The sequence below is a fragment of the Lepisosteus platostomus genome, chromosome 10, assembly GCF_059453375.1.
Source record: "Lepisosteus platostomus isolate fLepPlt1 chromosome 10, fLepPlt1.hap1, whole genome shotgun sequence".
Classification (NCBI taxonomy): domain Eukaryota; kingdom Metazoa; phylum Chordata; class Actinopteri; order Semionotiformes; family Lepisosteidae; genus Lepisosteus; species Lepisosteus platostomus.
In genome coordinates, this window is record NC_142620.1 from 13,819,472 (window position 1) to 13,941,457 (window position 121,986).

Here is a 121,986-nt window from a genome sequence, read left to right on the forward strand (position 1 = left end):
TTCCCCTGGCAGGACTTCTTGTTGCCAGCATATGAATGTGATGAATGCAGCAGGAGATTGCGCCAGGACAAAGTACTTTATTTTTAGAGCGCCAACTTTTTTGCTGCCATTGCAGAGCTTAGTGTGCAGAGCATTCTCTCAAGAAAACAGACCTCGTACAGTATATACTTAGAGGCACTAAAACACATTAAATGAATATTGGAACCAATAACAATTGTTGCACTCTATTTGTTGGTCCGTATATAATGAGTATAGGGATTATACTATATATAACAGCATTTACAGAAATGTTAAAACTGTTTTATTACAATGTTATTACAAAGTCAGTAGTTTCCAAAACTAGAATTAAATTATATACCTACAGTAATCAGCTAACACAGTGAATGCTTTAAATGCCCAATTGTACCAGCATTAGAATCTGTTCCTTATTAGTTTTAAACTTGTGGCTTTAGACTTGTAATTTAAGATAATTCATATACAGAGGTTTTCTCTGTAATGAAAGTGCCATTTTATAGGCAATTCTAGAACAAAAGCAGGAGAGAAAAGCATTTTTTTTTTACATTTTACAGAGATTTTACATTTCTTTATTCCAAACTCTGAAAGGTATGTACTGAAGGAGGTGTGGGAGGTTATTCCGTATAGCTGGCTCAAAAATGAAACAAAGTCGCATTAATCTACTAAACTTTTTCCATACTTTTAGTCTATTAAAAGGTATTATTTTTATGAGAAGTCTTCAGTTACCAGGCAACAGGTATACTGTAGCTCGAAATATTCTCAGACAATAGTTAAAATGGCATCAGGAATGAGGATATTATACAGTATTTAAAGTCCTTTTTTACTTGTTTCATTACTTAGTTCTCATTTTTATTACAAATGAGGAACAGTCTTTGGTCTAAACACATTTTATGGCATAGAACTGCTTCGTAGGCATGAACATCAGCTGTCTTTAACATACTGCCCAACTAATGTGATTGTGCACTATCATCTCTTTAGCGCTATTTGCCTGCTTTTACACAATGACAAATAATGTAATAGCACTGCATTTCTCAAAAAACTAGTAAAAAACACAAAACATAATGAAAATGTCAACACCACTATACCTTTGAGTCAGACTGATAGTAAGTAGTGTTCATGCATCTATTTCAATAGACAGACTTGTAAATGATTTGTTTCCATGTTTTTGTGCTTGTATTAAGGGTCATGTCGTGCTCTTATTGTGTAAAACAATCATTTCAGTTAATTGACAGTAATGGTCTAAAAAGGGAAGACAAGAGGATGTGAGCTTAGAAATGGCTAACAGCCTTGATTAGACAATATTGGCAATATGTTTTGTCTGACTGCAGCCATCTTTTCTTTATTCAGCACAAATCTTACACTGCATCTCTTTAGCATGTCTGGACTGTGTCCAGCACGCAAACCATTCCTCTCTCGTTGCCAATGCACTGAGCACCCAGACCTCACTCATTTAATTATTTGCTCCATTAATTTAGAAATGAAAAGAAATGTGATCATTTCTATGTGCTACCTGTGTAGCCACAAGACGCTGATTCTCAAAATATCACCCAAAACATCTGCATTACAAAATGAAAAAAACACCATGATATAACATTTAAAAGAATTATTGGAATAGAACAGTTGCATATAAGATAAGAGATAAATACACAAATTTTAAATTTTATGAGAAGATTTTAATTGGAGGTTAATTAAAAAAGTATGACTCAGTTATTTTTTTGAAGCTTTTTCAATTGGATTGTAATGAAGAAGCTCCTTATAATGAAATTATAGCTTTTCCTAAAATGTGATTGAAACATCATTTTTAGAAAGAGCTAAAGTATAAGAAGTACTAGTAGATACTGTACATCTCAATTTGGTAAATTTTTCTTCTCAGTGATATTACAACAAAATAAATTACTATTGTCCTGTTCTAGAGTAATTACCAATTTATTGCCACATTACACATATTTATACAACAGCTCCAGGACATCCAAAACGATGAGGTCTTTTTTTCTAGTATGCTGCCACTAATTTAGAAATCAGCTGTTACAGACGGCTTTGGCAGAATATACTAAAAGCATGAACAGACTCTAATACTGATGATGCTGAAAATATTCAAAGGGTTTTTCTAATAATATAATTCTAGTTTCATGCGTTTAGTTTCTTACACAACATTTAAGCAAATATCCATGTATAGGCTACTGCCTCACACAGTTTATTTTCTCTTCTACATATAGAATGGAAGAATTCTTAAATGACAGATAAGGTGCTGACAGGCTCTAAGGCTATGCTATGTGAAAGATGCCTTTGCAGATGTGTTCATGAAAGAGATATTGTCAAGTGATTTATTTTGCAATAAAACCAGACCAAAAAATATTGTTATGAAGTCACATACAGTGTATGGAGTGTATGTCTGCATACTCTATATATTCTGAAAATGTGAATATTATTTAGGTCTGGCTATTTCACAAACCTAGAAAGCAGATCCGTCTAACCACATTAGTGTACGTTTTCTAACATTGTAAAACAACTAGAGATAACTAATAATCTATTCCCTCAATTCATACTGACAGCTTGCTCGAAATAGACACGGTAACCCCCTAAAAGATCCTTGTTACAAATGTACAGGCTATTATTTTTATAATTTGCAGTATCCTTGGAAATAATGCTCTTCAGTTTCATAAAGTAGTTACAAAATTAAATTAATAAATTATTCTTTCATTGACATTTCTGTGACTGTGGATACTGAATAAATAGGGTAAATCGACTACAGTATATTAAGTAAATAAAAAGTATCATACAATATGTGTATTTACATGATGTGGAAGTGAGGATAAAGTATTTAGAATTATTATACATATTTTTAGATCTCAATTATTTGTGTTCTTTAAGTTCACTGACAGTGATTTAGTTATTGCACAGGTGCCCAGCTCCGATGAAGATTTCTGAAAATAAATAAAAACTGTGCCGACAAGGCAATATTGTGAACAGACTGGCTTTCTGTTTCCTGTCCAGTAACTAGAGGAGGGGACGGTAAAGAACGTGAGCAGTTTATACAGTATATACAAGGGTTGAAAAAGGAGGATGAAAAAGAGCTGAGCCAACACTGAAAACAAACCCCGATCAGAGGCTGAAAAGAGTGCAAGCATACACACAATACATATCTCTGATTCTATCAGATTTACATGCTTACATCTGCTGGAGGCTCTCTTATAATGGGAGCAAGGAAAATGATAACCTTTGCTTAAGGGTCAGATATGACATATATAGAGTAACTGGCTTTCCAAACAGAGGAAGCAATTACATGCACATTGTAAAGCTCTTCCACTAGTTGGATGGTGCATCTCAATAAATTATTTAAAATGCAGCACTTTCCTTACAATTCAATGTATGTTAATAAGTAAAAATGTAACCTTTGTACTTAGATAACCTTTCTTTAAAGTGCATTAAATGGCCTTTATTTTAGAGTTCAGTGCTTCACTTTTTTACAGCTTTGCAGTTAGAACCAATTTATCTTTTTTAACAAAGTAAAGAGTGCTGACTAGTCCATTTCAGATTCAACTTCCATGATTATAAAATTATACAATTATTACACATGATGCTGTTTGATTTCAGCTGTATTGACTGGTATTTTTCTGGTGATCAATTACTATATTATTTTGACCTCACATGTGCTGCCGTTGACCTTGAAATAAAAGTAGTCTTTGCATATCACACACAGAACTTGCCATCATAGATAGACAGTAATTCACAGGCACAAGAACCAATTTATTCAAGTCATTTATAAATCAATGTATTGCCAGTATGTTTAAAAACTCTCACTAAATATCAATGGCTGCTTAGTGAGCTCCTGACTTTTCATTTTCATAGATTCATGTGCAGATCTGTGTGCCCATTACTTATTATAATCTTATTTTACAGAGGTGCCAGACAAATGCACCATGGAGCTCTGAATTAATGCAGCCAATGAAGCATTTATCCATTTACACCCAGTAAAAGGTCTAGTCCTGATAAAATAAGTGTAAAAAATAATCTACTTTTAAATTCTAGAACATCTTTTCACAACAAACAACACCTTAAAGGGCTATCGGAAAGATTTAGGCTGCAGAAGAACACAGTAAGGGTTCATGTTAAACAGTGTGGTAATAAACAATGCCTGGTGTTAAAAGGACTCCTGCTTGCAAAGTAAGCTAAGGGATTATTTGCTTATACTTTCACTCATTGTCAGCCTTAACTTGAAAGGAAGAGCTCCCATGTAAAGCTGTTAATTAACTAGATTGATACACCCTGGCAATCCAGTAGCCAACTGTGTTTAGTGGCATACAGTACATGTAACTACAGAAGACCTCCTGTAAACTACAAACAGTTTGTGAGTCACTCAACGACCAGATAACAAGGCATTAACTAACCAGTCTATTTCACAATTATACTCTGTGAATGAATCTGAGAAAGGGCAGTTCATCTGTCCACATTATAATAATAATAATAATAATTGCTTACACTTATATAGCGCTTTTTCTGGACACTCCACTCAAAGCGCTTTACAGGTAATGGGGACTCCCCTCCACCACCACCAGTGTGCAGCATCCACCTGGATGATGCGACGGCAGCCATAGTGCGCCAGAACGCTCACCACACATCAGCTATCAGTGGGGAGGAGAGCAGAGTAATGTAGCCAATTCATAGAGGGGGATTATTAGGAGGCCATGATTAGTAAGGGCCAATTGGAAATTTGGCCAGGACACCGGGGTTACACCCCTACTCTTTTCGAGAAGCGCCCTGGGATTTTTAATGACCACAGAGAGTCAGGACCTCGGTTTTACGTCTCATCCGAAGGACGGCGCCTGTTTACAGTATAGTGTCCCCGTCACTATACTGGGGCATTAGGACCCACATGGACCGCAGGGTGAGCGCCCCCCGCTGGCCCCACTAACACCTCTTCCAGCAGCAACCTTAGTTTTTCCCAGGAGGTCTCCCATCCAGGTACTGACCAGGCTCACACCTGCTTAGCTTCAGTGGGTTGCCAGTTGTGAGTTGCAGGGTGATATGGCTGCTGGTAATACATTTTGACATTAGTCAAAATGTATTTAAACAATTGATTATCATATTTAAAAAAAACTGAGAACTGTAACAAAGACATTGGATTAGTTTCCCCAATGATCTCTTCATCTTATGTGAACAAAACTAAAAGTGACGGAAATGTACGTTTTGTTCAGTTGTGACAGTTGTGACAGTTGTGTAGTTTGGTGTTGATGCATCAATATTCATGGAATGTGGTCTTTGCTGCCTGTTTGCAATCATATCCCTCTTCAACCCTTCAACTGATTTCCCTATTCCAGTCACCACACCTCACTTTCGCTGATAAGAGGTCTTCCTTGAGGTCATTTCAACTGATTGATTGATCGTATTTTAAATGTGTGCAGTGTACATTCGTATAGTTTGACTAGTCTGGTAGTGGTATAATGTTACTTGTTATTGTACACTTCAGTATACTTCAAGGGTTAGCCATGATACATTTTAGCTCATCTTCATTTGAGGTGTCTCATGGATAATCTGTTCCAGATCACAGTGGTATGATTGGGTTTTATTTACATTAGTAACTATGTTCTTAAAGGGACAAAGAAAATTTCTTTTAGGGTTCATTGTGTCTTTGAGCTCTTTTTGCAGTTTTGATGTCAGTACTGAGCAAACTGATTTAGGGTGGGCTACTATTTGTCTCAGCTTCGTACTTTACAAGTAAGGGTATTCATGTATTGTACTGTATGCATTGACTTCTAAGAAGGCTATAAGAAAGGTTACAAATGAGCAGACGTTATCTTACTTTAACTAATTGAAATACAGTGTAACGAAATGTTAATGTTGTTTAATTTAAAAATAGACAACATTTTAACATTATAAGACAGAGATAACATAGGAGAGATGAAAAATGAATGTACAAGCCTCATGAGAAAAAAAAAAGTTATTTATAAATTTCTTCTGCAATGAAAGAAAGCCCATACTATAGAAAAATGGATGTGTGGACAGATAATGCTCTTGAAATTAAATGCTTAAAATACTGCAGAACTACTCAGCTGTGGAGCTGTATGAAGATCAATTGGATTGTACATGGACCTGACACATGACAATATTAAAAAGACATCCATAACCCCTGACTCTGTTAACCCTGTCATTGAAAGGATTGGAAGACGGATTTAAAAGTTAATGGCAAGCAAGCAATTTTGCAGCTTTTATCAAAGCCGTCTATATACTTATATAGAAAGTAAGACGTTGGAGCTCTGTAGTGTTCTGATATGCTTGATAATAAAATACAGTATATCAGACCCCTCACATTATACAGTAGTTCAGGATTTCTGTGATCTCTTAAAATGGATGAAGTTGGTGATAGTACAGGGGCTAATCTCTTTCCACTGCTTTCTTTTTAAGCCATTGAGTTTGCCTAATTCCATTTTTTTTATGAGTGAATTAAACGCAGTGTTTCTTTACTGTTCAGAGAGAAATTAAAAATAAGTTTTCTGCATATTTAGTAACCAAGGATACAATGTTCATATGAAATTCAACACATTACATATCTTTATACATAGAAATCCCAAATAGTTTCACAATAATGCCACAGATTCAGCTACCTTCAGAGTGGAACACCATGTGAATATTTCTTGTTTCATTAAAACAGATGAGAGAATTATCAAGGGGACTTAGGGTAGTACTTAAAAGTACTGAAGAAGATAACTTGATCTAGCAGATATTAATTTGAAATTCTGGAATCCTCAAGCACACTTACTGTACATACAAAACACAGATGCAAATTACAAATCAGTCTTTTCTTAGCTCTTTCTAAGCTTTTTTTAGATGGACATTACCTCTTTAAGAAAAAATAAATCTGAACTTTTGCTTTACCCATTAAAATCCTCAGTTGAAAGACTTGTATGGCTATTAATTGTCAGAATTTTGTTAGGAGCAGCAGATGGATGACAAATTGTCAAGCCTATCACCTATAAATACCCTCTGTAGTGGGTGAACACTACTAGAGCATTTTCACCATAAATGTCCCACATGAAAACTGACCCTTTATCTTTTTTTAGCCTCTGCACACTTAAATTCCTAGGCAATGCTGTGCAGCTCTAATTTCTAGTGCATTCTCCTTCTGACAAAGTGCAAACCAGGGTGTTCTAGTAGGGAATTATCACAAAGCATTTTCTCATAGGCCAATTGTTTTATACCTGGATTGTTGCTGTAAATAGTTTTTAAAATGACAAGTCTGGAAGAATTCTGGAAATAAATCACTGCTATTTCCAGATGAATGTGTTTACTGTAAACAACAACAACAACAACAACAACAACAACAACAACAACAACAACAACAACAACAACAACAACTAAATTTAGCAAAGTCATTTTTTCCCCAAAATGCATTTTAGCTGTTTTTAGCTATTAAGGAATATTTAATGTTCAATGCAGAAGACTGGAACGTTTAATCCTTGCAACCAGTTTTTCCATACTTTGGAACTTTGGCCTACAAGCAAAGTGCTAAACGTGCAAAAATCATACCTTGGATTGCTCTGATCATTTTTTTCCCAGCTACTTTTACGCGCAAAATTATTAAAAATATATAGCATAGCTTCACTTCACTCGGAAAAAAAGCATGGATCAGGAATGACATTGTGGGTTGGGATACAGTGGATTTGAAGAGTTAAACGCTGAAGTGTGTCTATGTGTGTCTAACACAGCAATCGTTGCTATGAGGCTGTAATCAGTAATCTACTCAGTCCTGAAGCCAAAGAAGGATTAACCCATCACAGGGAGACTTTCTATTTTAGGCGCCAAGAGAAAAAAGGCTGTAAACTGTATGCCTAAGCTCTGCTTGCTGTCCAGCCCCAATCCCTGCCTGTGTGTGCATTTTTTCATGAAGGATGCAGTTCCTCGTTTTCAGGTTGCTGTATTTTCATCCAATGTCATATTTCACCATGGTGAGAACGAGCAGATAGCAAGGAAATTTGGGGGTTGGGGTGCTGGTGGCACAGTCAGAAGGGCAGTTGCCTTATCCAAAGCACTACAGCAGCACTCCGAAGTGGGGAGGAGGTACTTACTGTATCGCAGTGAACTTCAGGACCTATTGTGTTTCAGTCTCCAGACTGTGTGCTGAGGCGAGGTTGCTAATGTAAGCTCGTGGCAGGGATTGGGGGAGGGGGCTGGGAGAGGATTTTTGTGGAGAGTTGTGCAATGTTACAGACTCTTTTCCTTAACAATCCTGAATGTAAATAAATGTAGGAAGTATTATAACCCCCCTTAATTGCTGTCTGCCATTTCCTTTTGAATGTAACATATTCTTTAAAATACATATTGAAAGGACTAAACACATGACTCATCTTCAAAAAAAATATCTTTGTCCTTAATATTGTGTTATGATAATAAGACATTTTTTTCAATTTAATTTTTACAATTTTTATTCAGGTACTGTAGCTGATCCGTAGTTACTGTATATTTAATTGTCTAGTTAGGGCATTTAAAAAATACTTGTCATATATACTGTTTGTAGTGAATTAAAAAAATAACCAAGTGTCTTAAACTCTTCCTAAATAATGTGGGCACTAAGAATAAAGCTGCATTTAGTGAAATAAATTAATTTAAGCACTCCTGGGCACTCAGTCACTTCAAAACATGGTTTGGTATGTCACTCATTTCCTGCCAGGGAAAGTTATATGAAAAATAAAACTGTTTATTTTATACTGTAGCAGTTGACATTTTCTAGCAGTTTGCTAATAAACAGTGAAAACTGCAGGGCAGGCATCTAAACACAGCTGGGAGTGAATGCAGTGAAGTGAATCATGAAGAGGAGTAACTGTTTCACTTGGAGGGGTCCTAATTAATGAAGTAGGCCGTTTCAAAGGGAAGCTTTTGCCTGTCATTTCTGGGAAGAAGACTGTTGTAATGAGCAGGATGAGGTTTAGAAATCAGTGAGTGAATTACATGAATCGGAACCTTAAATTGAATCCTCTTTTATGTTAAGCAATTCTACAGTGTCCTGTGAAAGCAGCAAAGAGTTTTAGCTTTATACAACTTTGTGGATAAGTGGTATTTCAGTCGTCAGGGTCATCTCAAGGGTAATATCAAGGTTAGATATTAACATTGGGTTTTTTATGATAACAGCACCAAAGAATTTCAAGTCTCTCATACAGGCACTAACTCTATAACTAAACGTATATTTTTACACATCCGTTCCACAATGCAACTCAAATGGCATTTTCAAAAGACTGTAAAATGTAAGCCTTCAATTTATATGTAGGAATATCCTTATTTACGTATCAGATATCTAATGTGGAAAAAATTACAGGCATTAAATGCATTTTCTACTGTACCAGAAATTCCACATGAGACAGCATTCAAAGTGACATGATGAAGAAGGCAGGGATAGAGGGATTTTGTAGCTTTGGAAAACAGGGCCACAGTGCAATCAAACACTGAACTCAGAGCAGGACAATGCAGTGCCACTGGGCATGCCATATTGTGTAGGAAGGCACATAATGCGGTACCCCCGAGATACAGAGGATGACAACAACTAAGTAAATCAACACTCATAATATGGTTCAAAATTGTAGTACTCCTTTTCATTTTCTTTCTCCCAAGAACAAATATTGAGATGCTGAGTGGGTTTTTTAACACAGGAGAATGAGCAGCAACTGCAAGTAACACAATTCTGTTGCAAAGCATTCCAGAACAAAAAAAAGGTTGTTTGGTGTACCAGAAATGTTATACTTTTACACTGGATTTTCAATGTATTTTTTTTTATTGTGTTTCATTGGAAGATAGGGGTGAGTTAAAATGGTCACCATTTTTCCCAACCATTTTCTGTATTTGTGGATACAGGACTACTGTAAGTCAATGTCCTTATGAAAGCCAAATATAGTCAAATTCTTTATAGAATAGTCATTTCTGTACTTTGTATGTATAAAAAATGAATTCACACTATCTCAGTTTGAGTGATTTTAATGTATTGTTAACTGCTCCATTATAAGCAACTCTGTGGTCTTGATACTTCAACTGTTTGCCTTACTGGGTGCATATTCCATAATGTAACCAATTCTGGACCAAGGATATAGTGTGGCACAAATGCTCTAAAACCCACTGGAAAAAGATTGTGCTTTAAAAGCGCTTCAGTAATAAACACCAATTTGTTCCCTTTCATTCATCCCAGTGAAGCCACGGTAAACAGCAATCTAGGCTGAAACAACAACAAAAGAGTTTTCAAAGAACACACACAGCAGGAAATGAAACAAATTAGAAATTGGATGAGGAGGGAAAATGCAAATGATACAGAATCCTGTCATGTGGAAACTATTTAATATTCTATGTGAAGCAGAAGTGCTGTGTGTTAACTGCGGAAGGTAGAGAGGCTGAAAGGTATGACAAATTTATTTGAAATACCTTTCCATAAATCTTCCTTTCTGTTCAGTAGCATTTCCATAAGATTAGACTATGGGCTTTGCTTCTATAAGGTGCTTTTAAAAAATTCATCACTCATGAAATTCGCGCTGATTTGCCTATCTGCGTTCAAGAGCTTAAGAAATATTCAAAGGATTGAACAAAGTGCTCACTCATGCATGTTATACTTCAATTATGTGACACAATGTATTAAAAACTACAGGCCATAACTTTCTATTTTCTCACAGGTTAAAGAATTTCTTGTGTTTTCAGGAATTTGAGTGTCTTTCACATACTACATTTGTGAGTAAGGACAAGACACAACCTGGGTCATTGCTTGACAGATGTTGCTCATGCGCGCTTTTCTTAATGTGACATTAAATATATACTGATGGAGTAAAGGAATGCAACATTTTCTGGAATGAGAATACTATAGTTATTGCTTATGTACTTTCACCAAAAGTTGTCAATTTGTTTTAAGCCCTCTGACCAGCAATACAGTTTGTGCAGTGAGGCATTGCAACTTGCCAATCACACGAAAGCTCGTTAGATGCACTTTTACCCAACAAGATCCAGGTGGAACAATGCCTGATCAAGTCACCTTTAAAAAGGCCTTAATTCAAACCTTAGGTCACTGCAAGAAAAAGGCCACAGTTAGTCAGTTTTCTGTGCATTGCATGATGCCTCAAATGTCACAAGAAGCAAGGGAGAGAGCCATTGGCATACTGCAGGCAGGTATGGCATGTGCCAGCATTGCCAGACACCATGGAGTAAGCCACTCCACTGTGTCCCGACTGCAGAGAAGGTTTCAGCAGACCAGCAGGACAGATGACCGTCCAACGCAGCACTAACAAATGAGGTGGGTTTCATTGTTTGTGTTGTTTGTTGAGGGGGGGGCAACTTCATGGAGTTGGGCAAGCAAACGTGTCCTGGGTCATTACATTGCATACTGCAAAAGACACGACTTCACCTGGGACAAACATGATGATCTAACAAAGGCACTCATATCTGTGTCTTCAGAGGTCAAGATGTGCCTTCACACTGTATTCCACACCAAGGATTGACCAGAAACACAAAGATAAAAGGACTTTGAGCTAGTAGTTTCATGTTTGCATATAAGGACCCTGTAAATACAAACATGGATAATGACAGTTTATTAAAGAACTTAGATTTATGTTCACTTCTGTTATGTAAAAATAAATATATTTTTCCAATATTGCTGCGGTCTCCTTGTGTGAGATGGACTTTTCAATGTTGTTTCTCGGATGTGTTTTGAACTACCCTATGTCCTATGGAAGCCCGTTTCCGCCAAGGAGTAAAACAAAAACGGTATCTCAGAATTGCGACTTAAAATCTCAGAATTGTGACTTCCCACATTTCATTGTCTGTCCTTTTGTTATTGGAATGCATTGGGGTTCTAGGGCTCGAACCTGGGTCTTGCCAGCTGAGCTAAAGAAGACCTTCTTTAGTCCCACCGGCTAAAATCCCTGTTATGCACAGGGGAGGGCGGTGCTGTCACCACACCACAACCTGTATGTCGGCCGTTTCGTTACACTATATTAAGAAATCGTACAGGATCATAGGATCTATAGGCCTGAAGACTTGTCTTGCCAAGTGCCCTGATAAAAATCAAATTAATTAAACTATTTTTTATGGAATCCCATTTCTGCCAGGAAGGCTTCCATAGTATCTGGATGGAATAGTGGATGGTGGGGTTTTTATTTAAACACCAGAAATGCAAAAAAAGGAGACAGAATATGAAAAAGGATACAGAAATAGACACTTCACATCCAGAGGACTTCACAATTATAAAAGCTGAAATGTATACTTTTTACATATTTCCACTGTATGTGGCAGTACAAGGAATTGTATTTTAAAAGCTTTAATAGAGGGAGAGGTATTAGACCATTTACTTCTGTGGATGAAGTATTTTGCCAAAATAATAAACAGATTAATACAGTAATAAGAACATATCCTTTATCCAAAAATGTTTAACAATATGTGCAGCATATTGTCAAAACATCTTTTTTCACCTCAGAAATATCGCTAGACTATGCCCTATGCTATCACAAACTGTGGCTGAAAAGCTGATCAACACATTTGTGTTCTCTTGAATTGACTACTGTAATGCTCTACTCGCTGGGGTATCTAAATCTACTTTGAACAAACTGCAGTATGTCCAAAATTCAGCAGCCAGGATCCTGACCAGGTCTAGTGCAAGTGATCACATTACTCCTATCCTAGAGTCCTTGCACTGGCTTCCTGTCAAATTCCGTGTGGACTTTAAAATCCTCATGCTCACCTACTGTATAAGGGTCTGCATTGCTTGGCACCTCAGTACCTGTCTGAACTATTATAGCCCTACTCCCCACCTCGCAACCTTCTCTCTTCTAATTCTGGTCTCCTTACTGTCCCCCAAGCCCGTCTACAGTACATTGTATGGGTGACAGGGCCTTCTCCTGTTATGCCCCCAAGCTCTGGAACTCTCTGCACAAGAATATCAGAGGGTCACCTTCTCTAAACTCCTTCAAATCCAGACTCAAAACCTTCTTTAGAAGAGCCTTTACTTAACTGGTTCCATTCTTCACCCCTCTGCTTTTCCTAGTACCACCATCCATGGTCTCCTCTCTATATTGTAATTGTGTTTTATCTTGTGTATTCTTTTTGATTGTTGGTCGCATTCTGTAAAGCGCTTTGAGAAGCCACCTTTAAAGGTGCTATATAACATAAAGTTTATTATTATTTTAACAACATTTTGCAAATCTATCCAAAACAATTTTGTTACAATTCCTTTTACTTAAAAAAGAAGGTCTTCTTTAGCTCAGCTGGCAAGACCTGGGTTCGAGTCCATGCAGTGAGGCACGAACTAGAGTGGGAGCGGCGAGGACACAAGCCCTAGAACCCGAATCCGTTCCAATAACAAAAGGACAATGAAATTTAGGCTATTTCGAAGTCGCAAATGTGAGATAAAAAGTCGCAATTGCGAGCTATAAAGTCGCAATTCTGAGATATAAAGTCGCAATTGCGAGATACCATAGCGCTTTTTTTAACTCCCTGGCGGAAACAGGCTTCCATACGTCTCAACTTTGTACGTAGTACCCCTCAAAAAAAAAACATCCTGGTTGTTTTTCACATTGACGAATGTGCTTTGCATAGAAAGTGCAACAGTGGTCTTGTTGTTCATAAAGTTGCGAATTCAAGTCATTTTAAATACGTGGCTCGATGGATCGAATCTTTACACGTCCCTTGGTGCGCATTTAAGAAGAAGACAGCGAGAAACTGATTACTTCTTCAGATTTTAAAAAAGGACACCGCTACAAAGTATTAAGACGTGCTCGTTAAGGCCTCTTGGTAGGAACCTGCAATTGTTTGCTAATGCTTAAAAAACACACAGAAGATAGTGGTATTAGAGACGTCATGACCCTGAAAAAACAAGGCGCTATATCTCGGGACCTAAAGCAACACAAACGCTACTTTGAACGGCACAAACCGGCACAAATGCAGCACCAACGAATGCGGTGGGTTTCATTGTTTGTGCTGTTTGTAGGGTGGTAAACTTCACTGAGCTTCTAACTCCACCTCTATTTTCTGTCTTAAGCCTTACAACTTAAAAAAGTCTACATTATGGTTTCTTAGTCATCCTTTAACATACAGTAATCTCATTATACATAAATGGGAAAAAATACATTTTACAGTTAATTTTTTTATTCTGCCTGTATTTGTGCGTTTTCAAAGGTGTTCCTTGGATTTTAAAGCAAACAAATTTTATGTGCCAAGTACAGGGAATCAAACGGCAAAGGTGCTTTTTTTTACTTTTCCAAAATTTAATGCAACGTGAGCTTTTCGACTGTTTTGAAAGAAGGTGAGTGAATTCCTCAAACTGGAACCTTTAAAGGCGAAACTTGGTCCATAAACTCATAAATAATACCAATATACATTTTTGAACATAGGACAGGGCCACTTTCCAAAACTGAATGTCTTAGGTTTTTCATCAACCCAGGAACAGTGACAGCTATTGTACATAAGTGGGCAAGTAATCATGGTTAAGAATCTTGGTGCAAAGCTGGCCATGGAGTTGGTATAACACAGGTCATAGTCTACTTGTCAACATAAAGTCCCTTCAGTGGTGCTGTGGTGTATTTAAATTAAATTTCTCTACAATGCCATTAGAAAAGAGTGGTACAGCATGGTTCTTATTTTGGTTAGATGGTACACCTGGGAAAAATCTTAATATTTCTCCTGCTGCTTCCACCTGCTGAACTGAATCATGATCAGTACTACACTACAGACAGAGAAGGGCCCTAACACATCATTGTGCAGGTGATGCGTGGGTGCTCCAGTCTGATATATCTGAACGTAAGCTCTTGTGGTTAAGCATTGTCTGCACATCTTCGTGAAGAGTCACACTTTTCCGCTGCATTAATGGTGCCTGCTGAATACAGTACAGTGTCTTCCCTTCTCCAAGGTGACCTGACTGAGGAGCGCTGTGGTAGGACTGTTTGCAAAGGTTTACTACAATACCTGCAATTGCTGTATTTAAATGTGGATAGTTAGGAATAGTAAAAAAAAAAATAGTTCAATGGTCTGCATTCAGACCACTGTGTCTTTATCTCTTTTTTCTCTGTATTGATCACAGCCCAAAATGTACTGTAGTTATACCTCACGGACATTTGAGTATGTTCACAGTTTCTACAAAATACATTGTAATATGTTCACAACTGTATTATTCCTGCCACTCCCTCAAAAATACAGATGGGAAATGGTATTACTTGCCCATGGTTAGTTACTTGTCCATGCTTGGCACAAAACTAAAGTATTTCTTATTTTGTTTAGTATTAAACTATGGATTAGCTAGCTCTGAAAATTTACTTTTTAGTTGGATTTTGTTGCAAAGTCTGAGTAGAACACAGTGATTCAGATTTCTTTGTCAGCTATAGGAAATAAAAGAATTAACGCGATGACAAAGACAAGAAACAGAAATATCAATAGCTGCAAAAGCTAATGAAAATTGTATAAAACATATGCCTCTGTTCTCTTCAGCTCTTAAGATTAGGTCCTGCAGTGTTCAAAGAGTCATATCCTTTTAAAGGGTTCAGCTTTAATCTTCCACAACAGTACAGTCTGGAGATACAGAGAACAAATGTAAATTGAATACAAACATACAGTTTTGTAAAAAAATAAAATAAAGGCACAGAGCAGATTCTTAAATTATACCACTCTGTACAAAAAGTAATTTACAGTAGTGGAGAGCGTAATAAAAGAAGAACAGCCAAGATTTTTATCACAAATGAGTATAGTAAATGAAAAGAAAAGTTTGGCCGAACATTATAACATTCTTTTAGTCTGGAACTTAAAGATGTCATTTTTTGACAAAGACTGTAGATTTTATCAGCAAGCACGTGTGAGTTTCAGACAGGTTCTTTGTACTGTAGAAAACTAGTTGCTGGCATGTAATGATGATATCAGGAGGCAAAATAACACAAGTATGAAAAGATTTCTTGGTCTTTTTGGACTTTAATGCAAGGAGTTACTGTAATGTGAGGTTGTTTATGTTTCATTGTTCACCCTACAGCAATACACCTGGTGACATTAGAGAAACACAAGGACAGAGGTACATTTTAAGCTGATGATGCCCTGAAATCAACCTTTGTTCACAAGCTGCGAAAGTGTGAGAGCAGACCTGGCACACAACATCAGCCTCTTATTTGGCAGTATTCAATTTTTTTAGGGTCTGACAAAATCAATTTTCTCAATTTTTCACCCCATCTTTTTCTGTCCTCAAGGCAATGGTTATTACAGTACATGTCCTGAGGAAATTGAAAGTGTGTATGTGTTAATGTGTTGTACAGTATGTGGAGGCATTTGTGTATAGAATTCATGAGGAACCTTTTGGGCCTTTTGCTGCTCTGGACTAAATATACTTTTCAAGTATATACTGTTGTATTGCGTCCAGGAAGTACAACTTTTGCGAAGCTTTTGAAAATAATCTAACAAAAAGTCCAGCTAAACCCTAATTAGGACAGATGGGAGACATGATGTTACTTAAATTGATTTATTGGCTCAACTTGCCAGACTGAGAGAAGAATAACCTGGCTGTTTTAATAAGGGATAAGATAGGGAGCTGTTTTAGGGGTGATGATGGGGTGGGGGAGAGAAATGATGATGCACATGCAGGAGCACTAGAATTATGATACATATACACAGGTAAGTAGAGGTGGGTGAGGTTAGTGTCTGACCTTCTCCTAAACTTTAATTTAGAACTCCATTACGCATGATGAAGTTCTGATTACTCTTCTCAGAATGGGCTATCTCACCATTTTGCAAGCCTTGGAACATGCAGTATTTAGCACGTGCTGCTTCGTTTCACTGAGGCCATCCGCTATCTGTGTGGAGTTTGTGTATTCTCCCCATGTTGGTGTGGGTTTCCTCCAGCTGCTCCTGTTTCCTCCCACAGTCCAAAAACATACTGATAGGTTAATTGGCTTCTGGGTAAATTGTCCCTAGAAGTGAGTGTGTGTGTGTGTATTTGTGTGTCTACCTTATAATGGACTCATGTCCCATCCAGGGTACACCCTGCCTTACACTCGATACTTGCCAGGTTAAATCTAGCATCTCCTGTGACCCTGTACCTGATTTAATAATAATAATTCCTTACACTTATATAGCGCTTTTCTTGACACTTCACTCAAAGCACTTTACACTTATGGGAACTGCCCTCCACCACCACCAATGTGCAGCATCCACCTGAATGATGTGACGGCTGCCATAGTGCGCCAGTACATTCACCACACACCAGCTTTCAGTGAGGAGGAAAACAGAGTGATGAAGCCAATTCATAGATGGAGATTATTATGAGGTCAAGACTGGTAAGGCCCAATGGGAAATTTGGCCAGGATGCTGGGGTAATACCACTACTCTTTTTGAGAAACACTCTGAGATTGTTAATGAACACAGAGAGTCAGAACCTCGATTTTACATCTCATTAACAGGACGGTGCCATTCTACAGTATGGTGTTCCCGTCACTATACTGGGGCAACAGGACCCATACAGTCCACAGAGTGTGTCCCCTACTGGGCCCTGTAACAGGGCTCTTTAGGGTGTAATGCACAATGATATTTTAGAAGCATCATTTAGATACATTGTATGGGGCTTTTCAAGTTAGAAAGAAAAAAAGAATATGGGCTAAATTTCTTCAGAGCATGTAAGGTTATTCAGATCATTGTTACCTCATGAAACTTTTATAGTAAAATCATTTTTTATTTGATCGGAATAAACTCAATAAACAAAACTAATTAATTCATCTAAGAACATCGTTTCTCTATTTTCAGGCATGTCATTGTACCAAGAACACTTTCTCAAATGAATGGTGTAAACGGTAAAATTGAACTTTCTGAAATTCTCAATTGAATTGAATATAAAATAGAAAGCAGGGTCGTGTTAGATTTCCAGATTGTTTAAATTGAACAATCCACATACCGATTGGTTCTTTTTCTCGTAAATTCTTAACACATTAATAAAATATATTAGATATATTTATAAAGCTTTCAGATTTGCAAGCCTGATGGATTTCAGGTTTATTTATAACGTGGGTCATCTATATATCACAAGGTTGTTTTATGGCAAACCTTTCAGTTTGATAGTCAAGTGTTGTGACAGGTGTCTTTTGGCATTAATGCAACAGTGATTCCATGGGTCTTGCTGTGTTTTCTGTTTGTTTTGTACGTTAATGTGTTCTTACGTTTTCACTAGGACGATATACATTGACGTTTGGGTTTAACCTCCCTTCCTTGGGGTTTATCACCAGCTTCTAGCAGTATGGAAGAGATTGACTAGTGAATGTGTCCCTGGCAAGCACCAACCAAGAATAAGTAAGGAAATTCAAGAGACAGAGCGTATTAAAACCTAAAACATAGGTTGTTCCTAGAAATTGAATGAATATTAGCAATTTAAAGCAGAAACAAGAATTGATAGGTGGTACTGTACCACTTCAATGTGGTGTGTTAAATGTAATGCATTTCTGAATAGAAAGAATGAAAAGTCAAATTATTCACAAATGCCAATTATTTTTGTGAGCCATAACAAACTCACATGACGTTTTTGGATTGTTCCTTCAAAAAAGGAGATTTTTTCCCCCTTCACAATGAATTGAATAGGATTGCATGTGAAATTGTTTGAGATGCATTATATGCAGTTACCAACTGAAGTTAAGTTTTTGTTCAGTAGGAAGCTTGTGTTACACAACAAAAAAATCTGAGAGGTCAATTTTCTTAAATTGTGTAGAAAATAAAGTTTTGTTTCTTGTATTATTTGAGACGGCTCTCTAGGCTTTTAGAGGATTTGAGTACTAGCTCCAGCACTTTGCTTATTGTCTTTTAAATCCTCACTCACTTATGTTCTTTATTCATGGGCCTGATAAAACACTGCTGGTGATGTAATGCAGGTTTACAATTATAAATTATTCACTAGAATTTCTCACTCTATTTAAGCTGTCGCTGTAAGACTGAGTAGTAGATGAGTATAAACAATAAAAATAGTCAACCCTGAGACATAAAATAATGTAATATAAGTGAAAGAAGAAGCCAAGTATGTATTGATTGATTTTTCAACAAACCACTATTTACGGGAAAGAGAATTGTCTAAATAAAGAACTGTATTACTGGAGCCGCCAAAAGTTAAAACTGCAGTATTTTTAGATGTTTAATTCAAACAAAGGGTGAATGTAAAATATGTTACAGTATATTGATAAAAACAGAGCCATTTTATTTATCTTCTTTGCAGTTAGGAAGCCTGTTCTTATATGCATAGCTGTAATAATAAAAATACATTCAATATTTGAATATTTCAATTTCCCTGTCACAGGTGAGTTCTTTTGAGAGATCCATTGCATAATAATTATATTGTATGTTGAGATGAATGCTCTAAGCATATACAGTATAAAGCTCTAATCCAGGATATAGTATGGAAATGAAAAAAAAAGAATTGTGAATGGATTGCACTGGACTGAAATATATTGTGGTTGTGAATGTCCTTTAAGGATGAAATGAGGATACCAAAGTCACTGCAGTTGTAACCTGATCTGGGTTTGAACTCAGTCCTCCAGAGGTGAAAGGAAAGAGAATCATGCCGGGAACCCACTAAAAAGGCCTAGCCAGATGCAGTATGTTTCTTTTCCTAGTGATTTTTTCTTTTTCCGAAAATTAAACTAAAAACAATCAAGATAAAGCAATAGTAAATTAAGCAGATATGCACAATTTTATTCAATCATTTCCTGAGAATTATGTTTTCACACACATATGACAGGGTCAAGTTCCATTATATTCTGAAGTCTTGCTAAAGAGCTGTATGACAGTACACATTGGAATTAGTGCAAAGGAATCGAGTATTTCAAAAGGTACAGGAGATGGGTAAGAGTAATGCAACTTTAAAAATTGAGTTAGATGGCTATTTCATAGCATATGGAATTATGTATGCGCTTTCAATTGGTTTTCAGGATACCAGCACTGAGTGAAAATATCACCTGAGTTCACATTTGCACTGTACTGTATGTGCTCTTTCCAACTTCTCAGCTCAAAGCCTAGATTGACCTTTTAAGTTGCAGGTCAGGCTTACATTAATTATGTTCTTATAGAGGCTGATTTTCAGTGTGACCATACTGCCCATCTTATTTACCAAGGGGCAAGCACTTCGCCCACAGTGGAAAATAAGGGTGAACATGTGCACCTACTGTATATAATAAAAGACAAGGAAGGAGTCTCAGATCTTTTTGAGAGTGAAACAACAGATCACAAAGAACAATCTGATGTGAGCATATCAAAATTAAAGGGATAGCTTCAATGAGTATAGAATCAAGAAGGATAAAGATGGAGAGTGCTCTGTGATTGACAGATCCTAGAAGTTAGTGTTTAGCAACTACACATTAAGCATTTGCGGAATTTTGTTCCTTTTGTAGTTTTATGGTTACTGATTCATGCTGGCTATCATCCTGGGTTTGAAGTTCCGTTTATTACTGTAACACCAGGCAACAGAAATCAATCACTGTGGATATAAAGTGTCCAAAGCTGCCCATAGTACCAGACATCTAAGTATGTGTAGTGCTTTTTTATTTTGAAATGCCTTTATGGCCCAAAAGGCTTTAGTAATATACAGTACCAGCCTGAGATTATTGTTCTAAACATTTGTACGCATTCAGTTACTACTGTTCAGGACCTCCCCCATCCTGTCTTGGCTATGTTTCTAAATGGCATCTGTTCTCTCTTACCACATGATCACAAATCTCTTTGGAGGGAGCCCAGGTTGCCTCCAGTTGGGACACTATGGGCTGTGTGATGTCCCAGCTCACCCTTTAATGTTAATGTGAGAGGATACAGAGTATTGTGTCAGCCATAGCATTATTATGGTTAATACCAATGACAGTATGATGGACATTTTGCTTTTTTGTGTACAAAATTAAGCATGCCAAGTGGGACACATTAATGCTCATGGAAACTCACCAAACAGATGGAAACTGGAAATAGTGCAATTGTCCAATCATGCCCAGAAATAGTAGGTACTCTGGTCATTATGCATGTATTGAATTCTGCAATTTTTCTGCATTCTAAATGCTAAGTGCTGATTTTGCTACAACCAGACAACACATGGCACACTTGCTGAAAAGATAATAAACTTGTCTCTACATGGTAAAAATATGAACTACAAATTCTGTAGAAAACAAGATTGGAATTGACCTTAAGAAATGTTTTTTTTTTTCTCTGTTGGGCCATAACAAATTTAAAATGGTGACCCCAGTAGAAGAGATCATTCGATACGTTCTGCTCTGATGTTCCTTGGCATAGGCTCATACTACGCTGAACCAAACACATGCAACTGTAATGGAGAAATGTGGCTGAACCTGATTATATTACAGCAGGCTGCAACACAGTCAATGCTCATTTCGTATACTGTACATGAGCTCAAAAACTTTGTGGCCATAATCTGGTATTTGAAAATGGCAGACTGTACTTAGAAGGATTAATTTGGATCTTTTGATCAACTAAAACCAATACAAATTTCAAGGAGCTTACAGTTTTAATGCCTTTTTGGCAAGTGTTGCAGGAGGTATATGGTACAGGAGATTTCTCACTTTAATTAACAGCTTAGACCAGGCATTAACAGAGTGTTTTTAAACATGTCTTAGAAGTATCCTTAATACCTGTAAGTCAAAGACATTTTTAAATATGCTTTTACTTTTCTTACAGAATTACACAGAGTGAGACCAAAAATGTCAACAGCAAATGACTTTTAGAACACATCTTGGAATTTCACATAAATTTCACATTAATTTGATGCCAAATTCAATCCAATCAAAATCCATATTCCACATCTTCAGAGCTTGTATGGCTAATAATGAAATTGCAGTGATGTGAATGTGTAAGACAAATACTATTATTTAAATTTATTAAATTAAAAAATAAGAAATAGTGTATCAGAACATATAAAGTTGCTACATTGTAAGAAACAGCTGATAACTATAGGAATACCACATTTACCACAAAAACTGAAAAAGTTTCAAATGCTGTGTGTTAATGCAGATAATAAATACTGTTACTCCCTTATTGTGGGGATTTTTTAATTCAGAAATGGAGTTACATTGCAGTTGCCATGACAGAAAACAAAGTAAAAATGCTTTATTTCCCTCATTTGTGCACACAGATAAGGGTTCATAAACCAATTGAAAATGGGAGGTCTAAATGGATTTTACTGACATGGCAAAGACCAACTACGTAACTACTAGCGATAACAGTACAAGCTTTACAATGTGAAAAGTGTAATATTATTTTATCCTATTATTACTTAACTTATTTTTGTGTCTGACATGATAATTTTATCCATCTTAATTTAACGTATGTCCAGTATTGTTTTGTCAGCAATGTACAGTACTGTAGTGAAAACAGAGGAATTTCCTGATGGTAAATTAGTCATGTTGATACATATACGTCTGACTGACACAGTTGAGGTTATTGTCAGGAGAAATGAGATTAGCATCACGATATCTGTTGTCTCATAAAGTACATTTAAAATACATGCCGTTATCTTTAAACTGTTTTCCTGGCTTTTGATTATTATAATTCTTTAACTTAAGACTAATCAATCCATCCATCAATTTTCTAACTGCTTTATCCAGTACAGGGCCATGGAAGAGCCAGAGTGTATCCCAGTAACCAATGAGCAAAGGCGAGATACACCCTGGACAGGGTGCCAGTCTATCCCAGGGCACACACAGACACAGACATGCACACACTCATACCATGGCCAATTTTCCCAGAAGCCAATTGGCCTACCAGTATGTCTTTGGGTGTGGGAGGAAACCTGAGCGGTCGGGGGAAACCTGCGTGAACGTGGGGACAACATACAAACTCCACACAGATAACACTCCAGGAGCTGAACCCAGCGCGGCAGTGTGGCAAAGCCGTAATGCTAACCACTGTGCCACCAACTTACTATCTCACTCAAGTTGGTTTGTGCCTACCTTGCTATCAGTAATGAAAAGCGTTCCCAGATTTCTTAACTGACACAAGAATAGGCTTACATATGTACATTAAATCAACATTAATAAACAAAAGTTTGATATCAGATGCAGACATGAAATTAATAACATGAAAATGCAATAAAACAAGATTAAGCTTTTGCCATTGGCACTGATATATTGTTACTGAGCGCTTGGTATTTTCCATGTTGATAAAATCCATTTATATTAATGTTTTTTATGAATGCAAATGAGAGACTTCTCATGCAAATGCAGAATTTCCTTCCATCACGGTAATGCGCCTACCATGTTACCAAACTGTTTCTGAAGCAGAAAAGAATCTACAAGATTGTAACAACCTTCATATTGCTATCATGATAAAACAGACAGTTCGTTTTAAAAATAAAAACCTTAATATTTGTAAATCAGTTTAATTCCTATTTACACTGCAAAACAGTTACTTACTGTACTTTTGCTGTAAAGAGATTAATATTTGACAGTATTCTGAAATATTTAACGTATAAAGTGACTGTTCTACATTTTAATAAGTTTGGATGCTAAAGTACTGTATGTGGTATCAAATACAGAGTATGAAATTGTTTTAACATCTTCAAACTTTTCTTTTGTCCAGCTGCTCTTACACCATGTGACAGACCTTAAAATACATAAATATTTCTATCTCTCACTCAGGGATTCAAGATTTATGTCTCTAATCACCTACATATAAAGCCCATGCTGAAGCTTGCTGCGTCTGAATGATAAAAGAAAGACCAATTTTTCATAACTGAGACATTAAACCCTTCCTTTAAGCATAAGGCTTATTCTCAGAATGTCTGTGTGGTTTTCAGTTTTATCTAATCCTGTGCAATGAGCACTACTTCATGGAGTATTAAAGAGAGAATTAACTTAAAAACCAGTATTGCAACAACAAGAAAAATTAACCCATGTACTGTGCAGCAGTCCTGCCTAGGTAAGTCCATTTATAACAGATACACCATCACATAGGACATTCATTTTTGTTTATTGAACTTTGTAAAGGCAGTGTGTTTTTTTAAATCTGTGTGATTTTCTATGTATATTAAACTGAAGGTTAATGAATTAGTTTTTAGTTTACATTTATTCTTGGCATGTAAAAAGTATATTACAAAGAAATAGAAATCATCATATTGATCAATGGCTTTGACACCAAAAAACGTTTGTTACAGGCGGAGTTTAATGCACTCTCACCTTTCCTTAAATAATTTTAAACACTCAATAACTGAAGTTAATGTATGACTGTTTTACTTTAGACTTTGTATGGATTTACAGTATGTTTTTTTTAAGGTTTTATGCAACATTTTTTCAAAGTTTTAAGTATATACTTATGTGGATTAGTTTCCCTCCCACTTGATGATCAGAGACTGTTTGGCCTGATTAGTGTACATCTGCCAGTGATTTAGCTGCTGCTAAATGGTGTGGAACTTATGCCTTTGTTAAGCCTTATCACCATTAGAAACTGTTTGTTGTGCCTTGAGTACTTGCCAGATATAACAGTAGCAAGACAGAATGGGTAATGTTGCTACAGCATGAATGTTACATGAATAAAATTATAATTCCTTTTTTCTGTGACACAATTTGAAGCCCAGGTTTTCATTTTTCTGTTTCTAAACAGTATTTTCACAGGCTGATTGTAACACTTTTAGCTTTGCCTGATTTAAAACCCTACGTGGCTTGTACCCAAGGTATTTTCATTTCTTATTTTATTAGCACCTTCTGCATTTGGGCATGTGCGATTAATAAACACCCAGTATACGTTCGTCACCTGCGAGTTTTACTAATTAATTAGATATTGACACAAATGGATTTTTTTCTCAAAAGAGTATAAAAAATTCATAAGCCTCCTGTTCTTACAGGCACAAATGAAGCTGTATGTATGCTAAAAATACGCAGTTTGTATTTTTTTCATATGAAAAGAGATACAGTGCTCCATTATGATTAACTGTATAACTGGGATTCCCTAACCCATGAGAAGGTAATAAACCTGAGCAAGTGGATTCATGAAGGATTAAATCAAGGCGGAGAATTCAGGCAGGTGTAGCTCAGTGATATTATACAGAAGAGGCCCAAGTGTCTCTAGAATTCATTCACACTGCTGTGTAATAAAAGCATAAAGTGCAAACCCGTACTTCATAAATAAAATTTCTACTACAATTTGTCACAGGAGCAATCAAATGAAAACCTTTTACAAGTGTTAGAACTAACAGCTTTTTTATGAGAGGGTTTTCAAGGGTTCTAACCTCAACCCCTGCTTTGCTACTGTGTGTTACTCTGAGCTATTTTTTAACCTCTTTGTTCTAAATACTTTAGAGTGCTAAAACAAGGCTTTGTGAGGTAAAAGTATAATTGGTATGTAACTGATATTACATTGTGCAATTTTCTGTGCCATAGATGTCTTTTCATTTTTTTGTTCAAATCATGACTCAAATACAGAAGCAGCATCCTTTCATCCTCATATGTAAGTGTTACATTGATGCAGAATTTTACATTTTTTACATGTTTGGGTTGCTTTAGGTGCTTCTACACAGCAAAATGTTTCTCTCCTTCTGCGGCATCGATTTAAAAAAAAGCGCAAAAGCTACAGTACGTGACATTAAAGCTGACTTATCTGTGTGTAAAATGTACAGCTTATGTGAAGGGATACTGGAAAGAGAGCTGACAAAGGCTCTTTGTCAGAGATTAGCTTCTGTTGTCTTGTGAGATGATGAGGGCATATGGATCATGGCCCAAGGGAGGCTTCCTTAGGCTCTGTCTTCACACAGTGGGATCAGAGGGACAAAGATGAGAAATGGTCTTCAAACAGAACTCAGAATTCACAAAGTATGTTGCCACATCAGCTCCCTTTTGCTCTTGATTTTTGGAGACCCAGAAGCATAAAGGTGGGCCTGCTAGGAATGAAAGAATTGCATTTCAGGAACAGCAGTCAAAAGAGTGTAATAACTCATTTTTAAAACCTAGTCTCAAACTGAACAGCCTGTAAATGTGCATCTGCTACAAAAATGCAGATACATGAAAGCAGGGCCTTAATTCAAAGGTTCTTCATTGACTCGAAAGAAATATGCCTGCTTTATTTACTCTGTTCACTGTAACAGGTGACATATCATAACATTTCACTGTGCACACTGGGTTGTGTTGACCATATTTCACCTGAAATGTGCTACCAAATGCAAAGAAGGAGTGTTGAATCCTAAAAGTTCTATCCATCTTTAACCAGAGATTAGAGTGTTCCTTTTGTAATCAAAGGATCTTAAAAATAAGAACTTGTGAATTAGAGGGGGTCATTCAGACTATATAATGAGTATCTTGCTCGTTTAATCAAAGGATTTAAACCCACGCTTTTTTTCTAGTTGCTCTTCTCTGGTCTGATTCCAGAACAGCCATATCCTTTTGGTAAAGTTGTGGCAAAAATTGTATACTTACTGTATACTTAGTGATTTGTGCTTTGTTAACAAGCCTCAATGTAAATCCAACAGTTAGTATTGTATAGTCTAACATTCTATTTGCATTATATAATTGCTTCTCCCATTGTCGAGAGGTTGTAAATTATGTCACCGTAAACACATCAGTGTTTTTCAGGAGTTCATTATTTCTTATTTTAATGATAATGTTTCCCAGAAGACACATTGTATAGAATGAGATTATTTCTTATTTTAATGATAATGTTTCCCAGAAGCAACATTGTATAGAATGAGATAGATCATTTTTTCCCAGTACATCATGTTACTTTATAATGAGATTTACATATATGTAATATGATTCAATGATTCTTGTGTTTGATATTCTTAGGGTATTGACACTCACTGATGCACAAAAGCACTACTTGTGCACTTGCATGAAGACTATAAATTCGGGAAAGCAATACCCAATGGATTTATTGTTTTGTTACCTTTAATGTTAGTTTGTTTTAAAATGTATGACCACATCTTAGGCCTAGGGATGGTGGGGGAAAGCTACTTATGACTTTCCTAATGAGTATCTATAAAATATACAAATATAACACATAAAAAATCTATATAAAAATAAAATGACAAAACTCTTTCTCTGTTGAAAACCTGAAATACTCTGAAATGTATGTTGTTAGTGAAACATGTCATTGTGAAGGGGTGGAAAAGGTCTTTAAGCTGTTTGTACTGATTTTTGAGGAAGGTGGCTGTCCTTCGGATGTATTAAAATGCTTTCTACTATATGGCTCTGACTTTTAGCCATGGATTTTCTACTGACTATTACATTGTATCAATATGGATAATCATGTCTCCTAGATGTGAAAATTATTATACTGTGTTTCAGAGTTGAGAAATCTTGGTATTCTTCAGACAGGTCCACACACTATACAGTAAGCCTTTGGATTGATTAGTCAAACGACAGTGAGTAGAGAAAGCTATAGCATGACAGGTCATAATCAGCCTCTTCGAGTGAGGCAAACCCACTCCAAGAAGCACAGGGATATGGCCAACAATATTCCTGTCTTGAAGATAAGCAATTCACTAGAAAGAAATACAGTACATGAATAATTTTTTGGCAAGTATGACATAATGGTAGAGGCCTAAGACATGTGGCATGAGAACACCAAAACAAAAAGGACACTATTCCTGCCAACTGTTTTTAATGCTGTTTTGCTTGCCTGTTTAGTGTAATGGGTTTGGCATTAACTTAAATTTTCAAGCATCCACACAAAGCTGCTTCTGAGAGGAATGAATTAGTGCTGAAATTTACACTCTATTTAATGACAAAGTGAGAGAGGGATCTCTTGCCTCATGATTAACACTCACACAGCTGTACTGTAGTTCTAAATTAGTTCAACTGCTGCCATTTTATTTCAAGGGTGTCATCATCTTTCTTGTGGTTGGGCAGTAGCAAACACAAAGAACACATTTGTGCAATTGAAAACGTAGAAAAGAAACTGTTCTGTAACAGTTACATACTGTACAAACTAAGGAGGTCGAACCCTAATCTTGCCCACTTCCTCCTACCCATTTATAAATATCACGCTTCTTGCTAATGCATTGTTGTGCATTTCATTTTTCTCATTTGGCATTGTCTCTGGCTAGAGACTAACCTTGCTGTGGTTACACTCACCTTTTTCTTCAGCTTGCTCAAAGAACGCTTGCAAACACAATCACATCTCTCCATTAAGACAGAGAAGAAGCATGAATTCAAATAGCAAAATATATTGGGGTGACTCATTCATAACAACTCATTCGTATTGACAGGGGGTTATCGGAAACCCCAGAAGAAATGAGAGGATTCCCTCCACCCTAGATTTTTCCCTTGCATCATTAGAAGGTTCCACGGCTGGCTTTGGCTTAGGTATCCCCAATAAATCTTACTAGACAAATCATGCCCCTCTGCGGTTTAATTATGATTTATCCAAACAGCAGAGGTGGTGATTATTCCACAACATTTGTTCAGGAGTTAAAGTGTCGATGTGTTCTGAATACTCCACGTGGCTTACCATGGGCAGTTACAATGGAAATGCTAGCTGAGGTGGATTGAGATGAGTGGGCACTAAACATTTCTGTGCTAACAAGAGCTTCTTTAATGTTTTACTCACTTGGACCAGTTCCTCAGGAGAGACAAAATGAATAGCACAAATTAAGTGTCTGGTATCAGATTGTAAATAAAGCACTTATATTCTGATGAAAGATCTTAAGACATATTCTAACCTTGCATTTAGATTTTTTCTTTGATTTTATTTCTATATTGCAGTTTTTCTTCCTCTACGTAACATTTCACCTTATTTTTAACATTATTACAATTGATTTATAGCTTTTAATACATCTTTCATGCCATTTCGCACAACTATCTAAATCTCTGTCAATTCACATTTGATGGCTTCAGGCTCGCTACATAAATTGAGCTGTTCGTTATATTTTTATAATTTAAGCTAAACACTTTTGTCAGGCCGTACATATTTTTTCTTTCCAATTTGAAGGAAAACAGAAACAAATAGTTCTGTGAAAAAGGTTTTAATTTCTGTCTGTAATAGTTTTCTACATTTGAGTTGTGGTAGACAGATGTCAGATATTAAGTAAAAATGCCTGTATTTATCACATATATTCAAATTAAATTTAAGTCATTTTGCAAAATTGTGTTTTTTACACATAAATCATACACATAAATTATGATGGCAACATTTAATTGCTAATTAAAAAAAAACCTCTTTCCCCAAAACAGATAGGAAGAGCATGTGGTCAATAAAATCAATTTATGATAATTTTTTTACTTATTCTACTTTTAATATATCTTAAGAAGTAACTTAAAACCCCAAAGCTGTGGATATTTTTTTACTGATATATTTATCAACTGCATTATAAAATTTTGCTCTTGTTGAGAAATGTTAGTCCTAGGCAATAGTCCAGTGTCTATCTGCCTGCAATAAGTTTAGTGTAATTATTTATGTCTGTTACTTATCTGATGTAACAGCTGGCTTTACTACAACCAGCTGGGCTTTGTATTCTCAGGAAGCAACATACAGTACGGGGTTTGTGAACAGGGGTCTAAAGAAAACCTCTTAAAAGAAATGTTCTGTCCACGATGCAATTTCAGTGTTCATGCATAATTAAAACTGATGTTGCTGGGTTTATTTCTGGACTGAGGTGCTCTCTGTGTGGAACTTGCATGCTTTCATCGTGTTAATGTGAGGTTTTATTTAAACACTTTACCTTCAGAACACTGGCTAGGTTAACAGGTGCCACTAAATTGTTTCTGTGTGCTTGTGTTTGTGTTCTGTAATGGACTGGCCTCATGAGCAGGGTGTAGTCATGCCTTGTGCCCTGTGCTTCCAGGATTGGCACTGTGCTACCGTGAACCTTACCAGCAATGAAAGGCTCGCTGTTAATGAATGGAGGGGTACAGTTAGGTAAAGAAAAGTATTTATACTAAACAATACTATCACACTTATGCTATGTTAGACACAGAGAATGGAAAACTGGATTGACGTATGGATGCAGTGGTTTGCAAGAGGATTTCCATGTGATAAACTACAGTATGTGTCTGGACAGAATGAACCAATTGGGTTTGAAGACTTCAGCCTTATAATACCATGGATTTCTGGAGGGAGCAGATTTGTTTTTGCTTTTGCACTGCAGAATAGAATGTTCTGCTTTTTTGCTTGAGAAATATTGACTGGTGTGGAAGATTACAAAGCATCAAAGACTGAAGTCTGAGTTGCTATTTTAGTATTACAAGAAGAAAGTAATACATTGCAGCCTGTTCTCAAAGAAACTGAGTATAGTTGCTGTATCTGTGGTACATGTACAGTATTTATTAGATTTTTTCTATTAATATTTGGTGTTGGGTGATGCAGACTAATGTGCTAATAAAAGCAGCATGTACTGTATATATGCTGTACAGTATGTGCCTATATACAACATGTGTGTATCTTTATATATTTCCAAAAATAAGTCATTTTTTAAATAGTATTTTTTTAAGATAGTCTGTGTATTTTTTTCTCCTTAATGTGTATCTAAATAAACTGAAATTTCACTGTGCAAAATGTTTTCTTTTGCCCAAAAGAGTGCTCAAGTGAGATTTTCCTTGTTCGCTGAATCTCTTTTTCTACTTAGTTAAATTATTATTTTTTTTAAATATGATAGTTATCATCATGACACACTGAATTCCTACAAAGTAAAAGGTCTTTGATTCATATTTATCTCTTTTCCACACCACCCATTAGTTAACTATGGCAGCTTCATAGTGTTAAATGCAGGTCTTGCATTGGGCTGATGCCAGTATCTTCTTAATAATGTAATAGGCATGTAATATTTGTTATTGTGTTCCCACCTTCCAGCAGACATGCTGATTAACAGCAACAGCTGGTTATTGTGGAAACTAAGGAAAAGACAATTGGGTTCCTCCTGCAAATTGTTTCTAGTGTGCTGTATTATTTTCAAATTAAAATATTAATAATAAGTTAGGCCTGGTTCGATGGTTGTTTAGTAGAGGAAGAAGAATCTCAAGAATATGGTCAGTTGTCATTTTCTTTTTTGCATAAAACATGAATGCTTGTTTTAAGCATAGTTTTACATCAGAGAATGTATGGTGCTATCTATTTGTGATAGCAAAAACCATGTTACAGAAAAAATACTTACTGTTTGTTCTATAGAGAAAATAATTATATTTATTTGCAAAGTAGGGGTATTTTCATAGGGGAACTTGCTTTGCATATACTGTAGCTACAAAGCTGCATGTATTGTGTATTAGGAACAGATAAGTACTTGATAATAATTTCCCAAAGATTCTTAATTGTATATATTCCATGCTCAGTGCTTTTGATTACTATTTTGTCACACTTTTGTTCACAGTTGTAGGCAAACAGTTTGTTGTCATTTTTATGTGCTCGGTGGATACAAATTTACTTTTAAGTTACGAACACTCTATTGTTATTAAAGGCACCGTGTTCTGCTAAACAAATAAAAATCTTGTTTAGATACTGAAGTTTAATGTAAAGATACTGTAGATGTTTTCAAAGACAGTACTGGATGCCTGCTGCCAGTATAATATGAAAATGGAAAATAGTTTTCTTTTTTATTCTTTTTCTGTGATCGACTAAAACCCTTTACAGGGCTGTTATTACAAGTATTATACAGTAAGTATTATACACTAGGTGGACATATGGTTAGTTGTTATTGATAAAAAATAAACGCAGTGGAAATCAGGTTTGTGTATTCGAATTTTATTTGATAGTTTAAATAGTATAGTAGTATCACTGTGATTTGAATCCGTCCTTCGGATGAGATGTAAAACTGAGGTCCTGACTCTGTGGTCATTAAAAATCCCAGGGCGATTCTCGAAAAGAGTAGGGCTGTAACCCCGGCGTCCTGGCCACATTTCCCATTGGCCCTTACCAATCATGGCCTCCTAATAATCCCCCTCTATGAATTGGCTTTATTACTCTGCTCTCCTCCCCACTGATAGCTGATGTGTGGTGAGCGTTCTGGCACACTTTGGCTGCCGTCGCATCATCCAGGTGGATACTGCACATTGGTGGTGGTGGAGGGGAGTCCCCATTACCTGTAAAGCGCTTTGAGTGGAGTGTCCAGAAAAGCGCTAAATAAGTGTAAGCAATTATTATTATTATTGAATTGAAAAAAAAAATTGACAGGAATATGCTGTTTTGATGACCAGCTTTAACATCATACTTATTGTGCAGCTAATCTTCCCTTTTACTTGATATCTCTTAACTTGTCATATAGAAGAATGTACAGTAATTACAGATGCCTAATACTAAAAATTTCATCTCAGCTGTGTTTTTTAAAATGACCACTGGTAGAAATAAAGGCATAGTACTATTGTGTGTACAGTACTTGGATGTTTCTTGGTTGGGCACTGCTGTTGTACTCTTGCTAGCGTACACTAGCACTAGCAATCTTTGGAAATCTGTGGATTGCTAGTGTAAAATATCCTGCTGTACACATGTAAATTGCCTTGGATAATTGCATCAGCCAAATAAATAAGTAAAAGGATTTATAAAAATTATTATAATAAAAACTGTATATATTTTGAAATTTGAAGTCACTTTACATGGAACAATAAAAACATGTTTTAGCATGCTGAATAGGAGGTTGAAGTAAATGTCTAAAGACCAATTTTTCATTTTATACACAGTTGTGATAGAGAGCTCTCAACCCTATCTAAGCTCGTTATCCTGAGAAAAAAAATATTTATAGGTATGTTTGAGAGTATGAACAAGCAGCTACATTATTCTAAATTGCACTCAGGTTGATGGTTTTGAGGCAGCAAATTACTTTTTAATTCAATTTTCATTTCATTTTGATGTTTCTTTATTTGGAATAATCCAAAGTGTATTACAGAGACCATTAAAATGAATGGGCAATGTTGATTCTTGAAGGTGCTTGTGAATCCATTAAAAGCCTTTTTTAGTTAAATACAATATCTTCAAAATTATTTTGGTAGAGATATACTGTACTAAGTTTTAAAATACTTGTATTAGTACATAACGTTTGTGTAGAATATTTGAAACTCATATTTTTAAGTCTAGATAATACATTTAAATTACTTTGTCTTAAAGATAATGTATTTTGTATATCTATTTACTCAGCACTTTCATGGTATGCAAAGAAACCACAAGTGTGAAAATGTTATGAAATACCAATGGGACAATACATTTTAACTGCTCTTCAGGTAGCTGCTTTCCAGGATGTTGAGAAAATGTTTTTCAGAAGGCTAAAGTAAAAAGATGCATTTTCATCTAAGGCTTGCAAAATGGAGAGGAATATAGTATCTTTGATACTGCAGTCAAGTACAGACACCCTCAAATTATTTCAAATGTAATACTGTACAGTAATATCTCTGCAATGAATCGTATATCCGTTGATCCCCCGTGAGTTCAGATTTCTGAATGCAATATCTTGACTTTTTGAAGTTCTAACTAAAAGTCTGAACAGTTCCAAAATAGTTTGCAACTAAACAGTGTATCACAGGGGATATTTATTCAGATCACAAGATAAAAATGAATTTGCTCATAAATGCTTTTAGAAAATTAAAGTAAGGTATTACATTGTTCAATGTATTTACTATATAACAAATTGTGATTTTTTTGTTGTATGCCTTAGATGCACACCTAAAATTAACAAAATGAAGACCATAATATTAGTTAATTATGAAAATAGAAGAAGAAAATTGTTGAAGATGGGGTTTTGAAAACTTATCTTGGAGGTAGTGGTCATTTTAATGTTTTTGTTGAAAAACATATAACCAACTGGAGTACAAGCAGTGTAATACACCTTTAAAATCTGATCAGGAAAACTTTTATGAACTGTATCTAGTTTTTACTCCTTACCAATGCCAATAATGTGGTCAGTAATTAATGCGATATTTTCAAATGAGTCGTTTAGTCATATTTAATATTAAGGATAACCTGCTCTACTATGATGATCAATGTGCAGTTACTGTATATTATCGCAGCAGTGATTTCAAGGATTTTTTACATGTTAATACGCAAGTCCATGTTCAAATATCAGTTTAGAGGTGTTTTCCTGTAAATATTTTGAATGGGATATAGTTTAAACCTTAAATATGACATTTAGTTTATTATTTCTCATTAATTTTATAAATATTTTTGACAATCCTGAAGTAGAAAAAAATGAAGATAATATAGTCTTCGTAGATGTCAGTCAATTGAAAAGTGCTTTCAGAACAAGGTATGAAAAATGAATTTTCTCTTGCTTCAGAAAGTGTGTGTGAATGGGACGACAATAATGGTAGCATGAAATATTTAACCCCAATGATAAAAAATTCACTGTTACTCATACATAACCCAAGATCCTTGAAGTAGATGTTTTAGAAAGGGCATATTTTTATGTTTTAGAGGTTTTTTTGGCAACCCTGTTTCTCGGTTCTGCAGACATGGACCTTGGTATAAGGTTAAATTCAATAGTCATGAGACGTACAGTTCACCTTCATTTGTTGTTATGGAGGAGCTATCTACAGTATGTGTACATGTTTTCAAAAGCCCTAGATGTACTGTATACTGTATGTGCTACAGTATATATGCAGATGCAGGGGATACTTTATTGCAAAGTGGAGATGAAATTATTGTATTGCTGCTCAGACATTTGAATTTTGGATAGTGTTGGAATGCTTCCTGACCCAGTGAATGATGGCCTATAAGAGATGTTCACAATGATATATACACAAAAACAAGGTGATACAGCAATCCAATATCACATTGTCAACCATTTCTAGACTGACTCTACAGACCCCCTAGTGCTGTCATTTTCTCAGCAACATTTTTGCATTGGAAATGCATTCATCAGCACTCTGAAAATGATCTCGCATGTCAGTTTTCCCCTGATCTTAAGGATCTTGCTGCATACTCCAGTACAGTCATCCTGATGCAGTGAAGAGAGACACATCTTCCTTGGACATGCAGCTTACATCCGCATATCTGTCTGACTGTCTGATATTTACTAGTAAAGTAGATTCCATCATTCTTACAATGTGCCAATAGATAGGTACACAGACAGCACATAGATTTTATATCTAAGTAGCATTGATACAAAATGAGATGTAGCAAGGGTAACACAAAAGGGAGCAACTGCAGCACACTTTTCTTTCCAAGATCAGGTGAGTGACCCATTTAGATTCTAGCCTTATATGATTGCCATGTATGGTAGAAAACCAGTGGGCATACTAGTGAGGTCATTGCTATGAGCAAAGGCAAAATATTCTGGATCTCTGGGTGAGAAAACCAGAATTCAGCTCACATTGCATTACACACCATTACACTTGTTAAAGTTCGTATCGCTAAAAGGACTCGGCACATATTCAGTGTTGGTGAATGACATTAATTTCTTTGTGAGAATATCCTTAAGTAAAAACATCAGCATCTGGGGAAGTGCTTTTTAGAATAATGAGAATAACAGTATGTGTTGCCATGAACTGAAACCTAAAAAATTGCAAATGGAGATGTTTCTTGTATAAAAAAGATTAGAGCTTTATTTTCAAATAATTGCAAAAAAGGATTATATGCCATTTCCACTTAGAGTACAACAATTAAAGCAAAACAGGGCAGCATTAAGCATAATGCAAGCAGGAAGTTCGCTTTCATGATGAATATTTTAATGTATTTATATATTTATATGTATATATACATGTATGGCACTTAATTACACGAAAGCAAGAAAACAGTTCTTGACAAATGAAAGCAATGGGCGCTTTGGTGTATAATAAATTAAGGAAGTCACAGACGTTAGCGTTTGCAGCAAATCCACCCGATATTGTTTTGCAGTTCAGCTATATAGCAATGGAATGGTTACATACGTTAAGGTTAGTGGTGTGAACACAGGCAACAAAAAAACACAGAAAGCTATAGAATTTCATCTACTTCGATTCTCCGTAATCAGAATTTAAAATTCATTTGAAGTACACATATTTTTCCAAACATTGCCAACTCGCTGTGACAGAATGATTGTAAGAGGTGGAAAGCAGGTAAGAAATCACTGTCAATAGCACAATTTGGGGCTTGTTTGGCTCCAGGTGTTCACAACTTAGTGCAATTCGTATTTACTCTCCTCGAGTTCAGTAGCTCTGCAGTGTACAAACGAGTAAATTTGTGAACACGTCAATGTGCTGTCAAGCGATGTACAGAGTATAAACGTTACTAAAAAGTTGCATCAGTGCAATTTAATAAGAAAAACAAACACACGTTTGTTATTGCAGTCCATTGAAAATCAAAAATCAATCCACCGCGCAATTAATGAAATACAATTGGCGAATGGAAATGTCCGGAATTTTAGTCTTCATTCTCTTAAACGTAACTGTACATCACAAATTGTCCACCGTATTCTATAAAAGAGTGCTACACGTATGCGGAGTCACTCGACTGAGTGCGGCCGAAATTAGGCACACTCATTCTAGGCAGGTCTTTGTTCCTAATTTCATAAATGGACTTCCTTCTGGCCTGCACCCCTCTTACTGCCGTTTTGATTTTTCTCCATCCCAAGTGATTGAGTTCTGCTAAATTCAGTACTACACAAATCCCACTGACCGCAAACATGAAAACCAAAAAAACAGTCTTTTCCGTTGGCCTGGAAACATAGCACTCTACATCTTTTATGCAGGGGTATCGATCACACTCATACACTGAGGGAACGTTGAATCCGTAAAGAAAATATTGACCCACTAAAAATCCAATCTCCAGCGCGTTTCTGAAAACCACTTGGATAATGTAAAATCTTGAGATCCCTTCTTGTCGCCTCATTTTAGACTTAGTAGTTCTGATGGCTGAATTTGGGATTTCTTTCACTTCCAGACAATCGGGTTCGGCTTCTTTGGTTGAGTTCTCTGTGTTCTGAAGTACTCCGTTTACGATTGTGTTTTTAATTTTCTTGCTGTCTTCGCGTTTCATAGAATCTTGGTCTTTATCCAATGTGAGAAACACAGTGGAGTACCTTCGTTCCTTTTGCTTTGCAGACTGGTGCACCGAGTAAGTGATAAAACAAAGGCTTGGTGTGCACACCATAATGATCTGAAATACCCAGTATCTGATATGAGAAATTGGAAATGCCTTGTCGTAACACGCCTGGTTACAGCCAGGTTGTAAGGTATTACAAACAAACATGGTTTGTTCATCATCATAGACTGTCTCTCCAACTATAGCTACTATTAGAATCCGGAAGATCACCACCACTGTTAACAGGATCCTAAAAATAAAAAAAGCAAAGAATAAATATATGGTTTCATTGTATAACGCAACACGGACATAATTTGTGATTGAAACTGGTGACTAAGCTTTTGAGTGTTTTCGGAGCTGTCCAGTGCTGAAACAGCTCTTCTGAAATTGCTGAGAGTTGTTCTTTTAAACGGCAAAAGATAACATTGATTCCTAGGCGAGAAGTCATTCATTATGGTATCAAAAGGTACAGATTCTGTATTATTTTAAAACTATTAGCAGACCAGTGTTCTTAGAGTTTATGCTTAATGTTTGCCGGAATCATACCATTGAATAATCATTCATTTGCCACTAATTCACTCTGTATCTCCAGATAAATGTAAGTAGAAAATAAACAGGCGTCGCCGCACTATAACTGTCAACACGTTAAGGTATTTGCATACAGAACGCAATAAAACTGTGTTTGCAGTTCGTGTTGCTTAAATAATTGCACGTCGGTACTTTTGCAAATGATGTAGCGCACTTGTACTCTTACCTTCCTATCATAGTAGAGTGCTGCTGGACAGCAGCCTCCAGGAGTCTCTCTAGGATGGTCCATTCCCCCATTTCTGTTCATCCGGAGACAAGAGCACAGCACTCTGCACGAAATGCGATGAAATGTTATTATTTCCTGTTTCACTCTCCAGAGGTTCCGATTTTGTCTGGCAAATGCATTGATCAAAAGCCGCTGCTCCCCTTCCGTGCCAGTGCTGAAACCCAGTTCGACGATCCCACACTTTTGCTTGTCTTCGAGTCTGAAGTGCTGATTAGTGTAAGCCCTCCTATTTTCGATCTTCAGATCAGGATGATGGGTCGCGCGGTGTCTGAATGGAGGGAGGTTGGATTTAATGTCTTGCCAGCTCTAATCTCCCTTTAAGTAGTCTCCTCCTGCGTCACAGACAGACAGGTTGGTGGACGGCAGCCAAAAAATACCAGGATTTCTCATTTTCATTATTCTCCGAATAAACTGGTACCAGATTAATCTGTAATAAAATGATTGGTGATAATCTCAGTGCTCTGGGGTGTCTCATTTGCAATACATAAAATTAGTGAGCTAGACAGAATTATGTCCGGATTCTATGAGGGAGATTAAAGAAAGAAGGGAAAGGTAAGTGTGGTGTGAGTGCGATGTATCCTAAGATACGGGTCATATGGTGTCTTGACCCTAAGATGGACGGTTAAAAAAATAGATATTTTTTTAAAAATCAATATTTTTCATTAGTCCTCTCAGGCTTTTTACTTGCTTCCTTGATTTCAATTATGGTCCTGGGTCATAAACGCAGATTTTACTATCTGTCCAAATCTTGGTCCTGTGCTTTGTAGTAGAAGTGCCTATTAGTGCATTTGCGGAGAGCAGAACGGTAATTCTTCGGGTACACCTGATAGCTGCGTTAAAGAGGTATCCCGAGTTTCACTTAAGTTTCGAGAGTGGAAACAATACAGATGCTAGAAAAATTGTTCAAGTTTCGCTTTACGAATCGGTCACTTTCCGATGATGGAACATCTATCGGAAAGTCAAGCAAACGTCTTAAAACACTTCAAGGCGGATAATTCGTTACTTGGCCGTGGTATTGCAAGTACTTTTTCACCGAAAACAATAACACTGCTGTTGTAAATTAGATCTGTATATGCTTTTTGTTAGCTGTTTTAGTGATGAAGTTTTGAAAATGTATGTAATTTTAGTTTTTAACAGTTAAGCCTTACCGTTTTAGGACTGTTATAAATGTGGGTTCAACTCAGGAGAGCGACTGAAAAAGCTAATAAACTTGGATTAACGGTTCGTTTACTTTTCTTATTGCATATTCGACGAATTCAGTTTGTTGTTTACATAAGGTGTGTATCAGTGTTAGCTGCTTCCTTAACTCACTTTCAGAAAATGATGAAAGATGTTTTTGTCTTTTAAGAAACTCCTTAATTTAGCGAAAATAACCATGATTGGTAGTTTTAGTCACGGTTATTAGCTTTGTTCTCTGTGAATATAGACGACTAAAAAAGCAGTACAGATGCACCCATATACAGTAAACGCATAAACCGAAAGATGAGCACATGTTTAACACAGGAAGGGCTTATCTCACAAGGATAATACTATCAAATCTTTTATAACCTTCTACCACAGCGGTCTCACGTGTCTTGGGACACTGGTTTTCGTGTATTAATGTAGTAAAAGTTAGGTTATGTTCAGCGCTCATAGTTGCTTTGCACTTGTGAGGAAATAATATACTGCCGGATTTTATTACATGGGTGATTTTAAACAATATTGTTTTGCCTTTTGTAACGCGCATGATGTTAGCAATATTTATTTCACAGAACTATTAAGTAAATGTTAGTTTTATCTAGTTAATTTTACCAATATGAACGCTGGGTGAAAGCAATTACCGCTCCTGTAATTTGGTTGTACAGTAAAATTATACCCATACAGAATATACCGCTTAGTAACTCTCCCCCACCTCCAGCCTAAATTCGTCCACCTACACACTAGATAGTCTACTGTAAAAGGACTTTACGAAGTTAACTTCGTGATGTCATCTGCATTATCACCATCGACATAAATGAGCCCGAGTGCTATTTGTAAAATAAAGACAGAACTGACGTGTTCACATCTTGTACTTCTGCTAGTCAGAAATACCATGCATAATTGGCAATCAGACAAACATTCATACACTTTGAAATGAACACACTCCAACAGTCATTACAGGAAAATGTAATGGCTTATCAGACATAACTTTGGGAATAGTTCATGTTCTGATTGACACTACAATAAGTTATTGCTACGAACAAAATTGTAGTTTTCTTTTAGGTTGCACCCTTTTAATATTTTAATGTTTATTTTCTTTTAGCATAAAATGATCCCTGACTCTGTTATACAAATCAAAAGTAAGATGGGAATATTAATTGATAAAATATGATAATATATATATAATGCCATGAGAAATTGTTTTAACATCACTGATCAAACAGTTGAAGAGAACTCAATGCACAGCATAATAAACTAGCATTACATTCAGAACAGCTGGATAGTACTGTGTATTTATAGTTTCATAATAATGTAGAACATCTTTGTTATTTAAATGAACTAATGCCCTAAAGAAATTAGTGGAAAAAGAAAGTGCTTCGACTTGCCTTCAGTGTAATATTGGAAATGCGGGGTTAATAGATTAAGAATTGTAAGTGAGGTCTCCTAGCACAACTGTGTAGATCAGAGCAGATAATTTTCTGTTCCATAAGAGTGCATTTAATGTTAAAATTTTACATACAGTATTAAGGTAAAGTCAGTACTGGATAAGATACCAAAGTAATAATTGAATTTAAAGAATAAGCAGAAATAACATTTAAAATTACACTAAAAGTATCACTATCAAAGATGTCAAAGAGCTTTGTGATTGTGAATGACCACATACAGTAAGAAAATCGGATACAAAGACAAAATGTGTTGCAAGTCCCGGGTCTTGTTTATTTATAAACCAATAAATATCTTATCCACATATAAATTGCACTTGTGTGTAAACAAACTGTACATTGAGGGAAGTTCGGGGAGAGTTGCCTGGATTCTCCAAGAGCCATAATCATGGAATCCATAGGCAGAGGAAAATAAAGGGGCATTTAGAAGCATTTGCGGTGGACGATGGAGGGGCCAGCTTCATCGTACTCCTGCTTGCTGATCCACATCTGCTGGAAGGTGGACAGAGAGGCCAGGATGGAGCCACCGATCCAGACAGAGTACTTACGCTCAGGGGGAGCGATGATCTAAGACAAAGAGAGAGAAAAAAGAGGGGTAAACATTTAGTCTGAAAACAAACATGCTTTTACGGGTTTTCACAGCCAAATTATGAGTACAGCAGGCATTAAAAACCACAAAGGCATCAAAAATCCATTTGTAACATACAGTAAAGAGCAACTATCAAGATAATGCAAGAACTGCCAACATTACAATGAAATATTAAAATGTACCTTGATCTTCATGGTGCTGGGAGCTAGGGCAGTGATTTCCTTCTGCATGCGGTCAGCAATACCAGGGTACATGGTGGTACCACCAGACAGGACATTGTTGGCATAGAGGTCCTTGCGGATGTCAATGTCGCACTTCATGATGCTGTTGTAGGTGGTTTCATGAATGCCAGCAGATTCCATGCCTAGATTAAACAACAGAAAAAATCTTCAGAGCATCCAGTATAACAACCATTCAGTTGTTAGTTAACTGCGGTCCAGGTGCTGAACTCTATGACTCCCTAACAGTTGTATATACACTGTTTGGTGAGTTTCTAATTGTGCGACTTCTGTCAATTGTTCCTGTTAACTATGAAGATCTTTTTTTTTTGAATGAATGTTTAAAATTCCTGCACTCTTAAAACCAACATAAACTTTTCAAACCCTTAATGTGATTCTCAAGAGGTGGCTGTGGGATTATGGCCACTTACCAATGAAGGAAGGCTGGAAGAGGGTCTCAGGGCAGCGGAAACGCTCGTTGCCGATGGTGATGACCTGACCGTCGGGCAGCTCGTAGCTCTTCTCCAGAGAGGAGGAGGAGGCGGCAGTGGCCATCTCGTTCTCAAAGTCCAGGGCCACATAGCACAGCTTCTCCTTGATGTCACGCACAATCTCACGTTCAGCTATTGAAAGGGACAAAAAGGGGGAATACTTAGAGTTTTGCTAACCATTGTATACGCCCCTCATATAAACTATCTGATAACTGCAGAACTGCTTGTACCAGTGGTGACGAAGGAGTAGCCTCTCTCAGTCAGGATCTTCATGAGGTAGTCAGTCAGATCCCTGCCAGCCAGGTCCAGACGCATGATGGCATGGGGGAGGGCATAACCCTCATAGATGGGCACGTTGTGGGTCACACCGTCTCCAGAGTCCAGCACAATACCTACACAGAGATGAGAAGAAAACACAATCTTAAGCTTAAGAAACGCCTCCTGTACAGTCTGTAAGCCTGTGACAATGATGAAGTACTTTTCAGACAAAGGAAACCTTGGGGATAAATCAATCAATAACAATAATAACAAACATTGTTAAAAAGCTTTGATGCCTGTTTAAGTCAATGTTATAATGTTTTAGAGTACATGGAATAAGCTCTGAATACACCTGTCCTCTGCTACAGAGCAGTGCAGCAATTTTGTAGTGTTTATGCTTGAAAAAGTAATTATAAATGGAATGAATTGCTACCTAAGTCATTATATAGAAAATTATTGATCATGAGCATCGTGGCTTCACAAACGTTTCACGTGTTCTAACATGAAGCAACACTGCATTTATCAACACATTATTATTATTATTGTAGGTGGAAGTTCTTGTTCTCTCACCTGTAGTACGACCAGAGGCGTACAGAGACAGGACAGCCTGAATGGCCACATACATGGCTGGGACGTTGAAGGTCTCAAACATGATCTGGGTCATCTTTTCACGGTTGGCTTTGGGGTTCAGGGGAGCTTCAGTGAGAAGAGTAGGGTGTTCCTCAGGGGCTACACGCAGCTCGTTGTAGAAGGTGTGGTGCCAGATCTTCTCCATGTCATCCCAGTTAGTGATGATACCATGCTCAATGGGGTACTTCAGAGTCAGAATACCTCTCTTGCTCTGAGCTTCATCACCAACATAGGAATCTTTCTGACCCATACCGACCATGACGCCCTGAAGGAGACCAATGTGAAAGATAGACTTAAATACACCTGAACGGAACAACACACCACCCGTCTTCCCCTCTAAGGAGAGCTTCAAACCTTCTTTGTAAATTGCTGTAAAGTCATAACTGATACACATCTAAGATAGGACACTTGTTTGTGGAACACTTGTGAGTGATGTGTTTAAACTATCATGACTTCAGGTTGTAATGGTAAAGGTTATAATAAAATCGGAATGAGTAGTTTGCAATAATGCTGTAACTGAGTTTCATTCATATTGCTTTGCTTATTGTCCTAAAGAAAAGAAAAAATGGGATCGCCATGTACCTGGTGACGGGGGCGACCGACGATGGAGGGGAACACGGCACGTGGGGCGTCATCTCCGGCGAAGCCAGCCTTCACCAGACCAGAGCCGTTGTCGCACACCAGGGCAGTAGTCTCCTCGTCGTCGCACATGGTGACAGATGTGGATCTGCAGCAGAGACCGAAACAGAAGAGAAAGTAAGACCACGCCTACTTACTTCCTCAGATCCCGAAGTAAAGGCAGTGAACTACCGCTGTCATAAACCATTTTCTTAATGGTCCGATCTTAGATTTATGAAGACTCCCCCTCAATACCAATACCACGATACAATGATGACACATGGAAGAAGTGTTTAATTTAAATGTTGATGCTGTATAATGGTATAGCCTACTGTAAGTAGTTTATGCATATATGAGGTGTTACACATATCTTCATATATAGACGAAGAATTGGTTTAACTGAAAATAATTTAAATTATTTAAAAAAAAACAGATGTTTAATTTATCTAGAGGCCCTAGCTGTAGTAGCAATAGCTTTGCTCTCATCGACGTGTTCTAGGTTTCGCTGTGTATAGTAAAAGCACCGGTTTAAATACATTTTTGTTAAAAGTAGCTAATTCGTTTACGCTTCAGTGCCTTTGTCTTCTTCCCAGAAGGATGAAGGTTTAAAGTTTATTTCCAGCAATAAGACACTGGCATTAAAATTGTTTCCGTGTCGCTTAGTTCCGATTAGTCAGCGATGTTTAGTTCAGGTATTGGGTATTCCATTGAGAATCTTGAGTATTGTCCCTCTGTTTAAACATACAAGACCTCTCTTCACATAGCGTAATAAGCGGCTTCGGTCTCTTTGCTTTGCCAAGCAGAGAAGACGAGCAGGACGGTTACTCACCAGATCAGCACCTACAGCTGGCTCCTGAGAAGTAGCAGGGTAGTGTGGCAGAGAGTAAACTCCAATTTATACTCTTACAAGTGTCAGTGAAGCTGTGAGCCTCTCAGGGGGCAAAGCAGACCCCCTTCTCCTTATTTGGTAGCCTTCACGCCATTGAGAGCTGTGAGGCCATTAATGGAATGACTGAATCCAGCTAGAGGCATCCAGGGCTGTAGCCCATGTATGGAAAGCAACTCCGCTACAGTACACAGCGAATACAGGAGCAGACTGTTATTTTTCAAAATAGTGGCCAAATACGGGGACCTAGCTCAAGAAATAACGAAGGTGATAAAACAAAAGAAATACAAAATCTGTTTTGCTCACCAAAGACAAGTGCCAGTGCGCTCCTGTATAAGCTCACTCACCGTTCTTTGCTTAAAAATCATTTTAGGTTCGTGCAAGATCAAAGATTTGCCTTTTAAATCTGTACCTGTTTTCCCCTTTTCTTGCTTTTTAAGATTACAAATAGTCGATTATAGGGATGTATACACGTATCAGCATCAACCAATACATTTCAGTTTTATAATTAACTTACGGTGTAATGTCTATTCTTAATAAAGGCTTTGTTTTGTAAGCAATTTTTTTTTGTTTCAAATTAGATAGCAGAGTCATATTTAATAAACTACTTGCATTCTTCTGTCTTTGTCGTACAGATAAGTAACCTACAGTATAATTTACTGGCTGCTTATAACAAAATACTGTATGAGATACCCTACCTACTGTATTATTGCAAGTATCACCACTACCACTACTACTAATATTATATAACAATTGTTTGTGTGCATAACCTAATTCTCAAATTGAATTATTTATTTAATGGACTTAAATTGATCTCACAGTATTTACTTTAGGGGTATTGCTAACATGTTTAAAGCGCTTGTTGACAAGGCAGTAGTTCTGGTACGTGAGACACCACCCACTGTGAAAGCGTTAGGTTACTGTTGCAATTTCAGACCTTGTTTCTTTAAAAACTATGTTTCATTTTCAAGAATGGATGAGTCAAACTAGAACGCATAAAAGTTGTCAGTTTTGGAACTGCAATAATTAACGGCGAATCAAGCAGTGATAGACCTAACATTTCAAAAGTATTTTTGGTCCCTTGTAGGAGTCGTCTTACATATTTTGGGGTTTACAGAAGCTCACCACAAACTTATTTACCTTTGGTCCTCCGGACAAAATCGCTTTATAACGATAAATACAACTGGAGTGTTAATCCCTGCTAAATGAAATTAAAATTTTGCGAGTGGCATCTGGCGTTTAAAGCTGTTTCTAAATTTAAATATTCATGCTCAAACCTTTTCAAAACCATTATTACTCTTCTTTAAAATCAAAGGTCAGCGAAAAGAAATCTGTTCCTCCTAATTGGCTTTTGCTAATACAGCAACTACAGCAATACGGGCGGCTACAAAGTATTGCTATTAAATGTATACCATTACAATAAATCAAATGTTGTATCACTAATAACAATTAAGTGATGTCCAATTTCACTTAATGTATGTAAACTTATTCACGCACATTTTGATATACAGTGTAAAAATAAACAGTACAGTGTTTTATATTGTATACTGTAAAAGAAAGTGGAGTAAACTTATTTTCCCGGGCTGTTTTTATCGCTCAACCAATACATTTCCAAGACATTAAAGTAGGCAGCTACGTTAGCATGCGAGGCTGCAAAGAAACAAGTAAAAGTTTATTCCATTCACACCCGTGTTCACACCCGAAGAAAGCTCCACAGCCGAAACGTTGTGTTTCTTTTCTTCTCTTTTCCGCATGGAATAAACCTTTACTTGCTCCTGTGCATTTCTAATACATGTCGTATACCCCCTTCTGAACGGTGATCAGCCATTCAAAACGTTTTAAGCGAGTCATAATTCAAAAATGATAAACCTGTTAGTCTATTTTAGGTCAGGGATTTGCTACCTTGCAGCAAATATGCAGAGAACACAGCGGGTATGATAATACATTTAGAATTTTTGGGATTAGATTGAAACGATAATGGGAAAATGCTCCCGAAAAACCTAGTGCAGGAATTGCGAGATAAGTCAAATAAATGATGTCCGTGTTGCCGGTTTGTGGAGGTCACAGAAAGTTCAGAAATGTTTTAATATAGGGTGTTCAGTGCCTCTCTTAAACGTCCACGCTTGGACACTTCCATATATACCCCTTTTAATCTTACATTTATAAAAGTTAAGAAGGCAAAGGGTACATTCTAACATTTATGTAAAGATCTATAGCAATAAATTAAATGGCAGATATGCAGGAGATTAGTAGCAGGCCTATAATAAAAAAGAACAAAATTCCTTAGAGCTACATTCTAATTTAGAATCAGCTAATTTTTTTACGTGTATACTGTAACATTATTTCTTATTTTGTATGGAATTTCAGATAATGTAAAAATATAATGTCTTGAGATAGTTGCAAAACGTCAAGTGAAGACACTATTGCACATCAACAGAAATGCTGAGATACAGTATTTAGCACATATTGATTACTCAGAACGTAATGCTACTAGATAAACATCACAAATTATTGTGTTACTTAGACCTATACAAAACATTTTAATAGTTACACTTTTACATTTGTTTGTAAAAAGCTTTTATGTGTAATAGTTTTTTTGTTAATTTAATAGCATGTAAAAATGTAGTTGAACATTGCAGAAAAAGAAGGAACTTATTTCAGGAAATGTTTTCAGTAAATAAAAAAGGATGTGGTAAATTTCTGTCCACGAGATTTGGGAAGCATCATTCAGAAGACATTCACGAGATCTAAAACAGTCAGTGGCTTCTGGATAAAAAAAGCAGCATTGCACAACTTGAATTCATGACATAAAACAGATTTTTTGTCAAAAAATAATATTTATATTAAATATTTATAGAAATAACAGCAGTTCAAGTTTCTGCTGTGTTACAAACATAAGCCATTTGTGACATATCTTTAAAAAGCTGACTTGGTGAAAACTGTTTCAGCTAGAAGTAATAGGCCAGTTATAGGGCAAAGTTTAAAGTCCTTGAAGCAAAACAGTTCAGTGAAGTGAACAGTTCTGCATTCTTTTATTTCATTAGGAGAACTTGAATCCCTTCTTGAACAAACTGAAAACTGTTAACAACTTAATTGCACCTAGAAGTTAAAAACATTAGTACAGTAGGGGGTTAATCAGGATGCCTAGCTTTATTGACTGTTCTTCTTATTTATTAGGTTAATGTTTACACAAATCACTACATTGGGAGTCAACAATATATTTCAATATGTTTACATTTCTTCTTTTTTCTTTCCTCTTGACCAACCATGGATTTCTGTAATATACCTTTCCCTGTCTAGGTGCCTTCTATTGAAAGGCTTGACGGTTGCCAGGTAATTACTAAAGCAGAACTTGTGACATTCTGCCTTTACTTGTACTTTGGGGGCAAAATTTTGGACTTCAAAAAAAGAAATTTAATTAGGCCTTATTCATATATTACAATTGATCACCTGAGATAAGGCCAGATTTCCAACTCATTTTAAAGATTGAGAATCCCACTTTAAAGAATGACAGAATTATGTCATACTGTACATTCAGTTACAAAAACCAGAAAGCTTTTGATTAAAAATAGAATATTCAGGAATTACATAAAAACAAATGTGGATGCACAGCATCCGCAAGATCTATTGATTAAGAGATTTTCTGAAAATCCTTCTTTTTATAAAATGCTGAATACCAGAATAATTTGTTTAGAGTTTATCAGGTCTTGTGACCTGAAGCAAAGAATGAAGCAAAGAACGAGTTTGGATTGATTTTTTTTTCTGAAGCAGTGACACAGCTTCAACTCTCTTTCCATAACACTTCATACGTCTCAAAGGCAGGGTTATGAAGAGTAAAGTGTCTGTGCGCCTCGGTTTTTTTCTTTCATTAAAAATGTATCTTGAATGTCTATTTTCACACTAAATTAACAGATAAATCTGAAAACTTCGCACTCATTCATCCACTTCATCTCTCTTCTGGATTAACTATGGCTCCTGGAATCTCCTTGTTCTTTAAATCATCTCATTCTGTCTTGTAGACCTTAAGAGGAGAAGGCAGTATGTCATCAGGTTGTGTTGTTCAGGTTTCTTAAAGAGATGTGGGAAAGCCCTAAAGACGCTGCACAGATGTTAAAGCCACAGGCATGTCTGATGTGTTTTCAAGAACCAAGAGTCTGATTTTTGTGCCCAGTGGTGACACAGTATGTTTTAACGCTGACAGCCCATCCTCACATATTCCCAGATGTTAAGCACATGCTTAATATGATAATCTAGTCAGAAATGACATCTAGGCAGATCACATGCAATGCTGTGTGCAATAAATTAAATTTGCAACACTTAAAATTAACAGATGGTACTGTATACAGAATAGAGGAACAGACACACCCGCCAACCTTTTCTGGCCCAGTGAAGAACTGAATGAACCCATGACGCACCTCAATGTAGTGCTTGTGAAAACTGCTATTGTGCAACTTTTTAAACCCACCCTGGTTGCATTTTAGTGTCATATAATTTCTTATAAAATACAGAAATTGTGTACAGTGCATCATCAAATCACAGCACAAATGTTACCAGCAGTGGAGAAAATGCTAAAGCTTTTGTAGCTCAAAAATAACCTTAACGGAAACAGTATAACTTTTAATGCAGTCTAAAAATCTATTTTTTGTGATGTTTTTGGGATATCAAGAGTCCATAGCTTTGTACCCAATGGTGGCATAGTATAACACTGATAATGTATAAGGATAGTATTATAAATCATACATAATGCAAAAAAAAACTTTAACCTGTTAATACAGACTAAAAATCTATTTTATACTATACAGTCATAATAGAAATGAAAGTTATCTTGGATTAACCGGTGTTGATAAAATAGCTATTGTATCATCTCTTATGTGGCTGCAAGCACATTTTTGAATACAAAAACATACATATTATCTGTAAATAACTCTTTGCAATTTAGTCAAGCTGATATATCGGCATTGGCTGCTCGATACTACAACTTCCTGTTTACAAAGGATTATACCCACACATTAAAAAATAAGGTGGACAAAATGCCTCAAGCTCTTTTTAGCATTTTATTTAAACCGTAGAAAAAAACTTAATAGACGTTGAAAATGCAAGGTGTGTCACTCTTGGAAAAACTAGCCGGGAATAATATCGTAGCTGTCGTCTTGGGTTCGTTCTGAATTCATCGAGCAGCCCTAGCAGCCAAAAAGTTGAAAACAGCTTGGAAATTTAGAACTTGTCATCGCGGAGTCAACTTGTGCTTAAATGTCTGTTCAGTGAAAAGACTTTCCGGTGGAAGAGCTGCTCCGTGGTGGTGGGCTCCTTCAGCAAAGGGATTTTCCCACTCGCACGTTCTGGGCACAGGTTCTTCCAAGGTTCACACCCTGGAGGAGCAGTTCAGTCACTTGGTCTAGTCCCACACAGGTTGTAAGTGGAGCAACAAACCCGTAAAGGCCGCCTAGGAAAATACTGATGGGCCAGGCAAGGAAAATCAACACAAGCAGCCAGAATATGGACCACATGATGCAGACGCAATCAGCCATCCTGAGTCTGAGGAAAACAGGATTGAAAGAAAGCATTAGTGTAGTAGTGTGCATTACAATACTGTACTGAAGCCTGCACAGTTATTTGAGTAACATTTTTATTTAAATTAAAAAGCCATTTTATGCACATGAGAGGTCTGCGGGGTTAGACCCATGTCACAGATTCTGAACGAACGATGGGATTCCTATTAAATCAGTTATAATTAACTGTTTACAATTTAAATCAGCCAAAACATATTTTTTAACCTTTTTATTTAAATCAGTCACAAGTCTGTCATCTCCATCTACACAAACCTTTCAATTTTGATGTTTCTTCCCCCTATGATTGTGTTTTTAAAAATGGGGAAAACGTATTAGTTATCAGTTCGAGGAAACTTATATAAAGACAGGATTCTTTCTTAATCAGATGTCAGATGCGATTCTTGGAGGTTCACCTTACGGAATCTCACATGATCAAATAATAAGACTAATTACTTCATGAAAATGTTTCACTTCTGTCCAGACCCAAAAAAGGTTTATCGCGAATTGAATAAAGTGCATGTTTTAAATCACCAGCTTCATAACATCTAGAAAAAACATTAAAGTTGATAAATAGACTTAAGTAAGTTGGAATGAAAATATTGTGGTTGTCTAGGACCTATTTGTGATACGCTAGGGTACAAATGTCAAGTTATTTAATTCACACCTGATACTATTAACTAGTGTGATTATGTGATGTGTACAAAGTTCACCATTTTTTGTAAAATTTCAGTCACAGCAATAGCACATACTGAACTACATGCAAAGGATTTTGGTCATGCACTTCTTAAATAACTTGAAAGTGTTACTAAGGTAATGTATCTGACGATTTACATAGACAAATCTACAGTTGATAAAAACGTTCAGAGAGGCAGATGCAACTGCCAGTTACCTTCTGTGTTTTTATAAAAAAGTGAAACAAGTGACAAAGTAAAGAAACTCTTAACTGATTAGTCTCATATTGAGTCAACACTTCAATCTTGACCCGCTGTTCAGTCAAAACCCAGGTTTCCATGGGTACATTTATGTACTTTTCACTATGCACTTACTGTTGCACAAGAATTGAGACCGAGATAAACAGTAAGATAACTTCAGCAAAGGCAACTTATTCTACTCTGATGTTCTACAGTTATATGTAGGATGCAATTCTAAAGTGATGTGCTTGAACAGTCACACCATTGAGAAGGCAGATTCTAAGTGACCAGAATAAAATAAGCAAGAATGTTTTCTAAACTGAAAAAAATAAACTACACTGAATTAAGAAGCAGCAGTTTCAAACAACTTGAAAGACAAAATGTAAAAGAAATGTATGCATACTTCTTGTATACTAATTATCCCGTTTCCTCATATTCCCTATATACTCCTTTTGTTAAAATGTTGAAATAAATGACCAACTTTTCTGAATCTAACTGTCATTGACAAGCTGGGAAGCTACAGGTTTTTGATTTACACAAGACATCTTTCATAAATTTTCAAAGTGTGATTTTCATGTGTTCTAGATGTGGATTTAACAGCTTAGATATGCCTCACTTACAACTGCTTGCTTGTGCCTGGGGCAACACCTACTCCAACAGCAGAAACATTCACTTCCTTATGCTACATTACAGCAACACAGATCACAAAAGGAAAGACTCTACTGCAGTCGAAGCAACCTACAACTATTCAATGGAAATTATCAGAACTTAAAAAAAAACAACTGGAAAATATTCTTTAATAACTTATATGGTTCTGTGCTTGCCTGTATATAACAAGAGAATGAAGATAAGTTTTTGGAATAACAGAACCTTGTGGCATTTCACTGGACAATCTGAAACTAGAAAGTGTAAGTTTAAATGGCACTAAAAGCAAATATATATATATACACACATTCTTATAAAAACAATTCACTCACCTTTTAGATAACTGTTCCTCAGCTCCAAGATTCACTGTATGTCGTCTTCCTGGGTCACTCCTAAGCTGAATAGTTCCTGCTCATGTGGTGCAGAGTGACTTCGCCTTTGAATGCAGCAACTTCCTAGTTGTAATTACTGGTATATTGCCAAAGGTAATGTGGGAAACACGAGAGAAACTGACTTCTGACTTCCAAGTAGCAGAGAAAGGACTACTTTACATTGGATATTTAAATTCATATTATACATATATTTCATCGTACCCTTCCGTGTGTGCGTGTAAGCAAACATTTTCTGTAAAATGATTCTCTGCTCTTTTCAGCATAGAATAAATCTTTACTTGTTACTTTCCTGTAAAATGTCCATATCTTCCAAATTGCAAAAAATAATTTCCCCCTGACATATGTAATCAAAATGTTGTCGGTTTGATGTTTTTGCTAATTACTCAGAACCTTAAAGACTGAGGTCAGAGCAGGTACTGTACATTCTCTGAAGAAATTCTATGAAATAATATTTTAAAATAATTTAAAAGTAAATTTTAACAACATAAATTGCCAAATTCATGTTTTTACTGTACAATGAATTCATTTTGTAGTCTTAACTGTAGTTTTTACATTTTAAAGCTAACCGAGCTCTTTGTAGAGGACTTGTCGGTTCTCTACTGTCCATTATCAGCTGTCTCCATTTAAAATGCACTTTTATTTGTTACCCTATCTTGTTCTACTTTGGTTGTAGTACTGCAAATGTCAGTTTCAAAATAAATAATTTTTACTGGTATGATTGTGAATCAAATTTACTGTAAAAATAAATGCATTTTATTTAGACATTTTAATATGAACTTCACCTCTTACAATAAAACACTGCATTTAAAAGCTGAAAACCCAAGCTAGAACACAAGAACCCAACATCTAAAGTGAAAGACTCAGTAAATGATCTGGATAATTGACAGCTCAGACAAGTATGTGTGACAGTTTCTTTGAAAACAGGCAAATGTTGTAAATGAGAACAAATATTTCAAAACATATGTATGGCTATTAAAGGATTTTTTGTCAGAAAAAAACATTCTATGGTATATTCATTGAAAATTGGTGAGGCAGTTCACTAAATAGGAATGCTGTATTCTCAGATAAGCCTTTGTTTATGATTCAAAGGTGACTGAGAAACGTCACAGTCATTAATGAAAGAACTAGAAAAACTAGTTTACCAGTTTCTTACACCATTAATAATCTTTTCGAAATCGGGACAAAGCAGTCACGAGGTATTTCATGATATTTTCTCCAGCCTTCAGGCAACTTTGCTTAACCCTGCCTATAAGATTTCATTCACTGGAAATGGAAAGATTAATAGTATCTTTGCCCATCAAAAAGAGAAAAGGGAAGCTATTTACTAAAACACAAGCCTGGAGAAACTACATATGGCACTATAAAAGAACTAGATTTTAGAAGACTGAACACCAAGAAATTGTTACCAGAAAATATTTGACTTTTTCAGCTTGAGCAAACACGGCAACACCCTCAACTTAGCTTGAACTTCTAACACTGGGATGCGCTCTCCCCACTGGACAGTGCTTATTACATTATCTTGCTACAGTTATCTGGTCATTTATCAGACACAGCAGGCATCATTGAATATAGAATAGGCTCCATGTAAGGGTCATGGAGGTGGAGAACAGCTTCTCGTTCTTTAACCTTAATTTTTCAAATAAGTAAACATGTCCTGTCGGCTGCGTCTCACTGTGGCAGATTGCTTTTCTTGCCCACAAGACACTTACAGATGTACAGAAGAGTGTCACATAAGAGGGTTCTTCCATTTTGCTTTTTCCAGTAATTGAGTGCTAAAAAGCATTTTTTTCTCTTGACTAATGAAAAGAAAACACTGACACTAGCATTTTCCCCCACTAACTAGGGCACTGATGGAAAAGCTAAATTAATTATTACCTTAGCAAGTTTAGTTTATCTACAGCTCCACTAGTGTGCTTAGTATTGCTATTAGCTCTTAATGCATCTGGTTTGAAAATATGTTACGTCAGACTATTCCTCAGTTAATGTTTTAGCTGAGTTAGAAACCAAACAATTACTTGAAAACTAACACATATTGTTAGAAAGGCAGACACACCTGCATTGCCCAACCATGATCTAACATACCTTGTCATATGAATGTGCCCACAGGTATTGGTTTACTCTGTAGGAAAAGGTCAATCCATACAGAGTTCCTTCTGAAGAAAGCACAGAAGTCAGAAAACCCAAAGAATCAGCAAGAATTGGCCACAGAAACACAATTCAAATGATTATACTAAGAGTCTGGTGAGCTCAGTGGGTCACACACTCAAGCAGAAGGTGACTCAAAGAATATATTCAACTTCTCATCAGCAAAAAAGAACTGAATGTGTCAACTTATATATGGTTACTTTAAATCACTGCTTCAAACAGAAAGTATGTTTTTTTTCTATTATGATATAATGAACAAACAGAAATGACTGTAATTACTTTTACAGTTAGCATTTATATCAATCTCAATCACAAATACAAGTTGCTAGTCTGAAAAACAAAAATAAGTTTTGATTTTTCTATACCAGTACTTTGGGAGAGCACTGTACAGGGAAAAAAACGGAAACAGTCTAAACTGGTAAGATACTAAAAGTCTGAAAAATGTTTCCCCGTTGCTAAAAGGTATGCTGCCTATGTAATATTGTATAAGGACAAATTGGGAAACTAGTACACAGCACTGAGGTACAAACATTCTGTTTAGAGCTTTTTTTATGATCATGTGTAGCAGTATTTTTTGGTTCCCTAACACATGAAAACAATTTTAAAAAGAAAAACATTCTGTTTCAGATTAATAACATTTCTTAGTATCAAAATTCACTATATGTAAATAACAAACATTTTTCAGGAAATATGTCCACTCCTTTCTGCAAAAATGTGATTACATACTGAAGACAACTCAAACCCAAATCAGGAGCTAGAGCATTTACCCCTGAATTATACTGGAGATACATTATAGGCTTGCTTAGTGTGTGATGTAACTGTTGGCAGTAGTGCACTGTGCATAAGCTCTCAACTCCCATCTGACTACTTGACAAGAGGCCATGTTTTTTCTGACATAAACCAAAAAGGTAAGCTTCAATTCAGAATTAAATGGGACAGTAATGCTTTACAGGGATATACTGTACCAGGCTTTACCTACAGCTAAGGCAAAACTGGGTATAACAGCTATATTCTTTTCATAGTGCACTATAATACACTTGGGAAACACCAGTTTAACTGCGTACCCTCTGGTTTCTCAGTCAGCCAGTTAACAAGGTTTAATCTGACAACACAGATGACGTGAAAATGTTTTTGTGTACAGTCCTTCATGGTGTAGTGCAGACTGAAGTTGCTTGACTGGTCTACAGGATTGACAGTTTAAAGCTGAAACTCAGTAACAGCATTTCACGGGAAACATTTATAAATGGATTTAGCCCAGAAACTGGTGAGTTATATGTTGATTGGATGTAACCTTTCACAGCATTCAAAGATGAATATCCTGTGAAGAAAGGATATTGACTAATGATGGTGAGAGTAATCTTTACGCATCTCTGACAGTTGGGAGTATCTTTAAAGTACTTGCATTAATGCACGATAAGCATGTAACAGTCAAAACTGCTATCCTTAATCACCGAGGGAGATTAATGTCACTTGATGAGATGTCACTTGTTTAGGACTTGGTTTATTAGTGGCCTTGTCAAACTCTCACATTAATACTCTGAAGCTACTGTGTATCTAGATTAGAAAACATCAGAATTGTTTTTTCTTAAACCAAATGCGAATGGTTTAATATGAATATAATATTAATATTATTAAGAATACTACTAATTTCATATTAATTTTCATTAATATGAAAATAAAAATGACAAAACGGAAAAATATTTAAACAATCTTTACACCTTTTACTTAAAAAAGCAAACAGAGATGAAAAAATTAAACTGTTCATTAAAATTAATTAAACAACTGAGACAACCAGCTTGTGGCTTTTCTGTCACCAGGGCTGCATGGAAATATGAACAAAATTCACCTGTGACAAGTCTTGTGGTTCTCACAGTGAGACCGACTCTGTCCAGTCACTGGCAGATATAACAGCAGGTTTATTCGTCCTGTTGACCGCTCTTCTGCGGGGTCACAAACTGAGGAACAGAGGAAGGATAGGCTCTATGGGGCCTCTTCCGCTCCGCTGTCCTCACTGTCACTATCTCTGCCGGGATGCTCCGGCATTTTGTTGTGCTCCTCCTCCTCTTTCGTCTCAACCTCCTCCGGCTTCTCCTCAGGTTCTTCTCCTGCCCTGGGCTCCCGGGCCATCTCCGTCTCCTCTTCCTGAGCCTCAGAGGGGGCCTCAGCGGCTGCCTCTTCTTCCATTTGGCGCGGGGGAGGCAATAGCTGCTGCTGGTTCTGCAGATAAGCGCATATATATATATAAAACACCTTCCCTCCCTCCTGCACGACAAGTAGGTCTTTATCCGCCCGCTTCAATACAATTCACAGCAACACCGCATGAATGAAACACCCCAGCCTTTTAATTTTCCTTTTCATACTTGAACATTATAATATTATTCTCTGCGCTCAATAGCTTTTATTAGCAGGAGAAACAAGGACAGCACATTCCTGACAGTGGCACGGAGTGGGTTGTGCCAACAGGAGTAGCTGCTCTGTTGACATTTCAGCTTTTGCACGAGGCAACATGCAATCTCCCCAACCCCCACCTCTATACTGCGGACTTCCAGCTTCAAAGGCAGAAAAGCTGCCTAAATTAGTTGAGTAATTTACTCCTAATCTAAAATGTTAAGTTCACGGCCTATTAAGTTTTCACAAGCATAACAAAAACAATTCTTTTACAACTGACCTATTTTCAGCAAAGCATCAGAGTTTAAAGATAAAAATGCACTTTTATCTACATTTTATAAGAGTAACAATTAATTAAAGATCATGGAAAGGTTCTGAAGAGGTGTATTTCTTTTTACCTGTTGGTACTGATGAGTGTGCTGGATCATGTGCATGTACATATTATACACAAAATTGGCCATCTCAGGCATGTTTTTGATAACCTGCACAGGATGGACAGGGCGGCTCCCATTCTGCAAAAGAAAAGTACAGGTTCGTCTTTAATAACTGAAAAAATAAAGATCTGCTTTTGCAATACAGGCTTCTAAGTAATGCCACTTTTATGTCTGCGATTCCTCTATACTGGGGAGAGGTTTTTCCAGAATGAGATAATGGACAAGAAATTCAGTGAGCTGAGTTAATGCTTCAGAAACAGTGAAGCAAACTGCCTGAAATCATTGCAGTCCGTAGTGTTCACAATGTCATAAGGCGTTTAGGAGTAATGGAATATCCCCCTGCTTCTGGAGGTGTGCTTTTCACAGGGTTGCTAGCATAATCTGTGGCAGACACTATCCTGTAGTAAAAATGGCATCATTTTAATGTCTCATATTCCAGTGAGCTGGAAAAAAATCCCTCTGGAAATAACTTCACATGCACAGAACTGCTCAGAGAACTAAAGGATTCCTAACTAAATTCTGAGCTAACCACAAACATACTGTATAAGTGTGTATGTATCTGTTCACATATTAACTGTACATACATAATACAATATGTATATAAGTACTGTTAATTTACCATTAAATTATAAGCTTTGTATGCTTCTTTTGTACAATTGCTGATAATGTTCTATATCTTGTCACCTTTTTACTTAGATTTTTTGTTTCTGTTGAAAATTCACTAAAAGAAGCCTTAGCCTAACATTGTTTTTTAAAACGAGAAATACTCCTTAAATATTTATTATTAGATTTAAGTGAGTTACAATTTTCAGGAAATATTTACATTTACATGAACTCTAGTGAGCTGGTGTTCACCATGTTCAACATTTTCTAACAAAATATTACCTATTAGAACTTTAGATGTTAGATGTATGTTACAGTATTATTTTACATATATTTTGGAAATAAAAAAATCATTGATGTTAACTTTAGTATGAAACATAGCAATTGGCAAAACAACACAGCAGATACCTTTTCTTTCTCTGCAGCTTTATACTCCATTAAGTCCTCTATGTGATAGAAATACGACAGTAATAGTGCCTTTAAGCTAATTGAGTCAACACCACCCATCTCTTTGGCTTAATCCTAGCTCTATGCACAGCGGGGATGTACATTGGAATATGCTTATATATATAAACACAAATTACTTCTATCTTTCTTTAGAGAAATTTGAACTGTACTGTACAAAATAAAGAAAAAGTTATACTGTAGCCAATAATAAAAAGATCACAAAATAATTTGTTTCAGAGCATTTCAGACGAAAGGCCTTCTTCAGCTGTTCAGAAAGAACTGTAAGTCCAGTGCCAATAGTATTATTTCTTTCTAAACAGCTGAAGAAGGATTTTTGACTGGAATATACAGAAACAAATGATTTTGAGATCTTTTTTAATATTGTGCACAATATGACCTTTTCTTTTTTTACTCTGCACACTAAATCTCAACCTCCTCTGAACAAGTGTATATAAGTAATGAGAAAGAGTATTAATTAGCTCTCTCAAGTTTCACAACAATTACAACACTAAGGGCTTTCAACCTGTAATACATTCTGTGCAAAGTACATATACATGTGAGCTCCAGTCATCAAAGTTAACTATGCTATGCTGACAAGCTATAATATTGGTTAAACAGCAGTGCCTGGCTGCTGCCTTCAACTTTGCATACTTATAGGGTGGAATCAGAATTCTCTTCAGATGGCTCTTCCCTCCTCTGCATGGTGAAATGGCAAGAACCAATTAATATTTCTTCTCAATAATTCCCAGTGGCTGTATTTGAATAGTGTTTAAGACATACTCTTATGCATGTGTATGTGAAAGAAACTGGCATACAACTCTACAAAAAGCAATACAGTCCCTTCCCTCTGTGCATCTTACCAATCTGCTGGTGGGGTAGTACTCATCGGGCACTATGTGCAGCTGGAGAGGCCGTGCTGTAAGCTGGTTAAAGGCAGGAGTCAGTTCAAAGCAGTTCTGGAACAAGGATACACGCGCAAAGATGTACAAGCCCAGTCTGGCTCTGGACATGGCCACAACTAATCGCCGTACGTCTCTAGGAAACGGAGAAGGTAAGACAGAAAAAAAAAATTAAATGGTACCTTCATTTTTTGACGTTCAGAATTTAAGGATTAACTTGGAGATTTTTCCAGTCAGGAATACTCTACATTTTCCAATAATAAATCTCCTCTAATAAAGGCAACCCTGAGGCAACCATGTTATTAAAAGAGGCAATCCATTGCATTTGAAAAGACTGATAAGAGAGTAGAGTCGAAATTGAAATGGATTCTAATTTTACCCTGAACTATAACCTTCCCCCCATTTTTCAAGTGTCTTTCATTTTCTGTGGCTATGCATGGTCTTATGAATTTAATTTAATTTTTCAACATTTAATTAAGCAAATCTCTTTAATATATAAATCAGAGCTATATTTAAAAATGAATTTACAGCATAGCTGTATTGACTAATACAATAAACAGTACCTAGTATTGATTGAAAAAAGTATAGAAATGCTTGGTTATTTTAGACTGATTAAGTACAACATCTCTAAATTCAGTTCTTACTCCTACTAACATACAGAGCAGCATAATTTTCAAGAAAAATGGGGAGACAGCTTTTTGTACAAGGAATATCTGCAGCATCCCTTTGTATGACTTTTGAATGTTCTTAGCTTGCTTTCAAATGAATTCCAACCTAAGAGCAAATACAAAATATAACATTGCATGAAAAGAAACCTATGACAATATTTATGTATGTGTTTTCCATGTTGGGGAAAAATAAAACAAAAATATTTTGAATATTGATTACATGTTTTTGATGTAATTTTGCTTCACTGATTATTTGTGACTGACCGTGATTCACTTGAGTAATTCTGACTGTGTCTTAAGCACTTAATCAGCTCAACGGTAAGACAGTGGATTGAGCAAAAGTGATGAGGTGACTTAACCTGCAGAATGTCAACCCTGGTGAAAATCAAGAAAATGAGAAAGGAACTAACATGGCCCACTTATCAAGTTAAGCAGAGCTTGTTCCAGTTGCATGTTGGGGGGGCAGACCAAGCCTGAAATGTCTAAACTGCAAAACATTCCAGCCAAACATAGGCTATCACTCTAGAAGACCGGGAGTCATGACACCTCGCCAAGTTTTCACTTTATGCCTTTTCTAGGTGAATGTCCCAACTTAGTATTACAGCAGAACCTCACACTGATTGTATAACAAAATTTTTCAAAGGATGAGAATGTGATGGCTATACTGTGGTCATTTTATGCACCAGTCGTGAGACCCACTGAACATGTTTGGGATGAGCTGGGATGACACCTACTGCAAAGAGAACAGTGAACAACTACATGCTTGTCCATGGTCTACCAAAGGAATTGGACAGAATCCTACAAGACAGCATGCACAACCCGTTGCAAAGCATGCACTGCAGATGCACAGCTTGTACTGCTTCCAACGGTGGCTGCACACACTACTAGCCTGTGATTTTCACAGTCGAGTCCCTGTTGATCAACTGTGTTTACGACAAATGTTAATCAGCTTAAGGAAGTAGCCTGTTGTGTCATTTCAATAAAATGTCAGGGCAGACACCTGACAAAAGCACTATCATTTTCCTGATACTGTAACTTCGAATTTGTTGCAGACATAAGTGATTGGATTCTTTTGATGCGCATTATTTATGCATGTTAGCATCATTCATTTTTTAGAATAAACAACGGTTGTTTGCAATGTGCTTTAACCTTCCTTGATTAAGAACGCAAATACCAATAAACAATAATAACAACAACAACACATTTTAATTGAAACAATACACAAACAACAATTACGATTATGGTTATGTGTAATGGTGGTAGATAATCAACATACAAAGACTGGATATGGAATATGGAGCAACCGTCAAGCTGACATGAGCAACAGTAATCGGTGTAACTTGTATAGTCTGCAGGAAAAGATGCAAAAGATGCAAAAACACAGAATGAAAGGAGGAAAATAGCTGTGAAGGCACAGTAGTTTTAAGGATGCATTGTTTTACTTCAATACAAGCTTAACCAGACAGACATCGTTATAATTATAGATACACCTATAATATATTTTATGGCTGTTGTATATTAAATAAAAATATATATATAAAAAAATATTTTTGATACCTGGTGATTTGGTTTCCCTTATGCCTGGGCAACTAACTCTTGTTTCATGAAAAGACTTGCAATTTCTATAGACATCTATTTTATACATGCAGTTAGAATAACTATGTAGGTTTGTTTTGTATGAGGATATGTGTAACATCAACAGGATCTGCTTGTATTAATCTGATCTTCATATATTGTGGCAAACAATACAAACGTCCCTTTTATTTTATTTAGTGTTAGTGCAGATTTTGATAAGGGGAAAACATGTAAATTATTTCAGCGCAAAAATGTGAGGATCAACAGCTATGTATATGTGAGGCATGTCTGTATATACATTTACAAAGTGAGTGGTTCTGTTGCTTGCATTCGTAATGCAGAGAAATTTCCATTCGACGTAAGAAAGAGAAATCACTTCCGCTAACGGAGAACCTATGGATTGCACGTTTGTGCTTTGATTAACCCACATACCCTTGCGATTAGACTCTCATTATAGGATGGATGCTATTTTCGACCCTTTGTTTTGTTTCACACCAGATTACTTGACAGTGTTGGTAAACGACAATCTGGTGGGGAAATTATAACCTTGACCCCTTTTCCCCAGAGCCAGAAACTGGCAGCTGTTTTGTTTTTCTGATGGACACCGGTGGTTTCTGACGACACTGACTTTCATATTAGGTGCAATGAATATTGTTTCAATGTACCTTCAGTTGTAAGCCAAAAGAGGTTTATCTAATACAAAGTTAAAACAAAGCTATAAAGAAAAAGGTGGCAAACTGCACTGGCTTTTATAGCAATCAGACCTAGAGTCACTGTCTGGACATGAAATCAGCAAACATTTGAATAATGCAGGAGATGCTCAGGTGCTAGGGTTTAATTGAGCGTATGAAGAAAATTCTCTCACTGATTTCCTAGATGCTGCTCACTGAAGAGAAAGCAACGTCAATATAAGAGAATATATAGAGCATCTGAATTACACACCACTCACCAATGTCTCGAATGGCTGTTAACAGCAGAGCTGTTTGAAGTAAGATGCTACTAGTGCTTTGTCACTATTTTTCTTTCCTTATTTTATAAATGTTTTTTGCTTTTGGCACAAGAAAAAAATATACATAATAGCATGCTCAGTGAGGCGACTTCCATGTGTTGTTTTAAGTAGTTTTGAGAACTGTCGCAATTTTTCTTATTTGAGATACATCTACATTTGCATTTTGATGGAAGATTTCTAAGGAAACCACTTTTATAACTTAAATGGATTAACATGCTACACATTTTATCTGTCAACATACAGTATACACTTAAATACAGCTGCTTACAGAAGTGATTTAGTGTGTTATCCTTGTTTTCAAAAAAGCTCTCGATTGTAGAAGCATGTACACAGCAGGAAAAACATGTGCCTGCATCTTTATTTCACACAGTGTAGCGGCCCAAAGATATGCCATCTTCTGGAATTTTTTCTTAGAAGAGATTCAGTTTGAGCCTTAAGAAATAACTTTTTTTTCAAACAACGTCACAAAAATATTAGCTCCCCTAAAAGTGAACAGACATCTCATTGTTCGCCTTAGTGATCAAAATGTCAGGGAGAAACTCCAGTCAAATTTAGGTAGCTTAAAGAAAACAACACAATAACCAACAAACAGTAAAGCCAGATTAAACAGGATCAAATTCAAATAAATTAAAAAGTGCAGTTCAACATGTCCATAAATATATTATATACGGCTGCCTCTCTCATTCTACATACAAGTGTAAAGTAAAGTAGCTTGTTAGCTGTACAGTGCTGCAGGGGGGAAGATACACTGGCAAAATCGTAGAAGCAAAGACATGGAACAACTTCCTGAAAACTAACACTTCACTCTTCAGCACCTCGAGACACACGATGTGGGGGTGGGTCACTCCAGTGAGCAGGTGATGCCAAGAACCAGAGAGGCCGGCGGAAGAGTGTGCAATTACAGGGACAGTGAAGGAGAATGCCGCAAGGCTGGCAGACAGGGCCTTCCTCTAAAAATGAGAGCGGAGGAGGATTGTGGTTCCCTTTTCCCATGTGCCCGCCAAAGCTAGCGTCGTCACATTGCCCAGTCATGCATGGCTCCTGTGGCTGCCACAACAGTGGTGACCGAACTGTGACTGAGTGATTAAAAGAAGCATAATGTGATGTAACGTACAGGGGTGCACACGTGTGTGTCTGTGTGTGTGGTGTTTGAAGCAGGACTAGCAGAATTCCCCCCAGATAAGAAAAGCAGCTAAATGCCCTAATGCTGACAGAAAAATGTGAAGTCAGTACGATGCCTCATCACAGAAATGACCTCTGGACTGGAAACAACTGCTATTGCCAATAAAGTAGGAGGTTCCCATCATGAAGCTCTTGTTCACATCTTATTTCTCTGTGTTCAAGTTACAGCTCTAGTGCATTTTCTGATTTTGTTTAGCAGAAAAGAGAGTTGTTAATGTCATTATATTAATTAATGCTATTAGTTATTAATTCACCAGCAGTTCATTTTTTAAAACGATAAATGCAAAGATTATGTTTTAAAAAAATGATTTGCTATAAAACCACAAGACAATTTAGCAATCAAAAGCACAAAGACTGCATTTGAGAATGTAATGTTAAAAGTAAATGCACAGAACAGAATTCTACAGTCATTCAATAACCCACTGTGCAGTTTTCTTTGATCAGGAGCTCATGATTTAATATCGTTCTCGACAAATATCAAATATTTGCTGGCTCCACAAGATTTTTCCCCCAACATCAGCTATACAGATGCTTTAATACACTGATTAGGACAATAAAACCCTGTGTTCTGTTTTTTAAGAAATGCTGCTGTCAGTCACCGATTAATCTTTTTAGTTATGTAAAAGAATTTTCATCCTTTTAAGGATATTATAAAAGGGTTTCTGAATACCCTGTCTGTTAAAAGGATTCTTCAAAAAACACGCTTACCTAAGATGTCCCACAGCTTTGGTTCGGACCAGTGAGAGGATGATGTAATCATTCTGCTGACCCTGGAATCTGTCAACTGTTGTCACCTACAAGCAGAATAAATAATTTAGCATTGCTAAAACCCAAAGTGCATTGCTAGTGTTTTGAAAAGCTTCATTTAAAATGTTTAAGATAGTACTCTCTTCACCTCCTTGGCCAGCAAATTCACTTATAATTACTTATCACTGCAAACCACATTTGCTAGCAGGGATAAATCCAGGATATATCATAGGCTATTTGCCTGGTTTTTCTTTCGCCGATTTCACAATGAAGGCAGATCTCTTGAGCTTTGTCACAAGTTAATAAGTCATTTACAGAACTCGGAATAAAACCACTGCACTTTTCACGAGAAATCACATCATCTCAGACAGGTCTTCTTACTTTGATGTTAGTGTCTTGCCAGCTTATCGCCTAAATCTCACAAATACAGACAATTAATGCATATTTAAGAATAATGCATACCTTAATTTTTGTAATACTACTCTTAGATTTTATCTTAATGCTCAAGGAGATCTTGCACATAAGAAATTTGCTGTGAAATCAGTATTTACTTGAAATACAAGGTAATTTACAAGAGAGTTCTGGATTATTTAAGAAAATGGCCAAGCAATGATGGAGATGCTGATTTATTAGCATACTAAAACAAATTGCTTGATAAGTATCTATGTTACAATGCCCACTTGTTGGGTCCTGATAACCCAAGTTATTTAACTGCAATTTTCATATAATTAAACAATTATATGTTTCAAAGAACTCAATCCTAATTGGAAACGACTGTTCCAAACTCTATGGTCATAAAGTCTGGCTAGAGGAACAGTGAATCATCCTTTTTAATTAAATATATAGCACTCCTTCTATGGATCTTCCACAAATGAGCACTGGAGAAGTATACAGCATATGTAGATCCTGTGGCTAGTATAATATTCACTGCCTTTCAGTTACACACATTTGAAGATCTTTGTATGTCAAATAAATAATTTGCAGACAGATATCTGAAACACTACTATCCAGTTGAAGCACACAACAGGTGCAGTACCAGAAGCAACAATATGCTCTTCTCCACAGGCCCTCTTTCCCCAGTGTGCATGGGTACTCTGAACAGTTATGATTTCGTTTCCATAGGAAGTGCCCTTAAAACATCCGGTTATTACCACAGGGGAACATTCAAATGGCAACAGTCTTGGATTCATTTAATCTCAGCTGTTTGCCGACAGCTCTGGGGGCAAAGCCTGTGGCAAACTTTGAATGGGTGGGAAAAAATATGGTGTGACATTCACGTCCAATATTTTGTAAAAAATGATAAATAACAATACCAATTTTCAATTTAAAATGAAAATGTTCATTCGAATTTTTCATTTGTATTAGTTGTCCTTAGCCGAACACATTCTACTGCAGTGGAATGAGTTGACACATTTTCTAGCTGTGTAATCCTCTACAACATTCACTACTGCAATGGTCATAGCCAGAGAAGCAGAACATTGAGCAGGAATGTGCAGTGCTGAAATTTTATTGGAACGTACCCTTTATCAACATTTAGCTGTCTAATTAAAGTGAAGCTACACATTGCCTGAGTTACACTTCACATTTTTAATGTGTTGCTTAGGATTTTTAAAAAAAGACACTCTATTTTATTTACATGCACAGTAAAGTTTCTCGATATAATCCAAGTTCATTTTTTGATGATGGACAATAAATTAACAGAATTAGTATTCCGATAATTTAGTATTTAACAGCTTTGAGATAAAATGTTTAATCAGACACCGCATTTTATGCTAGATAGAAATCATGTTTAGCCTCCCAAATGTAGAGTGGCGATGAACTCCCAAGACATACAAAATATGTATTCTCAATTTATGTACATTTTGAGCAATGCATAAGTGAATCTTTTATTCAACATTATCAGATGCTTTAATGAAGAGTGTTAAATAGAAAGTAATTTACATGACATTTTAATTCAGTTACACATGGTATTAACTTGATATTCAATATATATAATTTTATTACAACTATGCAAATTGCACTTCTTAACATGACAATAATGAAGTGTTTAAAATAAACAACATTTTCAACATTAGAACCTATAAGAATTAATATCCCTAGCTGTAATATCCATGGAGATTTACAGAAAAGATGCACAACCTTAACCTTTGGCAGCACACCTAATTCAAACTGAAAGGTAAAAAAAATCCATACACAAACTCCAAAGTGTTTTTTTATCCTCCAAAAAACTGACAATTGTGCTGCGTTACTCAGTGAAGAAGTCATGTTGCAGCAGATGGTCATCAATTTTAAATATTTATTGGAGGATCTCAGCATGTGTAACCACTGTGTCTGTTTCCTTGCTTAATTTATAATCTGCATACGCCTTAGGTACTGAGCAAGTCAGAATTCTTAATTGTCCCATTTTTCAATGTGCAGTGAAGATCCTGCTCATCCAAGGCTACACCACAGGCAGTCCTGTCAACAGACGACTGTACATTGTGTCGGGTTTATTCATTTCTTGGGGTTTTCACTGAACATTTCTTTTTTATATTACATTTGTAGACGGTGACCATGTGTCTAGAGAAGCTGATACATTTTATAATACACTTGCTGGCTCAACTGTTCTCTTTAAAAATCCCCAAAACATCACTGCACTAAATTTCTGTGAAAAAGAGCATAGTCTTAAAATACACCATGCTTTCAGCACATAGCTGAAGGAGGAAGGAGAGAGGGGCTGCTTTCCATCTTAACATCCAGTTATGTTCCTAGCCTCACTGAATTGAGCAAATAGGATGGATTCATCTCCATTTAGGATTTTATCAATGTCCACTACTTAATTTAATGAGAGACAAAACCATGGTTATTATTTTAGCTTAAGTTCTGAAATTATTAAAATCTTTGTTTGGCACAACAGTTGCATTTAAAAAAGCTTCATAAATGGTCAATGTTTCTTAATTTACCATTTAAGCATACCTATTTTCATTGACCTTAAGTAGTGCATACTGAATAATCTCTTTTACAACAAAATAACAGAATGAATTCAAAGATTAACATAAGTTTTGTTGTTGTTAAAATGACTTATTATATATCAATGCTATGAAATGTTTTTTTTGTTTTAGTAGTTTTGACAAACTGTCAAATGATGTATCCCAATTGCTTGTGAGTCTGACCTTTCTCAAGCTCAGCAGTTTGCAAGTAGCTTTCTTTGCAGAATGTAACAAGCTGTCACCTAGAAGAGGTCACCAACACATCTAAAAGATAATAACATCCTTCATAAAACCTACTGAAGATTCATAAAGGCAACAATCAATTTGCTGTGTTATATTCTTCTGGACAAATGTCTGAAAATCCAGATAACAGACATGACTTGTTGCACTGAGTATACAAAGCAGAACTACTATACTGGAAGTGTTGATTTACTGAACACCCTACAGATTAAAAACAAGCTTAATCAAATCACGGGGAGAAAATCTAGATTTGAGTAACTTCCACCAGATCAGATATCACAAGTGCATAATTAGCAAAGAAATGTTTCATATTAAAACGGGAATTAAAGTTTCTGCTACTTCATCTCTCAGTAACATGTGATAAACCCTGATTCTTAGAAGTGGTACCTTAAGCATTTAAAACAATAACTATTCCACATTGACACTTGAGGGGCACTGGATAAAACACTGACCCATCCCCCAGTCACAAATTATAAACCCAGTTTCCATTATGTAGACGGATGAATCTTCAAGCAATTATAAGACCACCATTAAGACCAGGGTAAGCAAGATGCACATGCAGGTGAGTGGGCTGTAGTTTTGATTTAATGTCAGAAACACGACATGTTTATTATTGCACTTATCACTGGGTACCCTGACAATACCAGCTAAACGTCTGTTACCTTAATTCAAAAGGAAAGATTTCCACAATCAGTTCCTTAACATATTTTGCAAACACATTGAATACAGTGCAGCCTTTGGTGTCACTGAAAGAACCGCCATAGTAATTAATTGAGTAATCAATTTATCTCGGAAGTTGGTTACTGAATGGTATAGCAGTTCTCTCAATGGCATAGAAGGCAGCACTGTACTCACAGTTTTGTGTTACAAACTAATACAAAACAACCCTAACAAATCACTACCAATTTCTTAAATCTCTGAAAATAAGTAAAGAAGTGCTAGTACACAGTCTAACTATGGTGGTTTGATGTGGAAATGTTCAAAAGACATCTCAAGGCCCTAGATCAATTCAAGTGTATTGTACAGGTCACATAACCTACATTTAAATAAAAAAGCAAGAAGTGTGTAATGTCTTTCCATCCAGTTATAGTTTTATACTGATGCTAGAAACTGATGACGCTCTTACTTTACTTGGATGTCCAATGAATGGATTGTTTCCACATCGCTGGTTGACCACATCCCGGATGAGGTGTTTCTGCCCATTGTAGGTGGTCAGAATGCTGATTTTCTCAGCTGGGTATCCCAACAATCGCATGTACATAAACAGAGCTACTGCATACTCTGCCTCAGCCAGGTTCTGAATGTCAAACAAAGACAATACAAAATATTAAAAAACAAAGACAATCCAGTCAGAACATGAAGATACTGCCAATAGCAGGGTACCGATCTGAGCTCAAAGCCCATTATAATAAGCCCCTGTGTCCTCTGCCCTAGCCCACTCCCCACGACAAATAAACTACAATTAATGTCTTTCAGAATGTCTATCTATAAATAAAGACAACTTACATAAAAAAAACATTTTGCTGCATATGATGTACTATAGAAATAAAATGGAGAGCTTGGAGCAATGCCTTACTATATAAATTGCACCACAGAACATTTATAATTTTTCTAAATGTTTCTTTTTACCGACTCAAAGCTCAGTATGTTTGTTAGTGTATCTGAAAGATCAGTTTCTAATTATACTAAGAAAAATATTTAACTGTGAATGTGTGAAATTCAATAATATCAAAACAAGCATTTTTAAAACAAACTATTTGGTGGAAAAGGAATTTTGTCACAAAATGTCCTGACAACTCATATCAAAGTGAATAAAAAGCACCATGCACTGAAATTGTAGGAGGGGTGAGCAATTAGTCTTCCCTAATGGTACATGTCAAATTTCTTGTGAAAAACCAAATTCATATCTGATTTCATAGAGTAACTACTGCAGAGTCTGTAAAACAGAAATGTATCTGCCTGACATGATACTATCAGAATGAAATTGACATTCTGCTCTAGGCTGTTTTTACCAATGTTGCAAACTTGAGCCTTGAGTGTATTCAGAGCAATAAGAATAAGAAATAGTTTTTTCACAAGGATTACTGAGAGAAAACACGATACGTGGGCAAAACATTTCCAATATACCTGTAAAGCCAATGAATTGAGTCTGCATTAATTATGATAAGATGGCTTTTTTTCAAATTTTCATTTTCAAATAACTGGGATCTAGATAGTTTTATAGAAAACCTATTGAGCGAAACAAATGGATATCAAACATATAGGCCCATTAGTCTACATTTTCTACAGCAAATGCTGCAACACTAGGAATAGTCATTTAATCAGAGATAATAACACGAATATCAAGATTCTTAGAACACATTTACTATAAAATACACAATTTTTAGGCAACCCTTTTCTGCATTTTATATTCATTTTTATGCATGGGGGTGCTGAATACAAATGAATCTAAATGAATTTGAGAAAATAATGCAATCTAAAATGTTGCTTAACATTGTGTTGAAATGAAGCTCACTGGCCTTTATGTAAACCAAAATGGACTTGAGTTTGGTGAGACTCAGTTGAAATGATAAATGTTGTTTGGTTCCTTTTTTAAAAAAAAAAACATTTACAGCCATCTGGAATGCAAACTCATCATGTTAGTCTCATCTTTTATTTTCTATCTGTTGCAATTTCAAAGAAGACTAAGACCAACCTGAATACATTCACTAAAAAAATTCCAGGGCTATTTCGGTTTTGATGTAAAAAGTCTCCCACCCAGACCTTTTCCCTCACAACAGGATCTGAACCAAATTAAAGGAAATAATTTCAATGTTGTGTTGGCTGCTTCTTTTTAGCTAGAGAAAAATGTAATGCAGTGATCATATACCGTAACAGGTGCAACACTATGGAGAAATGCATTGGTGACAAATCAGCTTACTGTTTTTAATTCCCCAGTCACTAAAAAATAAACAGCTCTCAGTCTACCAAGCTAAAAGAGGAAAGGGGGTGCCCCTTATTGCCGTACTGCTGTTAAATCACAAATTAAATGTTTTTCCACCCCAAAAACACACTATTACATGAGAAAAATATAATAATATAATTTAAAATATAATAATGAAAATTGTTTTGTACCTTTTGCTAAAGCACAAACAACATTCATACGTACTGCTATAGGGCACTATTGATATGGCTCAATTTTAACCTATGTGGTATTTATTTTTGTTTTATTATTTGCATATTTCATCACTATTGCAGAAACTGTTACGTATTTTGGGTTTCAGAGACAAAATTTCACAATTTCCCCCTAAGCCAATTTTGTCATTTAAATCCAAAGTCCGTTAAGCCGAGGGTTTACTGTACTGATAATGTTGGAAATTTTATTTTAGAAATATTACTTGTCATATACATGAAGCTCAACATATTTGTTGAAAAGATATTTACTGGTGTCTTATGATAAAATCATCATACGATTCCAGTAATTGTACTGACACAATTACACCGACAATACTACTTATAACCAGTGAGGAAAATGCACACCTCTTATTTGTATATTATGTTTTTTCTTTAACAACTTAATTCAAATGCCATCAAAGGAACACTGAGGTACACAGAAACACACTGGGTGGCACCAGCAGATCTGTATTTCTCTTTAGGATTTAATAAGTGAAAGCCATTATTTTTTAAACCAGTTACTTTTGTTGAACAATCAATTAAACACCACTTCAGGGAGTTCCGCAAGTTACATTATATTCTTTAATCAGATGCAGAGAGCTGGATCTCAAAACCTAACGCAGTAACTAACAGGTCTCCTTCCACATGAGAACTATCTCCGCAGTCATTAACAGTCATTCTACACCCCCATGAAAACAGGACAATAGGCAGAACTGCTCCTGAGTCTCACCAAAAAAACAAAACAATTGAGAGCAATGCTTGTCATTACTGTGCTAAGTATTAATATAGCATTGCTTTCTTGCTGTCATACTTTAAGAATGTAATGTAAGGAAGCTAAAGAAATGCATTTTTAATCCAATGTGTACATGCTTCAATTTTTTCTGCAAAGTGACAATGGTAATGCTCACAGATGCAACATAAAATTAGCATTTTAAGAATGGCTAAGGTTATGTCTTGCTGAAAGGGAAATACTGTATGTATAATTGAAAGTTGAAAGGGCATTTATCAAGGAACTAATAAAGCCCTGACTATTAGCATACAGAGTCAGAAAGTCTTTTCTTAATAGTTATAACCGAAATAATCTAGTTTTATGGATACAGTACCATTAATATTAATTTACAGTATATCCGCTGATAATTAAATGGCTTTTGGTTTTGTTTCATTTTCCATAATAAAAAGGTGATCTCATGAGCAACTTGGAGATCCCAGTAACCATGGCAACCCACAGTCTTACATAATCACTTCACTTTAACGGTAATGGCTGCAGACTGGCGAGTGCTTTTAAAGCTCCAGGAGAAGGAAAAAAGTTCATTTTCAAATGAATGGGGCTAAACTGTGCCCATCCTTCAATTGATTGAGTTGAATCAGCAGTCAAATCTTAGGGCTGGACTTCTACAGTATATTTAGAGGTACTCTATCTGCATTAGTAAAAAAAAAAGTCAAAGGAAGCTAAGAACATTATAACACACAAGCGAAGTAAATCCTTCAATTTGGGGTCAGATAATAATAAACTATTAAGAACAACACATGGCTAGGCAAATTATCATATATATAAAAGCCCCCCCATCACATATGGTAAATTAGACATTTTTCAGTATAGTACACTTACGCAGAAGAAAATATTTAAAATCGAGTAAACCCAGTTGCTGACCAAAAGAAATCCCTGTGCCGTCTTCAAAATCAGTAAATTAAATTTTTCTGAGGGGAATGGAATTCTGAGAAGCACAATTGTGATTCTGGCGCCTGAAAACTGGAGCAAGCGTCATAACCAATCTCATAAGATCTGCATGCTGCAACACATGATCTCTTTAGCACAAGTGCTTCTTTAGAGCAAAAAAGTGCTTCAGAAATCTATAAACTACAACAGACAGTGGTTTGAGTCTCTTAACCCTAAACAGAAATATCATCTTTTACAAATAATGTTTTTTTCTTGCACTTTTACAATTGAGAGATAGTTGTCTAAAGTACAAGTGTTTTTTTTTTAGAATGTATTATATGCATTACTATCCAGATCTTTTGAGGAAACAATTTAATACAACAACTGGTTGACTTCCCTTTTCTATGGAGGTTTCAGCCTTAGGGCTCAGGTTAAGCCTAAGCCTCAAATAAGCAAATACTAATTTTAAGGCAGATGCGGCAAAACTAACACCAATATTCACGGTGCTTAAAGGGTGGCTATCTTTTATTTTCAGTAACAAAGTTTGGACTTACTTTTTAAACGATAGCTCTGCTGTTATTGCCATTTATATTTCTCTATACTGTACCTGGTAGAAATAAGGATTGGGTTCCGACTCTCCTACACCATTGAAATCCACCACATTGATGAGCTGGAAATCAAAAGCCAGGCCTGCATTGGCTGACTGGAATTCAGGAAGCAGCTGCACATGGGGCAGGTTCCCCAGCTGCTTGTACCGCCAGTTGTAAAGGTTGCACAGACTGTAGCATGGAGGGGAAAAAAAAGAAACAGAGTCAGAAACACACACTATTATTGCATCCCCTGTTTTGTTTTCTCTTCTTTTGCTGGACAGCAGAGAGGAAGGGTTAAGAGCTCTGGACACCTAACTCCAAGGCTGTGCACTCAAGTATCTGCTGGGAACCCCTGCCGTACCCCTGAGCAAGGCACCTGCTTGGCCATGCAATGCAAAGTTCAACCGGAAACGTTAATGTCCTACGGTAACACATGTCACATGACTTATCATGGCCTGTTTTTGATCAAGAGTGTCTGCAATAAGAGGCAAAACATGACCTTCCACCACCTTACCTCGCTCTCGCTCTTCCTTGGGCATCAAGGTCCACTGTCGGCACACCCAGGCGCACAAAGCGCGTGAAGAGGGACTGCTCCATGTTGGAGTACTTCTGGAAAGCCATGTTTTTAATGACAGGTGGCAGCTGGTGGTGGTCTCCTATCATTATCCATCGCTTCAGTCTACTGAACCCATCCTCTGGGTTCTACAGAGAGTACAAAAGCAGAGGTAACTAAATAATTAAGACATTTTTAATGAACCAGGAGAGGGAATTGATCTAATCTTATAACAACAGCAGCTTTAAACATTAATATCAACCCATAAAAGATATTTGATGGACCCTATTATTTCAGTGTTTACTCTATATTCTACACAATCAAAGAACACCATCTGTCATCTAAAGCAGTGAGAGCTTTTGCTGATATAGGTCTCATGATCACTGGCAGCCAAGTAATTAATGGCATCCCAGGTTACAAAGATCTCTCATGAGCATTTTTAAATGGAAGCTTTTCAGTTACAGCACTTGTCAAGACTGACTCTTGTGTGGCTGTGTGGAGAAATCATGGTTACAGTACCCTCACATACTTCCACAAATAGTATATAAACTCAGGAAGAAACAAACAGATTTATTAAAACATGTACTAAATGAAAAATTAATGTTTAATTATTCTTAATGTTTAATGTTCTGAAAAACAGATGAAAGCTTTTAAATAGACAGAAACCAGCATTATTATGACAAGAACTCCAGTGCTATGGCACTTAGTTATCCACAGAATGAAACTCAAGACCCCTTAACAATCTTAGTGTCAGGGGTCTACTGATGTCTCCAACTTTGGAGAAAAAAGTTTTTCATTGGATTTGTTGATGCTCTAGATCAAGCGGATGAAGATTAAAAAATCCTGTGATATGCAGTATGGTGTCTAGGAATAAACCTATGATTTTGAGCCAACATATTGGAACTATTGGATCAGAAATGAAGAAATCCGTAGACGATGTAGGGTGGTGGATGTGGTTGAGAAGATGCGAGAGGCGAGGTTACGGTGGTATGGACATATCATGAGGAGGGACGTTGAGGAAGTAACAAAGAGGGTAATGGAATTTGAGGTGGAAGGTAACAGAGGAAGAGGCAGGCCTAGAAAGAGATGGATAGATTGTGTGAGAAAAGATATGGAGGTATGTGAAGTGAGTGAGGAAGATGTGCTCGACAGAGACAAATGGAGAAGAGCAACCAAAGCAGCTGACCCCAGGACAGTCTGGGACTAAGGCTGTGAAAAAGAAAAAAGAAGAAGAAGAATATTGGAACTAATTTTGCCCTTCTTATACTCTGTGGTGTACTCTTTTATTTTCATATATTTAACTTTTAAAAGCAATAGCTATAAAAATAGCTATAAATAACAAAGCCTCTTGGCAATGTGAAGTGATTAGACATGCGGTTCATTGGAGTGCGGCTGTACAGCACTCTACTGCATAATTATACATTTGTCACATACTTTATGCATCTAGGCTAATGCTGGTCAACAAATTAATATTTACATACCTGTATATAAACACTTTTGTGCCCCACTGAAGGTAATTAGAATCTAAAAGATCCATATGGAAAAACACAATCGCTACAAGCTACAGTACGTTACTGAAAATACAAACTGCTTTTTTCACAAATTAACTTATTTACGAGTACACACAGAAAGCGAAATGGAAATTGCTCAGGTTAAGGATAATTATTAAATCTGATAACAGTAATTCTATAACAGAGCTTATCAAGGGCAAACGCAACAAATGAAACGCAAAAGGCTTTCATGTTGACCTGATGACCTGAGTATTTATGGATTTTGGTAAATATTAGTTCCAATCTGTTGTGATTAAGCTGATTAATCACAAATAGAGTTTGTATATAAAGCTTCACCAGAAAGCACAATGAGAACAGCATTCTGTATGCAATACATTTTATCCTAATATTTGCATCTTGTTTACCTGCAGTAAGAGTGGAATGAAGGTTTCAATCTCCAGAATTTGAGCAGCCTCTTCCATCAAGATGTTATCATACTGTAAAAAAATAAACATGTAAACACAAATTAATTTGCTGTTTTTTTAAATGCTTTCCTCAGAGCATCTCCTTGGCATATTTATTACATGCCACATATTACATGAAAACATTCCTGATACATTTGGAGATACTTTTAATCCTGTTTTTGAGTGGATGTTGTATAGTACGTTTGTATATACACAAATTACAAAGGATAATAGGATATTTTGCTAAACAGTCAAATTCTACTGTACAACAGAGCATGTAACTGTTAACAGATCAACAGTGTGCATAATATTTTTCAAATACACTTGAGTCAAACATATATGGCTGCGCAGCAGTTATTTAACCTAGCTCTTTTCCTTTTGGCACAATGAGTCAATAACCGAAGAAAAGAAGCCAGGTTTACGTGCTCAGAAATGGCTAAATAAAACATTAATTCATCTGCCTTGAGGCTCTCACCTTAAATCCCAGTTCAACTAGGTCATGTCGCTTGAGAGCTGCGTGTGTACAAGTCATGGCGATGATTTTTGCTTCTTTCACCAGCAGGTATTTGGACCTGTCCAAACCACTGCGCAGAAGCTCAAATGCTCGGAACTCCTAGGTGGAAAGGAGGACAGAAATGTACAGAAAGTACTGAAAATAACTCTTCAAGTCCAGCCAAAAAAGCCGAGGTGTGTAAAATTAAAACATAATTCACAGTGGCAATAAAAGATGAAAAACGAAAGAAGACCACAAAATTACTAAAACAACATTAACGTACTGCAGAGCCATGGAAAACGTATAACCTCTACATCTTGTTTTTTAAACATTTAGCATAATCTGTAAAACACTACTGCATCTTAGTTGTATTTAACCTTGTGGTATAATTCACTGATGAGAAACGTGACCAAAATGCAACATGAAAATTCCAAATCGCAGAATATGAGCTTGAAACATCGATTAAATTCCAAGTAAACAAAAAGAGAAATTAAAAAAATAGCATACCATCTCAAATTGCTTATGCTTTCTCAATGGTCCTTTCCAAATCAATTTTATGATCTTTAATAAAAACACAAGAACTGGAACCATTCTCTCCATGACTCAATTACAGAACTATCTTTTTAAACCACAATATTGTCCATAGGCCACAGAAGTAAAACAAACTGATGGGGTCCCTAGTTATTGAGATAACGAGTCACCAATAATGGCTCTGGTGTCATAGTCTGGTATTTCAAGGATCAAAGATCTTCTATATCATACTTTCCTGCAGTAACAAAAAATGTTCCACTGCCACTGATCTTTTTAATAGATGGTATTAAGTCAGGTCGTGTTAAACAGCAATGACATCTTGGGTATCATGCAATGAAAATAACTCAGATGCCATTTTTTTTCAAATCCCATGCACACCTGAACATCTAAAATTGATGCTAATCAAACATTACTGCTCAAGACATGAAAAGAGTCACTCATGCCCTTCTTAAACAATAAAATGCTCTTGCTGCTAACAGTTCATCCTTTTCATCTGCATTTTCATCATTATGCAATTCTTCATGATAAGGGCTTTTACACTACAGTGCCTCGCATAAAACACCACTGCCCACTGCTGCCAAACAATTCCTGGCAGAGGCAGACAGGCCATCTCTCATTCATCCCCTTTAGGGAATTCCTTGCAACACTTGCTGATAGGAAAAAAAAAATGCTTCAAGATTCATTACGCTAATCCTTAATCCCACAGTTTCCTGCTAGTAAATGGTGGCATGTCAATTTCTGTGGCTGTACTTGCTATATGACCCAGCATTAGGGGTGTTTGTTCCGTTCAATACTAGCTTAGAGTGCACTTTTGTGAAGATTTACTTACACATAGGTCCTGAATTAGAAACCAAGCTGCCTTTTCAATAAAACCAGCTTGGCAATTGTGTAGCATGCGGTATCATAGCTCTGTTAGTCGAAACATTTCATCATACTGATGCTGCTAATGGTGCTCTGGGAGCAAAGGCCATTGGCATGCTATTTCAGGAAGCCTCACAACGAGTAAGAACTAGGGAAATCTGAGTGCACTGGCACATCAATATTTGATGCGTTACTATTTTAACATTAATTTTAACCTCTCGCACATAAAATATTTAACAGACTATTTTGAAGTCCAATTTTACCATATGTGCCAGTAGAAATTCAGTGCCTTGCGCCTGTAAGACCACATGTGTTTTGCCATGTTGCAGGGACAAAAATCTCTGCAACTGAGAATGGAAATGAAATGGAAAAAGACAAGAGCTAGAAGAATTCTTATGTATTAGACTAAATGAGAATTGTCCACAGGGTACTTCCTATTTTAACTTCTCTTTCAGTATTATTTTTGGCATCAATATATTTAAATCTCCAGAGCTCTGGTTCCTCTATAATAAAATCAATGTATTCTGGCAAAAGCTAAACCACTATTTACAAAACTCTACAGTGTCAATCTCAGTAAATCACAGACAATATTATCCATTCAAACATGTCTAACCACTGTATCCTATACAGGGTTGCATGGGAGCCAGAATCTATCCTGAAGCCGAATGGATGCAAAGCAGGACACGCCTTGGACAGGACACTGGTGACAACATTATCAGTTTTCTAAATCAAATCCAACACTTTTCAGAAACCACAGCAAGCTCACAACCTATTCTAAAATGTAACAATAAAACTAAAAGTAGTAGAGATTAGTCTGGTTGCTGCCTAAGGATCTTCAATGAGTAAGGCTGGAATGTGGGCGACAATCTTCTGTCCACATCCGAGGAGACTGGGAGACAACGTCAATGGTATGGAGTATAACACAAGATAACATAATGCAAATCCATCTTGTGTCTGATCAAATATTTTTCACAGAGAAGGTGGGAAAGATAAAGGATAGAAAAGCCAAGGCTTCTCATTTTTATGGTGTGTTGGAAGAAAATGCCAGTAACTAATTACTGATTTGTGACAGGGTATAAAATAAACCTAAAAGGCCATCAAGATCCATTAATCACATTTTTTACTCCATTAATTCAATGGGAACTGCTACACTACTCTCCTCCTAAAGTGTTAAACTTTTTTAAACCACAAAAATATAAAGGAACATAGTATTAAGAAAACCTAGCATGTTCAGTCAGTCCAGTTATTATTATATGTTCAATTCTTAAATATTTCTTTAGATGTGCTTGATCTACCTTTAGTAAGAACTCCTTCATGACAGTCAAGCAATTCAAAATCTTTACTGCTAAAAAATACAAAGATTCAATTCACCTCGAGCTGTGTGAATATTTTCTTTATGTGTCTGAAGCAGCCCTCTCCAATATCCATGTCTTCTTCATATGTTTTTCCTTTGAAAACAGGTTGAGGTGCATTGGAGAAATACTTGTGGAATGGGAAATGTCTGGAGATATCCTGAACATCGATCTGCTTTCCAGGCTTCACTTTCACTTTGCTGAGGTACTCTTCCCAACGAGACATCACCTGAAGTGACACACAACAAATGAAAGAGAGTCAGGAGACGAGGGAAGGGAAAGATACCAGCTCACCTGGCCCCACAAAATCCCCTCACACTACTGAAACCTTGAATGATGAATGATGACTTTAAGCACGACCAGACTTCACAAAACTGTTTCCTGTTCTCAAAGCTGTATGAAGATAGATGTGGACAGCCCACATAACTAAACAAATCGTCACAATAAAACATTTTTTTCATATGGAGAACAGTACAAATTTCAAGTGTTAGTTCAAAGCAGATACCAGTGAATTTGCTAAGAAAAAGCCAGACCATTTGTGAAAAGTCATACAGTATATATTGCACATTGCTAGGCACATATATTGGCTCATGGCTAAGAGTTGAGAGTGAAAAGACTATTTTTTTACTTCATAAAAAATGGAAAGCCTAGGTGCTGCCCATTCTGCACAATTAGCCAGTCTCAAGGAAGCAATTCAATTAGAACAATGGAACATTCTTTTTTTAGCAGACAATTGTTTATTTAAAAAGCACTCAGCAGAAGGGCACAAATAAATTATAAAACTTCAGTCAAGACATAAAACCAGCGTGAAGTTAAGAATAAAAAAGTTCAAACACACGCCAACAGTGAAGGAAAGGGGAAAGCAAAATTCTGCACTGGTCTTGAGAGTGGAGAGAACTGATGGTCTTTTATATTGTACATCAAAACAACAGATGGTTAATATATGTTTATGGAAATTAAGTTTCAACACACAAAATGTAAATTTAATTGTACATACATATGTGGACATTAATTTACTTCGAATTACAGCGGAAAGGGACACTATAAAAATGTTGTTGTAATAAAGAAACACACTTCAGTTGTATACTGAGGAAAGACAAAGGATGTCTCAGTTCTCTCATATGATGTAAAGGTGCTGTAAACATCAGAGGTATTTTAGGTGACATTACATGTTGTCAAGCAAAAAAATGATCAACACGAAAACCAGAGGGTTAAGACAAGATCAGTCATCAAACAGTTCGCAATACATTTACTTTATTTCATATAAAGTCAAGCGATGCTTCAAAACAAGTTTCATAAGATGTGCCCTTTAAAGCTGCATGGGTCCAATACATCAATGTTTGCATCACACTAACTTCCAATATATCCAAGGAAAATAAAACTCAGCTTGATTCATTTCCATTCTCTAAAACAGGTGGAAATTGCACTTCAGGGTAGGGAAATAAAATTGCAGAATGTCATAAATCATCTGATGGAGACTATGCATGCGCATTATTTTTTTAAAAAATAACTATAAATTAAACGCTATATTAATAAATACAATATTAATTGTATTTATAATTTTACTGATCCACTACCAGAACTCTCTATACCACATTCTTACCTGATACAAGTAGAAGTGGCCAGCAGTTTCACATGTGTAAGACACATCCCCTGGCACCTCAAGACTCTCCTGCAGCCGGGCGACCTCCCTGAGCAGCTCCAGTCTCCGAGCCAGGACATAGTTCACGCGCCCATACCTAAGGACAGATTATAGCGGTCAACATTCATTCACTCAACATTCACACCTTTTAATATGCTTCTGAAACTGGAAATCCTCTCTCAGATTTTCTCTCCTTAAATTTTTCAGACACTTGATCAGCATGATCAAATTCAGACTGACGTGTAAAATAGCGTAACTAGTGCCAGGGGCAAAGTTTATCGCATTTCTGACTGCATGTCAAAAGACCATTGGATCAGAGTTGAGAGATGGGTGTACTGAAAAACAAATCTCACCGCTTGCCACAGTGTGTAGGCTGGAGCCAAAGGCTTGATTTTAAAGCTTTAGAGAACTGTGACATTACAAAAACAAGGAAGGTGTTTTTTATTGTTTTGTTTTTAATCTTTCAACACCTAGAATACAGCTGAAGTTAATAAAAACGTCAGGGGTGTTAATAGAACTATTAATCAGCAGATGTGTCAAAACGTCCATGGGAGTCAATATGACGGTACTCTGATTTTTTTCCACAATAAGCAGAAAGGGATTTCCTTTCTGAATTACAATTTACGTGACTTAATTTAAACCTACCTATAATTATGACTAAGAAGTAATTAGACGCTGGCATTATAGTAGGCTTATCATACAAGTTATTTATAGATCACAGAAAGCTGCTCTGTTACAGGAATATAAACAATTATAAAATGATTTCTAATTAAAACAGTAGAATAGTTATTGAATTGACATCTGCAGTGCACTACAATCTTGGAGAAAATGAACTGAACTATATAATTGTTTCTAGTATGGAACAGAGATAAGAATATGCCACATATAAAATGTCTCAATAAAATGTGTTTCTACTGAACTAAATTTAGTTTAGCAAAAACAAAGACATTACTTACATCAGAATCTATAACAACTTAATCTGGAAACAGCCTAGTTACACCAATGTAACTTGCATGTATGTACTTAATATTCTCTATTTCATATGGTGAAAAGGCATAGCTACTGCAAGCTTCTAACTATTGCTCAACGTAAGAAATTCTAGGCAAAAGAATGACTTTTTTTTTAGTTGTCTTGAATTTTAATTCTGGTCAGCATAGTAAAAATATTTATAACCATCAGATTTAACATTCTTTTAACGTTGGTCGTATATATTCTATCGAGATGTGTCTTTATAAACAATTTCAATTGTAGCTGACAGACGCATAGGCTTGCTATCAGTGTGCGAATACACCTGAGCGTGTGGTACGGCAGTCTCAATGAGAAATGCCGAAGTGCATGACCTTCATCACCCATCAAAAGTTAAGAAGATAGAAAAGTGCCATGAGCGCTCAGTACACAACCAATGGAAGCATTCTGAACACATCACAGAGGGAGGATAAAAGCAAAATCTAATCCTTACTAGACACACCATCTTATGAGGATGTGCTACACTTGCTTAAGCTTGAGAAAATGGAAATATTTCCTCAACATATCCTTATGAGAAACACCGCATTCAGCAATATATATATTATTCTAATGTAAAGGGAATCTTTGTGATATCTTCAATAGAAAACTAATCAGTGCCCTTTTTAAATGAGTAATTTAGCTCATTGTGCTTTCTAAAGACATTCCCTACTTATCGCTCTTGTCTCCTGCTGTTATTAATTCCTATTCATGGTAAACCTCCACACACAGCACAGTAAGAAGATGTAATGCTCCACAGGGTTATAATTACAATTTAAAAATAGCAATTATTTACACTGGCAATCAATGGATCTCGCTTAAAATGAAAAGAAATTACACTTAATTTGGTGAAATTCGTTTATTATCAATCATCTACTGAACTGATTTGAGGCCTGCATTCTGGGAACTATTTTAGATTAAGTATGCTTTTATCAAACAGCAGAGCTGCCCAGCTCCTGTCCTGGAGGGCCACACTTACAAAACCTGCTGTACTCTTTAAATCAGCAGCACACTACTGAGCTGGAAAATGCCAATAGATTGCATCAATTTATACTGAGACCGAAGCCCACCAGGACTGGAGTTAAGTACCCCCTAATTAAGGGCACAAAACTGATGACATCACGGCAGCTCATCTTCTCGTTCACAGACTTACCAGCGCTGTGCCAGTCACAATTCTAATCTCTCATGTCGCAGAAAAACGGCTCACTATCGTAACAAACTGTCGTCATTCATTTCACTAAGAACCCCACATAACTAAGAAATGTGAATAAAGATAGACCCAGTGAAGGGAGTAACAATGTTTGAACAAAAATGAGCTTCTATATATCACCTCTGAAAGTCCAAAATTTTCAGCCTTTTCGGTAAAGATAAAACTCAAGGACTACCAGACAAATCAAAGAATAACATCCTTTTCAGATTAATTGCTGTGTGTCTGGTTGTGCACTGCTGTGAAATGTAGAAAAGAAAAAATCTGAAATTGTTCTAGTTTTGTTACTATTACTAATTTATGTAACTATACAATAGAATATTTTCATATGTGCATGTGAAGATCATGTTTACCCACGTGCCCTGGTTTTATCCATTTGCTGAACAGTGTGATACAGAGAGGCTGTCAAAAATGTGTGAAAGACAGCACACTGAATTCTTTCCCAATTACACAAGAAAAGGAGAATGCACCGACTGGAACAATAGATCTGTTTTCAAAAAGGTTTTGTTACTCCTCCGATTACAAAAAGAAGTGTATAAAAATAATTTCAAGGCAGAGTCTTCCAAACAACTTTCGAACTTATACAAACATGACAGACAAAAAAAGGTTAATACTGCTGTGCCTCAGTGAGACGGGTCCTTTCATGCTATAGTGTTTTAACAGGTTCTGCATGGGCCACATGGCATTGTGCATCATATGTTCTCTGAGAAGATAGCACCTAAACTGGCCACCTGCTGGCCTCACCTGCTGAAATCCTTCTCTGTCTCCAACTCCTCCTCTCCGTGGCCCAGACGGAGGAGATGCCTCTCATCAATATCCAGAGCCATGATCTTCTCAAACAGCTGGTTCAGGGCCTACAAAGAGTGACAGGGACAGGAGGAGATGCAGTTTTTAGAAGCTTGGCTGGCTTCTGTTTGCAGGAGAGACAAAACAGTTTTATAGTCAGATGCTGGGATAACAGCCTTGTTTGGCAAGTCTTTGTAAAAGAAAGCAAAGAGGAGGGATTTCCCAAATAAGACCAACAGAAAATTCCAGGGGAAGAATGGTGATGACACAGACAGCGACAAAATGCTTAAAATAACTTTCAAAAAACAAGCTTTAATCTTACAAACACAGTTATACAAACAGTGCCAATTCTGCAAACAAAAAAAATGACAGAAAAATTGAAATATAGATATACTTCTGTTTGGAGTTACATCAGTATGTTTGAATTTCATCTGTTTTTCAGAAATACAGCAATTCTTAACCATGGCAGATAAGAAAAAAAGAGCTCGTCATTGACCGAGTTAAAATGTGAAGGCATAGTGACAATGGTGTGTCAAGCAGTACTGTAACACATCCTTGATGACTGAAATACGTTATTTAGGTCTGTTGCATAGTTATATAGATATATAAATATATTATTATTCCTTCTAATACATCTACTCGGTAAAACAAATGTCTCCTGCATTACGCAAACTCGCTTTATGTCATATGCCAGGAATGAAGGATATGCCTGAATATGTTTAAAAAAAACAATACATTCTATAAACCAACTTGAAAGCTTGAAAGGTCAAGAATGTGCTTCTTCCCTCCACATACCTGATTTGAGTGTGTTACTATGAGAGTTCTCTGCTCTGGGAAATTGTGATAGAGATTGGAGATGATCTGCACAGCCACATCTGTTTTCCCTGTGCCTGGAGGTCCTACAACCTACACAAGGAAAGAGAGGTGCATTAGGTAATATGAAATGTGCTCTGTCTGGCTAGGATATACTGGCTATGACAACAGCATTCTGCTCATGCCGTGATAATCATTCCAACTTGTTGGTTCTAATTTCTCCAGAACAAAAGAAGTACAACCTGTGATGATATTTTCGAGATTAAAAAAAACTCCATATAAAATTTAAATCAAAGAAAACTGATGGTTTTTGGACTACAATTAACAGAAGGATAAACCATGACATTGTTTTTTTGTTCCTTTATTGGTTAAGTTTTTAAATGGAAACAAAATGCTTAAGGCATTCATGTATTATTTGTTTAACATACAGTCAGGACTCTCAGCCACTGAATTTTTACATAAACCAGATCTAACAAGGCAATCCTGAAGTAGCTCACACTTACAGAATCTCACCATGACACTTAGTGATGCAATCTGTGAGGAAAACTTGTGAAGGAAAGCTATTGCTTCAGGTAAACAAATTGCTTCTGGTCTGTTTTTTTTAAGTGTTATTATACTACTTCAGGAGATAGGTTACTTGGTGTAACCCCCTTGTAAACCTGTCAAAACACATCACACCCCCTAGATACCACTGGCAGTTTGTGAATGACCAGAGAATCCCTGCATCATTGGGAGAGTGTTGATTGTAATTCCACATGTTGGCAATCCAAAGAGAGAGAAACATTTTCTCTATTCTATGTTGTTACAACTGAACTGATGATGACATTGGTGTATTTACTAGGAACCTTTAGTTCAAAATGAACGTTCCTCTCTTTTGGCACCAACCAATCACCATTATACAGTATAATCCTTTACATTTTATTTCTACTTACTGAAATTATTTAATATCTGTTAAAAAATAATTTTTAGACAATGTGTGGAGGCTATAAATAGGACTCACCAAGTAATAAACTTCAACAGTTCACAGGATAACACCACAGACTATTAACAATAAGCCTGTATTTGCAATCAATTTGCAAAACGTGTATTAAATAAAGTGCTTTCTTACCATAGTTAAGCCTGGCTGCATGCCTGCACGTATGGCTTCAATTTGTGTAGGTGTAAATTGAATCATATTACTGTTGAAAAATAAATAGTAATTAATTAAAAAATAAAATATATTTTTGAAATAAAAATGATAAACAATGCAATTAAGTGGTGTTCAAATGAATTTTTGTCGCTACTACACTTAAATTTACAAAACACAGCACGGTAAAGTTAAGGATGAGAAAGAAACTTTTTTAACGTAAATCTTACAATTTATATTTAAATGATCTTACAGGATTTGTTCAAATTTAACACAATTAAAAAGCTTCTATCATACCATACTATGAAAAATGACATAAACTATGATGTAATGTAATTTTCCATATCGTAAAAATGCAAAATAAGATTAAATAACACCAGATTTAACTGGAGGATCAAAGGATTTCTTTGCTATTTTTAATTCAAATAAGTAACAATATATAACGTTACAATATGAAGTCATATTAATCATGGAATGGGCAACCTAGTATGTTAAAAACCTTGGAATGTTAATGGATCTTTTAAAAGAGTAAGATTTCATTCTCCTAGTGTGAAGTGTAAACACTTTCAACAGTTAACGTGAGACTTAATAATAATATTGAAGGTTTCCATCCAGTGATGTGCATTCCTGAGAAAACAGCACTCGTAGTGAGTAGATGGCTATTCCAAATAAGGACATGAAAGGGTGAAATATAACACGATCTTTATGCACCTATAACAACACCAAAGAGGATTCTGATCTATTTTAAGGATGAAATTATAGAATATAGAAAAAGTTTTAGCTTCCAATATTTAAAATGTCTGAGCACTCAGGTTGTAAAAAAACACTGAAAGAACTACAAAAGAACACTACAAGACTTGCACCTATGTATTAGCCAAGTAAAAGAACGAAAAAACATTTATGATACCTACCGTTTGGGCTGGTTGTAAGGATACGGCCCCCTGTTTAGAATGACATGGGGTTCGACAACTAAATGGTAGTCTTCCTCCTTCCTCTCCTCTTTCTCGTCTGCCTTTCGTTTCTTCCCTTTAGGAGAGCTGACGGGGAACTTAATTCTACAACGAACATATTGTCAATGTTAATTCAAAACCGAACAATGTAGAATTTGGTAAGCTTGCATGCTTAGAGGGACTGCAGTTTCATTTATATAACATAAAATGAGGATTCACACAGCTATATCTACACAATTGTGTCAAACAGAAGAAAGTATACAAAGTGATGCTAAAGCACAAAGGAAATGCAAAGCTCAGGCCTAACGGGTAAAATTATTTTAAACATAGATAAAATCACTGAAAATGTGAATAGAAACATTGTACATTCATTAGACAACGAGATACTGCCATTGGTTTTAACACAAAGAAACAGCCCTCTAGGTTAATTAGACTAGAAAAAATTTAAAATCTAATTCCTTAAACATACATATTTGAAATTGCCTTCCAAGAGCAAGCAGTGATTATCACCTGAAGGGGGGTTTCTGAAGGGATGGATCCTCTTCAGTGACTTTGATTGTGTATCCTGGGAAGGAGGCCCGCAGGTGATCAATGGACAGAAAGGTATCATTGAAGTCCAGTCTGGCGATCTGATTGGGCATTTTCGAGTAATGAGCACTGCCTGGGTCTCCATATCCCAGAATGATGTCATGTAGCCAGTCAGGTACCACGCAGTCTGTGTTCATCAAATTCCTGATGGTCTCTAGGACTGCCTGTAAAAAGAAGGAAACCGGTTTTGAAAACTTGCTAGAAAGTCACAGCCTTGTTAGTTAGGCGTCATTTGGACAAATACTTTTTTGTGCATAACCAATTTGCGTAAGGGCTTTCACAAGTGAATAATGACCCAATGTTGGCATAAAATGAATAACTGCAACGTATGAAGTAACAATAATATAATAATAAACTTTATTTTATATACTACCTTTAAAGGTGGCTTCTCAAAGCACTTTGTTTAATGTGGATTTAGAAATCCCAGTGAGCAGAGCATTAAAGTAGCCAATTTGGGAGAAGACAAATATGTTGATCAGCTTTTCAGCAACAGATGGCGATAACATAGGACGTAATCTGGCAATATTTCTGAGGTGAAAGAATTATGTTTTGACAATATGTTCCACAAGTGGGTCGAATGTCAACCCTTAATCAAATATCACCCCCAAGTTTTTCAATTTAGACTGAAGTGTAAGGACAGTAGGGTTACAGCACTGGCTTTACAAAGTTGATGAGGGATAGTTGAGACCACGAGATCTTAAAAGCTGACCAAGTAGAATCATATAAATGCAGAAACGTAGGGGGCTCAGTATTGAGCCCTGAGGTACACCAGACTTAACAAGTCCTATTTCTGATCTAACCATTTAAGAGCAGTGTCAGAAACTCTAAACACAGTCTCAATACAAGAAAGCAAGATATCATGGTTAACTGTCAAAAGCCAGATTGGAGGGGTTCTAGAATTTTTGCAAGAAAGCGTAAGTTGGAGATGGGATGAAAATTGTTTAGATTGTCTAGAGCCATGTTTGGCTTTTTTGGCAAGGGGGTAATGGCAGCAGTTTTGAGGACTGTTGGTACAACATGAGTGCTCAAGGATTCATTTATTATATTGAGGACAATGGAGCAGAAAGAAGTGAAACAGATTCCATTCCCATCACTTTATTTCAATTCTAATTGGCAGATGGTGGATTTCATATGCAAAACCAGTTTACTGATGGATGCAGAGTCAAGAAGAGAGAAGCTGGAGAGAAGGGAACCAGTAAAGTTGGTAAAGCAGGGAGGAGATGTGGAAGTGACGTGTTCTGGAGAGAATGTGATGCCGGAAGTTGTTGATCTTGGAGTGAAAGAAATCTAAAAGTGTTGCAAAGTTGTGTTGAGGCAGGTAATGTGGTGGGGCAGCTTGGCTTTAACAGTCTGTTGATGGTGGAGATAAGGTCTCTAGGGCTATATTGGTGAAAACTTACGGAGCAGGAGGGGGAATAGAAACAGGTCATTCCAGATTGAAGAGAATAGCTAAGTGGTTAGAGAGGCCTAGTTCTGCAGGAAGTTTAGACACTTGCATATGTAATAATAAATTCAATTGGTGCACCAGTACCCAAAACAAATGCATTATAAATTACAACAAAAAAAATCACAGTGATAGCCTTGTGTTACAAAGCCAGTCCCTTATCATAATTTTAAAGTTGCAATCACAAAAACGATACCTAAGAAGTTCAAAGTTAATTGGCCAAATTGGTTTTGTACAAGACCGGTTTTTCTTGTCATCAACAAGAAAACAAAATGGTGGACATGGAGGCCACATGGTGTACACAAGAATCCAATTTTGCCATTTTGTAATTGCACTGTGACTACAAATGAAATCCACCTAGTTTGGCATTCCTTGGCAACACAGTTTTGAAAAAGAGCAGCGAGTGGTACTAGAGAATTTCGCCAGCAAACTATTCCCCAAACAGCAGTGGTTTTAATTTAGCTAAAAATGCACTCAAGCAGCTATTGTGGATTATGGAGGAATCCCCTGTGAACTGTATTGTCGCTGGAATGTTGCCTATACATTTTTGAGTTAAATGAACAGGACTAATAAAGCACAGTGCAAAAAGTTACATACTGCAATACCTTCGTATAAGGCACTACAGCATCAATGGATAACGGGTCTTACAAACATATAGACCTTTACACCTGGGAGAAATATAGAACCTCATGAAGGAGATGCTAAGAAAGAAATCTTCAGTGAAAGGACTTGCTGTCTGATCCAATGAAGATCAATTCTTTTCCAAGTTATATTTAGGTTACACATGGATGGCATTTGAGATCTAGCCTTTGTCTCTTGTTGCCACAGCAGTTTGTTTGCCCTAGAGTGCTCTACAGTAGCTGCTAAATGAAAGCTGCTCTGTCTGTCAGTAAGGTCATACAGGGCTGTGGAATAAGATATACAATGTGTAGATCTGATGACCAAATAAAACCTTTCACTCTTCTGTCATTATTAAAACAAACAGTATTTCTAGACATTTGATTTTAAAAATTTTGAAATTTTGAAAAAATAATTACAGATCCTTCTGATTATAAGAATCTGATTTAAGCATCTTCAGGGCATCAGCAATGTTCAAATATGTTACATTTTCAAACTGTAACTTCTGGACCCAACAATGTTTAGCATGTGATGCTTTATCTGAAGTGCAAACACAAACAGAATACAAATTGTACTTATTGGTAAAGGTAATACCTGCTTTTCCAGCATTTATTTAAAAAAATATCTTTAAAATATTTGAAATAAGATTTCCTTGCATGTCTTAAAATATTTAAATCACATGTTTTTGGTTTTAATCTCTTTCAAAGGCACAACTGTTCAAAGGTTAATATTGTCACTGAGGAAAGGTGCTGCTGTTTAAAGGAAGCTATCAAGCTGTATACAGGTTCAAAGTGAAATCTGATAGCTCGTCATACAAGGAAGCCTCAGAAATTCTATATGTAAGCCATCATAAGGTCACCACCCTGCAGTCCTCCAAGCTCTGGCTCAGATCACCAGCAGAAACATAGAGCTTTAAACTTACGTAACACCAAGAGCAATATTAGAGAGAGCTATTAGTAAGTCAGAACGATTGATCAGTGAAGATCAGACAGCAGAGCTGAACACACTGGAACATCTCCTCAGAAACATACAGCCTTTCCAACTGACCTTGAAGTTGTTCTCTTTGGGCTTCCTCCTCATGATGATATTGAAGGTTTCATAGACGTCTTCTGTCCCATTTTGGATCGTGTTTGTCATGTCTTGCTGATACTGGTTTGGATCGAGCCAGACCCTGAATGTTCTGGTATCTCCTTTCAGCTTAGGTTTAGGCTCAGGACCTGAACAAAAAAAGACCGTAAGCCACATAATTTGTTGCTTTTTTGTGTTCCTAGAATATGAAAATATTTTGAAACCTGATAGAAATGTATCAGCATTTTACCAAAAATGCAGCACTTTTTTCAATTTGTAGACCGATTTCTTCCTAAGAGTCTGAGTGAAGTGTATGTAGGTATAAATGTAACACTTATTTAAAAAGACTCAAATTTTTCCATTCAGATTCAGAGTTTTCTTAGTGAAACTAATAGTTAAATAAGGATTTACAGGAACATTTACAACACTATAGAAAACTTCTTAATGAATGCAAACTTTTTTGAAAAACTTATCATTTTATGCTACGATTGATTTTTGCAAATTTAAGGTTATGATATAGGGACTATTAGAATTTTCAACTGCATGTCTAAAGGACAAATACATTAAATAGCATTTAAAAAGCAAGGTTAGTTGGCTATACATGTTTAGATAATTTTAAAGATAGGCTAGTTATGAGCTTTTTAAATTATATTAACTTTTCCATTTTCTTAAAAGAATATAAAGCAAAATATAGTGTTTCAATGCCACACTAATTAAAGCGGATCTGAAATGAGAGACAACTTAAGCGATCAAGCAGACTCCACAAAAGGTTTGGAGGAAATCCCAAATGGTCTTTCTGCATATCTTTGCTTATTCTCATCAGAATCCTCCTGGTCTAAATCTGGCTAAGAGAAACCACCACTCACAAGCACAGACTGCAATCTATTAATAATAACACAGATAACTTCAGCAGCAAAGGTCTTGAACTTGGCACCTTGTCATTGCATGTCAAACAGAAAAGATGCATACACTTCTACAAAAAGATGTTTAGAGGCCTGGAAAATGTCAAGGAACAAAATGTAAACAAAACGTGATAGGGCTTGAGATTTTCCTTGAAATTGATCACTGAGAATTGCCGGACAGCTCCTGATGTAGAGACAAGGTCACAGTCACAGACGACGACAAAGCCATGAAGAAGGTATCATGTAACAGTTTTGACTGTCCTTCCTCTTGTCAATGTCGTCCAAGAAACCAGTAACTGAAATCTTAAACAGCCAACACGTTTCTATTCATACACGCAATGTAACGTTAGGTTTGGTTTTCCAGAATAGGAAGACCTAAAGACCTTCATGTAGAGGTTTCTAGATGGGACTGAAAATGGTCAAGAGAGGGTCTGAAAATAATATGAAAACTAAGACTACAAAGTAATGATTTTTGAAGTAGTTATTATTTGCAGATAAAAAAAATCATATACAAAACAGCAATTTATATTCTTTGAGTCACAAAATGAGGTCGGATAGACCAAATATCAAAAGATACATGCTCAATTTGTGCTGAGCATAGCTTGCAGTGAGCTCTCCTGTAATTTGCTGACACTAAGATACTGAGCATCAGAAGAAACATATCACTATGTTTATACATGCATGTTTTAGAATAAAGTACATTTTGTGGATATTAATTAAATGTTTTTGCATCATTCATGGCAGACTGTAATACATTTTACTCCAGCTGTTACAAGATAATTAAGTAATTCAATGAACTGAACACTAAATTGGTGAAAACCACAAAGAAGAAACAGCAATACACTCTGCTTATAAAGAAAGCTGTGGCTTTGTGCCATTGTTATGTTGGAGGCTAAACTAATTCAGTGTACTGTCAATTGCAGTCTGAGTTTCTCACACCCAGCATTTTTTAACTTGGCAAGGGTTTATGGCCAAAAACGCATTCCATCAATAACAGGCCACACCCGGAGACCACAATTCACAAAACGGTAACAAGACTGATGGGGAGGAGTGTCAAATCTCACTTGTAATGATTGAAAGTGATTCAAAATGATTGAATTGAGCAACTTGACTACACAGCATGTATGCTGATTAAGTCCTGGGACCTAACTTGCTGCTCTTCCTACAGCTCATCCAGATGCAACAACATTCCAAAAGGACAACGCCTGCAGCTCACAAAACAGACTCCCTCGTCGGATGTAAACATAACTGATGTCATAAATACCCACATCAATAGACTGTAAAAATGAAGAAACACAGCTAGCTTTAAGAAATGTTTTCCCCGTTTTGTTTCGCGTCCTTTTTTTTTCTCAGTGCACAGTTAGAATCTAGTAAAAATTCCATCAGTACCTTCTTCGATGACTCTTCCCTTTTCATCCAGCATGCCCTGGATCTCACAGCCCCGGACATACACCAGGCCTGTCTGATCCACAAAAGGCTGACGGCGGTCAAAACGGGTCCCGTAAGGTTTGGTTGGTCGAACGGTGACCAGGAAGCAAACATCATGCTTACGCAGTCCTGTAATGCACAGATTGCGTCACAGGAGCAAAACATGAAACAGTATAATATGTATTCATTAGTATAAAGACAAAAAACAACCCCAGGAATAAGAAAGCCAAAGCACAGAGCTATGCAGAGAAAGAATTCCTTCCTACTCAACAGACTCGGATCTTACTCTAGCCAGAGAGCCCACTTTTAGATAAGCAATGGTATCATGCAAGAAACATTTGGTGATCGAAAATACTCACCTTCCCATTCATTCTTTATCTGATCCCGAACGTTCAGATTGATTGTGACATCGGCACGGACTCTAGCCGGCCAGTTCTCTCCAATATTAGGTTTGGCCACTTCAACGATGGAAAACGCAAGGATCGTTTGCGCCATTCTCGCCCAGCCACCAAACACAACCCCTCCATATTCTGATTGCCTGTGAACATTGAATGATGTTGAGAAATATATCACCTTGATGTCAAATCATGTTGATCTCTGCTGTTTAAGAATGACCTGTACTTTCCTAATGAAAAGCTATTATAATCTTCTCCTTTTGTACATTCTTCCAAATACCTGCAATTGCCAGATTGTTCAGAATCAGTATAAAACAAGCTAAACGAATTAAAGTAAGCATCACCATCACCACCAAAAATTCAGCTGTTATTTCAACCCATATTTTTAGAAAATTTCAAAATGTTATACGAGTTGTAATATGGAAATATGAAGGTGTCTTTTGTTGTCAAGTGAGTGAAGACATTTTTTCTGCCTATTCATGCTTCCCTTGCAAACAGATTCCATTCCCCCAGAACACTGCAACTGGCAAAACTGTATTTTGAAAATATGTACTTATGTACTTGAAAATATGGGAAATAGGCTTTAAAAATGACACATACTATAATGAGGACTATAATTCGGCACATACATGTAATAAAAACAATTAACAGTAATATGTAATAATAATGACCTTCAATCCTTAGACTTAATAATAGCAAAAGAACTGAATATACTGAAATCACGTGCACATGCCAATGTGAAAAATATGCAACTGAACTGAGTTGGAATTTGTATGAGCAAACTCTGCAGTTGTCAAGTGAAAAATGTAGGACAAATAAGAAATAAATAAGAAATTTGCAATAAGAAATAAAGACTAAAAGATAAAATATTAAAAGGCATACAATAAGAAATTATAATGTGGGGTTCACACAAGTGGTATGCAGGTATGTGTGCATAGATAAGCATTATAAAACTGAAACACAGTTCCACATTACCAGCTGCAGAAGCAGGCTAAAACATACCAATTAAAATGAAAGATGGAATAACTGTGATGACTGAGTGAGACAGAAGCAGAAGAAATGGTCTATATTTTTTAGAACTAAAACCATTTACCCATGTAGCAGCATAGTGCTTTTAGAAAACAGAATATAAAGTATGTAAGTAAGGATAAGATGTACAAGACAAGGGCAGTTCAATCCTCAGTGTCTTTTACATGTACAAAAGTCTAAACCTGTGCAGTCCAAGTTATGCTTTCGGTTACTATTTGTTTAAGTGATTTCCACCACTAGGTGGACTCCGAGTTACTAATGTGGAGGTTAAGAATCTCCCAATATTCACAAAATCCACACTTGGAAAATCTTGTTTCTCAGATTCCTAATGAAACTGACCATGGCTTCATTCGACTGACCACATCCTCTATGTCTTGTCTAATCTCATAGGTGGACTCCAAGCGGAACAAATTAAAATTCCTCAGAAGGTAATCATGCAAAGTGAGGAACTGCAAGTTCAGTTTTGGTAGGGCCAGACATCCTGAAACAAAGCATAAATAAATATTAACTCATACAAATGAACACAAGTGAATTACATTCTCACAGTAACCTTAACCAATTTAATCCTGCACATTAATGATACTTATATTTATTTTAATGTTTGCCCTTTCAATTGTGATCTACTGTTATTATACATTTTAAACACAAACACATACATTTCAATCGACCAACATTTTTCGCTAGTCATATTCTAACAACATCTATGTAATATCCTCACAGTAAGAAAATTGTAACTGAGTGTCCTTCACAATTACATTCACTGTTACGCGACGGAAGTGAATGGAGTCTTGTATTCAATTCTCAAATGCATTTGAAGAACCCCAAGAAATTATTGCTGGATGGTCTAAATGGCCCTCCTTGTAACCTTTCTTTCTTAAATTCTTAAATTGGGATGGATCCAAACCTTCGCCAGAGTAGTACTCTGTGGGGACAATGTTCTCATCCCAGATGATCCTCTCTGTGGGATAAAGAGGCATCTGGTTAAGTTGCTCTATCTGAGAGATTCTTCGTTCGTGACGGGACACCTGCCAAACAAACATGAAAAAAAACAATTACCCCATAAGCTTTAAACTTAAAACAATTTGACCAAAAATATCTTCCTTGCTTGTTGGAAACACTTTGACAGCAATTACAGCTGCAAGTTTTTTGGGGGGTAAGTCTCTGCCTACTTTGCACACCAGCTTGGTGTAGTTTTTGCTCCTTTTTGGCACATTTACTCAAGTTCTCCCACGTTGTTAGGGGATCTCTAATGGCCAACCAGCAGTCATCACGTTCTTCCACAGATTCTTAATAGGGCCCCAATCAGGACTCTCTAGGGCTACTCAAGGACATTTGATTTCGTATTTTTGAACCACTCCAGTGTAACTTTAGCTTTGTACTTTAGTTTACTGTATACTGAAAGGTGAATTTTTGTTCCAGATTTAGGTCCAAGGTAGTTTTTTCTACTAAGATGTGCCAGTACCTTGCTCCATCGATTTTCCTATCAGTCTTGACAAGTTTCCCAGTCCACGCAGACGATAACCTGAGCTATAACAACGATTTCACCACCATGCTTGACAGAAGGGATGCACTATGTTGGGTTTGCATGAGATATAAAGCTTTGCATTTAGATAATAAAGATCCAATTTTATGCTGTCTGATGACAAAATCTTTTGCCATGTTTGCTATATCACTCAGGTGCTTTGTTGCAAACTCCATGTATGATTTTAGATAGTATTTTCAGTTTCCTAAAGCCCCCTATTGAGAGTGATCAGGATATTGTTGACACTAGTGACGTTTTCTCCCATCTTTTGATCTATTCTTTTAAACTCATTGCTGGCCTCATAGTTGCATCTCTAATCAGTTTTCTCCTTTCCGGTTGCTCAGTTTGGACTATATCTGACGGTATCTGGGTGCCTTCTTAATTCTTAGGTGATACCTTCTTTACAGTTTATTTTCTTCAGATTAATTATTTAGTTACTTCTTTTTGCGTTTGCTATGAATGTGTGAAGTAGGTTATTTTCAGTGTGTAACAAATATTAATTACTACTTCAAAGTGTTATTTTTAAAGCATTTAAAGCAACAAAATGTGAAAGCTGTACAAGGGTCTTAATACTTTTTGCATGGCAGTGTAGGTTATTCCTGTTATTACTATTGCATCTGCGTCAGTTAGGAACTCTATTACTGCATGGAAAAGTCACCTAAAAGCTTGCTGAAACCTCTGAAAGTAGAAGTGCCCTGAGGCACTTTGTATACTTCGTGAACTACTATATACAAGGTAAACTAGCACTGACAGATGCTAGGGGATGTGGCACATAGCATGAAATGACCCAAATACAAGGACATGCTGATAGCAAGAGCTTTAATTTTACTGAACCTTTTAGGGTCACACCAATAAGTGTTGATAGACAAACTGGGTCGAGTCATATCCCAGAATGAGATGGGAGGAGAAAATGTTTAATGCTACTGCAATCAAAATCTAAATATGGAAGCTAGCTCTCAGAACAGTTCAGATATGGAATGTACTGCCTGCAGATTGATCCATTACTTTTGCTGGAATTTCTCTCAGCATGCACCATGAGATTAGAGATATTTCATTTACAGCGATTTTCATTTAGATTTCCTTAATCACAAAATTAATCCCCTCCACAATCCTGTTTCTAACCCAAGCACAGCTTTGCAAATAAGCACAATGGGATTTACACATCAACTGTCTTGGGCTTTGACTGATGAATAAATCAAGAGGAATGGATCAGCTCTCAGGGCACAGACACCCAGTTTTAATGATGCCATGTATTAACCTCCTACACTGCCTGTCTCATCATCGGTCAAGTTGGCTCAAACAAAACCAGGGGATAATTACGGTGTGATGCAGATAAACAGTTTGAAAAAGCCCAAGTATGTAATTAAACATGATTAAATGGGTCTGCATTTTAATTTGGACACAAACAATGATGAGCTTCTAATAATTCTGTGCAAGGTCTGTTAAAAACATTGAGAAAATGTTTGCAGACTAACACAAACCCTCCAATTATTGATGAATGTATATATGCTCGAATATCTAAGCAGAGACATATGGAAACAAATGTTTTTACCCTCCCTTTCACTGTTCTAAAAATGCACTGCTCACAGCATGTTTTTAATTTCATGCATTAAATTAACAATCACAAAATAAAGGTCAAGTGATATTCACAATGTATATATATCCACATATGATGTTAGAAACATATAAAGGAAAAGAACATTCAGTTAATCACTTATGTTGGTATACCGTTACAGGTAATTTTTTTCCCCCCAACACACATTTAATTTAAACCACCTACCAGCAGCTCTAGGAGCATTTCCTTTTCATAGGTTGTGTTCTCTCCTTCAGGGAGTGCTGGCAAAAGACAGAGGTAGGATGCCACCCGGTGGAGTGTGTTGGGACTGAAAATTTAAACATCCATTAAAAACATTTCTCACTAAGCAAAAAAGGTCATGAAAAATGCTTTCTGCATATTTAGCAATGTATAAACCAATCACTTCAGGATTAACAAATAAAACATCACAGCAAATGTCTAAACTTTACAACATAGTGTGGCAACACTGTCTGCAGAATCCCTTTGAGGTTTTGATATATTGGTAGGATTACACATCGGAATGGAATAATTAACTGTGTTTCAATATAATACTAAATTTTAATTGAACGGAAATACCTAATCAAAGCTTGTAAGATCTTAACAGGTCAAAAACAAATTGTTTTGCTTGAACAGACTGCTTTGTTCTCAGCCTGAACAGACAGCACCTCTGTAAGGGCTTGCAGTCTCATAGTTTGAATGTTCTGACAAATTATCACAGATGATGGGGGCAATGAAGAACCAGCATGGTCCTTCCCAAGGTGATTATCACTTCCTGATTTTTTGCCGAGGTGCAAGCACATCCTTTCACACACTCAGATGTGTGAATCACATGAGGTACTGCTGTCCCCACTGACAGCTTCAGACTGAATTCGAGAGGGTCAGCAGACTGAGTTCAGTCCCGACTTTTAAACTTGTTCATGATAATTGTCACTGCAAACACCACAGCAATGACCTCGTCTGTTCATAACCCTGCTCATAAACTGATAATGGTAGCTTGCTTTACACATGCCGGTTTTGTAAACACAAGCACTAAAACAAAGAAATCAGACAGTGGAGAACCCACGGCAAAAGACTACCAGCTGTTTAACAGAATTAAGACCTCTGAATTATCAGCAGAAGCCTTGTTACAGACTGCCTAGCAGAATGCTTCTGTCCAATAATGGGTGAGCAGTATTGAAATGTACAGTTCAAGTTGGGACCTGGGTCAGCCTGCATTGGCTGCAAAGGAACAGGTAAAGGTTCATCTCATGGAAAAAAAAAAACAATGTTTCCGCTTCAGGTGTGAGGGAAAGAGGGAATGTGGCAAATAAATAAGGAATAGGAGAACAAAAGACTGAGAAGTTGATGAGAGAAGGAAGAAGGTGTAATCCAGGTTTCAGGATAATTTAGGTTTTGGATATAAATTTGTTTGCATAAAATTTTCTTTTTCATAAATGTGTATTTGCATTTGACATAAAGCTTTAGTTTCCTTTAACAGTTGACATTTAGCTTATTTGTATTCTAATTTTTATACAGCATTATGTGAGCACAAGTCTATCCCCAATTAACACTAGACTAAATTTAGCATACCAGAGACACCTGGCACAGAGAGAGCAGAAGAAGAGCCAGGTTCTCTTACATTAAGCACTGTATATTGATCAACTGCCATCTGAGCTGGTGACGAAATTTCATAGCAGACCCAGTTAAACTGCCACACAGACTGCAGGCAGGTTTCAGATCCTAACCTGATATACTGGATAGACACTGAGGGGGCACATTCAACAGCAGGTGAATGACATTAGAGAGGAAAGACATAAATATAGGTCACTTCAGCTCATCACAAGATGTCAAGCTGTGTGTGTCAGAGACTGAAATATTCATTCAGAACTAAGGATCCCATTTTCAGGAGATGCAGTGGTATGATTTTTTTAGGTGCAATCTCAGCTTGAAGAAATCACTGCTGCCTTAATTTATGGGTCAGAACTGCAATGAAAAAGAACCATTGCAATGTTGCAACATTTTGTGTTGGTGTTTCAGGCATTTGAGGATTTTCCCAACATTACTGAACCAAAACCAAACAGGCTGGACGGGCCAAATGGCACGGTCTTGTTTGCAAACTTCTCATCTTCAATCTACTGTATGATAGCGGTGGAAATCTCTAGGCACCTCGTGATTCGATTCGATTTCGATTCAGGGTGCCACAATGCGATTCTAAATCGATTCTTGATGCATCTCAATTTTTTTTTATATATACATGATGATTTTGTTTTCTAACTGTGTGACTGAAGTATGTGAGACACGAGCTGCCATTCATCAGTGATGTAGTCCCCGGTTATAGTGATATAGGATTCTGTTGCAGTGGGCGTCCACGCATCACAGGTTATCGCCACCCTGTTTGCTTTCTTAAATGATTCCAAAACTTGAGTTTCGGTGTTGTTGTAGAGCGTTGGTATTGCCGTTTCACCAAAGTGACGCCGAGACGGAATGTTTTACCTCGGCTCCAGTGTTTACAACATTAAGCGAAAGCCCCTTTCCGAACTATGTGGAAGCTTTGACACTTGCTCGAGCGCTCTCTGTTCGGCAGCAACAAGAACAGGCTGTTTTTCCTCCAACTCCGGATGGAAATGTGAAATGTGATTTCGCATGATAGTCGTATTGCCAAAATATTTTGTCTTGGTATGACACAGCTTGCACACTGCATGGCTCTTATCCAGTTCATTTTTACCTATTACTTCATAAAATCCAAAATGTGCCCATACGACGGCTTTCCAAGCAGAGGGTGCAGGCCGGAGTTTGTCCATCTTCACAAAGTGGGTAGCTTAGCTTAGTTCAGATGTAACTATGGAGCACTTGTTTACCTATATGTCTTTATGTTTCACCATGCAATTAGTTTATTTTAAGCCCAAAAACCTAAACCATTATTATATACTCTATTTGTCCTTTACTTTATGCTGTATTGTTTTTATCTGAAATTTTTAGAACTATATTTGTGTCTGTTGTTTGGTAAAATTCAATTTTATTTTTTAGACCAACCCACTTATACCACTTTCAGTATATGAAAGTGCTCATCCATAACTGACACATATCTTGCACAAAGACCAGAACTGGTTATTTGCAGCATAAACGGCATTGCATTTAAATTCAGAATACCACCAGAGCTCTATGAAAATGAAGCCCTTACTCCCTTTCAAATTCTGAAAACCGCTCATCAGCACTAAAATCATTTAAAAAAAATCTCTGACAAAGGAAGGGTTCTCCGAGCAAAAACAAGCACAAAAGAAACTAGTTTTGATTTTTCTTTCACCTGGGGTGTTTCTTATTGCTTTCCACAAACATCATAAAAAAGTAAAATATTTTTATTTCTTTGCTTTTAAGGGACCAACTCTAAGCATTTCTATTAGATTTCATTCAAAACCACATAAACCGATTTCATATTGGCTTTAGTATTTCCAATTTTCAAGTTCAGTTGAATCTCAATACTATACAATACACATAAATTCCTACCAAAAGGCTTGAAGTTAGAGACTTGTGTACTGTTAACAAGTAATATTTCTACACTGAAAAGGAAAGAAAAAAGTGGAAAAAGATTTACCGAGAGGGTTATCCACTTCAGTCCATTATAAAATGCAACCTAAGGATTTACAACACAATCTGTGCTGAAAAATTAAAGGGTAAGATATTTACCTCAGATAGCCAAATTGTTTTATGAGAGATTCACGAGTGTCCACTGCTGCCACATTGGATAAGGCAAAGTCGTGAAGTTCTGGAAAGTGAGCAAAGGCCGCCCGCTGAAAAATGTAAAAAACAGACTTTCTATAGGCACCGTACACCACTATTTAGGAAATTTCAGCCATTTACTAAATAAAAAAAATAATCTGCATCACTTTTACCTGCAGAGATGTGATTTTGTCATAGTGCAAAGTTGTCATCTCATTCTCTGTTAACGCGTTCCCTGTTTGGTCATTGATTTCAAAGCCTGTGTAGAACTTCAACATGTCCAGAAGCTGCAGGCAAACACAGTAGTAAAGATATAATAAAAACTGAATGATGCCATTTCCAAATGCACAAAGCATAAAAAACCTAAATGTGAACTTATGATAATTATGGATCATTTTGTCTGATTTCAGTAACTATGTTTTTAAGTAGGTAGCTGCATCAGCTTGCCTAGGTTGCAAAGGAACTAAAAGGTTTATTTCATGCTGAAAAGGAGAGACATGACATTTCACCTGTGAAGCCTTCTTCTCTTCTTCACATAAGAGAAACGTTGCATCTCTTTGCTTTTAAGCATGAAATAAACCTTACAACTATGAAATATTAATGACAGAATAAATACAACATCCAGTCCCTTATGAATTTAATCAACCATTTTAAACACAGATGATAACATGTTAGAAGTAAAAGAAGTACTTGTATAATATTTAGATTACCAGTCATAACAGCAGCTTGAACACATGCAATGGAAGTTAACTAATAAAACTGCCGCACTGGTCAGGAAATACCAAATGAAGACACTTGACTCCTTGGAAATGGTATTGTTCATTCTTCTTCAATGAGTCCACAGATCCTCTAATAGTTATGCACTTTAAAGAGTAATGTTATTCTCTTGCATAACATGCTAAAGGCACTTTTGAGGAGGTCTTATTCCTGATATTTTACGTACTGAAATGATTGTACTGTTACAAGAAGTGTGATATATACTGTTTACACTGCATAGTGTTTCACTGTGTTCTCTCACCTGACAGAAAAGATGCCCTTCCTTTTCTCTTCGAGAGAGACTGGAGAGGTAACAGTGGACAACAAGATGGGAATCATCCAGAACTGTATTAAACCAGCGACGAGTGGGGAGCAAAGCCTGTTTTTTTTTTTAAAAAAAAAGCAAATTACCCCATTTACAGCTTGTACAGTGTTCCAAACTAATCAGTTCAAGAACCGTAAAATTAGAGTAAGGTCTTAAAACACAGGCAATACGTCTCAGAGAAGTCTAATTAGAACAGAAGTTTCCACTCCAAGGAAACAGCTCCTACCTCCAAATCGATCATCAGTTCTATGAACCTTTCACAGTAATGCACCTTTTCCATGGAGACAGGACCTAAAATAGGGAGAATGCACGGGTTAGTATGCCTAATCTAAAAAACATAAACCTATAGGGGACACGATGTCAACATGAATGAGTGAGGAAAAATGAAATAAAAAAAACCCCTTTGACGTGCAAGCACAAAACAAGCATGAGCTCTCAGCAGCGCTGCACTGTGTCCTCTGAATCACAGCTCTGTCAGCCTGCAAAGTAACCTCCACTTGGAGACGTTACAGACTGTATTTCAGGCCTGCGTTCTCTCACACTCAGTGTGGTATTCTGAAGCCCGATGAGGTGAGTGGTCGCCCCCCCAGGGAGAGCAGCTGACAAAAGAAATTACAGTTTTCAGCCAGCAGGGTGTCTCAGCACACTGGAGTGCTGCTCTCAGTTTGTCAGCCCTCTTCAGTCTACAGTGCAGCAAAGTCTAAGGTTTGGCAAGTAGCCTTAAACCTGCAATTAGAGTGAAGCAATAGAAGGATCCTACACAGGTCTATTCTTGGCGTGTATGGGAGGCAGTGTGGGGGGGGGCATGTCAGGCAAAGTTAAAGCAGAGTGCGTGTATATGGAGAGTCTTCAATGGCTGCCAGCAGTGTTCTGGGGAGCATGTGGCTGTAGCAGGCTGGGCTGTTTTTTAAAAAGAAGTTGCTATTCCTATCCTAAGGGGCAAATATTCTTAGAGATAAAAGATTTGCTTTTGCAAATGCAAACCGCACAAAAACCCTTGGCTGAAAAAGAGATGATCTGCACATTGTAGATGTCGCGGGTACACAAGCAGCATTCCCAAATGGAATTGTGGAAATCTGTCAGCTCTTTAAAGTGGAATATTAAATACTAAACTTTGTTTTATTATTTTGCCATGTACTTGTTTTCCAAGTCAAAAGCACCAGTAGTCTACTTTTTCAAAAATCACTATAGAGTTTAAGGGTGTTACAGCACATTCAGTCTCACTTCACTGGTTGGATATGGGTCCAAATGAGTGCTGAGCCTGTCCTGGTTCTCACTGCACTTTCATTTTCTGAAACTGTCAATTACATCACCAGCATGTTTTACATATTAAAAGGGGCCCAAATAATTTGCCACTTATGAGCAGCACCCACCTGCACCAGCATCCACACGGCAGAACAGATCAGGTAAGGAAGGTGGAAACTGATGCTCCACATGAATTAAGGGAGAACTTTAGGAATGCAGGATTGTGTAAGCCCAAAGAAAATGGGGTTAACACCCCTACACTTAAAATCACTGTCATGAGATATAACGCACCTTATCATTTCGGGAAATGTGCAGAATTTCAGGACGTTTAACTAACTCCAGAATTAACCAGCTCCACAGTGAGGCAAACCTGCCTTATAACAGTCTATAAAGACTGTGAGAGCTCTCTTTGCTAGATGAATACTACCTTAGAAGCAGTAAATGAAAATGTAGTCCAGCAGTGAAAACTCTTAACACATGTGAGATTTTGCCTGTTATATACAGCAACTGCAGTGTTTTCTTCCTGCGTCATTTTAAGATGATAAATCATGACTTATGATGTTATGTAAATTCATATTGGACATTAAGATGGACTGAACTGCCTCCAATCCTACAACTAAATATTCAATCAAAATTAAGAAATGCAAAGAGGCAATGTGCAGGAGTAGTGGGGGTCCTGGACTTGGAACTGGAAGGTTGTGGGTTCAAATCCAAGGTGGTGCATTGCCTCTGTACCCAGAAAGCTCCAGAAAAATCTCCAATTACACAGATGGGTACAAACTGAAATCACTATATAGAAACATCAGCTCTTTAACATTAATAAAAAAGTGAAAGTCCTCCTTCAATTAAAATACTAATTGCTCTGTATGAGAAAAGAAGAATAAACACCTGATGGAGGAATGGACATCAGGACTCCAAGGAATTTTCTGAGAAGTAATGACAGAAATGTTCTCTCTTTATTAGCCCTGGAAGAAATAAAAAAAGACTCTACATTATGAGCACTTTTGAATTATAACTTAGAGAGTTAACATCAAATATTTAGTAAAGTGAAAGAGTTAAAAAAACATTTCAAAGTGTTAACTACAATACAGAGCAGATATCTCTCAATTCACAGAAGTGAAACGACACAGTCTAATAACATGGCTCACAAGGACCTGGATAGATCCTAAATAAACGTCAAAGGCTCAAAAGTGTTACAGAAAATACACCATCATCACACTACGATCCTTCTGAATTTATCCGCAAAAATACAGAGTCAATTATTTTCCTGATCAAAATCAGCATTCACTTAAACTGTACATAGAGAGGTAACCAAGTATCCAAAGGCTAAAAATTCTTACTGCTCCTTGGGTTTCTCATCCATTTTGTCATAACTCTTCTTAATCAGATTCCAAAATTTCTGCAGTTTAGGTGCTTTCTTCATCTCGTGTTCAAGTCGTGACTAAAACAATTAAAAATTCAAAAATGTGAAATGTAATTAAATTAACATTTTGTCCTAAATTCTGACTATGAAGTTTACATTAGAAAAACGCAATATTGCCTTTGAATTATTGGGGGAAGTACTCATAGATACATTTCTTAAAAATATATACAGCATATTACAGAGACAAACTGCCTTTATCAACAAAACCTACCAGTCTGTAACATTTCTGAACTATAATCAAGTTTTCTGAAAGGACCTATAAAAGAACCCTTATAAAATACAGCCCATCTAGCACTTCTGAACTATAATCAAGTTTCCCGAAAGGATCTATAAAAATACAGTTATAAAATACAGTCCAAGGAACCCTGTGCTAAATCTCACAGGATCCATATCAATCATCTGTTCGAATACTAACTGGAGCTTCTGAACAGTCAGCAAGTACAGGGGAAATCATTTTTCTCATTTCCTCCTGACTTCTTCCTGTATGGAGCACCATTCATCCTTGAGTAAAAGCACTCAGAAATTTAAAGTCAGTTCTTCAAAGTGTTCATTACAATAAATGTTCTGGTTTAAAAAGTGAAACTGAAAGTGTGATTTGTATTTCATCCATCCATATACTTCACTGGCCTATGTTAAATGCCATATTCTATATATTTTGCAGTGCAGTGTTACTGGATTCTTAGAAAGCGCTTACCGGTAGCAGACAAACCCACATGGGAAGAGAGATCAGCTGCTGTACCTGTTCTCTGATCAAGTCTACTTCCTGTCAGATAGAAGAAATATAAGTTATGCCTGTGGTGTACTGCATGTAGGGAAACAGGGACACATCACTTAGATTTGGCCTAGGGTTCATCACTTCAGTACTAAACAAGGAGAAAACACTGCAGACCAGAAGGCTGCACAACTGTCTTCTATGTTTCATAGTGACTATTCTTTACGTCATTTCTTTCAAATAACACTGTTAGTGAACACTCAATGACTACAGTCTGACTAACAGTCAAACTGCCGCTGTCCACATCTGCGGCCAGAAAGCCGCTAATCCTGGCTGCGGAAAGTCAGACTGTATCCCTGAGCAACAGCCTTGCTCTCCCTCTGGACTGGACAGCAGCACACGGCAGGGCCATGGAGAAGGGGGCGATCAAACCAACAAAACGCGTTTTTTTGGTAGGTGGGAGGAAACTAAAGCTCCCTGTCCTGAAGTTTGAAGCTTCTGTGGTGTGGCAGCACCATCAAGTTCAAGTTTTACATGGTCAGTAACTTCAAATTCCTCGGCGTCCATCTCACCGAGGACTTCACATGGTCTCTCAACGCCACCTGTCTGATCAAGAAAGCGCAACAGCGCCTGTACTTCCTAAGACGGTTGAAGAAGGCTAAGATATGTTCCCGGATCCTCACTAACTTTTAGTTATACATTTCGTTATACCATATACCTGTATATGGGTATAATGACAAACTTGAACTTTAACATGCCATCCACAATTGAACACATGAAGTAACAATCATACGCATGTGCTGAATAATAAAATTTAAAAAAAATAACTCAAATACTTGCTCCAAATTCAAAGAGTAGAAATGTTAAAAGCTTCATTGATGGTCAATATAACTGCATTAACTTTGATGGTAGGATGTGCTATTTAAAAAAATTAAGAAAACCAAACAGCTCCCTTCCACCACCTAGTGGTCAGAAGTTACAAAGAGCTATACATTATTCATTTTCAGTCTTATCCATTTTCCATTTTCTAACTGCTTTATCGAATACACGGTCACGAGAGAGCCTATCCTGGCCAGCAACGGGCACAAATCAGGACACACCCTGCACAGGACACCAACCTTGGCAGGGCACACACAGAGACAAATACAGACCAGACAAACCAGGGCCAATTTTCCTAAAAACTACCAGTATGTCCTTGGACGGTGAGTGGAAACTGAAGCAGCTGGAGGAAACACAGGGACACAGGGAGAACATAAAAACTCAATGCAGAGAGCACCCCAGGTCCAGAATTGAACCCAGGGCCCCAGCGCCGCAAGGCAGGAATGCTAACCATGCTAACCATTGTGCCACCATGCCAACCTTCGTCTGACCTCATATGACTTTAAAAAAATCTTGATTTACCAGGCTGTTAAAACAGTGATCCAAAAAGAGCAGAAGTACAGTCTGTTGTCGCAATGACAAATCGCCTTCTTCCCCAGCTAATGATGCTTCCAAGACACACTTGAAAAAATATGGAAAGTGTTCTGGCTGCTTCTTAAAAACCTGGGAAAGAACAGCAAAATGGAAACATTAATTACACAGGACTTAATCATATACCATAAAGATTAACGCTAACATATTAAAAGAGCAAACTGTGTTTTATTTAGACAATAAACATGCTTAGCCATGAATTTTGTTCAAACCATACCAGAAATTTAACAAACTGTTCCCTGATATTACACATGCACTCAAAGAAGAGTAACACCTAATTGGCCATAATCGAATTAATGACATGATGATAGACTACACCACAACAATATAAAAATGATTAGAATTATTTATAAAATAATATATACATCTACATTTTAGAAAAAAAAAGGTACTTACACAGAAAAACTAGATTTCTTACCTCCCATGCTGGTACATTTTCTCTGAACTTCTCATTAACAATACAGCAGATAGACATTAAATATGCATGACTGGATACCTCAGGGGTATAGTTCACCCACAGGTAATTCTCCAGATACTGACTGAAAGAATAACAACAAACCAAAGGTTAGTAATAGCACATTAAAAGACCCTTTTACAATGAAAATCAAATTTAAAAGAATAACAATAGAAAGTTACCTAAACTCCAGCAGCATGATTTTTCTAATAGCAAACCTAAAAGAATAAGGAAAGAGTTCATGTGAAAGACATATTAGGTATCAATGTAAGTGATCAATATGACTGACTGGTGTTGTGTGGTGTTTTAGGTAATCAGTGCTATGACAAAAGACTCCCACAATATCACTGGCTAAAGATGATCAATTTAAACACAGAACAGGAGGCACTTCTCTACTCAAATTCTTTCAAAGAAAAGACCGAATGAGAGCATTGGATTAATTAGCTAATAACCAAATGGGGGCTTTTCATTTGTAACAGTTCTTATGTTTCTATAATTCCAGCAATGTGCCATTGTTCTGTATGTATACAGTAAATTTCTCCACCCGTACTGTCCTTCACAATTTCAAGGACCCAGTCTCAGTGGCATGTTGCTGTGTCATCAATGTTGGATTTCTGAAGGCTTACTCACTTAGATTTCAGAATTTCTTTCTGATACACATCTTCCAAAACCTGGAAAATGACAAAAAAAAATAATACATCGGCATACATAAGTAAACCGAAACTTTGAAAATCAGACTGAAAATGTGCAAAAATAAAAAACCATTGACTTCATGACTGCACTGGGACAGGGGTTCTCAGGTTTTTTATCCCCGCTGAGGTGCCTCTTAACTTTTAAAAATCTCAAAGCACAAACAATACAAAATGTAAAATTTTTATCAGGGCTGCAGGCCACAAAAAACCTCCAATTTTGCCTACTGATTCTGTTGGTTAAAGAAGCAAAACTCATTATTATGTAAGACTGCTTACTTTATACACCATTGTGATGTTTCAGAAAATAAATTGTGATATGCATCTAGAAATCCCTTGGAGAACCTCGAGTTCTGCCAGATGAGAGTCAGGGTGTTAAAGAGCAGTTGATTACCTTTGGATCAAAGGGCAGTTTCTTTTTGACATGAGGAGCCCAATACTTATTTGCCAACTGAAAGAAAAAATAAAAATGAGTTAGTGTTCGAGGCAAAGGCATGATGATGTGAAATGAGTATATAGTCATTCGTTTCTTAATGAAGTATAAAAACGGAAAGAAAAAACACGCTGTCAAAACGTTGTGGGGGGAAAAAGATTTTCTCCGTACCATTTTTTCAAAAAGAAATTTAAAGAAACGGTACCTGTGTCACATATTCAGCGTTGATTTGCGATACAGAAGGTGCAGAAGCCTTCTTCACTTGAGCAACTTTCTCCATGTTTTCTTTAATGTAAAAAAAAGCATAAGTCACTCTCCATTCTCCAGTAGTCAATATCTATTTAAATATAATACAGATCTCCTCAACTGCGAAAGTCATTAAAGTGGAGACACTTCAATGCAAAACAAGGGAAATAAAATTTTGTCAATTTAATCGAGACTATTCAATTCGGAGACTTAATACAATGCATAAACTTTCTGTGAGACGAAAACATCAAACTGAAATTCCAGTATTCCGCGACTTAGATCAAACATCTAACATCAGTATCTTTACTACATGTAATAAAGTATGAAAAATCGTACACCCCTAGCACTATAATATCGACTACAGTACAGGTCTGAATTCGACCACAAAATTTTGAATATGCTGGATAGTTTTCATTCTTCGGAAACAGTGACGTTTGTAAATACTGGTAGCCAAGCTTCTTAATCGGTTCACCCAATTTTTAACTCATCTGTAAAGTAATAATTCTATCAAAGCAAAAGACGCGATGTTTAAAACTACCATAAAAAAGAGAAGAAACCAACCCGATCTCTTCTTTTCAATTCTTTATTTCTTCTTCGTTTCAAAACCAGTGATGCCTTAGTGTACGCATGTAATCAAACAAAATTCAACGCGCTTTCTGCGACAAAGTTCCTGTGCCACACTTTCATGTGTTCCCCCAGAAATGTGTAATGAAAAGGATAGTTCCTTGGTTTTAGTTTGAGGGTGCTCTTTACTGTGTTACACAAAAATTGAAGGTATATTAAATGTTTTAAACGATTAGAAATGACTCTTAAAATATAAATCCAATTCGATATGCAATTGTACTGTAGACTTACATATTGTGCAATGTTTGAATCCTTATATAAATGTGATGTAGCTTATGAAAAATTTTTTCAGAGACATTTTGATGTATTCTGTATTTTTAGTGAGAGAAAACGGCGTTTGTTTTTTTATTACATTAATCGTGTTAAATCAGTAAAACAAACAGAAATACAAACCGATAAGCAGTTACGTTGTGCAATAGATTGAAGGATGAAAAAAGCATCCCATGTGTTTCTGAATGACGCAACAGTGCTTTCTTCTCATTGTAGCATTTCCATCAGTAGCTACTTTTCCTTTTTCCCTTTATCAAATCTAGCTTTCTCTTTTAAGAACACTGATCTTGGATCTAAAGTAGCAGGTCTTTCTACAAAGAAACAAGAACATATATACTGATGGAAAAAAGAAGTGCAGCTCTTTCTGGAATTAGAATACTATGGTTATAGTTTATGTACTTTCACAAAAAGTTGTCCATTTGTTTTAAGCTCTCTAACCAGCAATACAGCTTTTGCAGTGAGGCATTGCAACTTGCCAGTCACACTAAAGCTCGTTAGGTGCACTTTTACCCAACGAGGTCCAGGTGGAACAATGCCCGATCAAGTCAACTTTAAAAATGCCTTAATTGAAAGCTTAGGTCACTGCAAGAAAAAGGCCACACTTGGGTCAGTTTTCTGTGCATTACATAATGCCTCAAATGTCACCAGAAGCAAGGGAGAGGACCATTGGCATGCAGCAAACCAGCAGGACAGATGACTGTCCAAGATCTGGTTGCCCTCCAGTGACCACACCAGAGCAGGACCGACACATCAGACTGGTCCATCTGAGAGATCGTTTCAGATCTGCCACCCGTACTTCTGATGAAACTGCTGGCAGACACAATGCCCACATCAGTGACAGGACAGTGAGGCTCCATGCTGCTGGCATCCTATATCCTGGAGTTCAACTTTTTCAAAAACCAACACAGAAACCAACGTTTTCACACCAACACTGCACAGTGTTATCGGCATCCTTAAGGGACAAATGTGTCCACTCCTGGCGCTAGGGGGGAAAATCTGTAGATTTTCATTGCAACTCAGCTTTTTTACAATGAAAGAGCCGCTTCAAACGGCTTTTCAGGTGCTGTTGCTTTAAAGAGACCTAGAAATAATACAGACACCTGTTTTTTTTATACAGCAGGACTAGATGACCCTGTACTAACACTACTGTTGAATAGTTATCTTCTCTGAAGTATAATGGCTATTCAGCAACTTCTCCTAGTTGAAAGACGGACTCCACATTAACGTGTATGAGAAATATGTATTCTGTGTTTAGAGAGAACTAGCTGTCTAAGAACAGTCTTGTAATTTGGCATTTCAGAAGATCTGTGACATTACAGTTAACATTGAGCAAAATAATACAGTTACAGTATGATACATTTGAAAACCTTCTTCCAGTCCTGTTGGTTAGGGGTAGCTAATGTGGTTAGCTAATGGTTCTGTAATTTTGTTTTACATGTTAAAAAAATACTAATACCAATATATTTCACTGTGCAACCAAATCACATATTTCTATTCAATAATAACCAAGTTTGTTTCTTACTAGCATTCAATGCTGCTACAACAACACTTTACTCACCTGTAAAAATAACTACCTTCTTCACTGCTTCATAAACACTTTATTTGTGTAGTTGAATGCAGTGATTATGATACTGACTTCTCCTTATTCTGGAGCTTTGACCAGCTGAGGACTAAACCAAGAACAGTTCTAACAATATGAATAACGCAACTGAATCATTTGCTGTCATGTCTTACACCTTATTGATCTGACTTTAATACTGTAAATAGAATGCAACAACAAAAACAAATACCCAATGTTCAATTTCGTTTCCTCTATTAAATCTGCAATACAGACAAGAATGTTTCTTTTTGTCTTCTGGATGTGTACATCTACAGATAGCAATACAACACTGTATTATATATTTTAAAGAAGGAAGGATAACATTTTGTGAAATAATATACATTTAATGAAGATAAGCATCTAGAAAAAGATAAACCAACTTTTAAAACCACACATGATAAAGGTTTGTGCAATATTTATTGTACTACAAAAACATTAAATATGTATTGTGCAATATGTCAACTTTGAACATGTAACTTCATAGGAAAGGATTGCACTACACTGACAGGTGCAGAGGTTAGGCTGTTGAATGCAGCTACTGCTTGGCACTGTGGGGGTAGAGCGGTGGCACTGTGGCTGGAAGGTTGCTGGTTCAAATCCTGCGGCTGGCAGAGGAATCCTACTCTGCTGGGCCCCTGAACAAGGCCCTTAACCCCAACTACTCCAGGGGTGCTGTACAATGGCTGACTCTGTGCTCTGACCCCAAGCTTCTCTCCCTGTCTGTGTATCTGTGTCTCATGGAGAGAAAACTGGGGCATGCAAAAAGACAAATTCCTAATGCAAGAAATTGTATATGGCCAATAAAGTGATCTTATCTTATTCCAGAACTCTGAACAACAGAGGATTTGGAGCAGAGACAGTATTTTAAGTGATGAAAACAAACCTGAATGAAATACTGCCATGCCATTCACCTGTCTGGTCCAACTTGAATCTACACAACATAACTCTTAAAAAACAGTCGAAACACCCAACACTCAATGTCTTCATTTATTCTATTAAATCTGCAGAACACAGATTTGAAATTTAGCAATTCTGTAGACCATAATTTCTGGATTTTATGCAGATAATGATTAAAGATGTAATGAAATGTACAGTGGTATATATTCTAAGAGGAGAAGGATTGCATTTGTCAGAGCTAATAGGCCTACGTGTTAATTTAAAAAATATAATTCCATAGTTAAATCTATAACATAAATGAAATATATATCAAACATCAAATATAAGACAAATATTGTTTTGTAATCAACAAATGGTACACCTTTATGTAAGCTTTATTTTGTACAATAAAAAAACTATCATTTGTGCAATACAAACTTCAGATTTGAGTGCAGTTTCATGTTTAAAAAGCAACAAAATTATTTTCAGAAAAAGAATGGACTACAATGCACTTATACATGTATGAATACACCATATAAAATGGAAAGTGACATGCAGCTGTTTAAATATAACTTTAAAAAACTGCAAATATATTGCTACAATTCTTTCCTTAGTTTGAGACAATGAATACTGCATTTTAAATAAAAGAAATTCCAAAGATCTATAAATAAAAACTCACAACATAAAATAAAGTAAATAATTAGATATAATCACACATATTTTATGTAAAGGCATGCATTTAAAAGTCTCAAAAGGGTGAACCACAAAGTACTTCAATATTATTAAAATTATGTTCAGGTACTCTTCCAGTATAAAAAAATAATACAATATAAAAGACAGGAATACCATTATATTGCTGATCATCATATGAGTCGCAAGAGGGCTACTTTCAAAGATGCAGGACACAAAAATGCAATGATGACTTGAAAATAAAAAACAAATGCATTAGCCTTATTAAAACAAGTATACATGCCTTTTCTATGCTGTAAAACCTGATAAATGTAAACAAGATCGAAAAATGACGAACACTCAATTCATCCTCATGCTTTTTGAGACATACCAAAAAGTTATGTCTTCTTCTTTTTCACAGCCTTAGTCCCAGACTGTCCTGGGGTCAGCTTCCAAAAAGTTATGTAAACTACTTTAAACAAAAACAGCAACTGATCTTTTTGCACATATATCAGTAACTTAATAACATTGTCTTTTACATTTTTACAAAAAAAAAACTGTTTGGATCCGGGTCATGTCAGGTTTTTCTACTTGAAGTGAATAAGCTGATGTGTTTTTAAATGGCAAGACTGGGTAAAAGTCTTCCTGCATACAGAACACTCAAATGGTCTTTGTCCTGTATGAATTACATAGTGTCTTTTGAGTTTAGAGGGAGAATCAAAGCTTTTGAAGCATATAGCACATTGATAAAGGCTCCTGCTTGTACTTTTTGCTTGGGTCTGATTTTTAAAAGTGCACTTGTGCACTTGAAGCTTCCTTTCTGTTCCAAAATAATGATTGCATTCCATGCACTTGAAAAGTCCACTCGGACTGGAGGAACTCCAGTATCCATTAGTATAATCAGACTCTGAGGCCGTATCAAGTTCAGGCAGATCATCCCCTGATCTCTCAACTGCTACCTGATTCGTATTATATTGTGGACAGGTTTTAGAATCGGCTTCAAGCTGCCATGACTGATGCATATTCTGGCCCTGATGATCCTCACTGAAGTCATTGTTTGTAACCTCCCGCTGAAGGGAATCTGAGCCACCAAACTGTTTTGCATGAATTCGTTGATGAACTTTGAGATGTGCAGCCTGTCTAAATGACTTATTACACACAGAACACTCAAAGGGCTTCTCCCCAGCATGAATTAAGTAATGCCTTTCAAGTTTTGAAGGGGAGGAAAAACATTTGAGACATTCAGAACACTTATGCTTCTTCTCTTTCTGTTTCAATTCGTCTTCTACTTTTTCAGATGAGTCTGTGGCACATTCTTCCAGTATTTTGTCTGATACTGTATCATTAGCTTCTTGTGCTGGATCCAAACTGCCATTAACAGTTAAGCACTGGTTAGCGTTCTGTCCATGTGGTTCTGAAACACAGTCTGCCTGCTCTTCTAGACCTTTTATGTTTTCCTGAAGAGCTCCGGATGCACACCATGGTATTTCATAAGTCAGCTTTTCAGAAGGGGGTTGATTCTCTGATTGATTCTGAAGACTGCAGGGATGTTCTTTCTCAAGATCACTTTGCGTCTTATCACAGAATTTCCACTCTGAATGGGTGTGCTGGTGATTCTGAAGGTGACAAAGCTGCCTAAATGACTTGTCACACATGTAACATTTAAAAGGTTTCAGACCAGTGTGAATAAGGAAGTGCCTTTTGAGTTTGGAAGGGGAATTAAAACTCTTTGGGCATACTGAGCACTGATATTCCTTCCTTTGACAACCTTTCCCTTGGCTTGATTCAGGGAGATTTGTCTGGGGCATATTACAACTCTCTTCTTCAGAAAGACATGTGCTGTATTCACCTATTGTGCTTTGTGGTGGATTATGTGAAACTGCTGGCTCAGCTAGGTTTAGCTTTTGTTCTTGCAGGACAAGGGACAGAGAAGACACAGCAAACTGATCATCATAAAGAGATACTCCCTGTGCACTTTGGTTGTGCTCCTGGTTTACATTACTTTCATAAGAATGTTTTAATGCTCTTAACTTCTTAAGGGTATGTTGATGGGTTTTTAAATGAGATGGTTGCCTAAATGAATTTGAACAAATGTAACACATGAAAGGCTTCTGTGCAGTATGAATTAAATGATGCCTGTCTTGTTGAGAAGGTGCTTCAAAGCATTTTAAGCATCTGGTGCATTGATAAATCCTTTTACTGTCATGAACACTTTCTCCATTTTCAGCCTCATGATTCCGCATGTTAAGAGCCAGTGAATCCGCAGTAAAACTGCTCTCTACTTCTTTATTCTCTGGTGTTCCACTGCCATCGACAGCATAACTTTCTTGTTTTAAAACATCAGACCGTAATGTGTCTGTAAGTTCATGTTGTTTCTGTTTCTTGTCTTGGGAGACACTGGCATGGGACAAAATGCTAGGGGAAAGGTGTCCTTGAGGACTGTGGTCTCCATGGTGCAGTGGCTGACTAATGGACTTTTTCAGACCATTGTGACTTTGTTGGTGTCTTTTTAAATGAGTCAGCTGTCTAAATTTCCTTTCACAAACATAGCATTCAAAAGGTTTCTGCCCTGTATGTGAAAGATAATGCCTTTGAAGTTTGGAAGGACAATCAAAACTCTTGTGACACAAGCAGCACTGATGGATACGCTTTTTGACATTTTTTCCTTCTGTGCATCCAGTATTTAGATGCCCTAGTGACGTCTGATCTTGCATCAGACATTTCTTTTGCACTGGTGTTCCGTTTGTGTCCGTCACTAAATCAACATAGTTATCCAGGATGGGCTTCTCAGATTCTAAGTGTGCAGAGGCTTCTGTGAGTTGGACTCCGTCGTGTGTTTTTACAGCTCCAGTAAAGAAAGCCGCCGGTGTAGTGTTAGACACACCGTGTAACAGAGGTGGTCTCTTCTGGGTGTGGTTCTGCTTTATGTCTGCCACCCTCCTGAGAGAAATAAGCCTCCTGTGTTGCAAGTTGCTTTTCATAGTTTTTATATCTCTGTGAGTGCGGTAGTGGGCTTTTAAATGGGATGACTGTCTGAAGGCCCTCCGGCAAATATGGCACTCAAAAGGCCTCTGTCCAGTATGAATGAGATAATGCCTCTCTAGTTGTGAGGGTGCACTAAAGCATTTTAAACATTTAGAGCACTGATAGACTCTTCTGCTGACATCTGCATTGTCACTGTTTTCTGAAATGTAGGTGTGGTTCGCCTGATACACTTCTTCGGTAAAAGCATCCTCATCTATAGTATGTTCAGCGATTTTACTGAATTCCACTAAATTTGTGTCTTCTTGTGACTGCGGAGCATTATCATGATTAGGCTGACTTTGAGATATTTTCTCATTTCCCTGGGACTGATCCTGACTGCTCAATCTGTTCGCATTAAGAAATTTCTGCTGCTGAAAGGCACTTTTGAAAGCCCTCCATTTGTTGTGGGTACGCTGATGTACTTTTAAGTGTATGGCTTGCCTGAATTCTTTACCACATGCAAAGCATCGAAATGGCTTCTGCCCAGTATGGGTCAAGTAATGCCTTTGAAGTTTGGAAGGGCAATCAAAGCATTTTAAACACATCAAACACGGATGTGTCCTGTGGTTTTTAATCTTGTCCGAGCCCAGAGTATGTTCCTCAGGCAAGCTTTCTGTTGAAATTGAGATCTGTGTTTCGGGCTGATCGAAACTTTCACTGCTGCTAAAAATGTTTTCTTGAGCATTCGCTATATTCATATCAGAATCAATTTCAGGAGGCTCCGACTCTTCCAGTTCACTTTGTTCAGGAGGGTTTTGCTCTAAAGAGGCATCTAAATTCAAAGCAGTCTCTGCAGTCAAACTTCCACTTCTAATTTGCTGAGGGGTAGAAGGGTCACGGTCAATGTTTGTCTCTTCCTGCTGCAAATGTTCAAGTCTGATGTGGGTGCGTTTATGGAATTTTAAATGTTCAAGCTGTCTAAATGTCTTGCCACATGCTTTACAATCAAAAGGTCTTTGCCCTGTATGAATTAAAAAGTGTCTCTGGAGTTTATAAGGTGATGTAAAATATTTTGAGCACATAGCACACTGATGTAGTTTCCTGTTAAGTGTTTGGTGTTCACTTTTAGTATAATCAATTGTTTGTTGTAACAGATTATTTGAAATTGTCTCCTCAGGTGCTACAGTGTCTGCAGCCTCTTCATCCTTGTTGTCATGCCAGTGTTCGTATGGCTCTTCTGGTTTCACAACAATATTAAGTTGAAGCTGTTTAGCCTGTTGTAGGGCATTCTCTTCGCAGGGCTGGAAAGATCTTTGTTGCATGTTGTCCATGTCCCCAGATGGATGTTGCCTGTGGTGGCCATCAGTTAAAGCAGAATCCTGAACAGTCCCCGAGTCTTGTCCCGGGAATACATAATTAGAATCATCCAGTTTTCTGTGCTTTACCTGATGTTTTTTCAAATGAGCTGCTTGTCTAAATGTTACACCACAGATTGGGCATTTGAATGGCCGTAATCCTGTGTGAATCAGGTAGTGGCGCTCAAGTTTTGAAGCAAATTTAAAAGACTTCAAGCAGATGCTGCACTGATTGCGAACATATCCGTTTTCATGGACAGATTTCTCATCTAATGCAGTGAAATTAAGGAGCTGTTTTGTTTCCGTTTTGAGATCATGTGTAGGTGAAGGCGCTGTGAGATCTTCTTCACTATTTGAAGATTTGTTGTTGGACTCATGCGCAGGAGTGATATTAACAGAACAATTCAGTTGGGACGGTGGATATGAGCTCATAGGCTTGTGCTCTTTGGGGCTACAGGGTTGTGCTGGAACCAAAAAAGATTCATCACAATTTGAAAGCAGATGTTTACTATGGCTTTCATCTTGGTCATCAAATTCACCTGTCTCACCAAACGCCTCCTCTTGCAGAATATTATCAAAGTCTCTGCCATTTCTGTGGGTTTCTTGATGAACTTTTAAATGTGCCAGTTGTCTAAAGGTCTTTCCGCATTCCCAGCAATCAAAGGGCCTCAGATCAGTGTGAATAAGATAATGCCTCCTTAGTTTAGAAGGGGAACTAAAGCATTTCAGACAGACTGAACACAGATGATTCCTCTTCTGTTCACCATTAGCAGACAAACACTGACTTTTCTGTTCAGAATCAAGGCATTTTTCGGGTAATTCACATTTTGTCACACTCTTATTAAAAGCCATTTGATCTAAATGACTAGACTCACACATTACATTACTGGCACTTTTAGGTATGTGTAAATTACTTAAATGCTGTTCTTCAGTAGTGTAAGACTGTGCAGAGTTACACTCATTCTCTACACTCATCACACGAATCTCATTCAGTGTGTTGTCTTCAAATTGCAACTCATTGTCACCATTATCAAAGTTCCTATTTCTAAATACTTCATTTTGAAATGAATGCAGAGGAGAATTAGACTTTGAATGGGTTTGTGAATGGAGTTTTAAATGTACCATTTGCCTGAATGTCTTTCCACAAATGGAACACTGAAAGGGTTTCTGTCCAGTATGAATAAGAAAGTGTCTCTGTAGCTTATAAGGGGAATTAAAAGATTTTAAGCATACAGTACACTGGTGGATTTTTTTGGTATCTGGGATAGTTTCTGTCACAAAAGAAGAGTTCACCTGATGTTCCTGAAGTATTTGCTTTGTTGCAGACTGTCTGTCAACCAGCAGCCACTCAGGAGAGTTTATACTATCCGTGCTGTTCAAGTTGAGTCCAGGTTGTTCAGTGGGTTTTGAGTCTCCAAAGTCAGGCTGTTCTGGCTCATCTTGATCATCTTTCTGGGAAATAGCACATAACTCAACATGACTGCTGCTTGCATAACTGCACTGGGAACCATCTTGGATGGCTTGGTATGGTTTTGTTTCAAATGATTGCTCTCTATTTGCAAAATCCATCAGTTGGAAGCTATTTTTAAAAGGTCTCCATTTTTTATGGGTTTCCTGGTGCTTCTTTAAATGTATGGATTGTCTGAATCCTTTTCCACATACAGAACAGGAAAAAGGCTTTTGTCCAGTGTGGATTAGATAATGCCGCTCAAGTTTTGAGGCAAATTTAAAAGATTTAGAGCAAACAGAGCACTGATGATTCATTAAAACGCTTTTGGCATTTTCAATGTCTTGATGTTCCCCTTCTGTTTTAACACATCTCTTAATAGGTGCAGTAGGAATGGAAAGACGTGACTCTGCACTTGAGTGGTAAATTTCAAAACCACTGCCCATCTCGGGCAATGGCTGTTCCTCCATCTTCTCAAATGCCAGTGGATGAGAAATCATTTCAAAAGAAATTCCACCTGTCATGTGCAGTACGTTTCTGGGATGTCATGCTTTTTATGAGAACTTTCATATTCTCCTTGTCTCCCACAGGCCCTTTTGAAAGGTAATGGTGCTTGGTTCTCTTGCTCCCATTAAATTATTCAAATCCAGTCTTTGCCTTGAGGATTAAGATTTGTAAACGTGGTGGGCTTTCTGCTCCATGGTGTCCTTTCTGATGCCAAAGCCTGCAGTCTTTGTCTTAGGAACAAACTATTTTGACTGTCAAACCTGCACAAAAAGTGAAAAAGATCATTTTAAAATCTAAATGTACATTACTAATGACACCTACAAAAGTAAGATTGGTGCAATACAAAAATAATAATAATGTTCCAAGTATTTCTCATCACTTAACATTCTGCATTGGCATTAAAAACAGACCATCCTGGATATAGTCTATAACTGATGCAAAAAGCAAGTCTTTTCAGTTAAGACAAGCCACACTTGTGAAAAAAAACAGAAGTTCTACCTCCAAACCTAGTTATATTATGAGGCAAACAAAGGCTATATTTAAATATTAAAGTATAGCCTTTTGCTTTAACTAAAAAACTTTAAATTGAACAGACACAAAATTAACCAGAACTGTGGCTTCTAACCATAAAGGAAATCCAGTAACACATGGGCATAGTAGCATCCCGTTGATAAAAAGCTGTGGCCTAGAACCCATTTGAGGTAATGTAAGTTTAAAAACAAATGTACATTCAGGATACATAGAATATGTAAGGCCAAAAAAGAATTGAGATCCAGATATGCCAAAATCCTAAAGTAAGATGTAAAAAACGTGCAGTTCCCTTGCTAGGCATCTGGAAATATCCCGTTGTTCTTAGAGGTTTTAAAATATCTGACGCAACTCTGATCATAAACCTTTGAATATTTCTTGTATATGTACAACACGTTTTCAAATATCAGATATTTCGATTTGGCGTTTTGGAATTGGAATTAAAAAAACAAACTGAGTCTGAGTTACTATAACGGATAAAATTACCAGCACATCTTACTTCGTTTCCTACAGTCTTCCCCCGAAAAAAAAGCATACGAATGTAACTGATGGGAATGCAAATAAATTCAAACCCGTTTCTTCCACATTTCTACTTTTGTAAATCTTAGAAGCAGGTAGAGCAGAGCACCGGTAGTAGAAAGCTTAAGAATCTTACCTTAAAGTCGGAAATTGATCATTCTAAAGCTAACAGACTAATTCTGCCAAGAGGAGTTCGACAGCGCCTCCTGCTATTACGGCTAGAGACGTTTTGAATTCTAAAGCACGACACGAAAGACAACTCTAATACATCAGTTTTTTTATTTTTTACGAACTTAACATTGTCGGGAAATGAGCGGAAATTCTGGACACGAGATTCCTTCGTTACAGAAGAAGTCAAAAGAAACACACCCTAGTCTTGCGGTTTGCAAAGGGGATCATGGGAATCGATCAGCCTACTCACAAAGCAGGAGTAATCCAGGAGTCAGTTTTGTGGTGACTGTTTTTTAGTTTCATCATCACCAACATCCAAAGTAAATAAAAAAAACACACGTTCCAGCCCTGGTGTAAATGTTACGTAGCACACAATGAAAACATTGATAAATAAAATAAACCACTGTGGGTCGAATTGGTAAGATTAAAAATAGCAGCACACTAATTAATGTATGATGTGACGTAAAGAAAAAATATATCCATTACAACTCACCTGACTGCAACAAAGAACAACTATAACCATGAACTATAGGAGAACCATCGCTTTTTTTCTTAATATCACACAAACATCAGAGCTGACAACACAAAGTCCGCTCTCACACAACGTGGGGGAAACACGGCTTCTACACATTAGTTCCTACCTCAGGATGACTTGCGGCGTTCTTGCACATCATTACCATTTTATTTTATTCAGAAATGTTTGATATCCGATTGGTATTTTGAAACTAAATCTGTTTAATTAAAGCCCATGAAAGCGCACAACGACGTGATGTTCATCAATGAACCAATAATATTTCCACGCTTTGAATGAAAGACGAAATTTAAATTAAATTAAATTTCAATACACTTAACTGAATCTACGTGTATTTAGAACCGTAAACTACACAGATTGCGTCAAACCAAATGCAGATACCCTTCTTTTTTGAGTTAATTTAAGACTTACACGTTTAAAAAGAACTAACGTCGCTAAAGGTATTTAAATTTAAAAGTATACTTTCTCCATGTTAATATTTAACAAGCACATTGATGTTTGTCTTACACTCCATATCCATTTATTTCTTGGTACAGAACAACATTCCCTTATTATTTTATTTTCCCTAAAACGACACTCTACTAAGGCAGCAAATAAATAAGTAGTTATATTATAACTATAAACTATATGTATAATGTTACGCGTCACCACGCTGGCAAGCCGACTCGCACAACCTGTAATGTCGGCCTTATGCGTTACAATAACATAAAACGGTGTGTTATTAATAAACCAAAGAATAATTCCCTATTGCTCATTTTAAAAACTGCAGTTTTTATCCCAGTCTTGAAGGGGAGTCCTGTGTGCCACGTTTTCTCAGGCAAAGGTAAAAGAAATTGGGCATTTAAAACCAAAAAGGGAAAAAAAACAAATTGTTTGAATGTGACGAGTTTATACTGTAATAGACCGTGGGCCCCTGGAGGTAGGTGATAGGACTGCAGCACGAAATAAAAGAACCTCAGGCTCAGTGAATTAGTTATACCTCTAACGTTCTTGTATTTTTTTTTAAATTATTGTTTCTGTTTTATAGTTTTAGTTAGAATTGTTAATGATATACTATTTAATAAGTGATACTATTTAGAGACTCGTGTCTTGTACTACGGTGTGTATTTGACTGTTCTTCCTATGTGCTGTGTATTATTGTTTGGTATAAAGTTGGGAGCTAGGTTTGACCATTTAAATTAAATGAAAGTATTCCTTTTTTACTTCTTATTGTTTAGAACATATACAAGCACTTCAAAGTGTAGGGAGGAATATACCCATGCCTCCAATAGTGGCTGCTACAAAGTATTGTGGAGCATCATGGGGCAGTGAGAGCACCAGTAGGTTTCACAGCACTCTGGCCCAAAGCCCTAAGAGCTCCAAATGACACCTGGGAGTCCTGGGCATTGCTGCAGAGAGGGCTGAATGAGTCTGGAGCTGTGAGAGAGTCGTTGGGCTTCCCAGCATTTTGACCAGAGGTAGAAATTGACAGGACCATCTTCTCAGCTTCCTGGTGTTAAAGGGAAAACAAATTAGAATCTGTGAAACACCCAGAGAGCAGTTTCAGAACCTGTGAGTGTTTCTACCACTTGGCAGAGAAGGAGAATGAGCCCCCTGTGGATCCTCTCTAGAATCTCAGCCAAAGAATGAAAGCAGTACCAAGGTGGGCAAGAATTCCCTCAGGCCAGGGAATTAAAATCAGTCACCGAAGACTGGAAGAACTGAGACTTGCTGTTAACTCTCTTCATTCAGGTCACTTTACCTGAGGCACTTCTTGTAGAGGGCAGAGTCTCCACAGGAAAAGATGACAAAGTTGTGGGAGAGCCAGTTCTTAGGTTTTTGTATTCCTTTTTAACTACTGTTCCTGTTTTTGCTCATTACATTGCTGTTTGTATACTTGGTCCAGTTTCTTACAGGCCTGAAATGTACTACAACAGGACAGGGGTCTCCAACCCTCCAGAAGAGCTCTGACCCAGTTACTTGTATAAGCCACCTGTTCCTAAAGAACAAGAACTGTATACAGTATGTTGTTGATGAATTGAGCAAGTACGAAAACCCCTTTGGTCCCAAATGATCTTTAAATTTCAAAAATATCCTTCTTAATCAATCACAACACAATTATTTCGGTATGAAATTCACCATACTTCAGTGACGATTCCAAGGCTCTTGAAAAACAGTGTCTAGCAAGGTTTTTCACACTGATCCTGGAAAACACCTTGTCAACAAGTGTTACACATCACACCAAATCACCTGTTTCTGGAGACTGGGAACATTTTTAATTTCTCACAATGAAGTCCATCTAGTGCTCTATTAAGGGAAAAGTCCTACTAATTTCTATTCCAAATCATTTCTAACTGAATTTAACAAATCACCTAAATTTACACTTAAATTGTTCAAAGTATTAGGATTTGATGATTAAATAGCTGTTTATAAAAAAAAACTGCTGAATTGGAACAGGACTGGA

General features: G+C 36.8%; 4 protein-coding genes across 5 annotated transcripts; all 4 read right to left on the reverse strand.

The window, feature by feature from the left end:
- Positions 1 to 35,381: 35,381 nt before the first annotated feature.
- Positions 35,382 to 37,954, reverse strand: LOC148653386 (gap junction delta-2 protein). Its single transcript, XM_088648338.1, has 2 exons — positions 37,619 to 37,954; positions 35,382 to 37,114 (listed from the first exon to the last, which is right to left on the reverse strand). Exons 1-2 carry the CDS (start codon positions 37,687 to 37,689, stop codon positions 36,271 to 36,273), a joined length of 915 nt encoding a protein of 304 aa, XP_088504464.1. The 5' UTR covers positions 37,690 to 37,954; the 3' UTR covers positions 35,382 to 36,270.
- Positions 37,955 to 40,548: 2,594 nt separating this feature from the next.
- actc2 (actin, alpha, cardiac muscle 2) lies at positions 40,549 to 43,203 on the reverse strand. Its single transcript, XM_088648337.1, has 6 exons — positions 43,068 to 43,203; positions 42,426 to 42,750; positions 41,828 to 41,989; positions 41,538 to 41,729; positions 41,071 to 41,252; positions 40,549 to 40,866 (listed from the first exon to the last, which is right to left on the reverse strand). Exons 1-6 carry the CDS (start codon positions 43,194 to 43,196, stop codon positions 40,723 to 40,725), a joined length of 1,134 nt encoding a protein of 377 aa, XP_088504463.1. The 5' UTR covers positions 43,197 to 43,203; the 3' UTR covers positions 40,549 to 40,722.
- A 5,826-nt stretch (positions 43,204 to 49,029) lies between these two features.
- Positions 49,030 to 108,197, reverse strand: aqr (aquarius intron-binding spliceosomal factor). The gene is made up of 37 exons (XM_088648341.1): positions 108,043 to 108,197; positions 107,441 to 107,520; positions 107,197 to 107,253; positions 106,744 to 106,784; positions 106,296 to 106,331; positions 106,078 to 106,198; positions 105,591 to 105,731; positions 104,172 to 104,240; positions 103,395 to 103,495; positions 102,943 to 103,019; positions 101,036 to 101,100; positions 100,747 to 100,863; positions 99,902 to 100,015; positions 99,696 to 99,799; positions 96,237 to 96,339; positions 93,839 to 93,959; positions 93,274 to 93,415; positions 91,870 to 92,048; positions 91,472 to 91,639; positions 89,160 to 89,329; positions 85,973 to 86,214; positions 85,424 to 85,567; positions 84,495 to 84,564; positions 83,369 to 83,479; positions 82,532 to 82,641; positions 79,540 to 79,675; positions 77,956 to 78,165; positions 75,175 to 75,312; positions 74,661 to 74,732; positions 72,707 to 72,894; positions 72,210 to 72,381; positions 67,919 to 68,089; positions 63,545 to 63,630; positions 58,364 to 58,538; positions 56,418 to 56,531; positions 51,427 to 55,848; positions 49,030 to 49,524 (listed from the first exon to the last, which is right to left on the reverse strand). The coding sequence occupies exons 2-36, from the start codon at positions 107,513 to 107,515 to the stop codon at positions 55,612 to 55,614; spliced, it is 4,377 nt and encodes a 1,458-aa protein (XP_088504467.1). The 5' UTR covers positions 107,516 to 107,520; positions 108,043 to 108,197; the 3' UTR covers positions 49,030 to 49,524; positions 51,427 to 55,611.
- Positions 108,198 to 111,230: 3,033 nt separating this feature from the next.
- Positions 111,231 to 119,622, reverse strand: znf770 (zinc finger protein 770). 2 transcript variants are annotated; one of them, XM_088648342.1, is made up of 2 exons: positions 119,505 to 119,622; positions 111,231 to 118,053 (listed from the first exon to the last, which is right to left on the reverse strand). In XM_088648342.1, exon 2 carries the CDS (start codon positions 117,808 to 117,810, stop codon positions 112,108 to 112,110), a length of 5,703 nt encoding a protein of 1,900 aa, XP_088504468.1. In that variant the 5' UTR covers positions 117,811 to 118,053; positions 119,505 to 119,622; the 3' UTR covers positions 111,231 to 112,107. The 2 variants fall into 2 exon arrangements, with proteins under 2 accessions (XP_088504468.1, XP_088504469.1); XM_088648343.1 differs by lacking the exon at positions 119,505 to 119,622 and adding an exon at positions 118,977 to 119,498.
- Positions 119,623 to 121,986: the final 2,364 nt, after the last annotated feature.

Bases quoted from the DNA above. Each gene is read 5' to 3' on its own strand.
- LOC148653386 (XM_088648338.1), bottom strand. From the start codon at position 37,689: ATGGGGGAATGGACCATCCTAGAGAGACTCCTGGAGGCTGCTGTCCAG. The intron at 37,115-37,618 runs GTAAGAGTACAA...TTTTATTTTTAG, and splicing joins CACTCTACTATGATAGGAAG to GATCCTGTTAACAGTGGTGG.
- actc2 (XM_088648337.1), bottom strand. From the start codon at position 43,196: ATGTGCGACGACGAGGAGACTACTGCCCTGGTGTGCGACAACGGCTCT. The intron at 42,751-43,067 runs GTACATGGCGAT...GGTCTCCTTCAG, and splicing joins TCGGTCGCCCCCGTCACCAG to GGCGTCATGGTCGGTATGGG. The intron at 41,253-41,537 runs GTAAGTGGCCAT...TGTTTAATCTAG, and splicing joins CTTCCAGCCTTCCTTCATTG to GCATGGAATCTGCTGGCATT.
- aqr (XM_088648341.1), bottom strand. From the start codon at position 107,515: ATGGAGAAAGTTGCTCAAGTGAAGAAGGCTTCTGCACCTTCTGTATCG. The intron at 93,960-96,236 runs GTAGGTGGTTTA...TTTGTTTGGCAG, and splicing joins AAATGCTCCTAGAGCTGCTG to GTGTCCCGTCACGAACGAAG. The intron at 72,895-74,660 runs GTAAACAAGATG...TACTCTCTGTAG, and splicing joins TCATTCCACTCTTACTGCAG to AACCCAGAGGATGGGTTCAG.
- znf770 (XM_088648342.1), bottom strand. From the start codon at position 117,810: ATGACAGGTGGAATTTCTTTTGAAATGATTTCTCATCCACTGGCATTT.